We start from the raw sequence: 144,179 nt of genomic DNA on the forward strand, positions 1-144,179 counted from the left end.
CAATAAACGATACAAAGTCGTTCTAGAACAATTTTCAATTTTCTCCATTTTTACCTTATTTACTCTTTAGATTTTCGTTAAAGTTATAGTAATGGGTCCGATTTTGCGAATCCTGAATTTTAACACATCTCCACATTTCAAGGTTTGTGTGTGTGTACATATGTTCGTTCGGAATATTCCTGGTTGATTATCTCGAGAAAAAAAAATGATATCCACGTGGGACCAATCGCATTCAACGCATAATTATGTAACTTGAAACTGATTAGATTTTGAGCAAAATCGGTCCAGCCATTTTTTTGAGGAACTAAAAAATTAGCAAAAATGGAAAACGAACTGAGTTCTGCAATTCATAAATTATACCATTTTTTCGACAAATTTTCAAAATCTGTTAGAAAATATGAATTTTAAATGATTAGAATACTTGTATGAAAAAATAATGACAATATTTCATCGAAAAAAAATTTTTTTAAAAAACAGAATCAGCAATGTAAGAATTTTAAACTCGTGTTAGGGTTGAGACAATAATATTGTAAAAAAAATCGGATCCATTACTATAGAGATAAACAAACTCTCCCCTCATTGCTATAAACAATCTAATCGTCAAGCAATCGTCGTTAACTAACAAACTGTCGTTAGTCTAATAGTCATTAGATGGCGACATACGAATATTTTACACTTTTCCCGATCTTCTAAAAATTGCCACCTGGCAATTCCTATTAGTTAAATAAAGTATTAGATTAGGCTAAAGTTAAATAAAGTATAAAATGAAATTTCAAACTGAATGTTTTAAAATTCAAATTCAATATTATTTTAAAAATAACTAAAACTGAAATTCAGCCTAGATTCCAATACTGCCGCTTCTCAACTCTGTCTGCTTTGAAATAAATGAAATAAACAATTAAAATAATTTAAAATCTAAATTTTCATCTTCAATTTCCTTTCCTCCCTTCTATCCTATTAGGAGGAACCACTGGGAAGAACCATAAGAAACCAAAGAGTAGGAAATGCCAAGAACTGGAAGGTCATGGAACTAAACAAAATAAAAGTTCCTTACAGAATCAAAGTTCTTCGAAAATTTCATTATTTTATCGTAAATTCAATGTTCCATTAATAATCAGGTTGAATGGTCACACTTCATGGAGTCAATTTCTAAATAAATTCTCAAATGAATGATTCAATGTCATTAAAACAATTAATTTAATTTTACCTTGCGCAAGGAATTTTCAAAAATAAGTTCAATAGCTTTTGCTCACTGTGCAAACTAAATTATTAAAAATTGGGCTCACAGTTACGCATACTATCCGAACAAAAAATACAGGATACCATGGACATCTAGTACCTCACTTTGCTTCACTCTGGCCAATAGATGAAGAAAGGGATTCCGGTACAATGACTTTAACCGTGGATATCGTAAAGTAACTCCCCGAGAACGCTCCAGGACAAACAGTGAATTTGAATCAACAATCAGATGATCACTGAGAGCCAACGTTCTCGGACTGAAAGTTACAAAAATCCTGAATTTAACAGAAATTAGGAATCCAGAAAGAGTCAAAAATAATACATTATCATCATACAGAACGAGTCTAATCACTTAAAAACGACCATTGAAGATTTTCTGAAATTCAAAACACAACACCTTTAAGTACATTTCAGATGCATGAAGACCTTTTTTCGTATAATTTTGTATACTAGGTGTCTGTGTTGAACAAAGCCACCGTTAGTGTACTAAAGTCATAGTACGTTAGAGCCTATTGGAACACATTGTACGTAAGTACCGGTTGTGAACAGTGTACGCTTCAAAATATTGTTTTTTTATTTAAAAAATGGTGCAAATTCTTAAATCTATAGTTAAAGTTTCAAAAAACATTGTGGTTGTTGATTTTCTGGCCAGAATCCAGTGAAATTTTTATTATACCTTCAAGCGACATTCTACGCAATTATTCACTTTTTCTCGCAAATTAATTTAAATATCAATTTAAAAATAATTTGACGATCAAATAAACTTCATACAAAAATACATTTAGACATTACAATGTTATTGCTAACAGTGAAACGATATTCATATAAAGTGTTAATAGTGTAATTTTTTTTTGATTAAATATTTTTTATTTGTAACTTTGTGGTTTTATAGGAAAAAACACCCATATAATAAATGCATCTAATGACTATATTATTTACACAGGTAATAAACAGTACATAGAATCACATACAGTTGATTGTTTGGGACGGATTCAAAAGCCCTCATTACCTGTGGCAATAATGGTGGAAAAAAAAAAAATTCTGAAAAAACAAAAACGCAGAAAGTTATGGAAAAAAAAAAATAGATCAATTAAATAATAAGATCTTCCAGCTGCCTGATTTATTTAAAATTACTGCAGCTTCGGGCGCCAAGAATCAAGCAATTTTATCTTCAACATATGATAACTATAAAACATGTATTTGAAAAGATTTTAGTAATCAACGTGAGTTTTAGATTTGTAACTATAAAACATAAATTCTTAAAACTTTTTGAATATAATGTTATTTTACAATATTTTTTAGTGACTGTAGAGCATGTAAGATATTTCAAGATGCAATTTGATTTTTTAATGAAGTTGATGGCGAAGAAAAACCCTGAAGCTATAAAAAATGAAAAGAAAAAGGTAAATGTCAACTTTGAGTTATCTTGATTTCATTTGCCACTTTCATTGTTATGCTATATATATATACATATATACATGTATATTGTGACGATATTTTTCCACTAGAGTAGGTGTTCTAAATATTCACCTTCCTCCTGGACACTATTTTACCAGCTAACATCCCTGGTTCGCTTATAAAAAGTATAAACGACGGGCGCCAAGTTATTTTTAATCGTCAAAATAACTAAATTGGCAAAACTCACATCTGAATCCCAAAAACCTTAAACCTAGACCAAAACTTACAACTAATTTCTAATCTAAAATCTAAATCCAAAATCTCCAAAAATCCCAAAACTAATTACAAAATCTTAAAACTAAACTTAAGTAAGATGCTGCTGGTAAAAAGGTCCTGACAAAGGATCTTCTAGAGCTCAATTATGTGGGTTGTGGAGGGGGGTCAGGGCCGGCAAGGAAATTTATCGGTTGTACCCCATAGAATTTACCCGAATAATCAGGAACACGATGGAGTTGAAGGTTCCCCGTTACACAGAACCATTAACAAACAAATATCGAGTCAATATGACTTTATTAAACAAAATCAATCTTTCTATGGCCATGCTGCATTAACCAAATGAAACTATTTCACAATCAAATGTCTTCGACCTAAGTTCTGGACATTCTACAATTTCTTCTAGTGCTCAAATATTTTTACAAAACTTCATACATTATCCAATCTCAATAAATGGCTCAAAGCTAAATATAATCGGATTTCATCTTATAATTATCTCTAAAACCCGAAGCAAAATCATCAATATTTCTTAAATTAACTGTAATATTCTGAACTGAACTTATTGACTAGACTAAATCACGAGAGCAAACCAAGGGTGGAAGATCAACCATCCTTGATTATCCTAGCTTGAATTTTAAACCAATTCTAATCATTTCTTGTTATACTTGATTTAACAGCCTGAAGAATTTTACAATTCTCCTTAGAATAACCGTCTATTCCACAAACCCGACATCTAAATCGATGAAATGAATTTTGATTATCAAAAGACCGCAAAGTTTCTTCAGCAGAATCGGAATGATTTTTTTTGAAATTATTGTTAAAACTATTTCTATTTTAACCTCCGAAGGTCAAATCTTCAATCAACTCGAGCTCTAAAGCTCTCTGAGTTACTAATTGGAAAGACTCAGTTATCTCCGAACAAAGAGAAAATTGCAACTTTAATTGTTTTAACCCAGAAACGAATTGTAAACCAGCAATTCTTCTCTCTCTCCGAAAGAGACTGAAGGATACGCAAATTTGACAAGCCTATCTAAATCATTTAAAAGTCTGTTAAATTTTCATTTTCAGACTGTTTTCTAGCCTAAAATAAGCTCTAAAATTGAGCTTCACCAAAACGATCTTCCAAAATTTTCTTCAATTTTTCAAAATTCCCTAAATCTTCTAAACTCGAGTTTTCTAAAATAACTTAAGCTTTGTCCTTTAAAAAGGACACTAAAATCGATCCTTTTACCTCATTTGTCCACATATGCAATGGTTCTCAGACGTGGAAATAAGATTCCCACGTCTGAGAACCATAAAATTTACATGCGGCTCCCTCAGGTTTGAGGGTGAACCAGGTCTGCAGTTATTCAGTCATCATTGTAGACGTCTCACGATCCGGAGAGACCTGAGGATGACCGTTTTCTGCATATGAGCCGCGAGAATCTCAGCCTCAATACGGCAGACTGGTATTGTTCGAAACTCTGTCAGAAAGCGGTCCCTCATCCCTCCGAGGGCGCCAATCACCAGGACTATTACGTGCGCTGTGTATTCGTGATAGACATTTCTCACGACCTCCATGAGCTCTCTGTAGCGTTCCTGTTTACTCTCTTCTTTTGCACGTATATTTGTCTCAGCCGGGGCTGAGAACTCAATATAATATACGTGCTTAGTGGTATGGTCGAGAAGAGTAATATCCGGCTTATTGTGTTTAATGCGTTGAGGCGTAGAGAGCGGGTAATTCCAAAGAATTTTTGCTCTCCCGTTCTCATAAGGGCACATAAGACAGCACTGGTGTTTCGTCCATTTCATAAGAGTGCCGAAGGTGGTAATACAGCACTCTCAGGGCGGTGTTATGCCAGTGAATGTAGGCTGAGCGCGCTAATATCGGACAAGCCGATAATACCCGAAATAGCGTCTCATCTACATCACCGTGGCAAACTCGACATTTTATGTCCTCGAGTTGTTTGTGCATAACATCACGCTGATAGGCGAGGGTGGAAAATACACCATCTTGGCAGGCCATAATGAATTCTTCGGTCTCAGAGAACAAGCCAGCTGACTTAAGGTATTGGGAAGTCAGCTGGTGTGACAAGTCCAGTGTTTCGAGATGACGGTAAAACACACCATGTAAGGACTTTGCCACATGCTCGTCGAGCAGTTTTAACTGCACAGTTGTTTTCATATCGACCTTTCGCTGCCCTCTGGTCAATTGCAAAAGCCTTAGACCGTCTGGGCTGCTAGGGTCGAAAACTGAGCCGAGGTTCTGCGCTGCCTGATATGCTGCTCTATGTAGGAACGCATCCCTTCTCAATAGTTTAAAGCTGTTCACGAACTTGAGAAGAGGATCAGAGCTCTCGTAGATGTCATAAACCAGGCCTATTACTAACCTGTCATGTAGACACTCCAAACTTAGTAGTCCACGCCCTCCCAGATCACGGGGAAAGTATAGGTGTTGGACAGAAGATCGCGGGTGATGACTTCGATGAAATGTTATCACTTTTCTCGTGATAATGTCCAGATCTGTAAGCTCTTTTCGCCAAAAGCCAAATTCTTACTATATTTCTCTCTTTAATTGTTCGATGCCTTATCATTTCCTCCCTTCAACAGCATAAGTATTCCTCGATTTGTAGAATTGTGTCCCCATTAGAAGTTCTCATTACGTGATCTCTCCTAGATTACTTTGTGGAAGGGCGTCTTAACCTAGGTGCTTCCTTGGAGGCAAAGTTGATCAGGCTTTCCCCCACAAAGCCTGCAAACTTATAACTAATTCTTCAACTTAAATCTAATTTCTTCACAAAATCTCAAAAATGCACCTTACACCTCCATCTCTTCTATTGGAGTGCCACGTTGCTGGACCTGATCGGATGATGACAACTCAAAGGGCAAGATCGTCTCCCAGAATGGATCATCTAACGGGTGGCCCTCTACTCCACGTTAGCGATCCACTTCTCCACTTAATGGTTCCCAACTCCACAAATGATTATTTCTTCTCCTCTACCAACTCTTCCTCATGCTATTGAGTCTTTTCCTACTACCAGAGCTACATACGTGATCTTCCAACCTTGCTAATTATCGTTTACAATAATACTTTAGATTGACAATCGAAATGAATAATTAGTAACAAAAGTATATAACCGAGTAAAATAATCTTTTAAGCACAACGTGAACAATTACTGCAATGACCATTAAAATAGGTCCAGAAAGCTCCAAAAATATAGAGCAACACATGAAAAATAGCTAGAGCAACCTAACTGGGCTATGATTAGCTTTCAGTATTAAGTGAATCCTTCTTTTAAAACGTCAATAGGACGTTATCCTAATAATAACGTCACAACATAGACATAAATTCATTTTTGAATCAATATTAGTGTAAATTAATTTTTTCTATTCATTAGATCGACCTATTCGAAGATACTGGCGTTAAAATTACACTAAATAAATTGAATATGGCAGTAGCAAATGCTAATGAAAGTAAAAGGGCTCTTATTCGATACTTTTTCGAGAGAATAGTTTCTGAAGAAGCAATGAAATATGAAAAAATTGAAAATAATTTGAATAAGCATAAACCAGGAATACGTCAAGCAATAATTAGTAAGCGCGCACGAATTACTATTACAACTTATGAACTTAATGTGTAATATATATTTTGTCATTATTTTATATCTTGAATATCAGTGCTCTGCAGTGGTCTGGGTGCGACCCGGAAGGTCCATACGACCAACTTCCTAGTGGAAAAAATTAAAAAACACCTCAAATAGAACCCGTTTTCAATTGTTTATAACAGATTTATTTGTTATAAACAAAAAGAGTGAGTTTCCATTTATGTTATACGGTTGGTAGCTTTTTTTCAGTAAAATAAAAAATTAGACGTTAATAGAACACAAATATGTTGCATCGATCTTGTTGTTCATTCTTTATAACAAATGGAATTGTTATAAACAAAATGAGTGTGTTTTTATTCATTTTATATGGTTAGTTACTTCATTCCAGTTAAAGAAAAAATTGTGCGTTAGAAGAATTTAAACATACCTCATAGATCCTTTTTTTTTATTATTTATAACAAATTGCATTGTTATAAACGAAAAAAGTATGTTTTCATTTATCTGATACGGTTGGTAATACTTTTTTAGTAAAAGAAAAAATTATGCGTTAAAGTACTCATATATATAGCATGGATTCCTATTTTCATTGTTTACAACAATTTAAAACTCTTTATTTAAATATTACCATGATCAATAATCATTTGTTAGTAACAATGTTGAATTGTTGTGAACACAATTCCATATTATTGACAATTATTGCTATTTCTAGAAAAAAAAAACAATAATGATGGAAAGTAGTACTTATAAGCTTGCTAATTATAGTTATTAGAATACTTGATAATTTAACGTTAATGTAAAATTTAATTAAACTTAAATTATTTTCACTTCCATTTCAACATTGTTCAATTTCATCAAGAATGGGATTATTTGAAATATAATTAATGCTTCTGCTATCAGAATATTCTATATTGCGCTAACTATTTATTTTTTTCTATGCAAAAAACAAATTCAAATCCTTCCATGTTCTTAATGATGGATTCGAATATACCAGGAATTTTTTTCTCTACCTTGGTAATTTAGCGACAGCAGCGTACTCTGCTCGCTAACGTTATTTTCTATTGAGAAGAAATAGATTTAAAAAGAACATACGACTCAGAAAATATTGTCTTATTTTAAAATGCCACAATAGGTTTTGATATTGTTTAATAAGTGTGATTTTGTCAAGTTTTTATAGAAAATAGAAAAACTAAACAGGGAGAAACGACGAAAAAAAATATATGACACAAAAAATATTTTCCTATTACTGGATGCTTTTATAAGAGTCTAAACATTTAAATAGGCTCAATTTCTTCATGTTTTCACGGGAAGTAAATAAATTTGAAAACACAATACGACTTAGTGTTTTTTAGTGAAAATATTCCTCACCAGAATTTTACATGTTTTTACACAGAAGGTTTTATAAGGAATGGATAGATTAAAAAGGAAAATATGACTCAGAAAATATTCTTTCATCACGATATTTACTGTTGAGACTTTGATTTCCAACCTTGTAAACACTGTTATATTGTTCTTATATATTGTTATCTCCGAATTAATTATTAATAAATAAATAAATGATAATAAAATGTAATTTGGTATGGCAGCGGCCCAAAAAGCTTCGGAGAATCGGACAAACAGGGTGTTTTCGTAGATATTAGAACTAGTCTTAATATTAACGAATTAGATTGCAGGATCGTTTTCTTAATGAACTTTATTTTGTCTGCTGGTTCTCTATCTAGCTCGAGGTTCTTCATCTGAGTTTAAGAAAGAGAAAGAATATGTGTTAAATATGTAAGTTATACTTACTATTGACAGTTAGTTGGAATATGAATTTCGATATCATACAAGATACAGAGAAAGACATCAATTTAGAGGCTCGAAATGTTAAATGAACAAAAAGAATAGATGTTTAATTAAAGACAACTAGACATTTCAAAAGATCCTGAAAGGCTTGAGTTAACGAACTCTTTTTCAGGATAACTGAAGAAATGCTCGAGAATTATCACTTATAACGCAACGGGTTAACGTGTGCGGGCCATCAACCTACGTTTTACCATTTGCTTGAGTTGATTAAGCCTCGAATAACGTTTCAAAGCTGTTTTTGTATTGTTCAACGTTAGGTGTTAACCCTGATGATTTTAGGGGTAAACGAGGACAATAATTTAAAACTATCAAGTTTCTACATCAATATCGCAATGAAATTTTAGGACATTGGAAATCAGGAAACTGTAGAGTTAGGAAATTGTTCTTACGTGAAACAGAGCGTTGAACTAAAGAGAGTTCGAATTTCGCTGACATTTAAATAAGGTTAAAATAAATAAATCGATAAATTAATTGAGACCTAAAAATATCGGACATAAAAATATTCTTTACATAACTTTTGTTGTATTTTTTATTGCAGTCATGCATCATAGACGTTATATAGATAGTGCCACTTCTGTCTTAGTTATATAACATTGTTTTATAACTTTGTTATATTACAGTAATTTTCTTATTACATGATAGTTATACATTTTTCATAATGCTGTTACATTAAAAAATATTATAGTCCAGTACATACTGTTATGTTGTGGAGATATAACTGAAATAGTATGGTCACATAACATTGTGATCAGCATTGATATCATTTAAATTGGAAAAAATTGTAAGGGTAAAATTTCGAGCTGTTGAATTTTTTGTGATTTAATAACAAATAATTAATAAGTTGATATGAAATTAAATTAAAGGGAGCTCAGGATGTTGGAGATGAGTACCGGATGAAGTAAATAAGCAGGCGTGTTTGTTTTATTTCCGTCTATATTTCTACACTTAGTTACTAGATGGAAAGTACTGTATTAACTGACGAATGTTCGATTAAGTTAATAAACACTGAGTATTGTCTTTCGAGAGTGTTGAGTATCGCCGGTCCACGTGATGGATTCCTCGAATGCATGAGTGTGAGCGTTGTATGTATAGAGAGTGCGTGTAGGCGTTGATGTGACGTTATACGATGAATTAGTGAGTTTTTTGCCACAGTGCTGTTGGCGTGCAAGCTGAAGAAGTTGGATAAGTGTTGCAGGTGTCTTGATGCACTGGGAGGTTGAGTGGAGTTATTAAAACCAATAATTAACACAAAATTTACGAAAACTGAGTGTGAGTGAGAACAAGCGTCCGGACGCGTGCACTGTACAGGCGGGAAGAGCGCTCATGACCCCAGAGTTTCGAGTTTGTGAACTGCAGGCGGCAGCAGTTACTGGAGTGCCCGTAAAGTACTGCTATCTTCAACTGACGGCGCAGAAATTTGAAAATATCGAATATTTTACAGTGTTTTTATTGGATTTTGTTTACTATTCTCTATATTTTAAGTGTGATTTAATTTCTTTTGTAAAATAAATTTTTTCTTAGTAGACTTAAACCTACGATCGTTCACTCGCACCTAACTTAAACTTACGTTGTAACACACTTGGTTATTGCGATAAGTAATTCCCAAATCGAATACAGACCAATATAAACATATATTTTCTTACATTGTCATATATCGTCCATTAATTAACAACACCGCATAAGTCATTGTACCAACTCCATCTAAAAACATTGAAATGTGAAATCAACTTGAGCAGTATTGTGAACTAGAGAACGATATGAAGAGAGATGAAAATAATTGTGTTAATTATAAGTCAGTTCAGTCATTATGTAATAAGTATTACGTAAAATGTTTTCTTTTATTTTCAATGAAGATTTGTTCATTTTTAAGATTACAGAACATATTGTAATTGTCTTAGGTTGAACAAATTAATGAAAAAATTATTATTTTGTAAATATTAGATATACATAGTCAACCATAAAGTGAACGGCAGATCCGATTGAAATATATTTCGTTATTCGCTATTGATTTAACGGCAATCCTTTCAATTTTATTTTTCCATTAAACGATCTTCATTCCTATCTAAACTTGAATCTGATGTCCTATAGCATTTTCGTATTTCTGATTCGATTGCTAGTTTTTTTTTTATATTCTCATGATCCTATTTAAATTTGTTAATAGAAAAGCTCAGAATTCTATGGGATTATACATTTTTTTTTAAATTACGATTAAAATCTGTATTTTCCTATTAAACTGCTTTCAAAAGCAAATTTGTTTCTGACTAAACATATTCGAATTCTTTGTTTTCTATTGAAATCTTCTAAGAAGTTTATTGGATTCTACATATTTCAATGGGACAGTTTAAGCAGGGCTACGACATGTACAATATGTGTTAGTAAAGGATTGATTTCTAACAGAGTTGTTTTAAGTACAATTACTTCTAACAGTGTCTGAGATTGAATAACTAGGAAATTCAAAATTTGAACCATCTTCTAGTAATATATGTTGTAACAAGGAACAAGTGTTATCTGTCTCTATGGCTTCAGTATAATCAGTGCTATAAAAAACAACTCTATGCAAACACTTATACTATGCTACGAATATTTGAATAACTAAAATTAAAATGAACTAAAATTATAATAAAATTTTCAAGCATGGAAAACCAGTAAATATCATTTTGGAAGTCGATAAAGAATTGAAAAATATCATGATCAGTAAACGTGTGTCGAGACCAAACAAGTATTTAGCCCAGAGCGCATCAGAAATCAGTGATGACAATGATAAACAGCAGACCCCAAGAAATCCACAGCGGTAAATATGTTTTGTAAAAATTTTAATGTAAAATCCATTGCATAATAATTTGGTATTGAACACATACTTTCAGACTATTGAAAAACGAGATAAAAGAAATAATGAAATTCAGACCATAGTCCAGGCTGAAATTCTTCAGGTGAAGAAGGATTATGTGAGTGTATGTATGTTCAAAGGTTATTGATCCTTTAAAATTTGATAATTCCAATATTTTTGTTATCATGAACATTTTCATACTGATAACTACAGTCATCAATAATATTATTTAATTCTACTTGAATATATTCAGCTAGAAAGAGTAAATTCTAATCATAGAAAAAAACAGTAACAGACAAAAAAAATTCCACTACTGTCAAAAATACCTACAATACAACTACAAAACGTGGAACATATACAGGTAAAAAAAAAGAGCAACCATTTGAAGTGGAGTCGATCTACGATTCAACAGAACCAATCCAAAGTATGTATTTTGTCATAACACACGAATGAATAAACCAATTTTATTAATTTATAGTTACTCAAAGACCTTCTCTTTACAATCGTCATTCAAAGGTAATTTCAAAAATTCATTTTCTCACTCAGTTGTATTTATTCTTATGTTCATTATCGTTACTAAAGAATTATCGGCTCTAATGGATATTTTTTGGCTATCCCGTCAGTTACAACATATCCCATGAAAAACGAGTTTAAATATGGTCATATCTGATCAGATCAGTGTTATGAGACTGTACAGATATAATTAGATTTTGATTCTAGATCTAAATAGACATGACATATCTATTCAGGCGCTAAAAGATGAAGGATATTGAGATCTGTTTGAATCTGATCGGAACTAAAGAAAGTTGATGAGTGTAGTGACTTGATTAGGACTTACACTACTCCCCGAGTTGTTGCTGCTTCTGCTCCACCAATCCCTGTGATGATGATTCATGATTTCTCTCTCTTTAAATGATTCGTTCTCACAATGTCATTCAAGGTGAATGACAACTCTGAACCTGGATCGATTATTGCTCTGATAATGAACTCACTAAACTTGTTGATGATTTGTACTCTGCACGTTGCTGAAAGGACTGCCCGAGTAAAAATCGTGGGTTAAATTTTACTTACACTAAATAACAACCAAATCTACTCCTTATGTTAAACCAAAGTTACACCAGAGCAGACTTTTTTAGCGAACAAAATAGTCAATCGATACCTCTAAGACATCCAAAAGAGCACCACCAAACAATAACCATCATATAAAATTCTGCAAATGATTGTATACTAAACGAGCACCAAAATAGCACCGTATGCTACACCAAACTAACATCGATAAACAACGATGAGTATAATACTTCCCATATATATAGCTTTGCGGATAGTAATATTAGTTTTGCTGGTAGTGATACCGGTGGCGATGGCTCTAATAATGGTGGTGGTGATGACCTTGATATTGGTAATGGTGATACTGGCCTAAATGATACTGATGGTCCTGGCACTGACAATGGGGATGGTGATCGTGATAATGCACTTACATTTAAAAATTGTAGACTGATGAATATTTTTCTATTAACATGCGATAAAAAAGTAAGACACTTTTACTTGTGTACATACGTTTCCTTTTTTTTTGTTTTAGAATATTCAAGACGTCAGTTTTTTCTTTACTTGATTTTGCATTTTTGACTTGTGAAATTCTACTGTTAATAACGTCATTATATTCGTGTGATATAATTTTATTGTTATACCGTTGAGTGATGTAACTTTTAAAAGAGTCATACTTTATTAACTTCTCAGAGGGAAGTTGTAGTAATGGGTCCGATTTTGCGAATCCTGAATTTTGACATATATCCACGTTTCAAGGTCCCCAGAGTCGTATACGATCGTTTTCCAGTGGACGTCTGTGTGTGTGTGGATGTACGTATGTGCGTACGTTTGTTCGGAATTTTCTTGGTCGATTATCTTGAGAACAAAAAATCATATCGATATGGGACCAATTGAACTTGACGCATAATTATGTAACTTAAAACTGATTAGATATTGAGAAAAATCGGTCCAGCCATTTTTTTGCAGAACTAAGAAATTAGTGAAAATGAAAAACGACCTGAATTCTGCAATTTATAAATTACACCATTTTGTAGACAAAATTTCAAAATCTTTTAAAAAATGTCACAACCGTCAAAATGGATGATTTCTCGTTCATTTAAAAGAAAGAAATCTATTTTACCATCAGTAACAATAAAAGTTAACTATAAGACCCTATAGGGCCATAATTGTTATTCATGAAATAATAGATAAGGGACGAGATTTCATCATGTTAGCTTATGTACGATCTTACGAAATAATAGATGTGGAAATTTATTGACGTCAAAAACGCCACGACTAAAGTTCCACGTCTACATACTAATACAATAAAAACTCATAAATATATACCACATAATATCATGTGTAAGTGGGCCTCAATTGACATAAAAAGGGCCACTTTTTAGGGAATAATCAGTCTAACCTCTGGTGTTGACTCTGACTTGTATTCTGATTATCAGTCTCCTCCGGAAGCTCAAATTCACTATTAACTTATTTTCCAACTTCCTTTATATCTCTCAACATTCTACAGAAGCCGTATAACTCTGCTTCAAAGTAAGGTTGAAGATATAATCCACAATATTTTCCCTAAATAAAATGAGTGAATCCAGAGTAGGCTCAACCTAATTACTAGGGCCATACTTCGGTCTTGGGCTGGTAGTTAGGATATAAAGTCTAAGTCAATCATACCTAGAGTCTTGATTGCTCAACTAAATTAACCAAAGTGACACTTTCCCCATAAGGAATTTACTGGTAACTAACACTTTTATTATTATTGTTCTATTAATATAGTATATCCTATCCTTGTAGTTGGAACTTTATAAAATAAAACTCATTAAAATTAATCCTGATTTTATTTAAAGATAACCTTGAAAGAATATCTCTAAGTTTCTCGAGACTATAAGTGTATCCGAATCCGTGTTCATTACCTGACGTAGAACACAAATAAATAAACAGAAATTATCTAGGGTACCTGGTACGTTGATTAGTACGGAACCTCGATTACCAGTGTTGAGGAAAGATTCAGTAGCAGATTAGTATCTGACTGTCAATACTTCCTTAGCCACTCTTATAATTTTAAATAAATTAGGGACGTTCATTCGAACGTCACAAAGATATAAATATTAAGTGATTAGAATACTTGTATGAAAATATGATGACTATATTTCATCGAAAAAAAAAAATTTTAAAAAACAAAGTCAACAATGAAAGAATTTTAAACTCGTGTCAGGATTGAGAAAACAGCATTAAAGACGTCATAATAGTCAATAATAATTGTTAATAATATGGAATTGTGTCCATAACAATTCAACATTGTTACTAACAAATGATTATTGATCATGATAATATTTAAATAAAAAGTTTTAAATTGTTGTAAACAATAAAAATAGGAATCCATGCTATATATATGAGTACTTTAACGCATAATTTTTTCTTTTACTAAAAAAGTATTACCAACCGTATCAGATAAATGAAAACATACTTTTTTCGTTTATAACAATGCAATTTGTTATAAATAATAAAAAAAAAGGATCTATGAGATATGTTTAAATTCTTCTAACGCACAATTTTTTCTTTAACTGGAATGAAGTAACTAACCATATAAAATGAAGAAAAACACACTTATTTTGTTTATAACAATTCCATTTGTTATAAAGAGTGGAAACGGGTTTTATTCGAGGTGTTCTTCCATTTTTTCCACTGGGAAGTTGGTCGTGTGGACCTTTTGGGTCGCACGCAGACAACTGCAGAGCACTGATATTTATTTAGATGTATTGATCGTAATGAAAATATTATAATGAAAAATAATCATTATGTTCATTTTTCTTATAGAAATAGATTTTTTCGTATGTTGATACTATTTAGCATTCTCTCTATAAATTCTGCACTTATTCAAGCGATCTTCAAATTCGCGATTCGCATATTTGCAAGAAAAAAACTTCGCATTACTAAAAACTTGTCGATCACCTCCAAAGTTACTTCATGTTCATAAGATTCACAGCCAACATGTGGTAAATTTCGTTTTCCTGCTCTTTTGAGTATGTCGTGTTGAGTGTCTATTTGAACTTTCGATGTTCCGAATATCTTAAAACCAGCCCGTACAGAAATATTTATTTAAAAGACTATGACAAATCGGAAATATAATCTGATTTTTTTCTACAAAACTCGCAGAAAGTTCGATTTTATCTGAAAAAGTCTAAGAAATAATGGAAAAATTCTCAAATAACTATCTATTTTATGACTCCTACTCTGAAGAATTGTTGATAAAAATCAACGTTTTATCAGATAATTTCCGAAGTTTATCAGAGTTTTTTCAAAGATCCTCAGAAACATTCAGAGAAGAAAAAAACAATCTTTCTGAAATTCTCTGAAAAGCGTAGGTCGAACCAGACTTTTCCGAAATGCCTCTCTACTTTTCACGGAAAAGTGCAATAAAATGAGTCTGATAAAAGGGGGATTTATAATCATCTTCTTTAGTTTTAAATGAAATTAGGAAGTACAGTACTTTCAATCTTCTCATAGTTCAATTTTTAGCAAACGAACTATAAATATTTTTCTATGTGAGAACTATTTTTTTGTTGAAGAACTTTAACAAATCTAGTCATGTTATATAATTAATAAGAAGCTAACTTATTACCCAATGGAGGCATTACGTGGTTGTTAAACAGGTGTTTGATAATGATATAGGATGAGTAAAAATGCTGGGTTGACTCAATCGTAGATGTACGAAAATTATTTAACACCGATAACTTTATTAAATAATAGGCAACAGTAATCACAGTTTAAAAGTAAATGAGTGTATGAGTTCACATGAGTTCATAGAGACGATGAGCACTGATAGTACACTAGTGAATGAATGTTTGAATGCACTACGACGTGGGTTGTAAGGCCGCGTCGTTAAGGATGAGTCCTGAATGTATGATGGTAGTGAGTGGTATGAGTTTCTTGAATACTAGATGAGTCCAGTGAGCTACAGAAGTTAATTGTTGAGCACTAATGTTGATCTCGATGATTGCTTGAGTAGAATGAATGCTTATACGACAGCTACGACCTAGGGTCGGTGAGCGCGGTTCAGCAACAACTCGTCGACAATCGAGTTTCATCGAGAAAATTCGTGAAGCCCGGAAGTCGGCGTCGTTGATGGGTCCTAATTGGTCCGAGTGATGAGTGTTCTGATTGGTTACCGGCCAGGTGACCAGATTTGAATTGTTGAATTAAGTGAGGTTAGCTATTTAGTAATTAATTACTGAACACACCGCCTGCCATCAGCAACAGCGTTAATGATTATTTCGTTGTTAGATGTGGGGTTGAGTGCTATGATGATGATGCAGGGTCGTCGAGCTCCAACGGGAATATCGCCAGTTTGGTGATCGGACGTTTGAGGACTGTCGTAGCTGTTTTGACTGTCACGACCCTGGTGAGCCCATCCTTGCCAGGATGTAATTCGATGATGAGTGCGAGTGGCCATTTGGTCGGAGGGAACCGATCGTCGATGATGAGTGCTGATGAACCAACCTTGATGTTCTTGGCCTTAGTTTGCCATTTACTAATTGATTGCTGTCCCTAGAGATAACTTGAGCTCCATTCAGTCCAGAAGTCTTGAAGCTTTTGCTGAATAAGTTGATAAGTCTGAAGTCTGGTTGGATGTCCCTTAAGGATGGCTCTGGTAGCGTGTTGCGCGGTCTTCCTATTAGGAAATGACCTGGAGTGAGTGCAGCAAGATCGTCTGGATCTTCTGTGAGTTTTTCCAATGGCCTCGAGTTCAATACTGCTTCCACTTGTATATATTATTTCAATTGTTTTACTAAAATGAGTTTTGATGAGTTTTATAACAACCTCCCACTTCCCTCCCATGTGTGGGGCTGAGGGTGGATTGAATTTCCACGTGATTCTGTCGTTATTAGATGAATGCATGAGTTTGGTGAATTCTTGAGTGCCTTGAGTAAAGAGATGAGTGATTTCTGCCGCAGCTCTGAGAAAATTTGTCCCACAGTTTCTGAACAATGGTTTAATTGCCTTATCATCGAACCGGCCATCGAGCTCTGTACTCGGTAAAATCGTGACATTTTTGGTTTAGAGAAATTTCACAATAATTGTCTGGTCTTTTGTCACATTTTCAAATTTGCACAACAAGGTTGTGCTCACTTTCAAGTTACCCGCTCGACGAAATATTTCTCTAATTTTCTCAATCACCAAAACTTTTGCATCACTCAAAAATATTTGGATGTCTGTATGTCTTAGATTTAATATACAAGCTGTTTTAATATGATTGCTGAAAGCATTTTCCAAGTCCCGCCATCGGATTGAGTGATTAACACCCAAATCACCTCTTACCACTTGTCCACTCAATTGACAGAATTTGTCATGAAGTGCATGCAATAAATGGATGTTTGTTTACAGCGATTGTTTTTCATGAACATTTATCTAAGGATTCATTAACACTGAATTTAAATATGTAATATTGTCCGTGCATATATTGCACCACCGCTGAATCACATCATCACTTGCAGCATCGAGTTTTAAACGTTCCTCATATGCTTCTTCAATTGTAGCAATTAGATTACAATATTCATGTACATCCATTTTGAGCAGTATATTGTTATCACTACTTTTCTTTCTCCCTATTCACCACTTTGTTCACTAAAGAGTTAAATTTTCGAATGATGACCTGATACCAAAGTTTCTCGCTTATAAACTCATCAGCTGCGTAGTTAATCCCCTCCGTTTTAGGAAGTATTCGTCAAAAATTGCAACATCTAAAAACATTTATTTATATGTGATAAACTATCCCCTCAACGTCACTAAATTGCATCATTGTTTCTATTATGTGATGTCACTTCTTAAGAACTATTCAATAGCTTTGGCAGTGTTACCCGATATAAGATGAATAAAAACTACCCTTCTATACCATCTGAATGACGGTTCAAAGTGACGTCATTTCTAAGAAACATATTATGGTTCGATAAAGATATCAATAAAGACACTTGGAATCAATAGCTTTAAAAGTGTTATTGGATATATGATAAATAAAAACGACCCTTTCAACATCATTTGAATAACTGTTCGAAGGTTGTTCCTCAGGAATATTGTCTGCTTGCAATAAAAACATGCTGAATTATTATATATTTTATAGCTACTAGGGTAATGATAGTTGGTCGATATTGTGTTCATACAAGTACGTTATCGGTGTCGTACAGATATTTGAGATACATAAATCAGCACTTAGGTTGCAGTGTTTTATTGTATAATGCAAAGAGCTAGTACCTATTCTAATGTACTATACTCTACAAAACATGAAAGTAAAATTGCATGTTTGGGTTGATAAGTTCGATAAATTCGTTAGTTTTTTTTAATATATAGCGTCATAGTATCGGAAGCAAATGTTTCTTAGATTGATGATGAAAACTAACATAAGAAATAAACGTACAGGACATTACAGAATGATGTAAATCAATTTTCAGAACATCAGAAAAACGGAACATACCTGCCCAGACTGTACAATTAATCTATACTAATCAAATGTAAACTGATAAAATAAAAGTAAATTTTACAATTTTCAATTAACTTTTTTTCGTTAAAAGTTAAAAATCTGCATGACTTTAGCACAAAAAAAATTTTTTTTTCAGGTTACACAGTTATTTTATTATAGATTGAAGTTACTGAAAATGTTGAATTAACGATTCATGATATCATTAATATTCTATGTAATGTCTGAATGTATTTCAATTATTTCACATAATTATTTAAATCATATTTTAAGAGAAACTAAGAATGAATAGCAATAAAACTAAAGCATTGAGGTTCAGCTTTGGAAAACCCACGTGGCGAAATGCAATAAAATTTTAAAAAAAGAGTACGTGACGTAAGAAGAGCGTTAGCTTTCTAAAAGGGGAAAGATCATGCAAAGGGATCCATGCGCGCCTGAAGCAAGGGAATTCTAATTATGTCACATTCGACTAAATAAATACGTAAAGTTTGATGCATCAGTAATTGTCGGAAAAGTAAGATCGAGATCAGATCGTCGTGGAACATCTCTTGAAATCGTTAGTCTTGTTTTGTCTTGAACATTATATTGATAATATTTCAGTTTGTGAATTTTTGTATAAAGTTTATTTGATTGTCAAATTATTTTGAAATTGATATTTAAATTAATTCGCGGGTAAAAGTGAATAATTGCGCTCTCTGGGGCATCGACTAAAGACCAATTAATTGTAATTCATCTCGACCAGAGTAAAAGAAATCTGTTAGTAACATTTGAATTGTTGTTATAATTTTTCACTAATTTTCATTTAATAAATTTCGTTATTGTTTTCACATGAATCACACATTTTCACTGTCTCTATCAAAGATCTCCTCATCCCTGTATATTGATCGAAAGGCTAGGACTAAAAAGAGAAATTAAAGTCTCTAAGGTTAAACATATTGTTTACATATAGACACCTTAAAAGTGCAAAAATACATAACATCTTTTATATTAAATTACGTATTAGGTCATAAAAAATTTAAGTAATTAGGTAGTATTATTTTTAATTTTAATTGTTCTTTTCTTAGGTATTACTCATTATTTGGAAATGTTTTTTTTTATACTTTCTTCATATTTATTTCTTACATGCCTATCTTAACTAAATAACCTACTAAAATGTTTCTGACAAATGACGCATAATAATTTGTCATTCAGTTTGCATTTCTCACTATGAGCATCCAACAACAGTATTGTCCTGAATCTACGTTTATAATTGAAGCATACTCTCGATTGTTAACATACAGCATCTTCTTTTGATGATGATGGTGGTGGATGATTATCAGCTGCTGATATGCCGGAAACTATTGTGCTTTGATTGTTGAGTTCTAAGTTTTGTTAATGCTCCAGTGTTTTCAAATGGCGAGACATGTAACCGATGTTTTTTTTATTGCAAATAATACAGGTCGTCGATAGATTTGTATTTATACAAGATTTCCTGACTTTTGCAGGCTCCATTGATAAGGTGCCTGTTTGAAGAACTGTATGATTTCCATGCGTGACCACACGACAAACATTTCAAAGGATCAGTTATGCCATGATATTCCCGCAGGTGTTTCTTTAAAATCAAATAATTACAGAAACTTAGATCACGATCGTCTTCAGAGCAAAAATAAAACTAATTAGTTGTGTTCTTACTACGGCGAGCAACCAACACTTTTTCATTACACTTAATTGTTGAGATCTTAATTACTCGGCATGGACAGGTAAATATTGTCTTGGCAACATCATTCCACTGCAACGTACCAAAATTGATGGCTTTAGCCACACTAGGCCGTAAATTTATAATCTGATGGAAAATTAATGACCATACATAAACGATTTGACCTGCAAATTAAGGTATAAAGAAATATGAGTTTGTTTATAATGCACTGACAAAATGTAGTCATCTATTGTACGCAACGCCTTTATTAACTGACCTTTATGTAGGAAAATTAGCCATACTTTGGCAGGTGTATCTGATGATGTAGATAGTGCAGTTGTTGATGGTTGAATTTTTAGATTTAGTAATCAGAGAATCCTGGCTTATACTTTTCTGTAACACACTCACATTCCTCAAGAGCTCTATATTTAACCAATAACCTATTTGTTCATTTTCAAACGGTATCTTGGTAAAAATCTCAGATAAATCCTGTCGTGACCATTTATTAAAAAAGTTACCCTTTAAATTTTCTGGCACCGTGCAGTTATTTCTTTTCTCTAATTTCTCTGATGCCACAATTAATGTTACGAAATCTTGAATGTATTTACAGGTTCCTTTGTCCGACAAATTATCTCCATTATTGAGATTCATATTTCAAAGCGACACAATTAACAATCAAAAACTATGATTATTTTGAAGCACCGTCAAGGATCGCTGACGAATGACGACTGTATGAGCATATTTTTTACACATTGATCTAGTTCGTCAACTTACACCAGATAATATATCTAAGGAAGACATAAACAGGAGAATGAGTTTCTAATTCCATTTTAATCATGTGGACTAATAATCCGAAATATTTATATTACTTTTATTATCCCTTGTCGGCTAACAAGGCTAAAAGAGTATCAAGCAATGAGGCAGTATCTTTGTTTTTGCAAAATGAAGTATCAAGAATAATTAAATAATGAAATAAAGTATATGTATTAAGTAAGGCATACTTCTAAAATGTAAAAACTCATTGTAATATATTTATGTCGAGTATTGAATGAAATGTATTTAATTGCACTTATAAATCTAATTTTTGCAACTCAACCTTTCCTTTGAAAATTTTTGAACTTTTTTATAATTACCATTTCCCGCGTCATTACAACAGCGCAAACTGATGAAAAAGATCGGTAACAATTTCCGACACTAAATTGGTAACACTTACCAACAGAATTTTTTAAAATTCGAATTTAAAATTTTGACCTCTCACAATAACAGCGCTTCCTAGATCGCTAACAATTACCAACTGCTGATAGGGATAGTGCCATCTAGCGGGAAAATCGGTAACCAAACCTACGGTCGACTTGCGTGGTAAGTTACTGGTCGGTGAAACAGAGCTGTCCTCAGATGGTAATTTAGCACGGACTCAAATCAAAGTAGCACAGACACAGACATCCCTTGGTTTAATCGAACTTTTGTGAATTTTACTTTCTTTACTTTCTTAACGTTTGAACAAATTCAGGGTCAACCTAGGTAGGCTCTGTTGTGACCGTACGCTCCAGTGGAGAGTAAGAAGGGATATACTATGATGAGCCAGCATGAACAACATACCAGGGAGTTGCCTTTTTGTTCTTAGGTAATGCATGGGGTTGAATGATAACCAACTGCGTTACGCTTACTTATTTAGAGGTGGTATTAGGACAACTGGTTCCAACTGCTACTAGATCGATTTGTTTTTTAATTACTGGTAGATTCTTTGCGAACCCTTCTATCCTCTTTCTAGATTGCATTCTCTTCTTTTTACTCTCTCGCGGTTTACGTGCAAGGCTACCACTCCTCATAATTACCAACAATAGCATGACAAATCAACTAGTTATAACGGCTCTTTGAGTATTACTTGAAAACCAAATGTTATCGAAAAAAATATTAATATTTTGACATTAACAGTAATCATTTTATTCCTTTATTGCTACATGTAAACAAGAAAATCATCCATTGCCTAGTAAAAATTGAGAAAGTCCAAGCAGTGAAATCGACCAGATGTTAAAAAAAAAAATTTTTTTACTATTAAAAAAAAACAACCGGATAAATGATAACGATAAAACAATAATAATATATCATTAAAAATAAAAATGTTTGTTACGAAAGTGGTAAAACCATAAGCAAGGAAAAAATATATTAATTAGCTGCGAAATTATAATTTCTAAAAACTATTCCAGAATAACCCATAGAAACTACAGTAGATAAAAAATAAGATGCTGTTAAAGATGATATATCTGAATAACATGTAAGAAAGACATCAATCTAAGGCATTACACAAAATATTCTTTTCGTATTTCTGTCTTTTAGTCATTTTGATACAGAAGTAAGTTATTGTTAGTTTGAAAGAGAATTTTGTAACAGAACGTTACTGAATATTCACCCTCTTCTCATCCCTTCATCTACACGAAGCAGCTGATCGCGGTGACGACCACGCTGCACGGAACAAGACGTTAATCTACTAAAGGTTAATAATTACTGACAAGCCCTTTTGTCAATTATTAGAAAAATTGACCATTTAAATTTTAATAACGGTGCCCCTTGACATTACCCATCATGCCCTAGTCAACGACCAGCTTTGTCGTTGACTCAACAAACACTCGGCGTGGACTCGTCTAAGTAGAAAGACATCAAAACTTTTGAGTCTTATAATTTTATCGAAAACGCAAACATTCGCAGTAGCCATCTAAATATCAAGCTCATTCTCGAAGTGGTGAAGCCATTGGTGGGCAGCAGGAAACCAAAGAAGAGGAGTACTCAGTGAGCTGAACTTCAATCGTTGGTGGTGGAGCAGGAGTGTATCATCTGTTGTAGCCATTGCTGTCATTGGAGCCACAAAGAACGTAACCAGTAAGCAGATTACACTTTCGTTAAGATAAACACTGTAATCGAACGTGATTAAACCGCGTTGCTTTACTTTATATTGTACAATTGATAATTAAATAAACTATTAAATCCGGGTGATTAAGGAATGCCGTAGTCAGGATATTTTTGGTGGCAACGGTTCTGACGGGCCGCAATTTCAGTACTCTGAGTAGACTGAGTAAACATTAAATCAATTCAAATTATTTTCGGGTCATTGTAGATATCAAGACATTTAAATTCGTTATAAGTTAACAAATTAACTCAAAAACTATATGTACCATTCATTGATTTCTGATTATTGTTAATCTATTTTAATATTAAAACTATTATACTACATTACTACAAACAGGAGAACAAAGACGTACGCTAAGAGATTTTACATGATAGATTATTGTAAACTGTTTATCCTAACGGTCAAGCGGCAGGAAAACATTTTTAGATTCCGTAATTAGCGGCTGACTCGTGATAAATGAAATACATGAAAATTCAAATTAGATCCGAGAATAACTCGTCATCGTTAACATTAAATATTAAATTGTCGCACTAAATCTCAACATATTTCAGTATTAAGGGAATAGATAGCCCGCGAACGGCGTTCCAGTGTGCTCTATGAGTGACTCGGACTTCTCTCAGGTCCTCGAACACGTTGCGTTGGCAGTAATACTCAGCTTATTGATACATTAAATTACATTTATTCTTTGATAGCAGAGTCAAGTGATCACCCCCGGTGTTACACCCCACGCGAGACTCAAGATCTCATTTATTTATTATTAATTAATCATTGTAATTTTAAAGCTAGCCGGTTCGATTCAATAAATTGATATCAAGGTCATTCTATAATACAACTCTTTTTATTTTTGGTAGGTTGAACCCAATCGTCCTTCTACCTGGCGCCCAAAAATTATTATAAATTTATTAATATTAAATTCATTTTAGTAAAATTACATAAAATATCACTATCCAATAACAACTAGAAGAAAACTTATTAATCATTAACGATAGACACTGTATCAAGGCACAACAGTTGACGTATATTGAGAACCACTCTCTGTCTATCGTTACAATTCGAAAATAAAAATTGCAACAAAAAATTATAGACGTGTTTTTAAAACGGAATACTGCCAATTTGCAACATGAATACTTTCTTCCCACATTGAACTATAGAAGATTTAAAATGTAACGTTCACTATCTCTAATGTAAAATAAAGTAAAGAAAAAAAAATATTTAAACAACAAATTCATAAAAAATAATACAGATAACCAAAAAATAAAAAAAAGGTATTTTCGATAGCTTCGTTCTTGTAAAATTTGTAAAACAGGAATTAATTACACACTTTTCTTCAATGATTGATCAAGAATGGTGCAAATGTATAAGTTTGATCAAGCTGAACGCTATAACATTGAGCTGCATGCTATAATGCTTCTAACTATATTAATAAATCATTTACAGCTAGTGTATTTATGTTTTATGCTATTTTTTTTTTTAGTTATCTAGAATATAGGATTGTTTTTATTAAATCACATAACCGTAGCTAAATCAACCCAATACTGACAGCAGATTTACATATGATGGCTTAAGTTTGTCCTATATGTATCAACCGTTTTATTGGAACAAACAGACGTAAGATTTTTTTCAGGATATTCAATATCAGAAATAAATAGCAATTTGATTCACAAGGAAACTTCGCGAGGTGGTCACTGTCGATTTAGCTGAGTTTTCTATATAATAATCTACGTCGAAAATAATGAACAACGTATTTTTTTTCGGCGAATAAACGTTTTGAAGAGGTAAAAATCACACCCAAAGTTGACACCCTGTAAAGGTGATTTTGGATTTCCACATATTTCTAAACGAAATTTTCCAAAACGACCTTATACGTCGAAAACAACATAAAAAATAATAAAAAATACCTTTATTTACATAAAAATTACGAGATACGTGTCTTCGAAATTTTTAAAATAACATTAATGACAGTAAACAAAATCACAATTACAAAATTTTCAATTGTTATTGATTTATTATTTATCGTCACAATAATCACCGAATAACATACGTCGTAATAAGAAACTGAGTAGGTTATGATTAGTCAAATTATTATTTTTTGTTATCGTTATGTAAGCAAACATAGATATAATTCTTATTGAAGTTACTGATAAAGTATTGTTGCGAAAAATTATTCCTGTAATTGATATACGGATTATTCAACGCTAGCATTTTAAACGAATGTGACATATTTTTATCATTTAAAAAATTGTTACATTATTTTTTCGCATTAATGAATTCATCTTTAATACTGTAGTGAATAGATATTTTCGCATCCTGTGTTTATTTCAACTTTGGTCAGTAGTTATTATTTTATATGTGCATAAAATCGTCGGCTCGAAATAGAAATATTATTATCTTTTACTCTCAAAATTGTGTATCACTTAATAGTTGAAAATGAGAGTTAACCCCCTTAATGTTATTCGGTTACTTTTAACAAAATTTCAAACTATGAAAATTATGGAGACACCTGTAAATGATGCTGAAATACAATTGAAGAATCACTCTGAACAAATATGATTGAATGCAATGAATGGGTATACTGATATCGAAATAATGGAAGAGAATTCATTACATTTTTAAGAACCATATAAGGATTACAAACCAGAAATTATAGAAGACGAAAAGTATACATCTGCAATCCATGAATCAAAAGTGTCTGATTGAGCATGTACTACTGATGAACAGAGCTTATGCCATGATTATAAATTGCGAGCAGTTGAGTATTGGCGAAGTGGTGAGAAAAAGAATTTAAGTATCAATAGTGGTAAGCAAAAATTCAAAAAAGTACAGTCTACTCGACAATTAAAACGCTGGGCACATCAATTAAACCAAGGTGGAACATACAAAGAAAAAATAGCTCGAATTTGCAAATATACGTTGGAATATTTTAAAACTGCTATCGATGCTGTGATGATAGTCCATGATCCCGATTAAAAAAATGGGCATTATTAGTTAAAAAAATTGACAATTTGATGATCTCCGCTTTTAAGCATCTCCAACGTGGATACTATCATTCAAAAGGGATCATCGTATTGTTTCTCATAAATTTAACAGATTCATATCATCAGAAACGATTGAAGATCGTAAAATATTGAAACAAACATTAGAAGTGTTCGCTAACGATATAAAATCAAAAATTCAATCATATGGTTTGAACAACATATATAATTCTGATCAAAGTGGCTTTCAATTAGAAGTACACTCAGAGAGGACTTTAGCTCCAGAATGTGAAAAAAAATAGTGCACAGTTCAATCGGTTTCTTCGACAACTTACAATTATACTATACAATCAACGATATCGGCTGATAGAAAACTCCTCACTCCCCTTTTTCTTGTGTTAAAAGAACTAACTGAAAAACTTGGTCTACGGGTGGTAGCATCGCTTTTTAGACCAGATAATGTACACATAGAAATATCGAAATCTGAAAAACTTACTTTAAGTAAAAAATTCAATTCAAACGCTATATTATATGACATATTCTAGATGTTTATATACTAATTTTCTTAGAACACTTCAAAATCTGGTCGAAGGATGTATTTTCTCCGAATGTTGAAAAAAAAAGTTTACTTTTGTAAATTCGTGGACTGGACATTGTTCTCAACCTGTCACGTCTGCCAAATCACCGGATAACGAAATGGAGATAAAGATTATTCCTTAAGGGGCTACTGGACAAATTTAACCATTGGATGATTTTGGGTTTAGAATATGGAAGAACTTTGTCAGACATTCTTCAGACAGTGTCCTATTACGAGGAGATGAGTTATATTTACACTTAAAAAATGAAATTATTAAATTACAATCACCCACTCATAATGGACTCTCGTCTCTGCGATACATTAATCTTTTTCGTTATTCATGGTTTAAAAGTAGTTATACATTTATTAAACCAGATGAATTCGAAAATCCTGTTAATTTTGCATTTGGAGGTAACTGTAAGTCTCATTGTGAAATTCTAGGATGTAAAAATATTGCAATTATCCGTTGTGCATGGTGTAAAAAATCATTATGTCTTGAACCTTTTTACAATAATTATCATGTATGTAATACGTACAATAAATAAATAATTTATCTTCTTCATTTCAATACAAATCTAAGAAAAAAGGAATATTTTTTTTGGCATCGATTTTGATGTCATTTTGGAAATTTCAAAGATAATCAAAACACCATATGTAGGTAATTCTTAGTTTAGCTTAGAAAAAAATTATAAATAACTACAACAACGACACTACTCCAGTACAGGTAGTATAGCAATCAATAATAATACTTGATCAGATGCTCATAAGTGCATATTTGTATTACATATTCGGCTTATTAATGAGCATCAGATCGGCATTTTGTATTTATGCCATTGAAATTAATTTTCTTAGTCTCGACTGAAGCTTCTGTCAATAATGAAGCTTTAGTCACGAATAACTTTCTATCTATCATAGATATAAAAAAAAGTGTTCAGTACTTTTTTTATTAAAATTACATTATGAACAACTTTTATTAAAAATTTTTTTTTATATCTACATTAGAAATCGAGAAATTCTTGATTAGCGGGGGGGTGCGATTTAGCCCCCCCCCTATGCGTGCCAAACATTTTTTACCTACACCATCGTATTCCACGCGAAATTTCCAATCTTGTGATCGATAAATCATTAGTTTTGCCATTGCAAACCAAAATTATCCCATTTCCCTCATTCGACTGAACTACATGTTGAATAATAAAAGATACACTTTTATAGCTGATTAACAATTAAAGAATGTTTGCGCTTTGATGCTCTTCAGGGACTGACGATTGAAGAATTATGTTTGAAAATACAGCAGTAGATGTTTCCATATTGTGCATATTTGTTGCTCTCAAGAAAAGAAATATTATATTTTCTCCTAAAAATTCTTACGATTGCTAAATTATATAAATCTTTAGTACATATTTTTATACTAACAAAATCGAGATTAAAAAGAATTTTTTAAAATTCTTACGTTTGTAGCGATCATATTCAAAGTTATTCCTCGTAATCGTTTTCTTAAAATACAAAGTCTTTAAAGCTGTTAGCACTGCAGAAATAAGCATTTTTTAGAGGTTTAAGTTACATAGTTAAAGGTCACTAAAATGCCGTCTTAAACTATAACATGGGGGGGGGGCACAATGTTTCAAATCAGAAATCCTCTTGAGCAATTCATTTAGTCTCGTGTCGTTGTGAGCGAAACAACCAACCGTTATAACATTTCATTATCATCAAGCCAACGATTTGAATCTCTTTCACCCAACGATCAACGGGGTGAGATGGATAATCGCAGGTGTGCGTTCGAATCACGTTAGTAATAATTTCGAAGCGTGTTTTTCAATCATCGACGCTAAATGTTCAGAAGCCCTTTTTAATTCTGAAAATTGGCAAGAGTGCATAGAGAATCTCCCACAGTTGATTAAGTGTTTTAATAACTCTGATTCTGATAACCGAAAATTAATCAATGAAGGAAACAGCTATATTGGTTATTCTTATACTTTTATGGTGCTAGGTAGAACGAAATACGGAAGCAGAATTGTGAAAATACAGGATACTACTAACAGCTCTTCGCAGAACACGGCTCGCCAATTCTTCATACAAAGATGTACTCTTAAATACGTCGTACATTTAAACAATTTAGTTAAAAAACGCCTAAAACAACTCCAATCAAGCATACCGGTAATTACTAAATGCATGGAGTTGATGGTCACATCTCTAAAAAATAAATTACCGGTAATTCAACATACTATCAATACTATACAATTACCTGTCACCTTAATATATCCATTTGGAGCTACTTATCTTTAACGAAAGGGAATAATGACAAAAATTCTCAAACAACTGGCCTATGTCTACCAAACATCACTGGCTGTATCAGTTATAGACGTCGAAATCATCGAAAATATTTTTAGATTTAATTTTTGCATTGATTTCGGGTTGCTTTTCTTTTGATATATTATATAAAAATAAATTTCAATAACGATACTTTTTAATTTTCGTAAAGTAACAGACCGATAATTTTTTCTTTTCGAGCACGACGTTTATTAGAGCATACATACAGTAGTTCTTGGTACGATTTGGCTAAAGGACCTTGACGGGCTGTCTAGCGATTAATCGTAGTGGTACGGAACGCTGGGAAGTATACTGTCAGCTGTATCCATATTTTTAAGATGAATGATACGAATCTAAGGTCTGATATACGCGTGCCTGATTTGGCACTCAAAGCCATTCGTAGGCATTTGTTTTGTATTCTTCGTATTCTCTCTCTATTATACTTAGCTGTGTTACTCCAAATAGGTGCAGCATATGATAGAATGGGCCTCATGCACGTGGTGTATATAATCAGCTGATTGTGCACAGATACTTTGCTTCTACTGTTAATAAGAGAATATAGCATCGAGATGGCTATATTTGTTTTCTTCAAAATATTTTCGATGAGTTTATTAAATTTTAATTTGGTATCCAGTACCAGCCCGAGATACTTTGCCTCACCAGACAGGCCTAGCTCTTGATTATTGATATTTGCGGTCGCTGTAGGTACACGTTTCTTATGCGTACATAACATAATTTTAGTTTTATTTGTATTGACGTTTATTTTCCATTTATTAAAGTACTTTCTAATAAGCTAATATGAGACTGTAAATTATGTAATACTACATCTCTGCTCCAGGAGGCAGAGAGCACTTTTGTATCATCTGCGAAAAGTGTATAACTCGTAAAATTGTAACACTTAATTTTTATACAGATATTTATGTATATATTGCACTATGATAAAAAAATGTCAATAAAAATATTTTTCATCTTGTCCCTGCACGTTTTGAGATTTTAATTTTTTCATTTATCGAAGCAGTGTAAATATTACAATATAAAACATTTTATTACAATATAGAGCGTTTTAGTTGGCCTCTATTGAGTCGTCTGCGAAACCGTTACTGGAAAATAAATTTTTCGTTAAAATTTTTTGCAATTATTAAATTGTAAGCAGCACATGCTTACAATCAGTTTCCAATGCCTATTTGAAGGTCGTAGAGCTTGGCTACAGCGTCTTTATCACTACTATAGGAGTGTAAGTGATGGTAAAAATAAAATCTATTGATTGCCTGTTTATCTAGACCAATTTTCGACCCTTCTTCAGCCGGTGCCCAGATAAAAACATCCCCAAAATCTTCGGGTACCTTGACAGGATCCAAATAATGCTGCTACATGATTGGATTATGTCCGTCTTGACGGTAATATACGCGCCTCCAGAATTCATGGTCACATTTTACAGCGTTTAATTTACAGAGTTCGTGTTTGAGCATTGTCTTTCACCGCTCTTGACCATAATCCGGTTTAAATCTGAATTGGGGTTCATAAGTCTTACGCATCACTAACTTGCATTCAATTGCTGCAATTCTAACACTAGTTAAGTCTACACCACCTCGAATATCCCGAGTAAAAAATAGAAAATTCCAAATGAAATGATAGTAGTTATGCGTAAATTTCTTTATTTTGACCTGATCTTCACAAAAGCGGCCTTTTTTTGTTGAGCTATTACACTCTAGATTACGGTAAGTAAATGCTTCACACTTACGTAAATTTTTTATGATTAAGACCTCTAAAAAATGGTTAAATTTTCCTTAATATTTCATGACAGTCTGTTCATCACAGTAAATATTGAATATTAATCACACGTTTCTCACAATGAATTTTATTGATTCAAATAAGATATTTATTACAAACTAAAACGCTCTTAAGTAGTTGCTTTATTGCTTCGAACTCTAAGAAAGCGTTTTCTCGGCTAATGCTCTTTCTTTATGTCAATTTATCATCTATAAAAATTCACGATGGTCAGAGGCTTCCTTGAATGATCATATGACCACGGTTATAAGGCATGTGTTGAACGTTAACGAAAAGATGCTGACGGTCATGCAAAGCAGAATATTTCTTAAAATTTTTATAACATAAAAATAGCAGTTATTTTTATTATTGGCATTAATAATTATGGATCCACGTTGAAAACATCCTTGGACTTTGATTGTTTGTGCGCCCAGTGGCTGCGGTAAAACCGTTATCGTGGAAAGATTCATTCGTACTATACATCACAAGAGTAATACACGTTTCTCAAAAATAATATTTCATGAGGCTGAGTGGCAAGAAGGTTATAATAATTACCCACAATTTCTTCCCCTTGAATTCAAAGAAGGGTTACCAGATTGCACCAATTATACGCCTGATCGCACGCCAAAATTAATGATCGTTGACGATCTTATGCGTGAATCATCGAGCGGCACAATTATTGAGCTTTTCACGAAGGGCAGTTATCATCGTAATTCGAGCATTATATTCATAACACAAAACTTATTTCATCAGAGAAAAGGACAATGAGACGTTTCTCTAATACTAACTATATTGTAATTTTTAAAAACCCCGTGATCGCTTACAGATCCAGCATTTAGCCCGACAAGTGGTCTGCAGTGGTTTTGGTGCGACCCGAAAGGTCCACACGACAAACTTCCCAGTAGAAAAAAAGAAAAAACAATTCGAATAGAACCCGTTTTCATTCTTTATAACAAATGGGATTGTTATAAACGAAATGAGTGTGTTTTTATTCATTTGATATGGTTAGTTACTTCATTTCAGTAAAAGAAAAAATAGTGCGTTGGAAGAATTCAAATATACCTCATAGATCCTCTTTTTCATTATTTATAACAAATTTCATTGTTATAAACGAAAAAAGTATGTTTTCATTTATGGCATACGGTTGGTAACATTTTTTTTGTAAAAGAAAAAATTATGCGTTAAAGTACTCATATACATATATAGCATGGATCCCTTTTTTTATTGTTTATAGCAATTTAAAACTTATTATTTAAATATTACTATGATCAATAATCACTTGTTAGTAACAATGTTCAATTGTTATGAACACAATTCCATATTATTGACAATTATTATTGACTATTATAACGTTTTTAATGCTGTTTTCTCAATCCTGACACGAGTTTAAAATTCTTTTATTGCTGATTTTGTTTTTTAACATTTTTTTTTTCGATGGAATATTGTCATCATATTTTCATACAAGTATTCTAATCATTTAATATTCATATTTTTTAAAAGATTTTGAAATTTTGCCTAAAAAATGGTATTTTTTTTATTTATAATTTATAAATTGCAAAATTCAGGTCGTTTTCCATTTTCGCTAGTTTTTTGGTTCTGCAAAAAAATGGCTAGACCAATTTTATTGAAAACCGAATCAGTTCTAAGTTGCGTAATTACGCGTCGAATGCAATTGGTCCCACATCGATATCATTTTTTGTTCTCGAGATAATCGAGGCGAAAAAAAATTCCGAACGCATATACGTACATACGCACATGCGTACATACACACACACAAACGTCCACTGGAAAACGATCGTATTCGACTCTAGGGACCTTAAAACGTGGAGATATGTCAAAATTCGGGATTCGCAAAATCGGACCCATCACTATAACTTCCCACTGGGCAGTTAAAAATCGTCGACACATAGTGACGGAACAGGGGAACCGATATATAAAACACCTGATCATAATATTGAACGATCTGTTATTCATAGTGAGCCGAAGGAATTTCAGTCGAAAGCAAAACTTCTCTACAGGCGCTTAAAGAAAAATGCTAGGTAATATTGTAAAATATTTTTATGTCGCCATCTAATGACTATTAGACCAACGACAGTTTGTTAGTTAACGACGATTGCTTGACGATTAGATTGTTTATAGCAACGAGGGGAGAGTTTGTTTATCTCCGGTTTTTGACTGTGACTTGAGTTGACCGCACGGATTCTTTCTTTTAATTAATTGCTGTCAATCTTTAATAAACATTTTTATTTATTTATTAATCTGCCGAAGTTGTTATTTGGTCTTATTTTACAATATTATCTCGTGGGATAACTCAAGTATTGAGGAGCAAGTTATACCAGACTCGAATATTATAGATCTTTTAAATGAAGCCATGCGAGCTAGAAAAAATGAATATGCTATAGGAAGAAACTACGGGAGTACATAGGAAATGAAGAGCCATTTGATCCTGTAAAAGTAGAAACGTCTACACCGACAGGTGTATCACGAAGACGTCGGCCAATCATACCGGATATAATAGCTGAAGGCTCTCCATCAATGAAATCACAAAGCGAGTCAGAGCCCTACGACGCCGTTAATTTTTTAAACACTCGTAGCAGTAAATCTTAACCCGGCGTGAGTGAGGTGGAGTATGTCATACCCGCGAAGTTTTAAAACGCAAATTATTTAATGTTATCGTTGCTATGCGAGTATTATCATATTTTCATTAAAAATGCTTGTTACACAATAATATTTCAAAATAGCGTTAAAGTTTTATACATCATATATCAGGATATCTCATACCCACCTCATTCACGCCGGGTTAAATAGGTTCAGGAGTTTCAAAGCGGAAGTGAAAAGATAAATGGTTAAAATTTTCGTTTAAGTGATGGTAGCTCTCAATAACATATATTACAGCCCTAAACATCTGGCCGGTTTTGATGGTTCAAATCAATTGCTGAGTTATACGAAAAACATACACTGGGCTAATGTGAAAAAAAGGGCTAGAAAATCAAGATGCTTACACCGCCCATCCAGGCGTCGTTTTTATAATGTTTCACATATTGACGATGTATGGGAAACAGATTTAGTTGATCTACGTAATATTGCTACTTATAATGATAACATTAAATATTTATTGATTGTTATTGATGTTTTGAGTAAATTTGTATGGGTTGAATCATTGCTTAACAAAATAAGTTTAACTGTTGCTCAAGCAATGCAACGTATTTTTAGCCGTAGTAATAAAAGGTCATCGCATATATTACAGTCAAATCGTGGTAGTGAATTTTTGGGCTCTGATTTTCAAAAAATTTTGAATAAAAGGGAAATTATTTTTCGAACTGTAAGAAACCCGGATGTCAATGCAGCTGTTGTTAAACGATTTGATCGTACTTTGAAAGAGCGAATGTGGCGTTATTTTATATACTCACATACAGAACGATACATCGAGGTTTCACGAAAAATTGTCACCGCTTACAATGATACTAAACATTGCGCTACAAAACTCAGGCCTGTTGAAATTGATTTTAACGAAGAGTTAACAGCTTTTCTGTACATGAAGGATAGATACGAGAACAATAAGCGCTGTAAGAAATCGTCCAAAAAGCCTAAATATAGTGTTGGTGATCTTGTTCGCATCAGTAAAGCAAAAGCCGCTTTCGCGGAAGGTTATACAAGCGGTTGGAGCGAAGAAATTTTTAAAATTATTCGCATATCAACGTTCCGCCAACCGCCCGTTTACATTCTCCAAGATCTTAATTATCAAGATATCGACGGTATTTTCTATGCAGAAGAGCTGACAAAAGTTGGTCAAAAATCGAAACAGCAAAAATAAAAATGTCGTTACAAAAAGAAGAGTCTTACATAATATTGCCCAGTAATAGTAGCATGATTTATTTTCCTGATAACACCAAAACGCACTCCATTACGCAGTTATCCCAGCGTCTTGAATTAACTGGTGAGTGGGGTGTGTCTCTAGAAGAAATAAGTATTCTAATGAATTTTTTGAATTTACCTGTAAAACATGCTACAGTTTTATTCACGTTCATACATAATGTTGATCTTTTAGATTTTTCGAAAGTAAACGTTACTGATGTTTATAATTTAGAAAACGCTAAAATCATACTCCTCGCTTGCCTCCGGCGTGTTTCAAAGCCTTGATCATCTGATCCTTGAGTTGAATAAGATCATTATTATCAGTGAGCATATAAAATGGGAAGTGAACCCCGGTGGCTATATAGAAGCTACAATAGTTTGTGATATTCGTACAATAGAAATAGATATAAGAGATGAATATGGCCAGGCTATACCATTTAGACACGGTACGTTGACTGTAACGTTACATTTCAAAAAATTAAGATAAACATGTATCAAGAAATTGAGTATAATATCCACCAAAGAGGCTTCGGCCGTGGCGGATACAGCGGTATTAGTCCAATTTACATTGGAACATCCAATCAGCGTGGTCATGGCATCGACAATTTTTTAGGGGATTTATTCAGGTCTGTACTCCCTTTTTATTGAAAGTGGTGCTAAAATTAAAGGTAAAGAAGCCTTGGAATCGGGTTTGAATATTTGTCGACGATGTCCTTGATAATGGTCTATCATTTAAGGAATCTACTCGAGCACGTTTACGTGAGTCTGGTTAAAATTTAAAACAAAAGCCGCTGAAAACATTAATAGCTTGATTAGAGGGTCGAGATATATACCACTAGGTTCATCGCCAAAGCAACAGTTGCTTCTTGGATAGTCTTACAGATAGAAATAAAGGCTTGAAAAAACGGTGTCAACATTTATCATACGAAAAAACCTTTGATTTACTTGGTTATCTATATTGGAATGTATTCAATCAAGAACCTTTTTTAATAAACGGTATTGAAACGCGCCTGCGCTTAACAAAATCTCGAGATTTATTTTGTTTAATGAATGCTTCAGCTGTTGAATGCGAAGTTGAATATCCTTTGACACGTGTGGAAGTTAAGGCTGTTTCTATACATGGCGGTTTTCACGGCGAAACTATTGACAATATTATCCTCGGGCAATTACCACGCCACATAAATATGGGCTTTGTTGATAACAAAGCTTTTAACGGCGATCCAAAATTGAATCCTTTTAATTTTTATCATTATAAAATTAATTATCTGTCCTTATATGTTGATGGGCGTCGAATTCCTTCAAAACCACTCCAACCAGATTTAACTAAGGATTCTCTGTATGTTGATTGTTATCGCACGTTGTTCTCAGGAACAGGTATAAATTTTCTTAATGAAGAAAACGGCATTAATCGTGCTACTCATCCAAATGGCTACTGTTTATGTGCTTTTGTTTTGACACCGGATCTTTCTGCAAATAGCAATACACATTGGAATTTGATCAGACATAGCAGTGTACGCCTAGAAGTACGTTACGCCTACAGGCGTAAGATCAGTGCTCTGGTAGAGTGGCTCTAAATTCAAATGATGTGTTTTGATCATTTTGATCAAACATACTGTTTTATCAGTCTAATTGTTTCTTTGGGTACGAAATCACGAAAACTAGCTAATTGATAATCGACATACTATACAGTTTTTTTAGCATTACGGATAATTTCAAATTAAGATTGACATTATTTTGAAATTTGTGGGTTTTAAATTGATATTAAATTCCTAATTTTAACGTTGATCGAGTTGGAAAATTTCATTGATGAATTTATAAATTTGAATATAACAACTCCAATGTAAGAAGATTATCTTTCGGAAGTTTTACCATGCTAAACATTTTTTCGGATTACCCAATGGCGCTTTTCTGTAAGTTCGAAAATATAATGAAATAATCATTATATGATTATAATATTTTTTATTGAGATGGAGTAGTGATCTTACATTCTTGAGTAACGCATCAATAAAAGATTAATATAAAATAATAAAATTAATCCATAAATATTGGAGACTCTTCTAGTATAAATTTATTAATTAATCTAATTATACGATTGTAGAGTAACTTTCTTGCGTCTTTTCCCCATATAAAATCCAGATGATTGAACTCAGGAAAATCTATTTTGTTAATACTTTGTACGTTCGGTAATTTGGTTGATAAAATTTTGACATCCTGCAAAAGAAACGGTTTATTAAATTTTTGTATTTAATTTTACTTTAATATGACATTTATTAATAGACAGGCATTGTAAAAATATATTAGACAAACGCACTTTTAATAGGATAGTTCCTTAATTTAAATTTTGACGCTAAACGTAGAAACGTAAATATGAAATAATAAATAAATGGTTTAAAAACTCTAAATATACAAATAAACACCGAGGTACACAAATCTCTGGCATATGCTGCAAAAAATATTGTAATACAATTGAACAACATGAATATTAAAGAAAATTTCGAGAATTCAAGTCTTTCAGCAAATTTTGAAATACTTTCGGATCAAAAAATAGATACTCTACTCAAAGAAAGTTATGATGCGTTAAAAATGAAATAAAATTACAGATTGTTAAATAGTGCTATAGATATGAACGAATGCTTCATAAAACAATTATAGTTATTATATTCCAAACATCGATACAAATATAGATTTACATGGAATCCAATAACATCATCATCAAACGATGTGTGCATAATAAAATTTTAAAATGATCATATAGATTTCAATGATATGAAAAGCGATTTTGGAGTTCTAGGAATACGTAAATGCGGCAGATATGATATGTTTATGATACAAAATTGAGAGGAATTTTTATGTAGCTTTCATGAAGCTACCACATACGCTGCAAGAAAAATACTTGCACAAATAATTGATCTGAAAGCAGCTAAAATTCTGCAAATATTCTTCGAGGAGAAGGAATGAAATTTTGAAGTCAAAAGAATATGCTTAATAAGTACATCAATGAGTATACCGACGTTTTTCTGCATGAGGATGTGAGACGCCTCTATGAAACTAACGACGTAGAACCTCACTGGATTGTTGGAATAATGTAAATTTAAGATTTTAAACTGTTAAGGATGATTAAGTAGGTGGCAGTAAAAATAATCTAGAGACAGGTTTGAATAAACATGAGTCGATATTTTAAAAGATTACAGAAAAATAGAATAGATAAAGAAAATGGTACATGAGGTACACGACAGTTGCATACGACATAACGGAAACGGAAAAAGTAATTTTCGATCTTTATTTTATATTCGTTATATTGCTGATGAATCTATCAATTCAGATATATGCACAAATATAAGTTATTAATTATCAATCAATTTTTGATGGAAATTTATTTATTTCATGTTAATAATATTACATCATACAAATGCTAAACACTTATATTGGGTAGAAATAAAACCATACAGAGTGTGGTTATTCTTTATTATTCAGGTGAAAGTAGCTTATTCTATTTCTTTAGTGTTTATCGGACTTACAAAATATTGTTGTTTATTAATTTCTATAAAAATACAAGGCGTTATAAGATTCTTTATTTTACTAACAATTATATTGTTAGATGTATGACCTTTGTGATAAAAGCTGGTAGTACTGTATTTATATTTATCACCATCGGCTGTATAAGTGTCGTCACAAACGACTTCTTGAATAATGACAAAATAGTCATAAGAACGATAATTATCTTCCATACATACAGACTGGAAGACTTTCAAAAAACAATGAATTAAACAAATTTTTATATTATCACCATCATAATATTTAACAGCAGAAGTATTAGTCTGCATTATTTTTTGATATAGTTTTCCAATATATAATTGATTATTTTTTAATAATCTGTCAAATTGCCATATATGAATATCGTGTACCGTTATTCTACTTCTCTGGAAAGCTAGTAGAACAAAATCAGGGATTTCTTCCAAAAGTTTATATTTTCCTATTGCATATGTGGAGCAATCAATTTTGTCGTTGATTGAGGTTTATTTCTACTTATTTTGGCAGTATCTCAGGAATTTCCATTTTGTACATCATCTGTCATCCTTATAATTTATAATGATGTTCTTTTGTATCCTGAGAATCTATGTATTGTGTGCCATGATTTAAGTTTAATATTTCTCCATTAATATTCTCATATTCATAACACGTATGAGCCCATAAAGGACCTAATTTTTTGACAGTATTAGCTAGATGTGATAATGTGTGGATATTGATTGAGGAATATTTTCGACCACACAGCTCGTCAAACAATCTGAGAAAACGATTTAAAAAATCATTTGCAACGTCGTTCATTTCGATCGACACTTCATCTTTACTTAATGTATAGATTCTCATAACTAAGAGTAAAAGATGTTCAAAGTTATCAGCTTCCATTATATTTTCAAACACTGCTAGTGAATAATAGAATATGAATTGTTTCAATTCCGATGTTCTCCAATGCACTTAGTCGTTCACTTCTTGCGGCATTCGATAAATAAACTTTGGAGGTTTAATCAATTTTAAACGTCTGTTAATTTCATTAATATTTGTATATAGCGAAAACGGTCCATCTTTAAATGATTTATCACACAGTAATGTTAATAATTTTTTAAATACTCCACCATCGACAGCGTGCATTCTGTCAATGGCCATTCCTCTTATAAAGTCAGGCATCATCTTGGAAAAGGCTGAATGTTCTTTAATTCCCATCTGTGGATTATCTAAAGTTGATTCTTTAACGAGTTCAATACACTTTTCAGAGGTTCTTAATTCGGTATTCATATATGTGGAAATATTTGCACAGATTATCTTGGACCCAACTTCAGTCTTTCACCTTTGTAAAAGCAAGCTGGACAACCATAATCGCCACTAAAGTATGAAAAATTAAGACAAGCACATTTAGCTGGTAAATCAGCAACCCCTGTTAATAAGATTGCTTTTACTCTTATTTTTTCTTTCGAAGGTAACTCAATTTCAATTTCTTTCGAATTTTTCCAAGTATTAATCGGAAACTATACATTAGACTGTTAGAATTCGGCTTCTTTTGGCCATGCCACAACCCTAACAATAATGTATTGTGCTTTAATTTCCTTTGATGAAATGGTAATTCATCAATCGCCAAATAAATTGGCCAAGTATTTATTTGTGACGATTTAAAGACCGGTATACCGTCAGTATACCAACTAAAAGAAATTTTTATAGAAGCTGATGATGAAGATGCAGTATTCATGGATTGCTTATAAAGGTTATCATCATATATGTCTAAAATAACATTTACATTTGATCGCCTTTCAGATGTTTTTTGAAGAAGATTATAGAAGTTTTTTCTTTTAAACATCTATTGTATGTGGTCTATTATTGGCATTTCAATAAAATGCGAATTTTTTCGGAAAAAATATGTTGTACGTATGTCATTAGCATTTTCAAAATTTTTATTGCAGGTAGAACAATAAAAATGTTTTTTGATACTATTTTTTTCAATATTACAAAATTTTTTTAATTTATGGACACTATTTCTTTTTAATCCTCGTGGTAAAGCATGAAGCTTTCCGAATTTGATTAAATCAGCAACGCATGCCATCGGTAGATTATATTTTAAAAACATGCTAAAAATACCCAGAATGCTTTCACGTATTGTAATTTCTGCATCATCGTATGAAGGATCATCAGCATAATAACATGTTTCATCTTCACTATTACTTTCACTATCATCTGTTTTACTATTTTTCTCTTCGTTATCCGTATCCAAGTTCACTTCGAACGTGCCATTATTTTCGTCTGCTGCGTTAATATTGTTCGAGTAAAAATAATACAATCCTTCATCTTCTGGTAGTTTTTCACCTACCACTCTGCCGAATTCAAATATTATGGAAAATTTATTAATGCAATCTTTATACCATGATTTATAAAGAACCAAAAATACTTACACGTGATTATCATGCTGATCACCAATATCACTGAAAAGTATGTTAGAAACAATATCTATTTCGTTATTGTCAAGTACATTATTTTGTTCATAAGATCGTACTTCATCAACATTCTCATCTCTGTAATAATTACAAATCTCTTTTAATTTTGTACTCTAACATCTAAATGATCAACAATTATATATTGACCTCATTAATGCGGAATCTTCATGTCGAATATTATTAACACAATCAATAAAAGGAGTTAAACGAGCTTTGTATTGTTTATTACTAAGATCTTTCAAGGGTTTACGAGACATTATCAATGAATTTGAAATTAAATCCAATAAGTAATCATATATTATAACTTTAAGATGAAGCGATAAAATGACGTATCACTAAGTGTGCTGACGAAAAGTAGTTAATGTTGCCAACATTTTCAATATACATAATTGAGTGAAATATTCGTTGTGACGTTACAAGGTTTTTTTCCTTGTTTTCTTTTTTTTTAATCGTATATGAATTGTATAAAATTAAATATTTTAAATATAACATTCACCTTCGCTGTTATTCAAATTTTCCAACAGAGCCCTCACTGCACGCTTATTGGTCGATATGATCTATGCATTGGAAGTCGAAGTTTGTGACGCCATTGCAGCATTGTGACGCCTTCTATACTTGTGAAGGGTTAGAATAACCTAGCATTACCTTCTTCTTTGTGCGCGTCGTTTTGACATAACGATTGGGTTTGGAAAGAGTGAATTATTATAATCGTTATAAATAATAACTAATAATTATGCAAGCTAACGCTCAATACGTGCAAATTTGGTGGTTAAGGGCAAAAGCACATTTAATTTTCCCATTATCTGCAATACCAAAAAAATATAAAAAAGAACAAACAATCTGCAGAATCCACGGCGATGATGTAAAAAATTCTGTCAATAAGTGTTAAGTAACACTATCTGATATTATTATTTTTTTGATAATGTTGGATTCATAGTGAAATAATGATTCTCTTTTAATGAAGATGTTAAGACATACATCTAGCTATATGCAAGTATGAGATCAGTACTATAGTAATTTAAATTTTAAGCACATTTTTGACATGAAACTACCGTTATTCATATTTTTTGTTAAGTAAATGATCGAGAGGAATTAGAAGACAATGTTAAAGGGAAAAATTTAAGTTGAGAGCAGCAGATAGATATAAATAAAATAGCGACATCGTAGAGACATTATTGAAAAGTCAAAAAAAAAAAAAAAGTCAGGGAATACGGCCAGCAGTTCCGATGTACAAAAAAAAAAAAATACCAGTGCTCTGCAGTGGTCTGGGTGCGACCCAAAAGGTCCACACGACCAATTTTCCAGTGAAAAAATGAAAAAATACCTCGAATGGAACCCGTTTCTAATTTTTTGTAACAAATGGAATTGTTTCAAACAAAAAGAGTAAGCTTCCATTTATTATGTTATTTATGAATTTGTTATGTAATTTTACTCTTCAAAGGTGTCCATACGTAAACCATATACTTAACCTTAGAGACTTTAAGTTCCTCTTTTTAGTCCTAGCCTTTCGACCAATAGACAGGGATGAGGAGATCTTCGATAGAGAAAGTGAAAATGTGTGAAAAAACAATAACAAAATTTATCGAATAAGAATTATTAAAAAATTATAACAACAATTCAAACATTACCAACAGATGATTTCTTTTACTCTGGTCGAGATGAATTACAATCAATTGATCCTTAGTCAATGCTCCAGTCAGCGCAATTATTTACTTTTACTCTCGAATCAATTTAAATATCAATTTAAAAATGATTTGACGATCAAATAAACTTCAGACAAAAATTTACAAACTTTGAAGTATTATCAATACAATACTCCAGACTTCGATTTCAAGAGATGTTCTACGACGATCTGATCTCGATCTTACTTTTTCGACAACTGACTGATGCATCAAACCTTACGTATTTATTTAGTCGAATGTGACATATTAGAAGTCCTTTGCTTCAGGCGCGTACAAGTCCCTTCGCATGGTCTTTTCCTTTTTTGGAAAAGCTAACACTCTTCTTACGTCACGTACTCTTTTTTTAAAATTTTATTGCTTTTCGCCACGTGGGTTTTCCCAAAGCAATAAAATATCTAAAAAAATGACTTCCTCAACTATTCTTCGAAATCCTTTCTATTTTAACGGAATCTTGAGAAAACTTTAAAACAATAACTTAAGTAATAATCGTTAACCTCAATCCTTAAGGTTTATTGCTATTCATTTTTAGCTTCTCTTAAAATATATTTTTAAAGATTATGTAAATTAATTAAAATACATTTGGACATTACACCCCCCGTGTTAGACGGGAGTGCGAGTGACAAAATTTGATCGAGTACGACGTTTTTCTTTTTTAAAATTAAACTTTTACAATAAGATTGGTAACACTCAATTCATACATGGTTAGTTATTTGAAATTACTTTCTAACTGTTGGTTGACAATGATAAACGATTTTATAACTATTTTACTATGCTTTTAAAAACCTTTTGGTAGCTCGCTGGTGGCTCCTTTGTCATCCTTTTAAAAATTAGTTGAAGTCGAGTAGGCCAATTTTTGCGAAAAGATATTCACTTGACAAATACTCGAGTTGTCATTTCCGTTCTTTGATTATCCATATCTTGATATAATGGAGAACTAGCTTCTCCATTATCAAATATTTATTTGAATTATCTTCCGCCAAATGGACCAATAAGTATGTTATTAAGCCCTAGAGGGCTCCTATTAATTAAGATGACCATCCGTACACGGTATAAAGTATGTAACCATGTACAATGGTATCTATTATTAGTTTACATATTTTCAGGACCATAAGCACGCCAATGAACCCAGCATATTATAAATTGATGGCTTATTTGATATTGATCCACTGGTTACCTTTCTCGCAACTGTCTCTAATACTGCTACGTATGTGCGTACGGTCGTTCGGAATTTTCCTGGTCAATTATCTCGAGAACAAAAAATGATATCGATGTGGGACCAATTGCATTCGACGCGTAACTATGTAACTTAAAAGAATAAACAACAAGATCGATGCAACATATTTGTGTTGTATTAACGTGTAATTTTTTATTTTACCGAAAAAAAGTTACCAACTGTATGACTTAAATGAAAACATGCTTCTTTGTTCATAACAATTAAATTTGTTATAAATAATGGAAAAAGAGATCCGTGTAATATATTTGAATTATTCCGACGTGTCATTTTTTCTCTTACTTAAAAAAAGCTACTAACCATATAACATAAATCGAAACTTACCCTTTTTTTATAACAATTCCATTTGTTATAATGAATTAAAAACGGGTTCCATTCGAGGTATTTTCTCATTTTTTCACTGGAAAATTGGTATTGTGGACCTTTTGGGTCGCACCCAGACCGCTGCAGAGCACTCGTATTTTTTATAAATGAAATCCGATACTCAAATTAATGATTCGGTATCATAAAAACAATCAGTTCAATTCCACCTTGCGCAAGGAATCTTAGAAAATAAGTTCAATTATCTCTGCTAACTGGGCAAACTAAATTATTAAAAATTGGGCTCACAGTTACACATACTATCCGAACCAAACTACTAGAATACCATGGACATCTAGTACCTCACTTTGCTTCACTTTGGCCAATGAATGAAGAAAAGGATTCCGGTACAATGACTCTAACCATGCATATCGTAAAGCAACTCCACGAGACCGCTCCAGGACAGACATAGTGAATTTTAATCAACAATCAGGTGATTAATGAGAGCCAACGTTCTCGGACTGAAAGTTACAAAAATCCTGACTTCAACAGAAATCAGGAATCCAGAAATATCTCACAATACTTCTTAGAATAGCCTTCTATTCCACAAGCCCAACATGTCAATCATTGAAAATCAATTTGATTATTAAAAGAGTTTATATTCTTTTCCGCAGAATCGAAATGATAATTATCATCATTATAAATTTTATATTTTTTCGAAATTATTGTTAAAATTATTTTTGTTTGACCTCGGAAGGTTAATTTTCCTAACACAGAAATGAATTGCAAACTAGCAAATTCTATCTCTCTCTTCGAAAAAAAACCAAAGGATATGCAAATTTGAAGAACCTATCGAAATAATTCGACTAATCTGTCAAATTTTCAAACTGTTTTCTAGCCCGAAAACGACTAAAATAAGCTTTACCAAACGAAATTATGAATTTCTGAATTACTATTATTATTGATATCGCCTTTCGACTCGTAAAAAGTATCTGGCAAAAAATCCCAAGGCTCCGACCCACCTGGGGCCTGACCAAACGGAATTATTCTGCAGACACCCGACTCCCTCACGTTTGAGGGTGAGCCGGGGCTGCAGTCGTTTAGTTATTATTTTAAACGTCTCAGGATTCGGAGAGAACCTAGGATGACCGCTTTCTGCATACAAGATTATCACGTGCGCTGTATATTCGTGATAAACGTATCACATAACCTCCATGAGCTATCTGCAGCGTTCTTGTTTACTCACGTATATTCGTCTCAGCCGGAGTTGAGAACTTAATGTAATATACGTAATTGGTATTATGGTCAAAGACAATAATATCCGGCTTATTGTGTTCAATGCGTTGAAGCGTAGAAAGCGGGTAATTCCAAAGAATTTTTGCTCTCCCGTTCTCAACGACTAACTCTATTTCACCGGGAACATAGGGCAGTACTGGTGTCTTGTCGATCCCATAAGAGTGCCGAAGCTGGTAATACAGCACTCTTAAGGCGGCGTTATGCCGGTGAAACTAGGCTGAGCGCGCTAATATCGGACAAGCCAATAACACATGGAATAGCGTCTTATCTACATCACCGTAGCAAACTCGACATTTTATGTCCTCGAGTTGCTCGTGCATAACATCACACCGATAGACGAGGGTGAAAAATACACCATTTTGGCAAGCCATAATGAAGCCTTTGGGCTCAGAGAACAAGCCAGTTGTCTTAAGATATTGAAAAGTCAGCTAGTGTGACAAATCGTGTGTTTCTAGATGGCGATACAACACACCATGTAAAGACTTTGCCACATGTTCGTCGAGCAATTTTAACTACTCGCTCGTTTTTATATCGACCTTTCGCTGTCCTCTGGTCAATCGCAAAAGCCTTAGACCGGCTGGGCTGCTAGGGTCGAAAACTGAGCCAGGGATCTGCGCTACCTGATATGCTGCTCAATATAGGAACGCATCCCTTCCTCATTGTTCAAAGCTGTTCACGAACTTCAGAAGAGGATCAGAGCTCTCATAGATGTCATAAGCCAGGCCTATCACTAACCTGTCATGTAGACACTCCAAACTTAGTAGTCCACGCCCTCCCAGATCACGGGGAAAGTACAGGCGTTGGACAGAAGATCGCGGATGATGACTTCGATGTAATGTAGCTGAAGTGTCTACATCTAGCGCACTAGCGCGACCATATATTTCGGTTCAGTAGGTTTCAACTCTTTCTGCACTTGGAGGCTTATAAATGACAGGGGATTGTGGCTTAAGAAAGTGCGCAGGATCAGATTGGAACAATCTGTTGTCCCTTCGCTGCTTTTACCGCTTTGCTGATGACTTTTAATGGCCATTAGCGATCTTATTTTGCCTGTGTACCTCTCCTTTAGGATCAGTAACACGGCCGTATTCCCAGTGTGATGTTCACGTCTAATACTCGCTACAATACGCTGAATTCGTGGCGTATAAGGTTTGTGAGTCTTTAAGTGATCTATCACACTTTGAATACGAGATGCACCCTGTCGAGCCTTTTTGATCTTAATTGCAATCTGTTCGATGCGTCTTTTTAGGCTTAACTCAGGATTGACAGGTGTTCGTTTGCCCTGAGTAAACTCTCGAGCCACATCATAGACTGCATTGTTCAGTGCAAGAAGGTCTACACTATCTGGTACCCGATGGTCGAGATCTTGGTTAGCGCTAGCTAGGTGTTCTACAGAGAGCGTAGTTTTCCGGAGAAAATTACCCTCCCTGCTGGTGAAGTTCCGTTAATTGGTGCCCTCAGGGGGAGGGGATAGGGGTTCTGCAGTACGAGAAGGGTGGAACGGGAGTATGCTCCACCTCGGTGCGGCTGTCTCGGGTGCCAGTGAGACTTCGTCCTCAGTCTCTGAAGCGTCTGATATTGAAGAGTCAGAGTCAGAGTCTGACTCCTCTTCTATCCGCTGTCGAGACTGAGTATACCGCACCTGTGATGCGAGCACCGCCTGCGTTAGATGTTGTAACTTCCGCACCACAGAGTATGCAGGCGCCTGGCATAGCCTGAGGTCTGTGGCTCGCATCTTTCCCAACACTTCATCAAATACCGTCTCAGCTTCTCTGTTCACCTGAGACGCTGTAGGGGTGGTCCGTGGTCTATTTCCGGATTAGAACGCATCGTAAGGCCCCTACCAACTGTTCTATGGCCCTCATCCAAAAAGGGCTGGTTGTGGGGGGCCGTTGTAGGTACATTTCTGGGAACCTGTTAAAATCCTTTACAGGGGTAGTCAGCCCACTGCAAAGGTGGTGATGTTTAACGAAACCGAGATAGATAGTTTCGTTCCTTACGCCCAGAAGGCTATCACCTGTGAGGAGAAGAAACTGGCTCCACGGATTCATTCCATTACCGTAGAGAAGCACCACTCGGCCAGACAATTTAGTTTTTACTATTATTATTATTATCATCATTATCATAAGTAATAAGATTTCTTATCTCTCGAAATAAGTGTGGAGTCTCCCTCCGACTTTTCTTAAAACGCTGCTCCAGACGAATTTGATCCCTGTTCAACCTTTCTTCTAACCAATTCTACCTTACCTCTTAAGCTAGAAGTCCTCCATTAGTACCTTCTTCTATGCAACCGGCAAATTGAGTCCTCCATCCTGCTCGAGTTTGCCTACGACTTGGGCTCTTTGGCATGATAATTCCAATATTCTTTAAAATATTCACTCACAAAAATATTCACGGCACGCAAAACGAACCACTTTTGACACCAATGTAGAATGCGTCCAGACAATAACTTTACATAATTAACAAATAATGAAACAATTTATCAAAAGATTGACAGCTATTAATTAATCAAAGAGAACATGTCCAGTCAAAAACAAGAGTTAAACAAACTCTCTCCTCGTTGCTATGAACAGTCTAATCGTCAAGCAATCGTCGTTAACTAACAAACTGTCGTTAGTCGAACAGTTATTAGATGGCGACATACAAATATTTTACAATACATTTGGCAACAAGAATGGTTTGTTCTGCGTGTAATAAGTGATTGTAATATTAGTTTATTACTGACTAAAATGAAAGGAATTAAAAGAAATAGGGAAAAGGAAATTTAAGAATTACCGTAAATAGGATATGATATCTGTTGAAGATTTTACTGGTTTGAAGATTGAGGGAATGTTGTAAAATTTCATTGGAGACACAAAAATTTTTATGAATAATAACAATTTTATATTATTTCATTTTAATATACTCGAACACCTGTCAATCCTGAGTTAAGCCTAAAAAGACGCATCGAACAGATTGCAATTAAGATCAAAAAGGCTCGACAGGGTGCATCTCGTATTCAAAGTGTGATAGATCACTTAAAGACTCACAAACCTTATACGCCACGAATTCAGCGTATTGTAGCGAGTATTAGACGTGAACATCACACTGGGAATACGGCCGTGTTACTGATCCTAAAGGAGAGGTACACAGGCAAAATAAGATCGCTAATGGCCATTAAAAGTCATCAGCAAAGCGGTAAAAGCAGCGAAGGGACAACAGATTGTTCCAATCTGATCCTTCGCACTTTCTTAAGCCACAATCCCCTGTCATTTATAAGCCTCCAAGTGCAGAAAGAGTTGAAACCTACTGAACCGAAATATATGGTCGCGCTAGTGCGCTAGATGTAGACACTTTAGCCACATTACATCGAAGTCATCATCCGCGATCTTCTGTCCAACGCCTGTACTTTCCCCGTGATCTGGGAGGGCGTGGACTACTAAGTTTGCAGTGTCTACAAGACAGGTTAGTGATAGGCCTGGCTTATGACATCTATGAGAGCTCTGATCCTCTTCTGAAGTTCGTGAACAGCTTTGAACAATGAAGAAGGGATGCGTTCCTATATAGAGCGAAAATTTATTTGAATTTCTCGTACTCTACGTCTTAGCGTATTGATCGCAATAAGCCGGATATTAATTTGTACTCTGCTCGAAAGATCAAAGTAAATGAACAAATATTTAATTAATTTGGAAAGATCTGTTCGTCATTTGAATTTTAATAGTCAGTTACAAAATATTAATGTGAATAGATTTTCTCTTTGCTAAAAATGTATGAATTTTGAGACTTATTTAGGATATACACGGTTAAAGCCCTCGTACCAGAATTCCTTTTTTTATTTTCTGGCCGGAGTGGAACAAAGTGAGGCATAGATGTCTATGGTATGCTATAATTTTTGTTTGGATAGTATATGTTACTGTGAGCCGAATTTTTAATAATTTAGTTTTCACAGTAAGCAGAAGCTATTCTTTACATCTGAGTTTATTAAATTTAAAAATTAAAATTAATAATTATTTCAACAGCCAAAATTTAGGATGGAGGGTAGCGCGCTTTCTTTTGACCAACAGTAGTTTTCAGAGTACGAAAAGTCGTTCCCTCTATTTATTTTTGATTTTGAGATCTGTTGTCATCTTAACCGGGAGTGGCGGTTTTGCGCAGTTTATCGTGTGAGGAATTGAATATGGAAGTGAAAAAAAAGGGAGAGTTACGCTATGGCTTCAATTTAAAAAATTTATACTCGCCATGAAATCAGAGCTTAGATAAGAAACTATCATGCTTACTCTCCCTCCTTGATGGTTCTCAATTAAGGCCAGAAAGGTTGGAGATATTGTAAACGAATATCAGTAGACGCTACTAGTTAGCTTTGAAGACATTTATTTACTCTCTATTATATATTCTTTCACTCGATTTATAAATTGTAATTTCCAACTAGATTTCGAGGTTTGATTATTATTGAATCATCACAATTATTACTTTAATGAATCTACTACTTATATTAAAGTATTGGTTAACTTTGACACCATGAAGTTCCACGTTTTCTGCTCTTCGAGCTGCGATGCTAGACAGTTAAACAAAAGTGTTACATGAAATAGGTAAATAATAATTGATACAGAGAAAGAAGTTATGGCACAGCGCAGAAAATAGTTCAGAAAAGTTTTACAGCCATTCACTCTCTCAGTAGGTGCATGTTACCATATGAGATAAATTGTTCAAAAGAAAAACGAAAAATATAGAAAATAAAGAAAAATAAGATAAGATAGCAATAATGTGATGAGGGAAAAAAAGGAGAGGATGAGTATAGCCAGTCCATCAGGGACGATCCAAAGCAGAGGCAGAGTCTTGCTCAATCAGCCAACAACGCAGCATGCGTTCAAATGACGGCAACTGCAGAAGCCGCTCCAAAAGCATCAGTGCAATAGTTAGGAACAACTAGGTGTAGCTGATTGACTCGGTTCTTGGAAGGCCTAGTGGTGATGCGTTGCAATAGTAGCTCAGACAGATAGCTAGGAAGACGACTGAATATTGCTTGATAAGTGATACAGCCAAGAAAAAGTCTGCAATATCCAAATACCGTGAGCAAGCCAAGGTCACGTCTCGCCTGAAAGACAGGAGCATTTCGAGGGAAGCCAGAAATAAACCCTACCCCTTTATTGATGAGTTGTTGGAGCTCGGTATCAGCCACTGTGCCCACTTCTTGTAGGACTACTAAGCAGTAATAGATGTGAGGTAGAACTAGAGAATTAACTAGGGTCGTACGAAATGCATGGTCAGTATATTTCCGAAGAGAGTAGAGACTGTGGAATGCTGTATTGACTTTTATCGGAGCATAGCTGCGATATAACTGCAAGTAATCAGCGTATTTGACTCAGTGATGCAGGTACCAATATCATTTACACATAGAGAAAACAGTAGGGGACCAAGAATGGACCCTCCAGGAACACCTGCCGTCGTCGGTAGAAAAGAATTCGAGGAGCCATCGGAAGACTTCACAGCCTAGCGTCTAATCACTAAATATGAGCGCATTCAGCCAAGAGCATTCTCAGAGAAGCCCAGCACAGCAAGTTTAGCCAGCAGCATGTATAATAGAGAGTACAAGACTTTGTCAAAAGTTTTAGAGAAATCGAACAGCACGAGAATGGTAAGCTCGCGATTGTCAATGTTAGTCCTGATGTCGTTGACTAAGCGAAGCAAGGCAGTCTGAGTGCTATTTCCTGGCCGGAACCCGCACTGCAGGGGATCAAGCAAGTTGTATTGATTTAGGTATGATATAATCTGCTCAAAAGCCAATTTTCCAGCACTTTACTATAACAAGGCACCAGTGCAATAGGCCTGTAGTCTGAAGGTTTTTTAGAAGTATTCGTTTTGGTAATCTACACAACTAGCGCATGCTATCAGGAATCAGGAAAGATATTCTGGTCAAATGATCGATTGACTGTAATTACAAGAAAGTTGATAGATATATTATCAGCATCTTCATCAGCTTCGGTCGAGATACTAACAAAGTACTCATTCAGTACATCAGAAGGCACAGCAAGCGAGGATGGCATGCTGGTTGATCTAATTACAGCAAGGTTCTTTAGCTCACGCCACACAGCTGTACAAGAGAGCCCGAGGACTCGAGAGCAGTAATAGTGAATGCGTGTTGCAGATAAATTGTGTTAACGCTAGCGAGCCTTACGGAAGGTACTTGAGAGTTTAGAATCTTTTTTAGAACACCAGTAGAGACGATAGAGTCTGTTTACTTTACGCTTCCCTATCGCAGACTGGGACTTATCGAAAGAGAGAGAATGAGATGAGGTGATGACCAGCAACCATGGGTAAAGGTGACTTGCTCCAAAAAGAGACAGGGTCATTGCGTCCATGAGACACAAGTCTAGCTATGAAGATGACGTTGATGTAACATGCGTCACACCATGCTCCACTAGTTTGAGTGATCAGAGAAATCAGCAATGAGGCCCCTGATGTACTTGGCATTAAAACAGTTAGATAGTTGGTCAGTATGAAAATTGCCAAAGATAATTTGATAACTGTAGCCATCCATAGCAGTCGACAGCACTGCAACAAAGTCAGTAGTTAGATTAAAAGGTGCATGAAGCGGACGGTAGATAAACGCAGCGAAGATAGCTGCAGTCCAAAAACTGCTTTAGTACATCCAGGTGCGCACGCAAAGAGTTTACATTGAGACAGCAAAAGTGAAATTTGTTATATACCTTACCTATATACTTATAATTTTGGAGAAACATTAGTTTTATAGCTTCAGAAAGTTAAGATTTCTCTACAGGAAAAACCCAGTTTTTATATGCATTCCAAGTCCTTCACCGAAAACCCTTTTATATATCATCCCTGATTTCTAAAATATGAACCTTGGACTCATCCCGATTTCTCCAACTTTCCCTTACATAAAATCACTTTCTTTAACTCTACAAGCTAGATTTTAACCCCTCTCCTCGACGTTCGGGTCAGCCCTTTAAATAAAGCTCCTTCCTTCAATATCCAGAGAATTACTTAGAATCTATCATCTGAACTACTCAGATCTTCTAAATCACTCATACAACAAATATTCTGTAATATCGTGTACTTATTTACTTGACAATAAACGAGTACATTTAAATAACATATAGTCCAGTCATTGGAAATACAACAAATTGTTGAGCGGGTTATATGGCAGGAGGGTTACTAGGCAAAACTTGTGGAGCGGGTCCAGGCTGAGCGACATAAGGTATTCATTGTTTCTCTGGTGAATAAATAGTAGACAGTCTAGCAACATCATCCTGGTTTTTGATGACGTGAGTGATGTCATCATTTTTGAATTAAGCACAGACGATAGAGTTCTTGGCTCAGACAGACTTAAAACCAACCTGCTTGGGGGCAGCCTTTGCTTTCTCTAATAATTGAAAAGTCCTCAAAGGCAATAGCTCATTTATTGAAACTTCAAAGTCTCTTGAAGACGTTGGCGTAGCATCAGATGGTAGCTTAGCAATAAAAACAGTGGGTTTGGGCTTCGACGATTTTCTGATAGTCCCAATGGAAGCAAAACTCGTTCAAACAAAGAACACATGTAAGGCCTTCGAACAATTTGTCAAGGCATGCCCTGACAAATTGTTCGAGGAAATCAGAATGGGAGCAGCAATGCCCAACACACAGAACTCTTCTCCCCGCAGAAGTAGCAGGTCGTTGCCAGCGCCGTAAAAACATAGCTCGTGAACTTCATTGATCCACACCTGGACGTTGTCGGAACACCTAAGCACAGGTTGCAGGCCTGCAACCTTCGCAGAACACCTGTAACCTGTGGATTAAACGGATAGAGATTTCTCACTTTCTCACAATCTTTAATAACAATAGCATTAACAAAAACAACAATAAAACTTTGATATATTTCAGGAAACATCTAACACTAAACATCTTCTTTCAGCTATTGACAATATAATGGTGCTCCCCCCACACCACAAACAACTGAGGCCGCCGACCAAAGCGGATAAAACTGTTACTACGGGAGACCGAAATCCAAGCCCGCATTCGGGGCTGCAAAGTCGAAAAACGACATGCAGAGAACCGGGTGCTTTCAGTCAGTTGAGGTTGGGCTCGTAGTGGTATGTTGCAAGGCCTTGAGCTAGATGCGTGTATCCTCGTGCCTTTCTAAAGGCGCAAGAATATACCGTCTTAAGTAACGCCGTCACTAGAAGCAGAGCCATTCCCAGAGTTATGCCCTATAAGGCGAGGTACTCAAACAAAATGTCCTTCTCAGGGCCAGGGAAACGAGGCTAGTCCCTTATTATGTAGAGAGAGGTTTCTTTCACCTCTCTACACCACCGGCAAACGGTCTCTTTCGCGCGTCTTAACATCCTCATATGGCGTCGGGTTAGCTAGTGTCCCGTTATGGCGCGTACAGTAGCCTTCTTTCGCTTAGTCCGATCAGATTTCTGGCTTATCTGTGCTGTGGGTTCTTTCATGAACACTTTAGTGGGTCTCATTCCCCAAGCCTCCAAGGCTTTAGTAATGCTGCATATACTACAGTGACTTGGTACCTACATTAGCATTTTTTGTTGCGGCATGCCGTTTGGTGTACTTCCTACAGTTGTCCACGAGCTTCGAGGAGGTAGCTACCCGTGAAAGAGCCGTTGAGACGGCACTCATTTGCAGCAGAACCAAAAAAACTCCGTCTGAACTTGGGTTTTTGTAACGATCAAAGGAGCCAACCCCCTAGTTAATCCTATATTGCGTCACGATTTGCTTGACGATCTCCCAGCCAGATTTTGTGGGCTTGACTAGTCTTTCAGCCTTGTTTTGGATGCTTGCACTGGGGTTGATCCCGGGAAGTGCGTTGTGATGAGAAGCTTCAGTATGACTGATGATTATCGATTATTATAGACCCTAGGCTACGAAGCGTCAAGTTTATGCCCGAAGTGAGCAACTTGCGGTTTCTGGCTACCTTCAGTAGTACCTCCAGTCTCTCGTAGTAGCTCCTTTAGGCTTACCTCTTTCTTGACTTGATCAGCCCATCGCTGATCCATGTTCAGCCTCTTTGCCTAGTTGAAGAGTTTTCTGCTTTTCCTATGAGCTTGAGAAAGCTCCTGTTCCACCAAGAGACTCTTCTTCCCCAGTGCCTTATCCTAGCTGGGCATACGCAACGATAAGCTCTTACAAAACTATAATTATTTTTTCGCCCATCCCTCACTTAGTGACGAAATCGTAGATTTTCGCCGTAGCGACAGTTATGTCTTTGACTTCTAGCCTGACTGAGGTAACAAAGATAGATTTGGTCCCCCTATTTAGGACTTCGGGGCCGTGTTGATTGAGCTACTCTAGTAGGCTAGTCTCTCTCTCTCTCTCTCTCTCTCATTCATGTCACTGCTGCCCCTGAATGTGTAAAGAACATTAGCATCACATCCCAGTATAAGCTCGCAGTACGTCTTCCAGCAGTACTCTACGAGTCGTTTTAGCTTCTTAGCGGGTGACATTCGACAGAGTCATCAGGAAGGTATGCCAAGCCAATAACGGCTTTAACCAGCACTAATCTCAACTTGATGTTTACCTGTATTGCCGCCGGATTCTTTGTGCAATATTGGCCGAGCACCACAGGATTTAGTTCTTGTCTCACGAAAACACATGCCTCGATGTCCCTATCGCTGCATAATACCGTACAAATCTCTTATTAGTCTGACTGCCTTCCCTTTATTAAGGAAGTATGTTACCCAGATCACTACATTCTAATGAACTTATCATATATTTATTCTTGAGTAATATTTTAATATAGACATAATATTGATTCATACAATCTGCTGAAATATTTTAGCACTCAAAAGATAAGAGTTATCATAAGTAGAGTTATTCTATGGTTCACTCTATAGTTAGAACAGTCCACAATATACTTGGACGTTATTAAAGCCCAATACTTCAGTAAAAATTTTTTTTTCTTCGCGTCACATATTAATCTTACGGATAATGAAGTTTTATATTCTCCATAATTATTATACAGTATTAACATTTCATGAAGCTATTATAGAGTGTAATAAAGTAATCATACTTACTACTGGCGCAGCTAACCAATCGTTGTCAGCATAAAATAGTATAATTGGCGTATGAATAGCAGATAAATTATAATTCAATGGAAATGTAGAGTTATAAATTTGTAAATTCTTTTCTGGTCCATAGTCATAAAATTGAAATTGCCCAGAAACGATTTCTTGAGCATAATGAACCATGGTCTTTGTTGAGGCGCCTGCGGGTGTGTGACTCAAAATCACTGGCAGCCATGTCTGAAATATGTGGGGATAAGAAATTAAAAATCTTCTTATTATTAACGAATAATACAGTTAAACCGTAAGAGATTTTCGTCAAAACATAGAACTCATGTAGTTGAAAGCAATGAGTTAATTTTTGATTTTGTTTCTCATGGTTATATGTACGATAATTTCAATCGATCATAGATGGTGTCACACATCAAATGATATAAGATTCATGATTTTAAACTACATACATAAATAAAAAAAAGGGTAATAACATACTATCACTTTATAATCCTTCCTCGTCTTTGAAGTTACCACCTTGATTAATATCTATACTTTATATTGCTGTCCCCAAAGTAATCAAAAGTTACGTGAATACGTTTTTTAAGAATATCGCGATAAAAAAATAGGAATGACATCAAGCAACATGAAATATCGTTTGATATTGAAAAGTAGAAAAATAAAATATAGTACTTCTACGATCTATTTAGGACATCTTTAATAATGCATGCCTTAGACTATAATACACAGGGTCACCCATAACTAACGACTCCGATAAACGGAATATAAAATAGAGAAAATCAAAAAATACGGTAGTGTCTCGTGCGCCAAGCATAAATCACCACAGGTGATCAGAGTTTTTAATTGTTACAACGAAAAACTTGGCGTGACTATAAAGATTTTATATAAGTATGAAATTTTGAAAATATTGAATATATTTAAGCAAATTAATAAATAACAGTCATTGAAGATTGACTTACTATATGAATTTGTTTATTTTTTACTTTTTTTTTGTCGTATTATATCTGTGAGATCATTGTTATGAAGGCGCCGTTGAAATGTCAACTCTGATATATTTAATTCTTCGGCTACGTCACGGATTGTCTTGTTTAGGTTTTTCTGAAATTTCTTAAATACTATTGTTTTTGATATTTTGCGGATTATCGAAGGTCCACCAATTTTACGTCGATTAAGAGCAACACAATTTGTTGTAAAAAGTCTATTTGATTTGAACAACGTTTTCCAGGATAGTCGTCATGGTACTTGTTGGTTTCATTTTCTCAAAACTGACTCACGTCTTACGCGTTATTAGAAGGTGATTTCAAAGTGAAACTTCAACAGTTAATAGAGTGGATACTACAGACAGTAGTTATTTTATGGATTTTCCTTCCGTGACGGTTCGCCTCATATTCAAACGAACGATAAATAACGTGTCCGCTTGCATGAATTTTAATCGAACAAGTTGTTAAGTACACACGTTTTTGTTGAAGAAGAAAAAATATTTTTATTTTCGCAGCATAAATTTTAAATAAAGAAACTATTTTGCAGGTTACCTACAAATCATGTCATGTCACTTTTATATGACAATTAATGACTGCCCAATGAACAATGACATTTAATTGTATGATTTCAATAAAACCTAAGAAAAACTACACAATGTTTGTATCGTTATACTTCTGATTCACTGACAAAATAAAAAAATAATTTTCATTCAATAAAATTTTGTTATTGTTTTTGTATAAATCACACATTTTTACTTTCTCTATCGAAGATCCCCTCATCTCTGTCTATTGGTCGAAAGGCTAGGACAAAAAAGAGGAATTTAAAGTCTCTAAGGTTGAGCATATGGTTTACATATTGACACCTTTAAAGAGCAAAATTACATAACAATTTTTGGGGGCTCGTCCGGGATTGCAATGATCTTCTATGGAGAAATAGTTTAAATGTCTGATAATTCTGGATCATCTGATAATAATAAAAAAGGTTATTCGTTGAGAAGTACCGGTGGTCCACTATATCCTGAAGGTTTAGCTCCGCCTACCAGACCTAAAAGTTTCAAGTTTGTTGATTCGGGTATCGGTGATTTAACAAAAATATCAGAATCAAGTGAACTCGTTACATCTGACGAGCATGATAATAGTGACGCAACGATAAATCAAACTCAAGCTCACATAGAGACGGAAAATTTAGATATAAATATGACGGAACAAAGAAAAATGTCTGATAATCAAAATATATCTCTCAAAGACGCGTTAATATTTACGCGCATTCCTATATTTACGGGCAAACCAAAAGAATTATTTGATTTTTCGAATTGTTGTGATGAAGCAAAATGTATGTTACCAGAGCAAGTAGAATCAAATCTCACTAAATTAATTTTTGGTAGTAAATTATCTCCTTCAGTTAAAGATGCATTAAATAAAATAACATATAGCACTGTAAATAAACTCCGAAGAGATCTTAAAAAAGTTTATGTTCCTTCTAAAACACTTTTTCAGTTGCAAGGTGAACTAGGAAAAATGTTTCAAAAAAATGATAAATTAGTAGTAGACTTTGTTAATAAATTACGAAAAAAATTAATTAATTTGATTAATTGCGCGAAAAGAAATTCGTAAAGACCCAAATAGTATAAAAATTAAAGAAAATAAAAATGAAGATAAAAATAAACCCGTTAAATTTGTAACTAATAAACCAAATAACGATAAAGACAAAAGTTTAAATAATAATAGTCAGGAGAAACCAAAGATTATTTGTCATTCATGTAATAAACCTGGTCATGTAAAGAAAAATTGTCGAGAAAAAGATAATAATAATTCAAGAGGAAATTGTCAGCTTTATAATAAAACTGGACATACTGCTAAAAATTGATTTAAAAATCCAAATAGAGTTTCATCAAACGTAAAATGTCAAATTTGTGAAAAAAATGGTCATACTGCTAAAACGTGTCGATTAATTAATCATTCGAATGAAAGTAATCAAAGTGAATCTTGTAAATTTTGAAAAAAATCTGGTCACGACATTTCCACTTGTTTCCGTCTTAAAGCTAAAAAATACGATGAACAGGAAAACTCGAATGTGTCTCGCCAGATAGGCGCGGGGTCAGAGGCACTTCCAAAGCGTCCAGTGACATTGACTTTCGAGGAGGAATCCGAAAACGAGTACTAATCATGAGCGTGAAATTAGAAAATTTAGACGATCTACCGTATATTATTGTAGGCAAAACAAATAAAAATAAAGATGTAATTATGATGATAGATTCAGGAGCTTCGCCGAACTTACTTAAATTTAGCTATGTAAATGATCCGACGACAATTGATAAAAGTAAAATTGTTGAATTGCACGGTATTGCAAATGTACCAATAAAGACACTCGGAAGAGTAAAAGTTAAATTATTTAATAAAGAGACTGTATGTCATGTGATTCCTGATACTTTAGGTATTCCGCATGCAGGTCTCGTAGGATCTCGATTTTTCGCAACTCATGGGGTAAAAATTGATTATAAAAATAAAGTAATGAAAGTAGATGATGTTAAATACCCATTTAAAAAAGCTAATAGAGTCGAGGATGGAATGATGTATATTCCCCCTCGTAGTGAGTCAACCTTTTTCGTAAAAGTTAAAAATAAAAATATTGTCGAAGGTTATGTCCCAAGATTAAAAGCGTGTAAAGGCGTATTTTTGGGAGACTGTTTAGTACGTGTTAATGATGGTCGTGCTTATATGCAAGTTTTTAATACGACTGAAAATGAAGTGGGATTGAAAATTCCTACTTTATTTATACAGTCAGTAGAGAATTTACATGATCCTAAAATTGATCAAGAAGAATGTTTGAACAGAGATTGTGAAATTGAAACTCAATTAGATTTTAATAAACTAAATTTTAAAGATTTTAATACGGAAAAAATTTTGTCAATTGTTGAAAATTTTGAAAATGATAAAAGATTTAAAAAAATTATAAAGTTATTGAGATTAAGCCATTTAGGCGAAGAAAAAAGAAAACATGTTGAAAAAATAAAAAAAAAAATATGCAGATCGGTTTCATATTCCAGATGAACCACTAGGGTCAACAGATGTATACAATCATGAAATACCTACTACTTCAGATATTCCTATAACAGTGAAACAATATCGTACACCTCAGTTTTTGGAGACAGAAATTGAAAAACAAATTAAGGAGGAACTCGACACAGGCATTATTGGGCATTCTGAGTCTTCTTATAATAGTCCAGTTTGGATCGTGCCTAGGAAACCAGATTCGCAAGGTAATAAAAGATGGCGAGTCGTTATAGATTACAGAAAATTAAATGAAAGAACTATTACTGACGCTTATCCATTACCAAATATTACTGATATTCTTGATCAATTAGGAGGTTCAATGTATTTCTCTGTGTTTGATTTAGCTTCCGGATATCATCAGATTAAGATGGATCCAAAAGATAGCCATAAGACGGCGTTTTCAACTTTACAAGGACATTGGGAGTTTAAACGTATGACGTTCGGGTTAAAAAACGCACCAGCAACGTTCCAAAGGTTAATGGATACGGTTTTGACTGGGTTGCAGGGTATATCGATGTTTGTTTATTTAGATGATATTGTAGTTTTCGCGAAAAATTTGGATGAGCATGGAAAAAGAATTGATGATTTAATGCAACGTTTACGTAAAGCTAATTTGCAATTGCAACCAAATAAATGTGAATTTTTACGCAGTGAAGTAAATTATCTGGGTCATATTATTAGTAATGAAGGGTTAAAACCTGATCCATCGAAATTAGATGCGGTAAAAAAATTTCCGGTACTGAAAACGCAAAAAAATATTAGAGCTTTTCTGGGTTTAACTGGATATTACAGAAGATTTATTAAGAATTTTTCAAAAATTGCAAAACCACTAACGCGTTTATTAGAAAAGAATAGAGATTTTGAATGGTCTCAAGAAGCACAGAATGCTTTCGAGATATTAAAGGAAGCTTTATGTAAAGCTCCAGTATTACAATATCCAGATTTTTCGAAACCATTCATAATTACAACAGATGCTTCAGGCATTGCTGTTGGTGCAGTTTTATCTCAAGGGGAAATAAGTAAAGATAAACCTATTGCTTATTATTTGAGAGCGTTAAGAGGCGCTGAGTTGAAATATGATACATATGAAAAAGAAGCTTTGGCTATTGTTCAGGATGTTAAAAATTTTAGGCCTCACATCTATGGGCATAAATTCACGTTAGTTACTGATCATAAACCATTGATCTGGTTTCAAGCTACAAAAGAAGCAAACGCAAGAGTTCTTAAATGGCGTTTAAAATTAGCAGAATATGATTATGATGTTGTATATAAACCGGGAAAATTAATTTGAACGCGGATGCATTGTCGCGAAATCCGGTAGAAGTTGTAAATGTTACTACTCGTGCTCAAGCAAAAGTAGGAAATGAAAAGAAAGATTGTTCCGATCTCGAATTGCGAATGAACAATAAAGTCAGTGATTTAAATGATTTATGAGAAAAATCGTCAAAGGAAAAAGAAAACGGCCATGTTATTCTCAAAAAGAAAAGGGGTAGGCCACGAAAAGGAGTCGTGAACACGGATGGAGCTATGCTCAAAAAAAAGAGGTAGGCCACCGAAAAAGGTGTTAGACTCTAAAAAACCTGATAATGTAAATACTCAAGGTATCTCTAGTGATGATGATACGAGATTTGCTGGTTCTGGAAATCCTCATGATTCTGACTTCGAGTCTGAAGAATCGGATGATTCATTGGAGGATGTAGCTGTTGATGAACAAAAATTTAAGAAAATTAGGTCGAATATTATTTTATCGAAAGACTTATTTCAGTATAGAAAGGATAATTGAGTTTATTTTGTTGATGAGAGTGGACATCCTTGCGATGAGGGCTCTAAGAAATTAAAAGACCTTAATAAAATGTCTATAATTAAAGCTCCTAGAGTAGAGAATATTTATTCGTTCAAGGTTAATCGAAAAGTTCATTTTGCATCTATAATTCGTGAATCGAAAGGAGAATCTATAATTCGAGTAAAAAGTCATTTAGGACGATGTTTGGTCAATTTAACAGTCATGTTAAAAGAAAAGAATATTGAAACAGTTTCAGTTGCTTATTCAAAGTATATAGAAAATATTCCTTGGGATGATGTTTTATCAATGATTACAGAAATTTTTGAGAATGAAAATATAAAGGTAATTATTTGTCTAGGAACTATTAGGCACGTTCCTCCGGATGAACGTGATAAAATTTTTGCTGAAGCGCACTCTTCACCCATTGGTGGTCATAAAGGTGTGTCTAAAACATATAATAGATTAAAGCATAATTATTTTTGGGAAGATTCAAAGGGCGACGTGCAACGTCGAATACAACAATGTTTAGATTGTCAATTAAATAAATTAACTCGTGTTAAAAATAGGCAACCGATAATTATTACAGATACTCCAGGTCCAGTGTTTGAGAAAATTGCAATGGACATAGTAGGTCCATTACCAGTTACATCACGAGGAAAAGAATATATTTTAACAATTCCGGATCGATTATCAAAGTATAGTGTCTCGATTCCACTTGAAATATGACCGTGATTTTGGTTGCGGATGCATTTATTAAAAGATTTATTTGTGTATTTGGAGCACCGAAGGTTTTATTGACTGATAAAGGTCGTAATTTTATTAGTGCTTTCATGCAAAGAATAATCAAAAGATTCAAAATAAAAAAGTTGCAGACAACAGCGTTCAGGCCACAATCAAATGGTTCTTTTAAGAGATCCCACCATGTGTTGGGAGAATATTTAAAACAATTCGCACGTAAAGATGACGAATGGGACAAGCGATTAGAATAAGCAATGTTCTCATATAATACGAGTGTTCATGAAGATACGAAATTTACACCTTATGAACTTGTTTTTGGAAAAATAGCGCGCGTTCCGACAAATGAACCCTTGCATAACTTAGATCGTCTGCCAACGTATGAAAATTATATAACAGATTTAGTGGAAAGATCAACGAACATACGTAAATAAGCTTATTAAAATCTAGTAGATTCGAAAGAAACGTCAAAAAAATATTATGACAGAAAGATGAAACCTATCAAGTTATATATAGCGGATAATGTTATCTTAGAAAAAGATCCAAAGCCAAATAAATTAGGTGATCATTATGATGGACCATTTAAAGTTTCAGAGATGTATCCAAATGGAAATGTCAAAATAATAACTAAGAATAAACTGAAAATAGTTCATTCTAATAGACTAAAAAAGTCGAAAATAACGATGTTCGAAGCTAAAGAACAATTGAAGAAGTCAAAAAAACAAATAACCAAGGAGAAAGATCCAGATTATCGAAATTAATTTTTGTTGTTTTATTTTCTTTTCAGTAACAATGCAGGGATTCCAAATTTTGTTATTGTTAATTGTAGTTGGAGCAGTTCAAGCCATTATTGGATATGATTGCGGTTCTAAGTCGTTGAATATGACAACGATATTTCTATTAGACATTGAGGAATGCAATGTTGAAGACGAACATGTACAAATAGCAAATGTAAACCTTTTCTTACTGCAAATTAATGAATATGATTATGTTGAAAGAAAACAATGTTAAGTTGAAATAAGTAGAGCTGTGCGTTATTGTGGAATGCATTCTCATGTTTCGGTTGTTGATAACGCGTACATGGATCATGTCCATTCCATGTCCAGGGAAGCATGCCAGATAGCGCACGATCATGGCACGCTTCGAATCACTAATGCAGTAATAGATGGTTTACTATTAAATACAACTACAATTAGAAGCATCACCTTAGCAGGCTCATCAACTCAGAATGGAGCTTGTTCAGGTGCAGAGTACTCAGATCCATACGGTACATGGAATTCTGTAGTAGCAATGGGCACTGTTCGTATAAGTTTACGATCGGCCATAGCCCGAGTAAAAACGGATTCTAATCAAATTTATTTGCCGTCCGGTTTTAAATGTAATTTAAATTCGGGAACATGTGTAGATCCCGTTAAACGTGGAGAAGATGTTACAGCAGCTGAAACTAGTTCTCCATTATATCCAGATATAGATAATCAAAGAACAGAAATAACAACTCGAGTATTTGTCAAGTGGATAACTTTCCGCAAAATTGGCCTACTCAACTTCAATTAATTTGCAGAGGGATGACAAAGGAGCTACCAGTGAGCTGCCAAAAGGTTTTCGAAAGGGTTCTAAAACAGTTATAAAATAGTTTATCATTGTCAACCAACAGTTAGAAAGTAATTTCAAATAACTAACCATGTATGAATTGAGTGTTACCAATCTTATTGTAAAAATTTAATTTTAAAAAAGAAAAACGTCGTACTCGATCAAATTTTGTCACTCGCACTTCCGTCTAACACGGGGGGTGTAATGTCTAAATGTATTTTAATTAATTTACATAATTATTAAAAATATATTTTAAGAGAAGCTAAAAATGAATAGCAATAAACCTTAAGGATTGAGGTTAACGATTATTACTTAACCCATTAACGCCGAAGAATCGTGTTTTTTTTTCTCATTTTCAAGCTAGATTCTTATCATCGAAAAAAAATCATTTGCAAATAAAAAATATGTTCCCTTGTACTTTCGAGTGTCCTCTTTCCGAATCCGGAGTCAAAATTAAGTTTTGTCCATTAGAAAAAAAAATATGGCCGTTTTTAAACAAAAAAAACCGAAAAAATCGAAGACATTTTTTTTTTAATATTTTTTTTCTCATTGAAGACGCTCAAGGAACCCCCTTTTTTCTTCAACCATGAGTGCACAAAATAGTTGTAGTTTAAGAATATATTTTTTTAATTTGTCGACATTGACATTTTCACCCCCAAAATGGCGCTTTTTATCCCTTCAGCAGGAAGACAATTTTCACTCTCGGTGCCCGACAAAAAAAATATTCAAATCTTAACGAAAATTGGAATCCCGGGGTTTTCAAGGTCGCTGATTACGATTCCGCCCTCAAAATTCAAAAATTCAAAATGGCGGATCCAATATGGCGGACCCAAATTCAAAAGCTTATTTGAATCGGATGAAATGTGGCACTCGGGGGTTTTCGAGGTCGCTAATTACAAATCTGTCCTCAAAATTCGAAAATTCAAAATGGCAGATCCAATATGGCGGACCCAAATTCAAAAACTTACTTGAATCGGATGAAATGTGGCACTCGGGGGTTTTCGAGGTCCTTGATAACGAATCTGGCATCATCATTTCAAAATTCAAAATGGCGGATGCAATATGGCGGACACCTTCCCATTAACGCCCAGTTATTATCTAACGTTTATTTAAGAATTGACAACTTCATATATTGATAAATTGACAAATTTATAGAAATTCATCACTCCGCATTACTCAACGGATAAACTTATAATTCCTTTTTCTACTCTTAGCATTACCCAGAGAAAACGACATGGACGTGGTAGAAATCCTTTCTCCTTTGGGGTGCTTGATTTGAGTGAGTCCCCTTGCCTCTCACTTTTTGGGGTGCTTGATTCGAGTGAGTCCCCTTGCCTCTCACTTTTTGGGGTGCTTGATTCGAGTGAGTCCCCTTGCCTCTCACTTTTTGGGGTGCTTGGTTGTAAATGCGCCCTTTGCTTATCCCCGAAGCCTGATTACGTGTTTCGCTTTCATACAAGCACTACAGAAATAAGCATTACAGTCCTTACAGTACGTATATGTTCTTATTGGACAGATTGAACAACGAGCTTGTTTGCTGTGACGGAAAGTATCGTGTGCTTTGTTCCGTTTTAGTTTTCCCCTCTCTAAGTAATATTTAGCAATCGAAATTGCGAATTGCTTTGAACCAATTTTTTTTGTTTTATCTCCAGTTGCGTTGAAAATCACGACTGAGTTCACAATGACGGCCTGAATAAATCTAATAAAGACGACCCATGTCCATTTTTTTGAACGGATACTTGGAAGCAAGTTGTTGCAATGTCCATCGTGCACGTCTACTCCGCCCATGAATTTATTGTAGAGATGAAATGCTTGTGGAAACGGAATCTCAATTTTTGAATGTGCTCTCGAGCTAAATCTCTTAGACGGTAGTAGAGAAGTTACCCCTGCAGCGGTAGAAGCGATCGAAACTGGTTTCGAGTCTACGATAGTTATGTAGTTTATTCCGCTGTTTTGTGTTACGTCCCCGTAACAGAACGGTCTCTTTTTGGAGTCAAGACACAATCGCCTTCTACTCCACTCGGGTGCGGAGACCTCGCAGAGTTTATTTTAGATGGAAAATTAAAGAAATAGGTAAGGTAATCAGTGCTGGCAAACCACTATGGTGCAACAAATGAAGAAGAGAGTTGTTCCTTTTTATTACAGATAATCTTTATTAGCCTTTACTCACTTCAGTTAAACAGAAATTGTTTTACAAGGGTGAAACTGATAGGTAGCAGAAAGTTGAAGCGCTGTTCAGCAGGTCGGTGCGTAGCAGGTTGTGGTGCTGCCTGAAGATACTCGGCTAGGCTCCCTGGTTGGTTGATTTACAGCCGCTTGGGCTCCCTCGCCGTACTGCACCTCTCTCTCTTACTCGTAGACTTCGACTTCGCTCGTTCGCTCACGTATATATATATTTTCTCAAAGATTTTTCTTCACAAAATCTTTCCCGACGAGTTGAGAAAAATGTTTTTATTATTTTAAAGAAAAAATATTTCTTTGGTCGAGTTGAGTTTTAAAAATATACTGGTTTGAGTAAATAGAAGAATTATTTTCTTCAAGAAGAAAATTCTAAAAGAATTGTTTCTCTTGAATGATTATAAATTGAAGGAAATCTTTAAAGTTACCCAGAATAAATTTCTCTTAAAAAATCAAATCGAAGTAGACTACAGTTCAAAAATTTGCACCAAGCCCAACAAAAATTCAGCAGAGACTGAAGTTCCTTGGGAAAATCTGGACTATTTATCCAGGGTTCCAACCCCTCTGAAAAGCTGGAGGTGGTAGCTTTATTGCTCTTTCTGCCAATCCGGTAGATTTGAATATCCAAATTTCCTTTAGTCAGGCTATCCACGTGCGGGCCTCTTGAACTGCCTTTACGCCCGCTTTCTCTTCTTTCCTTCACCTGTCTGTGCACCTAGCGTCCTTGAGTTTCCCCTTGGTGCCTTCAAGTCTGACTTCACACATTGATTTTTCTTTACCTGACTTTCCTCTGCTTACTGTTTCTTTTTCTTTTTTAACTTTAATATATTTTATTTTATTTCAACAAAAATGTTGTGTACTCTAGTACATAACATTTTGATCATGCTTTACAACATACGTACCTCGTGGAGACTTTTTGTCGATTAAATTTTTTTCTTTGACTCGATTTTCTCTTATAGTTCCTGTACATTGTAAACCTAACTTTTTCAAATGTACTAGGAGATCGACATTCGTGAAAAAATTATCGCAGTAAAGATGGAACTGAGATATCTTCTTAGGAGGGATAGATTTGAGAAATGGATCCAATAATTCCATCACTACACGAGAACCTAGAGCACATTTACCCAATTTATCTCCAATTGATGAGGTTTTTCCACAATATAAATCGAGATTCAACAGGTATCCATCGGCGGTGCAGAGACCCCAAAATTTTAGTCCGAATCGTATGGGTTTTCCCCGGATAAACTGTTTTAGCGATGTTCTTGCATATGATTTGGCCATCATTTCGTCAACAGATAACGCAGTCTTCCACAAGCCAAACTGACGAATATTTCTCTGAAATAATTGTAGTATTTTACGAACGCGCCATGCCTTATCACTGGGATCATTGTCTTTAGGCATCAAATACTTTAATTCTGATTTGATTTTCTCAAATGTATCGCGTTGCATTGCAGAAGAAACCACCTCACATAATAAGAAGGGATCAGTTGACCAATAGTCTCTTTGAGATTTTCTTTTATTGAACGAGCTTACAATGATGATGCCAATGAAAGTATTCAAATCATCCAACTGCAATTCAAACCCATTCTCTTTACATGAATCAATAATGTATGTTTTCATTTCCATGCAGAAAAACTTTTCGAACAGTTGTATCGGCTCACTTTTTTGAATACTTTTTTTTACACCGTCAGTTAGTAATAATTTGTCTTCAGTCTCATTCGGGTAGCTCTTTTCACCAACCATCCACTTATATTGGTGATCTCCTTCCAATTTACATTGATTATCTGTGTAATTTTCCGATGCTTGTTTATAAGTGATACTCGAAAGGTGATCGTTTGATTCAAAATCAGAATCGGAATCACTAGAACAACCAGAATTGTCTGGATTCGGAATCGCGACGAGCTCGTCACAATTATCGTCAGAAGTATCCATTTCAAACTCTACATGAGAAGGAATAGATCGCCTTGGTCGTTTTCGAGACATAATGGTAATATTGTCAATATGCTCACGCTGCCGATGAGATAAGAATTATCGAAGAAGTGAATTCACTCAGGAGCAATAAAGATGATAAAACAATATTTTATGAATAAATTTTGTTGAGGTACTGAGCTGAAATTTAGGTATATAAGTAAGTTCGATTTAGTCTCAAGACAAGTTCTACGAAAATAGAAACCAAATTACTCAGATGAGGAATATTGGCAGACCTAAAATGAACACAAAAATTCTGAGCTAATATTTTTTACAGAAAATAAAATATCATTAGCAATGTGAACGATCCACACTCCACAAACGTAAAAAATTGAAAAAAGATGTGATAGGCATATACAAAACTTATTTGCAGACAGAAATATTTATGGATAATAAATATATTTGTATCAGGGATAATATTCAATGATGACCCGTATAAACAAAAACAAGATGAAATGTAAAAAAATCGGAGATTTCTCAGCCTCTGCAACGTCAATTTCATTCGACACATGAAAAATATAATATATGATCATAAAATGTGAATCAATTGAATGATTATTATTTACATTTATATGAAGTTGTCAATTCTTAAATAAACGTTAGATAATAACTGGGCGTTAATGGGAAGGTGTCCGCCATATTGCATCCGCCATTTTGAATTTTGAAATGATGATGCCAGATTCGTTATCAAGGACCTCGAAAACCCCCGAGTGCCACATTTCATCCGATTCAAGTAAGTTTTTGAATTTGGGTCCGCCATATTGGATCTGCCATTTTGAATTTTCGAATTTTGAGGACAGATTTGTAATTAGCGACCTCGAAAACCCCCGAGTGCCACATTTCATCCGATTCAAATAAGCTTTTGAATTTGGGTCCGCCATATTGGATCCGCCATTTTGAATTTTTGAATTTTGAGGGCGGAATCGTAATCAGCGACCTTGAAAACCCCGGGATTCCAATTTTCGTTAAGATTTGAATATTTTTTTTGTCGGGCACCGAGAGTGAAAATTGTCTTCCTGCTGAAGGGATAAAAAGCGCCATTTTGGGGGTGAAAATGTCAATGTCGACAAATTAAAAAAATATATTCTTAAACTACAACTATTTTGTGCACTCATGGTTGAAGAAAAAAGGGGGTTCCTTGAGCGTCTTCAATGAGAAAAAAAATATTAAAAAAAAAATGTCTTCGATTTTTTCGGTTTTTTTTGTTTAAAAACGGCCATATTTTTTTTTCTAATGGACAAAACTTAATTTTGACTCCGGATTCGGAAAGAGGACACTCGAAAGTACAAGGGAACATATTTTTTATTTGCAAATGATTTTTTTTCGATGATAAGAATCTAGCTTGAAAATGAGAAAAAAAAACACGATTCTTCGGCGTTAATGGGTTAAGTTATTGTTTTGAAGTTCTCTCAAGATTTCGTCAAAATAGAAAGGATTTCGAAGAATAGTTGAGGAAGTCATTTTTTTAGATATTTTATTGCTTTGAGAAAACCCACGTGGCGAAAAGCAATAAAATTTTAAAAAAAGAGTACGTGACGTAAGAAGAGCGTTAGCTTTTCCAAAAAAGGAAAAGACCATGCGAAGGGACTTGTGCGCGCCTGAAGCAAAGGACTTCTAATATGTCACATTCGACTAAATAAATACGTAAGGTTTGATGCATCAGTCAGTTGTCGAAAAAGTAAGATCGAGATCAGATCGTCGTAGAACATCTCTTGAAATCGAAGTCTGGAGTATTGTATTGATAATACTTCAAAGTTTGTAAATTTTTGTCTGAAGTTTATTTGATTGTCAAATCATTTTTAAATTGATATTTAAATCGATTCGAGAGTAAAAGTGAATAATTGTGCTGACTGGAGCATTGACTAAGGATCAATTGATTGTAATTCATCTCGACCAGAGTAAAAGAAATCATCTGTTGGTAATGTTTGAATTGTTGTTATAATTTTTTAATAATTTTCATTCGATAAATTTTGTTATTGTTTTTTCACACATTTTCACTTTCTCTATCGAAGATCTCCTGATCCCTGTCTATTGGTCGAAAGGCTAGGACTAAAAAGAGGAACTTAAAGTCTTTAAGGTTTAGCATATGGTTTACATATGAACACCTTTAAAGAGCAAAATTACATGATATATGTATAAAAAATGAGCTTTTATACTCAAGTAATATTTTGGAGACTGGCGTCGAAGTATCCATTAAACATGTTTAGTTCATTTACTTGTAATGAAAAATATGTTACCAATGTTAGTCAAATTTATTAATTTTAGTCAAAAATGTATTAAATTGATAATATATTTTCTGATGCAACTAATCGAATCTCGGTATATCTTGGAGATTTCTTATGCTTCTATATTAGATTTCTCTACTCTGAATTAGTTCACAGAGTAAGTACATTATTATTCCTGCAGAAAAAAACTTATGGTGTAGTAGTCATCTGATTCTGTGACATCGAAATTTTAACAGATCATGAAATCATGATATGTGAACAGTTCATATAAACTATCTTTAAGATTTCCATATTTATGAACGTAGATATGGTCATACTAATCAGAGTTTAGATATATTTTATTCACGAATAAAAAAAAATTAAACTTAAAACTGGCAAATGTTTTAAATAATAATGACATGAAGTGTTAATATTTATTTGTTAATAGATGTATATATGCAAAATAATACTGGTTAGATAAGTGTATCTTCTAGGACATCAAATGTGATATGCTTCGTCACCTTCCAGATACGTGACGCCATGTATAGCTTGATGATACTTTTAAAACATTACTTGAAAATTATGTCTTAAACTATCACAAACAACAAACTTTTATTTGTTTTCATAATAAATTGTCACATTGATTTGTTAATGGGTGCATGTTAAAAAATTTGTTAATTTTTTCGTATCTGAATGAGTGTAAATGTTCGTAAGACATTGAGAATAGACGGAAGCCCGGTCGGTTCATTTTCTAATGTGTCACAAGTGGCGCCGTTTCTCGTCAACTTTTACAATGTGTTTGAATCTCACTCTAAAAAATGAAAATTTCTCAACTTGTATACAGTGTATGCATTTACGCCATGTTTGTTCTATTGTATAATATACATGTAGTGTGATAAGTTACATTTAGTATGTCAATTATCTGTGGATTCAAAATCAAATCCTTGGTGTGATCGAATTCAATATTCCTTTTCAATATTTTTAACTTCCCAGTGGGAAGTTATAGTAATGGGTCCGATTTTGCGAATCGCTTATTTTGACATATCTCCACGTTTTAAGGTCCCCAGAGTTGAATACGATAGTTTTTACGTGGACGTCTGTGTGTGTATGTACGTATGTGCGTTCGGAATTATTTTTCGCCTCGATTATCTCGAGAACAAAAAATGATATCGACGTGGAACCAATTGCATTCGACGCGTAATTACATAACTTAGAACTGGAAAAGTTTTCAGGAAAATCGGTAAAGCCATTCTTTTGGCAGAATCAAAAAACAGGAAAAAAAGGAAATTACTTGAATTTTGCAACTTATAAATTATACCATTTTTTAGACAAAATTTCTAGATCATTGCAGAAATATGAATATTAAATTATTGGAATACTTGTTTGAATATATGATGACAATATTTAATCGAAAAAAAAAATCTAAAAAACAATATCAGCAATGAAAGAATTTTAAACTCGTGTCAGGATTGAGAAAAGATCATTAAAGACGTTATAATGATCAATAACAATTGTCAATAATATGGAATTGTGTTCATAACAATTGAACATTGTTACTAACAAGTGATCATTGATCATAGTGATATTTAAATAATAAGTTTTAAATTGTTATAAACAATAAAAATAGGGACCCTTTCTATGTATGAGAGTACTTTTAATGCATAATTTTTTCGTTTACTAGAAAAATGTTACCAACCGTATGCCATAAATGAAAACATACTTTTTTTGTGTATAACAATGAAATTCGTTGTAAATAATGAAAAAAAGGATCTGTGAGGTACATTCGAATTCTTCTAACGCACAATTTTTTCTTTCACTGAAATGAAGTAACTAACCATATCAAATGAATAAAAACAGACTCATTTCGTTTATAACAATTCCATTTGTTATAAAAAATGGAAACGGGCTCTATTCAAATTGTTTTTTTATTTTTTCCACTGGGAAGTTGGTCGTGTGGACCTTTCGGGTCGCACGCAGACCACTGCAGAGCACTGATATTATTAATAATTGTTAATAATAAAGATTACAAATTAACTATATAAAAAAGACGAAATTAATTAATTAATCATGAACAAAACGATAGTGAAAAATTTAGTAAAAAAATATTTCTTTGAAAATAGTGCTTACAAGGAAATATGTACTCTATTACTTAAAAAGCATGGAATTAAAATATCACTGAGTACAGTTAGAAGAATTTTATTATTATTGGATTTGTGGTGGAAATTAAAACGACAGTATGGCTTAAAAGTGAAACGGAGTACCGTTTACAAAATTTTAAAAGTGGCTGATCCTGTTGGTATGGGACATCGTTTCGGTAATAAACTTTTTCGAAGGCAGTATTTAAACTCAAACAATGTCGATTCCCAATACATGGCTGTGTTAATAGTTCTTCACGTAAAATCATTCGGCTAGAGTTATCTACAACCAACAACAGTCCGAAAGTCACCACATATATTTTTTTAAACGCTATTAAACAATTAGGATTTCTTCCTACTATAGTGAGAAGTGACAAAGGTACTGAAAACACATTAATAGGTTGCGTTCAGGTATCCCTCCGTGCAAAACATTATGATAACCTTGCTAATGATAGTAGTTTTATCCTAGGAAAGAGTACGAAACACCAGAGAATTGAATTTTATTAGGGTCGTATGTGTCAGCACACGATTAATAACTACATCCAATTGTTTAAATACATGCCACGCAACAATTTATTCAATGGAAGTCAGTTACATTTTAAATGCATGCAATATTGCTTGGGCCTACTTATCTAACGAGACCTAAATGTTAATAAGAAATTATGGAATGAACACCCCATAAGGAAACAAGCTGCACGTAATGATGTCGATGGCAAACCAAACATAAATAAGAATTACAAGAAGACAGTTAATGTAAATATTGTTGGTAAACTAATTAGAATGCTCCCTGAAAAGCCTCAAATATCTAGTCATCAATTTGAAGATTTAGGAAAAGTATTAAATTTCAATATAGCCATACCAACGAATTGTACTCAAGCATTGGAATTGTAGAAACAAATATTGATATCGATAAATATTCAAAAAAATCTAAATTAGGCTTCTTTACTTTTGTACTTAATTTTATTGTTATCTGTATCACAACTTCAAGATGGACATATGACCGGGGCACCGCGTCCAGTCCCTGATTATATTTTTCTCGATATATGATTCATCAATTACAATTGATGATTTTGATGAGGTAAAAATAACCCCCGAAATTGACACCCCATAAAAGTGATTTTTAATTTTCACATATTTCTGATCGAGTTTTCCGAAACGACCTTATACGTTGAAAACAACATAAAAAATGATTAAAAGTACGTTTATTTACATATTCATGGAATTACGGATATCTATTTTTTTTATTAAAAATAACAGAGAATCTATAGCTCCAAAACTATTATCAACTTCCCAGTGGGAAGTTATAGTAATGGGTCCGATTTTGTAAATCCCGAATGTTTACATATCTCTACGTTTTAAGGTCCTCAGAGTCGAATACGATCGTTTTCCAGTAGACGTCTGTGTGTGTATGTACGTATGTGCGTACGGTCGTTCCGAATTTTCCTGGTCAATTATCTCGAGAACAAAAAATGATATCGGTGTGGGACCAATGGCATTCGACGCGTAACTATGTAACTTAAAACTAATTAGATTTTGAGCATAATCAGTCTGGCAATTTTTTTTTGCAGAACCAAAAAACTAGCGAAAATGGAAAACGACCTGAATTTTGCAATTTATAAATTATAAATAAAAAAAATACCATTTTTTAGGCAAAATTTCAAAATCTTTTAAAAAATATGAATATTAAATGATTAGAATACTTGTATGAAAATATGATGACAATATTTCATCGAAAAAAAAAATGTTAAAAAACAAAATCAGCAATAAAAGAATTTTAAACTCGTGTCAGGATTGAGAAAACAGCATTAAAAACGCTATAATAGTCAATAATAATTGTTAAAAAATGAAATTGTGTCCATAACAATTGAACGTTGTCACTAACAAATGATTTTTGATCATGGTAATATTCAAATAAAAAGTCTTAAATTGTTATGAACAATAAAAAAAGAGATTCATGCTATATATATATGAGTACTTTAACGCATAATTTTTTCTTTCACTAAAAAAATGTTACCAACCGTACGCCATAAATGAAAACATACTTTTTTCGTTTATAACAATGAAATTTGTTATAAATAATGGAAAAAAGGATCAACGCAACATATTTCTGTTCTATTAACGTGTTTTTTTTATTTTACTGAAAAAAGTTACCAACTGTATGACATAAATGAAAACATACTTCTTTGTTTATAACAATTCCATTTGTTATAAATAAGGAAAAAAGAGATCATTGCGATATATTTGAATTATCCCGACGCGAAATTTTTTCTTTCACTAAAAAAAGCTACCAACCATATAACATAAATAGAAACTCACTCTTTTCGTTTATAACAATTAAATCTGTTATAAACAATTGGAAACGGGTTTCATTCAAGGTGTTTTTTCATTTTTTCCACTGGGAAGTTGGTCGTGCCGACCTTTCGGGTCGCAACCAGACCACTGCAGAGCGTGATATTCTATTTTTGAATCAGAACAATTTTAATCGAAAGAGCATTAATTACGAGATTCGTGTCTTTCCAATGTTTAAAATAACATGAAAATCGATGCCAACAAAACTATTCCCTTCTCTCTCAGATTTGTATCAAAATGAAGAAGAGGAATTGATATTCATTGTACATATTCTATATATAATAATCATTGTCAAAATGTTCAAAACACAATGATTTTGTACACCATGCACAACGGATAATTGCTTTATTTTTACATCCTGGAATTCCACAATGAGACTTACAGTTATCTCTGAATGCAAAATCGACTGGATTTTCAAATCCATCTGATTTAATAACTGTATGACTACTTTTAAACTATGAATAATGAAAAAGATTGATGTCTCGCGATTAAATCATCTCCTCGTAATAGAACACTGTTTGAAGAATGTCCGACAAAGTCCTTCCATATTCTAAACCCAAAAACATCAAACGGTTGAATTTGTCCAGTAGTCCCTTAAGGAATAATCTTTATCTTCATATTTTTATCCAGTGGTTTGGCAGACATGACAGCTTGAGAACAGTGTCCAGTCCACGAGTCAATCAAAAGTAAACTTTTTTTTCCAACATTCGGAAAAAATACATCTGTTGAGAAAATCTCAACTTTTGAATTAGCCTAACCGTTTAAGGATAGGGATGATTGTGCCGGAACAGAGCAAACGGAAGGCAGATTTTATAAAAAATATATAATCTTTATTTTAAGCACTAACAGGTACACAATATACACTGAATGATCTTTTGTCACTGAATACAAGAAATGAATGTCTTTAGAAATCACTGAATGTCAATTGTAATTACTGAATTTGAATTGAATGTCTAAAAAATACTCAACTTAGTGTGTTCGGTATCATTGACCTCCCACACGAGCTCAGCACGCTTCTCAAGTTGAGCAAGAATATGATTGTGCACGTGGCGTTAGCCTATCAATGCAATGCAAAAATGAATTTAATTAAAATACTCGAATTTACGTTGAATTGTCTTGAACTATTGACTGATTTCTCTTGTAGACTACAACTTGAATGTTTCTGATGATTTACAATAGCATTAGTACTGATGATTGACTCAAAACTTTCTGATTTGTTGAGAAAGAATGTGAATGGCGTGTACACGTGAACGAGAACAGTGAAAGAATGGCGACAGGAACTTCATTAGTCAAAATCGACACTGAAAATTAGTCAAATGAATGACTAGATTAAGAATTATTGATTATTTGGTCGATTGGTTATCGACCCAGTCCCAAGATGGCCGCCGAAGTTCCTGTCAGCTGGCAAATTCAAACTGAGAATCAATTAATTCTCAACAACATCCTTTAACCAGATTTTGAAGTGTTCTAAAAAAAATTAGTATATAAACTTCCAGAATATATCATATAACATAATATTTGAATTGAATTTTTTACCAAAAGTAAGTTTTCGAGGTTTCAATATGTCTACGTGTACATTATCCAGTCCGAAGGCGATGATACTACCTGTAAATCATGTTGGTTCTTTTAACACAAGAAAAAGGAGAGTGAGGAGTTTTCCATCAGCTGATACCATTGGTTGTATAGTATAACGGTGAGTTGTCGAAGAAACCGATTGAGAATTGTGCACTCTATTCTTTTTTTCTCCTTTTGGAGCTAAAAGTCTCTCCGAATGTACTTCTAATTGAAAGCCAATTTGATCAGAATTATATATGTTGTCTGAACAGGATGAATGAATTTTCGATTTTACATCGTTATCGAGCACTTTTGATGTTCGTTTTAATATTTTACGATCTTCAATTGATTTTGATTATATGAATCTGTTAATTCTATGAAAAAATAATACAAGCTCTTTCGAATAATAATATCCACGTTAGAGATGCTAGAAAACCAAGATTATCGAATTTTAAATTTTCTTCAGCTAACAATGGCTATCTTTGAAATCGGAATCATGGACTATTATATTATCCCAACATCGATAACAGTTTTAAAATTTTCTAACGTATATTCGCAAATTTGAGCTATTTTTCCTTTGTATCTTCCACCTTGGTTCAATTGATGTGCCCAGCGTTTTAATTGTCGAATAGACTGTACTTTTTAAACTTTGTTCAACATTATCAAAACTCCAATTATTTTGCCTAACACTTTGCCAATACTCAACTGCTCGCAATTTATTATCATGACTTAAGCTTTCTTTATCAGTAGTACATGTTCTATCAGACACTTTTGGTTCATGGATTGCAGATGCATATTTTTCGTCTTCTATAATTTCTGGTTCCTAATCCATATATGGTCCTTCGAAATGTAATGAATTCTCCTTCATCATTTCAATATCAGTATACCCTGTGACGTGTTGGGCTCGACCAATAGATAACAGCATCGACCACCGATATGTCTTGGGCTCATCTCCACCTTATCCACGGAAACTTACACTCGATGACGAGTTTTAGCCCATCAACACCAGGAGAGCTGATCGTAGGAAGAGGCGGGAGAATGGAAGGGGGCATCGCCACCACGAGGCAAGCAGCCGGCATTTCGGACGCCACTCAGCCCAGAGGCGCCAAACAGACAAGTAATAGTCAACTGGTAGCAGCAGAGAAATATTGCCTAAAAGGCTTCCTACATCGTCACGATATTCGCTTACTTAAGTGTTTATGTTTAGAGTCAAGTAATAGTCTTTAACATAATCAGACAGATAGTCAAAGTCAGTAAAAGTCAATACTCAGTAAAGTCATAGAAGATAATTAAGTCTGGCAGAAGATAGAACATTGGCAGCAAGCAGTCTATCAGCAGTCCAGATCTCCAGTTACGTTCCAGAGACAACGAACGAGATTATCCTGAATAGCAGTCTTCATCGTCCTGACGGAAACACATCATGTAAGTCCAGCATTTATTCTATCGCACTTGAGAGATTGACTGACTAGGCAGTTGCTATCTCATTTAATTATTAATATTATATCGAGTCAATCGTAGTCATAATTAATTATTATTGTAATATCATTTATAAGTCAAGAGTGCATCAAGATTGCTGTTTGTATCTATATTACTTAAGATCGCTTAAATACAAGTAAATATTGATATAAGCTGTGCGTACATTGGGAGGAAACTCACCGTTTCCCATAGTTGTTTTTTTGTATTTGCTTATTCGCAAATCACCCGATTATTTTGAAGGTAATAAGTCAATTAATCATTAGTTTTTTAATCTTGCATGCTCTCACAACTTGACTAAATTGCTTATAACTGTTAGGATAGTTAGTGATCTATAGAATCACCCATCCAACATAATTCAGGGGAAGATTTCCCTCATAAAATAATAGATCTCCCTCCCAAACATAACAACCCATTCGTTGCATTCAATAATATTTGTTCCAAGTGATTCTTCAAATGTATTTCAGTATTATGTACAGGTGTTTACATTATTTTCATTGTTTGAAATATTGTTAAAAGTAACCGAATAACATTAAGGGGGTTAGTCAGCATTGAATTAGGTTAGTAGCATTGAATGATCCGTATATTACAATGACAGAAATAATTTTCCTCAAAAATAGTTTATCAGTAACTTCGATAAGAATTATATCTATGTTTGCTCACATGACGATAACAAAAAATAATATTTTGACTAATCATAAACTATTTAGTCGCTAATTACGACGTATTTTATTCGGTAATTATTGTGACTATAAATAATTAATCAATAGCAATTGGAAATTTTTGAATTGTGATTCTGTTTACTGTCGTTATTGTTATTTCAAACTTCAAAGACACGTATCTTGTAATTTTTTATGCTCTTTTCTTCATATAACCCAGGCAGGATAAACGTAACTTTTTATGTCTGTAGATCGAAATCTGAGTTTCCGATAAACGACCAGTGAAGTGAAGAGGGATCTAAGTAATTTACTTAAATCTTTAATAACTTAAACTCGAAAACGCCATGATCAATTCAAGGTACAACACTAAATGTTTTTTGATGTGTTTAGAATAAATGATGACGGATTACAATAGCTTACAAAAACTATACAGGAGCTCTTTTACCGTGTCGCTCATTGGGTACTTAAACCCCTCTCTACAGCTAGAAAAGTTACTCTTATTACAACCTGTTATGTATAAAGTTCCGTGTGCACCACGAGACCTAACCTGTCATCGCCTCGAACACGATGACATCAGCACTCACCTATGGCCCGTACGCATGCGCCGCACATCTCGGCTGACGTCACCGGCCCGAGAAAATAATAGAGCACGCGGATACCTTGATACACAACGTACTATTGTCTCGTATTTAATTCTAAGAATTTATTGTTAGCATGTAGATTTATGAATATTGGAATGTAGACATCACTCGCCTTAAAGTAAAAGTTGTGTATCGGTAAATGAATTCGATCGTTGTCTTTTTTTTTTTATTCAAATATTACTGTTTACAAAAGTAGGATTACAAGAGCTCAGCGAGTTAAAGCGTAGGTTTGAGTCATATGCGTGCGAGTAGTTATAGATTCGAATACCCAAGTAGAAACAATTTTTAAGGAAAAAAAAAATTCAATTCAAATTTAGAATACATCATCTGCATGTTATAAAAAGTTTATGAAAAAATAGTATTTTAATATTATAGACAAAGAGTACGATTTGTATACTGGTAGTTTCATATGTATGTAGTATGTCAGAAATTTTTAAATATTATTCAAATAGATCCATTATTACAGTACCATTATAACATCCGGACTAAAAAATATAACAATGAAAAAATTAAGTAATATATTAATGTTTAACTTCTAATTGATATGACATAAATTAAAACGGACTTGGCGTGTAAGGAAATTCGTCCTTTACGACAAAGTCAAACCGCATAAATATCGTGACTGAAACGTAAAAGGACTTTTCCTGTACAGGCCGACTATCTCTATTTTTACTCACTTGTTTTATGACTACTCCTAGAGTTTAAGCCGTTTACTTCATAGTTTTTTCTCCGCGTCATGCAAGTAAACGATTTTTAGAATTTTTTTTTTCAACGAATTCAAATTCAAGTATTTGAAAATTATTAAAATGTGAGTTTGGCGTAAATTTTTACAGATATCTAAAGATACCTGTTTTCACCAGATCCATAAGAAATAATAAAAATTCAGTCTAATGATAAAATTTCGATTGCCATTATCTGTACAATATATATGTCATTGACGATTGTATTCATTACGAACAATGAGAAATAGAGTTTGATAATAAAAATCGGATGTTTTTCATCACAAAGTATTAAATTTCTCTGCAATGGTCAGATTGCGTTCAGAAAGAAATGATGTGTTTCATACCTATATTTTTTCTAATGGTTTGAAAAATTTAAACTTTTTTTTTAGCCTTCATTTTCAATTATTAATACCAAATACCATTATTATAGATAAATAAATGTAGCTTTGTATATGAGTAAAAAATATTTACGCAAACATAGTCGTAGGGGTGAGCTAGTAAATAATGAATATAATTCAATACCTCATTAAATTGTCTTTTATCATAACCACAAATGACAAACATCGAATTTCGACAAATTTTTTCTTCTACCGTTGCAAGTTCACATCCATATTTAGCCAAATATTCAATTAAAACATTGTGAGGTAAAAATTCATTAATTCCCATCAAATGAGATAGAAGCTGCAATGAAAAAATAATACCATAGTGATGACAATAATTAGATTGAAAGTGGTGCTAAATTTATAATTTACAACATCGTACTTTTTTAAATAAATAGTTGTTCAATTTTTCTTGAAAATCACAAAGATTACTTACTGCGATATTACGTGCATATGGTGCGATAAGTCTGATTGGACTTTTGATATGTTTCATGAATGCAACAGGCGCTAAACTGATCATCAAACTAATTTGCTTTGCAACATCTGGATGTTCTGAAGCCATTACATATCCTACAGTTGTTCCCATTGAATGTCCGATATAAATGAGGGGCATTTGTGTTTTTACTGTAATGTAATTAACTACACCTGGTATATCATATACCCCGATTTCGTGAAAACTACAACAGAGAAATAGTCAAGATTGAAGTAACTGTGACTCCTTACTTAGTTTTTCTGTTTTATACAAGAGAACGTCATGTACAATTAGAGCTCAGTGTAATTCTTAAGTTTAGTTCTATACAAGCAAGGTATCTCAACAAATCACTACCGATTTTTCTGCGCCTTATATATGTTGTGCTACATCAAATTTTATATATTTTACAACGAAAACAAACGTATGGATTATTTCTTTATGCTTTTACGATTACAATTCGTCTTGTCAAAAAATAAACAATACATTTTTTTAAAGTTAAATTTCGATTGTAAATGTTTGTTTATTTCAACGTTTGAATGTGTACTAATATGCATTTCCAATCACATTTCATGTAGATTAATGTCCATTCAGTCTTTGAAAAAATATTGATCGTAAGTATGTAATGCTCTCGGAATGTCCTGAAAAGTAGTTATCTTCAAGGAGTCTAGTTCATTTCCGATAAATACGTATTGGAAAAAAAGAACGTAACTAACTAAACTTGATATGTAATAAAATTTACTAGTCACAAGAAAAATGAAAGTAATAATTTTTGATACCTCTCTTGTCACTCTAGTTCTTAAGTCTCATCTGAGACACATGCTGGCATACAAAAAAGTGCTCATTATGTATATGCAGCACGTTATTATGCATTGATGATTAAATTTAGGCCGTAAGAGGGACGGCGGAGGTTGTATAGAAATTTATGCCTAACTTGAGCCACTTTTGTGTGAGATGGATTATCACCAAATCTACGCGCAATACGAGATCTTAGGGTAGAAAGTAGTAAGAGAGCAGAGACCCTAAAAAAAAGTGCAGGTTTCTACTCTCTTACCACTCTCTAAGAACTCTAAGGACTTTGATTGTTAATAACAAATGAAAGGAGTCAAGATAGAAAGTTGTCGATTTTTTTCCAAATACATCAGACATTTAGGGAAAAGATAAGTCAGGAAAAATAATAATAAAAAATTAAGATAATTAATAGAAAGGCGATGAGCAGTATCTCAGCTAAAAATAAAAAAAGAAGTACGACACAAGATTTGTTTTATTCATAATAAGACAATAAATATCAAGAGATATATGCAAAGTATAAAAAAAAGAATTCGCCCAAATACAACGACTTAAAACTTATAGCAAGTGTTTATGTTAATTACTACCAAATATAAGAGAGGTCTCTGCTCTCAGAACAGTTAGAGAAGATTTTTCTCGCAACTTAAAAGATGAGACTGCTATCCAGTTACGGAACGTAACATTCATATTACAGCTTTTAAATGTTGAATTCAAAATCTTTAGTGATTAAATAAGATTGCGCTAGTTTACTGTAAAGAATATTTAATAAAAGTGACACCAATGTATTTTAATATTGTAAAGTTTTAGTGTATATACCTGTAATTCCAGAACTCTGCATCATTCGGTGATAAAGAAATGTGAGCTTTTGAATATGTATTTCCACGGACGTTACCCAACCATACATCATATCCATAGTCAGCCAGTAAATAAGCTGTAAATAAAGAATAACTAACGTTATCTATCCATCTACAAAAACTGCCATTATTGAAAAACTTAAAAATACTTTAGATTAAGTAAAAATTGTTGAACAAAGACGCACAATGTACCAAATCGCACGAGAAAAGTGCGTGGAATTCTTTTTTTGATAAAAAACTATAAAAAGTAATTTATAAATTCAAAAAAATGAAAGAAATGTAAGAAAATATTTTATAATTACTAATAAGTAATTTTAAACAATTTTTTGAGAACATTAATAAGTGACAGCTCATTTGCAATAATGATGGAGGAACTGTAAATAAATACGTCGAGTAAAAAACATTATTTAAAAAACCATTATAAAAAACATTATAATTTTTTCGGATGCATCATTAGAAAGACCATTGTTTATTATTATGAAGTGAATTGTTTAATAACCATAATTATTATTGGAACCATTTTTTTATAAATAATTAAAAATTGATAGACTACAAATCAGGGGTTCCGTGATCTCTATAAACGAGTGAGTGGAACATTGGTTGAACACCTAATGAGCGCGTCTCCAGGTGGCGGATAGAAGCATTGTCCGGGTAGTACCAAGTGCGAACACGAGGGAAGCCGAGGCGGGACGAACCAGCAAGGACGGCGAGGTGCAAGCTGAGCTGCCTTGTAAGAAACGACCTACTACTAGCTCTACCGAGTCGGGGTCTTCTACCGAAGCCGCAGGTAACACCAAAAGGCAAAGGTCGAAGGATTGCACTTCCCCCCCCCCTTCCCAACGCAACATGTCGATTGAAGAAGGCTCGCATAGCACCTAGGCCCGGTAGCTCTGCTAAAGCGGGTGCAGGAGACAAGGGGGTGGCTATCGCGCTGGCCCTCTATCCTTCTGCAACCCTTAGCAAGCAGCAAGGAGAACTAGTGCTGGCAGGACTTCTTCGGACCCTGGACGATGCCATCAAAAGTGGCACTATTCTGGGATTCGAGGGCCACAATCTCAACAGAGGGCTCTTGTGGATCAACTGTCCTGATGAACGGGCAGCTACATGGCTCAAGGAGACAGTCTCTTCCATAAAGGTCTTGAAAGGAGTAATCCTCGAGGTTCTCGAGAGGGAAAAAGTTCCAAAACTCTTTAGGATCATCGCCACGTTTCTCGGGCCGCCGGTGGATCCAGCGGTGATCTTAAAAAGGCTCGAAGGACAAAACACCGGACTGCATACCAATCTTTGACGGGTATGGAACACGAAGGCAACGGCAACACTGACTAGCTTGGACAACGGGTCGTTGGAGCTCTTGAAAGGATTAGGAATGAGTTCTTACTGCGGCCTAGGCAGAGTTCAATTTTACGAGGCGCCAAAAGCTGTGGAGGGGAAACAGGCAACACCCGGAAAGAGACAATTACCAGTGGCAGGGACCGCCAAGGTGATACCCCCTCCAAGAGTAAAGAGAAGGCGTACGGAAACGCATGCAGCCTCCACCTCGAAGGAAAAGGAAACGCTGAGAGGGTCCACCTCCCCCCCCCCACCTCTGAGGGAGCCATTGCAGGGGCTTGAAAAGGTGCACTGTGGAGAAGGCAAACCACAGACTAGTAGACGGGTTACGCCAACTCCTGGGGCACGGAGGAGACCCACGAAGAACCAGGACTTGGCAAAGGTGGGGAGGGTCCTGTCTCAGATCAGGCTGACCGATATGGTAAGGCCTGCAGCAGAACCTACGGGTTACCCTCCCACGGGAGAGGGCACAAAAGAGAACGGCGATACGGCTGGCCCCTCTACGTAGGAATAACACTTTCCTATGCTTCCGTATCCCAAATCCCATTCCTAATACGCGAAATCAAACGGCGCCGAGATCCCTGTGATATCGGGGCTGTTAAAGATTTCGCAGATTAACTTGCATCACTGCTATACGGCCGCGACATTACATTGTCGGGACCTGATGGTGAAGCACACAGATGTTTCCCTGATCCACAGGGAAACGCAAGCCACAGACCTCAGGCTATGCCAGGCACCTGCATACTCTGTGGTGCGAAATGCACCCAGAGTTAAAACATCTAACGCAGGCGGTGCTCGCATCACAGGTGCGGTATACTCAGTCTCGACAGCGGATAGAAGAGGAGTCAGACTCTGACTCTGACTCTTCAATATCAGACGCTTCAGAGACTGAGGACGAAGTCTCACTGGCACCCGAGACAGCCGCACCGAGGTGGAGCATATTCCCGTTCCGCCCTTCTTTCACTGCAGAATCCCCATCTCCTCCCCCTGAGGGCACCAATCAACGGGACTTCACCAGCAGAGAGGGTAATTTTCTCCAGAAAATTACGCTCTCTGCAGAACACCTAGCTAGCGCTAACCAAGATCTCGACCATCGAGTACCAGATAGTGTAGACCTTTTTGCACTCAACAATGCAGTCTATGATGTGGCACGAGGGTTTACTCAGGGCAGACGAACACCTGTTAATCCTGAGTTAAGCCTAAAAAGACGCATCGAACAGATTACAATTAAGATCAAAAAGGCTCAACAGGGTGCATCTCGTATTCAAAGTGTGATAGATCACTTAAATACTTACAGGCCTTATACACCAAGAATTCGGCGTATCGTGGCGAGTATTAGACGTGAACATCACACTGGGAATACGGCCGTGTTACTGATCCTAAAGGAGAGGTACACAGGCAAAATAAGATCGCTAATGGCCATTAAAAGTCATCAGCAAAGCGGTAAAAGCGGCGAAGGGACAACAGATTGTTCCAATCTGATCCTTCGCACTTTCTTAAGCCGCAATCCCCTGTCACTTATGAGCCTCCAAGTGCAGAAAGAGTTGAAACCTACTGGACCGAAATATATGGTCGCGCGAGTGCGCTAGATGTAGACACTCCAGCCCTTCAACTTTTCAGAGAATTCTGTGACGAACATCTATCACGAATTCCTAAATAGTTTCAACGAGTCAGCATTGATGAGATCAGGAATGCTCTAAAGGGCACAAAGAACTGGGCTGCCCCTGGGCCAGATGCAATCCCCACCTTCTGGTGAAAAAAAATCGACATCATCCCGCCAGCATCTGGCTCGTATTTTCTCATAATATCTAAGAGGAGATACACCCATTCCTGGATAGCTCGTTGAAGGACGTATTGTGCTAATCCCCGAAAGTGGTGATCTGTCTAGCCCCAATATTTACGGGCCTATTGCATGTCTAAATACTCTCCACAAATTGTTTACGAAGATTTTGAACAAGAGGATTTTGACTGCAATAGAACTTGTATGGAGACAGATAAACGAACAGCGTGGCAACAAACGTGGCTTAACAGGTTGCAAGGAGAACTTGCTAGTGGACCGATGCGTCACAATGGACGCATACTACTACAAGCGCAACTTGTCAATGGCCTGGGTAGATTACAGAAAAGCATTCGATACAACATCACACGAGCTTTTCCTCTACTTGCTTTAATGCCTTTCAGTACCCCCACAAATAGAGACTCCGAACAGCCCTAGAGGTTGTGTCCGAGTATACTAGTGCAATCGGCATGGAGTTTGGGTTAGACAAGTGCGCAGTAGCCCACTTAGTAAAAGGAAGATCGCTGAACTAGAGTGATAATGTCGAGCTTACAGACGGGAGCATCATAAAACGTCTGGATGCTGGAGAGTCATACCGATATCTTGGACAGGCACAATCTCCTTTACAGGACGTGTCTGTCATTAAAGATACTCTCCGCAGTGAGTACAAGTAGCGACATAAGAGAATATGGGTCTCTGAAATATCAGGCCCTAACAAAGTCAAAGCTACGAATATGCTCGCTGACCTAGTCTTGCTATACTCATTCGGAGTTCTCAAATGGCTCCGAAAAGAGCTTAAAGACCTGGACATTATCACGAGGAAAGTGATGACATTATTTCGAAGTCATCACCCGCGATCTTCTGTCCAACGCCTATACTTCCCCGTGATCTGGGAGGGCGTGGACTACTAAGTTTTGAGTATCTACATGACAGGTTAGTGATAGGCCTGGCTTATGACGTCTGTGAGAGCTCTGATCCTCTTCTAAAGTCCGTGAACAGCTTCGAACTATTGGGAAGGGATGCGTTCCTATATAGAGCAGCATATCAGGCAGCGCAAAACCTCAGCTCAGTTTTCGACCCTAGCAGCCCAGACGGTCTAAGGCTTTTGCAATTGACCAGAGGGCAGCGAAAGGTCGATATAAAAACGACCGAGCAGTTAAAACTGTTCGACGAACATGTAGCGAAGTCCTTACATGGTGTGTTTTACCGTCATCTCGAAACACAGGACTTGTCACACCAGCTGACTTTCCAATACCTTAAGTCAGCTGACTTGTTCTCGGAGACCAAAGGATTCATTATGGCCTGCCAAGATGGTGTATTTTCCACCCTCGCCTACCGACGTGATGTTATGCACGAGCAACTCGAGGACACAAGACGCCGCCCTAAGAGTGCTGTATTACCACCTTCTTTTGGAATAGACGAGACACCAGTGCTACCCTATGTGCCCGGTGACATTGAGTCAGTCGTTGAGAACGGGAGAGCAAAAATTCTTTGAAATTACCCGCTTTCTACGCCTCAACGTATCAAACACAATAAGCCGGATATTACTCTTTTCGATCATACCAACAAGCATGTATATTACATTGAGTTCTCAGCCCCGGCTGAGACAAATATACGTGCAAAAGAAGAGAGTAAACAGGAGCGCTACAGAGAGCTCACGGAGGTTATGAGAAATGTCTATCACGAATACAACGTGCACGTGATAGTCTTGGTGATTGGCTCCCTCGGAGTGATGAGAGACTGTTTTCTGACAGAGCTTCGAACAATGCTAGTCTGCCGTAGTCAGGCTGAGATTCTCGCGGCTCGTATGCAGAAGGCAGTCATCCTTGGTTCTCTCCGAATCCTGAGACGACTGTAAAAACTTTGACTGAACGGCTGCAGCCCCGGCTCACCCTCAAACCTGAGAGAGTCGGGTGTCTGCAGGATAATCCCGTCTGGTCAGGCCCCAGGTGGGTTGGAGCCCTGGGATCCCTGGCCAGACACCTCTGACGAATCGCAAGATGAAAATAATAATAATTTGGTTGAATCGGTCTCAACTTCTCCATTTAATGATAGTTCTTTAGCTTTTGCAAAACCGGGAAAATTTGATGGTTCTCAGACTTGGGAATCTTATTCCCGTCAATTTGAGACAATCGCTCGTCTGCATAAGTGGACAAATGAAGTTAAAGTATTGATTTCAGTGTCCTGTTTGAAGGACAAAGCTCAAGTCATTTCAGAAAATTTGAGTTCAGACGTATTAGGGAATTTTGAAAAATTGAAGAAAGTTTTGGAAGATCGTATTGGTGAAGCTCAATTTTCTCGCGCTTATTTCAGTCGTTTTCAGGCTAGAAAACAGTCTGAAAATGAGAATTTAACAGACTTTTCAAATGATTTGGATAGGCTAGTCAAATTTGCATATCCTTTGGTCTCTTCAGAAGAGGGAGATAGAATTGCTAGTTTGCAATTCAATTCTGGATCAAAGAATTAAAGGTACAATTTTCTCCTCGTTCAGAGAGAATTGAGTCTCTTCAGTTAGCAACTCAGAGAGTTTTAGAGCTTGAGCCGATTAAAGATTTGACCTTTGGAGGTCAGAATAAAAATGAATTTAATAATAAGAATAATAATAATTTTAGTAAAAATAATTATAATCCCAATAAAAATAATAATTTTAGAAATAATTTTGAAAATGATGGTATAAATAATTCATTTAAAGGAAATTTTAGGTTAAATTCTCAAAATCAAAATTGTTCACAAATTTTCCGAAGTTGGATTTGTGGTGAAAAAGGACATTCTAAAAAGAATTGTTAAGTTCTTCAAGCTGTTCAAACGAGTTTATCAAATATTCATAATTCTGATGAGTCTACTGGTGAAGGTTCGTCAAAACTAAAAATTAATTCAATTGATTTTTCTTATTCTTCTGGTTCTAGACCGAAACTTTTACTTCGAGGAGAAGTTACTGATAAAAAATGTGTGATGACAGTTGATACTGCTGCTGATATTACGGTTGTTAATTCTTCTTTGTTCAAAGGGATGGTAACTGTTTCGAATAATTCTTCTATTTCTTATTCTATTTTTACAGTTTCAGGTGATAAATTTGATTTTGATTTCATCGAGACTGTAGAAATAAAGATTTCCAATATTAAGGTTAATTTAGAGGTTGTTTTTGCTAAAATTGAAGAAGAGTGTATTCTAGGATTAGATTTCTTAATCAAGTTCGGTTTATTTACTGATTTCAAAGATACTCTTGATAAAAAATTTTCAGAAAGTAATAAAGTTGTTTCAATTAATAAAATTAGTTCTTCTTTGAATAAACTTTCCAAATTCGTTTTTGTTGCGAGAGGTTAATCGCAACCTGTCAGTTGGACTCGCTCTTGTCCCAGCTCGTGCTCAGTCGAGCTCACTAGATCCGCTCGGCCCATCCTAGCTCTTGTTTCAGCGCTCAGTGAATCCTAGCTCTTCTTCTCCAACCTAGCCAATGACAATTGATCTATCATTGTGCTAGGTGTACCGACGCCGGCTACAACGTGTTTGCAGCCATTAACGCTTAAGCGACGCTCAAGTACACGTGCTTGATTATCGCTTATTCTAATTTTGTAGAACTTAATCGTTCCAAGCTCTTGATAGTTTCTAGTAAGTCTCAATAAAGTTCAGTTAAGCTCGGACATTGTTAATAAGTCATTGTTAACGTGAAAAATACTTAATTTTTATAATAAAACTGCTAATTAAGCTCAAGAAAAGTGTCTTTAGTGTGTGCGCACCTCTCCTGACCACATCCTACGGCGTAGCTCAATCGCTATCGACCTTTGAGCTCTAAATAATAACAATAAATAAACTAAATCAATAATTTTAGGTTCTCTTAAAATACAGTTTTAGATTTGTTTGAAAGATCTTCAAAATTTTTGAATGTCAATGATAAATTTCGTTTTGAAGAACTTTTATTGAAGAATATTGATATTTGTGCGAAAAGTTTTTTCAATTTAGGAAAGTACAAAATTTTACATCATAAAATTAATGTTGGAAATGTACTTCCTATTAAACAGGCTCCTCTTCGTATTCCTTCACATTATAGGGATAAAGTTGATTCAGTTATGGAGGAAATGAAACAATAGAATGCAATAGAACCTTGTAATGGTCCTGGGCTTCTCCTGTTGTTCTTGTTCTAAAAAACGGTGATGAAATTTGATTTTGTGTTCACTATCGTAAATTAAACGATGTCACAGTTGAGGATTCAACACCAATTCCTCATCAAGAAGACATATTGAATATTTGGCAATTTAAGGTTCTCTCTTTTAGCTTGTGTAATGCTCCTGCTACCTTCGTTAAACTTATGAACATAGTTTTACAAGGTCGTCTCGGTAAAACTTGTTTAGTTTATTTGGACGATATTATTATTTTCAGTTAAAGTCTAAATGACCATTTTATTCATCTTCAAAATGTTTTTGAAAGATTTTTACAAGCTTCCCTTCAGATAAATCCTAAGAAATGTATACTTTTCCAAGAAGAAGTTATTTTCCTTTGACATGTATTTTCTGGTGAAGTACTGAAAAGTTCTCCAGATAAAATTTCTGCTATTATTAATTGGCCTGTTCCTAAGAATAAATCTGAACTTAGAAGTATTCTAGGTCTTTGTTTTTATTACAGGAGATTCGTCAAAGATTTTGCTACTATTGCAAAACCTCTATATCTTATTAGTCAGGAAAAAAAAGAGTTTATTTGGGATGATTTAGCTTTTCAAACGTTTCAAAAATTGAAACAAATTTTGACTTCTACTCCAATTTCGGGTTATCCTGATCCATATTATCCTTTTATTCTTGATACTGATGCTTCGAATGTTGGCATTGGTACTGTTCTATCTCAAAAGATTCCAGTTAATAGTAATGGTGAGACTGTTTATGAAGAAAAAGTTGTTGCTTACTTCAGTAAGACTTCAAATAATCGAGAACGTAATTATTGTGTTACTAGGAAAGAATTATTAGCTGTTGTTATTTCTGTTGAACATTTTCGTTCAGTTGAAAGGTTGCATAGGACTATTCTTCAATATTTGTCTAAATTTATTAGTAAGAATCAAAAAGATTAGGATAAGTGGATTTCTTTATTTTTATTGGCCTATCGTTCTCCAAGACATGAAACTACTGAGTATTCTCCAGCTTTGTTGATGTTAGGTCGTGAATTAAGGTAACCTATTGATCTTCTCAGAGGTATTAACCCTTCAGATGATTCTATAACTGATTTTGTTTTTAATCTTCGTGAACAATTAAAGATTGTTCATGACAATGTACGTGATAAGTTACAAATCAAATCTGAAAAACTTAAGTGTATGTATGATTTGAAATCTAATGTTCTTTCTTTTGATTTCGGTCAAAAGGTTTGGTTATTTTTCTCTAAAATAGTTAAAGGAAAGTGTCCAAAACTTCAATGTAAGTGGGAAGGTTCATATATTATCAAAAACAAACTTAATGATGCTGTATTTCGAATTTATAAAATTCAGAATGGTCGTTTAAAAGTTGTTTATGTGAATAGAGTCGCTCCTTATGAAGATGATTAGTTATTTTGACTCTTTGTGGATTCCTAATTTTTGTTGAATTCAGGGTTTTTGTAACTTCCAGTCTAAGAACGTTGGCTCTTATTGATCATTTTATTGTTGATTTCAATTCACAATGTCTGTCCTGGAGCGTTCTCGTGGAGTTCCTTAACGATATACACGGTTGGAGTCATTGTACCGGAATCCTTTTCTTTATTTATTGGCCGAAGTGAAGCAAAGTGAGGTACTAGATGACCATGGTATCCTATTATTTTTGTTCGGATAGTATGCGTAACTGTGAGCCCAAATTTTAATAATCTAGTTTGCACAGTGAGCAGAAGCTGTTGAACTTATCTTTAAAAATTTCTTGGGCAAGGTGGAATTGAATTGATTGTTTTAATGATACTGAATCATTTATTAAAGAGTCGGATTTTATTTAAAAAGGAAGCGAAGTCGGAATTTATTTGGAGAATTGACTCCATGAAATGTTACCATTCAACCTAATTATTAATTGAACATTGAATTTATGATTGAAAACAAAATTTTTAAAGAACTTTGATTCTGTGAAGAACTTTTGTTTTGTTTAGTTCCATGACCTTCCAGTTCTTGGCATTTCCTATTCTTTGGATTCTAATGGTTCTTCCCAGTAGTTCCTCATGATGGAAAAGAAAGATGGAAAGGGAATTGAAGATGAAAATTAAAATTTTTAATTTGACTAACGAACGTTTAGTTTTTAAGAAATCTTTTGTTTGTATAGAATCATCTTTTGTTTGTATAGAATCACGTTATTAGTTTAATTTAGATCATTTTGGTCTGTTTGGAGGTTTTTACCCGCCGCAGGATTTTTCCCTCCCAATTATTTGTTTTATTCATTTTAAAGCTGACAGAGTTGGGAAGCGGCAATATTGGAATCTAGGCAGAATGATTATTAATTTGATTTTCATAATTTCGAATTATGGAAAGGAATTTAATTTTAGATTTTTTATGTTATTTATCTCAGCCTAATCCAATATTTTTACCCAACTAGTAGGAATTGCCAGGTGGCAATTTTTAGAATATCGGGAGAAGTGTAAAATATTTGTATGTCGCCATCCAATGACTATTAGTCTAACGACAGTTTGTTAGTTAATGACGATTGCTTAACGATTAGATTGTTTATAGCAACGAGGGGAGTTTGTTTATCTCCAGTTTTTGACTGAAACTTGAGTTGACCGCACGGATTCTTTCTTTCTATTAATTGCTGTCAATCTTTAATAAACTTTTTCCTTTATTTATTAATTTTCCAAAGTTGTTATTTGTTCTTATTTTACAATATGTTCAAAGTCTTACTAAATCATCGAGTATTGAGAAAATATGTTCTACGCCGTATATTCCTTTTCTTCGTATTTTCCTTTTGAATCTCTTAATTCCCTATTGAAATTGTTCTAATGTCCTTCTTCTCAATAATGTAGAATTTAATCATAAAATATTGGAATAAAAATATAATTTCTAAGTTGCATTTTTGGTCTGTTAGCTCCAGGCAAATCACGCAGTCGACTCTATGATCTGTCCCGTAGCAATTTCACAGAATTGTGCAGTAAACTCACAGTTTTCAGACTAAATTAATATCAGTCATCTCAGTAAGTGTCCCTCGGACAAAAGTGAACATAAATTATCAGTCTCAAACGTGCAAGTGGTCCAGGAATAGCAGTAGTGAGTCTTTGGACGCGAAACTGTGCTGGCGTCGACGCCATAGTGCCTCACGAACAGTCATACGTACAGTACACTCCCGAACAAAGCCGTTGTATTGTGTGCCTGTCGCTACACGCGGTCTAAGAGAGACAACTCATAAATACGCAGTGATTAATTATATAGATATTCACGTTAAGTGTTTTTGTTAATAAAAACTTTAAAAAAACCGATATTATTTGTGTGTCTGAAAGTGCTTATCTGAACCTTCTAGCATTCAACCTCTTGAATTAATCCTACATTCCACTTAATGTATAGAAATATTTGTAAAAGATGGTGTTAGTTCTTTTTTATTCGATCTTAGTGTTGCTACAACTGTTAGATTTTTATTGAAAAGATCATTGACTAAAGGAATACTACAAAACCAGTGATTCATAGTTATATTCCGCCCAGTTCCTTCAAGTTTTGTTACTACACGATTCACTAAATTACGGGGTGAGTTAGAGACATTATGAGGACTATCAGGTTGTTTGCCAGCATATATTTCCATCGTTGCAGTGTACCACGTATTCGAATCCACCATAGCAAATATTTTTACACCATATCCAGCTGGTTTACTCGGGATATATTGCCGAAACAAACATCTTCCACGGAATGAGACCAGTTCATCATCTATAGTGACATTTCCTCCAACAGTATAATATTTTTCACAATTATTAATAAACATTTTGAACACTTCAAGAATAGGAGCCAATTAATCTTTTTTAACTTCCCAGTGGAAAGTTATAGTAATGGGTCCGATTTTGCGAATCGCTAATTTTGAAATATCTCCACGTTTTAAGGTCCCCAGAGTTGAATACGATAGTTTTTACGTGGACGTCTGTGTGTGTGTATGTACGTATGTGCGTATGTGCATATGTGCGTACGTACGTTCGGATTTTTTTTTCGCCTCGATTATCTCGAGAACAAAAAATGATATCGATGTGGGACTAATAGTATTCGACGCGTAATTACGTAACTTAGAACTAAAAAAGTTTTCAGGAAAATCGGTAAAGCCATTTTTTTGGCAGAATCAAAAAACTGGAAAAATAGTGAACTACCTAAATTCTGCAATTTATAAATTATACCATTTTTTAGACGGAATTTCGAGATCTTTTGAAAAACATCAATATCAAATGTTTAGAATAATTGTACAGAAATATGATGACAGTATTTCATAGAAAAAAAAAAATTTAAAAAACAATATCAGCAATGAAAGAATTTTAAACTCGTGTCAGGATTGAGAAAACAGCATCAAAGACGCTATGATAGTCAATAATAATTGTCAATAATATGGAATTGTGTTTATAACAATTGAACATTGTTACTAACAAGTGATTATTGATCATAGTAATATTTAAATAATAAGTTTTAAATTGTTATAAACAATAAAAATAGGGACCCTTCCTATATATATATGAGTACTTTTAACGGATAATTTTTTCGTTTACTAGAAAAATGTTACCAACCGTATGCCATAAATGAAAACATACTTTTTTCGTGTATAACAATGAAATTCGTGGTAAATAATGAAAAAAAGGATCTATGAGGTACATTCGAATTCTTCTAACGCACAATTTTTTCTTTTACTGAAATAAAGTAACTAACCATATCAAATGAATAAAAACAGACTCATTTCGTTTATAACAATTCCATTTGTTATAAAAAATGGAAACGGGTTCTATTCAAATTGTTTTTTTATTTTTTCCACTGGGAAGTTGGTCGTGTGGACCTTTCGGGTCGCACCCAGACCACTGCAGAGCACTGATATTTTTTTCTTCCAGCTCGATCTCCATAATCATTAAATCTTAGGCAACGAAGAATAAACTTGAACCTCCTTAAATTTATAGTAACTCTGAACACATCAATTCCTAGTCCATTTTTCTCCCATAGCTCATCTAAATTTCTATGACTAGATTTTGTCAATCTGAGTAATATCAATGGACCAATAAACGTTTTCATTTCTTCTAAATCAATAAGCTTGCAATCACGATCACGTAGACAAGATTCGGAAATTTTTTGATGTAGAGATTGGTACAGTAAACAGTATGTTTTAGAATCATGTCATCTAGAAAAAGTAACATAGATTCTTCGAGAGTTTGAATATCTTTGGCTTTTCCTTTAGGCCCAGGCAAGCGTAAAACAATGTTGTTGCGACGAGTACGTACATTTTGTGGAGGACGAGTTTTTCTCCACTTTGTAACTTTATCTTTCCCGATATAATATAGGTTTGAACGTTTTTCAGCATTATTATTATTCGAATCAGTTGAATTTACTTCAACGTCATCACAATCTTGCTCCGATTCAAAATCATGATTTGAACATTCTATCTGATCCTCTTCATTGTCATCCGATTCTTCCCACTTAAATTTATCACGCTCATCTAATAAGAGATTTGCCAATCCATCAATATCTAGCATTTGTGCAGTCTATTTATAAATAGAAAATAAAGAAAATAGTAATTTAGAATCGAGAATATACTAAATCAAAATTTAAAAGAAATCTGAAATTCTGATTCATTTTATTCAAAAGAATATACAGTAATACCCCGGACTTACGCGATAGGTAGGACTGAGCGCTATCCGCGTAAGTTGAATTCGCGTAAGTCGGGGGACAATTTTGCATATAAAGACATACAAAGTATGTTTAATCGGGACTGGAGACTAAATAAAACAATAATTCAGGAAATAATTAGTATCTAATTCTAGATCGCGTAACTCTGAATTCGCGTGAGTCGAGGTAGCGTAAGTCGGGGTATTACTGTATTTACAAAATTATGTATAGTTCAATAGAAGTAAAAATTAAATTTTGAGGTTAAGTCGTGTTAACTTATATTCATTTTTCTTTAATTGAAGGTTAACTTAATAATTATAAATATTCGATTTATGAATTTATACTTGAATAAACTTCAATTGAACGTACCATATTTTATTCGAAATCGTTATCCACATAAATGCTTACAAGTAATTGTCACGCAAACGGTCGCGTGGGGTCTTTTAGACCCCCAAGAAGTTTTTAATCATAAATAACTTGAACAACAATGATCGAAAATATGTGAAACTGTTTCGGATCCCTTCTTAAAAGATTAGTTTGAACGCGACCGTTGAAGGGTTAATTCGATTTTTCTCATCACGGCCTACTCGAAGTCAGAACAATTTTAAAATTGTTATTTTAAAATATTTGCTATGAAGCAAACTTGATTAATGTTTAAATGATTTCAAGATCTTGACTCAAAAAACTTAGACGAAAATCATGTCTCTATGTTTTAGAATAGCTCAGTAGGCAACGTACTAGACTGTGGACCCGAGAATACCAAGATCGAATCTCACTATCATCAGGATTGTTTCAGACAAAGTTTCTAATAAATTTCATTCAAGGTGTATCTTTAAACACCAAATCCGTATAAACAAAGAACCTCTAGAGCGAATAAAAATTTCTTTTCTGTAGTAAGAAGATCCTATTGAAATGTTCAATAGGTTTACCTTTATTCTGGTAGAAAGTTTCGAGAGCATTAAAATCCCATCAAATAACGTCAAATCCAATCGCAAAGTTGAATAAAATTTGTCCATCTCAAAAAGGAATCCGTTACATTTAAAAATTCTATTGAATTACATTCAGTCCTATTATAACGTTTAATCGGTTTATCTTTAATTTAATAAGAAAATTCGAAACCATCAAAATCTCATTAAATAACATCTAATCCTAATGGAAAGTTGAAAAAGATTATAAAGTTAATATTTAAATCCTATGAAAATTTTTTCGTTCCCATAGAAAAACTGAGAAGGATTCAATACAAAATTTCCGATGCAATTTTTCCATTCAATTTTTATATCCAAATAGAATCGTTTCCTTTGTAAAACAAACCGATAGAACCAGACAGAGAACGACAGGATTCTCATCCGGTTATGCACGCCTTTATTGTACGCTATTGTACCTATAAAAGAAAATTTATTTCCGAAAAGAGATTTAAATCGTAATCTGTCGTAATCAATCCGGAAAAATTTATACGGAAACCTGAGACACATTCCTTATTGCATCATATCGTTTTGTATCGTAAATCACGATTAGAGAAATTATTGTAATCTATCGTAACTGATCGTAACCAGAAATTTTATCGTTTGAAATACGGAAAATAGGACAAACAATAGTACATTGTGCATCAAGGGCGCAAAATTGCTGATTTCCGACGAGTGTGAGTTTTAGCCCCGAGCGAAGCGAGGGAGCTAAATTCACACGAGTCGAGTATCAGCAATTGCTGCCCGAGATGCACATACTATTTTTTAATGCTAAGGGCGTTAAATCTAGATTAAAATTATAAAGATAAATTATTAAAGTAATACTATATTTTTAATGTTAAGGGCGCTAAATCTATATTGGAATTATTATCAAAGTAGATTATACAAGTCATTTTTGTTAATGATTTTGTTTATTTTCATTAGTTAAATTAAATGTTACATTGCAATTTTCAAAGTGAAATGCAGCCCTCTTTTCTAAACTTGATTTAATATTGACAATCTGTGATTTATTTAAATTCCCGCGACTTTGAGGTTCTTCGATTTCTTCATCGAAAAAATTTTCCGGTATATCAATGGAGTTACTATCGATATTCATGTTTTTGTTGCTAGAGATTGATGAAATATCTTGCATCTTCTTTTTCTTACTTGGTGGCGACAATTGAGTATTATTATGTTGTAAAATTGCAGTAGATGGTGTAGTAGAAGTAGAAGGTGTAGTAGAAGTAGATGGTTGGATTTGTAATTGATGAGTTATCTGTTGGGTTATTTTCCTTTTGTTACACATTGAATCTTCAATATAGCCTTGAGCAACCGTGTCGGATTTCCATCTCCCATGTCGTTTGAGTGTCAACAAATCACCTCCACCATCAACAAGTAACGTTGCTGATGTCCTGCGAAACGAGTGGCCGGTATATAGTTCGGGATTAGGTAAATCCAAGAACTTAGCGATTTCCATAGGCATTTTTGCCATTTTCATTTTTCCTATAGGCTGTCGAGTACAATTTCCCAATTGGAAATTTAGAAAAAATCTATTTATAGACATATTTGATGGTCTCATGTTCATGTATTCCTTGCGGTATTCGTACATTGTCCCGTGGATAGTAAACGAACGTGATATGCCTGTCTTCGTGGTTGGAATTTTTACTAATAGCATAGTTTGATGATCTTCGACGTCCTGTATTGTTAAAGCGACTAATTCCGCTATCCTTCATGCCCCACAAACGCCAACTGCACAAGCAACCTAAGAAAAATTGAATAATTATATTATAGAATTATATTAACAATTAAATAGTAAAAGAACTCAGTAAAAACAAACAAAATTAAGAATTCAATTTTTATAGTATTTACTTTAACATCCAAATATTGATTATCTTGAGCATCGTTAAAAAATTGCGAAATTTGGCAAGCAGTGAAAACCTTTGCCTTCTTTGCAACGTAACCGCTGTGTGCTCTCTTCAAAAATCCCATGAGTCTCTTGTATTGCAAGATATCAATGTTATTATAGGCAACAATTGTTGCTCGTAACATTGAGTATCGTGACCAACATGTTGCTGACGATAATGTTTTTAATAACTCCTCGAAGTATACCAGTAAAACGTCTTCAGCAAAAGAATTCGTTTTTTTAGTTTTACACCAAGCTTTAAAATCATCATAAACTTTAGTGTACTTTATTTTTGATTTCTTAGGCAACAAATTGAGGGAAATAGCTCTTGCTTTTTCGACCAATTCCGAGGGTACTTCTATACCGTTACTCGAGTCTGAATCACTGTTATCGTCCATTTTTCACCACTGATTAGACTTTTATTTTATTCAAAAAACTGGTCACGATTTGTTCACTGTAAAAGTTGTCTTTCGACTGACTGAAAATTGTAGCAAGTTTTCTTTCCCTACTATTTTCTCTACAATAAATAAAAGATGGTTTGTAATATGCAGGCCTTATGTTCTGATGACGAATTTTTATGATAAACAAAATTCTCTAAGGACTCGAAAGTGATAAAAAATTATCATCTGTTTAGGATTAAGGTAGGATTACTTCAGTTTTATGACCACTTCAAGACTAAGTGCTGAGTTTTAAATATAAAATAAACAATAGGTCAAGCCACACATAATAAAATTTAAAGAATCCATTGAGATTGAGTGTTTAGTTTAGTACAAGCATTTAGTTTCTGTATGTAAAGAGATAAGCAGCCTAGGTCAAGAAAGAACCATTTTGCGCCCAGTATGCTGGCACGGAAAATAGTCATTTTGCGCCCTGTGCATTGAAAAAATATGCACATAATTCCCTATCGTATCACTGTAAATCCCAGTTTTCCAAAATCCATTATTTTAATGCGAACAAGCGTGTTAAATATGACGTCACCCATTTTATTAACATTGTAGTCACTTTTGACGCAGATCTAAATGTGTAAAAAGTGACTAAAATGTTAATCAAATGGGTGACGTCAGATTTAACACACTTATCCTTATGAAAATAACGCATGTTTGAAAACTGAGATTTACAGTATAACGTCCGAATAAGACGTCTATCGTAATCTTTGACAACTTTTTGGAGAATATAAGTTCATCGTATTGAATTCGGCAAACATAGAGGACAGTGAGCAACGATAAACACAAATATTTATTTCGTATTCTATCATAATCTATTGACAATATTATGTTTACTACAGAATTTTCAATCGTATCCTGTCGTAATTAATCGTAAATATATTATTCACTGAATAAGAGCCGGTCGTTTATCAATTGTACCTATTCTGGTCATTTCAGCATATTTTGTCATATCTTATTGTAACAAATTGTACTATTACGGTATTATACTATATTGTACTGTATTGTACTATATGTACTATTTACGGGATAATATCCAATCGTATTCTGTCGTATTCAACCATACATATTCGATTTGTTTAATAAACTATTCTATTCTGTCGTAACCAATCGTAAATATATTATTTGCTCCAGGATATCCTGTTATATTCTGTTGTAATCAATTGTGAATATGTTATTCACTCCATAATATTCTCATGTATTCTAGATATTCTAAAATGAACGGAATATGTATAATTAGTTACGACAAAAAACAATATGATTGTTAAAAGTTAATGTAATATGTGTGATTGTAATATATATACATGTTACTAAAATACATGTTTATATAAGCCTATTTTCTATTTGTAAATTGAGTATCAGAAAATCTAGTGAGTTAAAATCTAGGTTCAAGTTGCGTGCGGTCGTAGGTTCAAATCCCCTTAAATAGGAAAAATTTATTTCACTAAAAAAATCAAATTACACTTAAAAAATGGTAGAATGGTGAACATAATCAATGGAATCCAATAATAATACGATTGGTTACGATAAGATATTCTCTAGTGAATTAGATATTTACGATTGATTACGACAGGATACGATAGGATATTCTCCAGTAAGTAACATCGCTAAGCTATGTAACAAAATGTAATATCAATGTAAAATAATTTATGTATCGCAGTGTCTGTATAACATATATGTAACGTAAGTTACATTACACTGATGTTACTTTATTTTATTGATGCTATGGTGCACTGAGGTAACGGCTGCGACATAACATAAACATAACATAAGAGTCACTGATGTGACATTTTGTTTCAAGTATCATTGTTTGGTCACAAGGACATAATATAGCCGTCACAATTTCGAAGTTATATTAAAATCACAATGCCATGTATCTTGTACGTAACAGAGAAGTTATAATTAGGTATATATCATTAAACTCAAATTTTAGATAATTATTATGTCACCCATAAGGAAACTGGCAATGGAATCGGAAATACGAAAATGCTCTAGAATATCAGATTCAAGTTTAAATAGATATAAGGTTCAATCAATAAGGAAATGGTATTAAATGGATTATGCTTCATCATGGCATCCCTAGTAAAACAAACCAATAAAATCCAATAGATTTTTAATCCAATAGAAAAACCCATAGACAATTTATAAGAATGAATGGGAAAGTATCAGGTCTATCAGAAGAACAGAAAACGACTTATAATTCTTTTATAAGTATGAATCAGAATTTATAAGAACCTATTTGTCAAAAATGTACTGCGTCATCTCTTTCGAATCTATAAGAATCTATAAGAAAAACTATTGTTAGAATTTATAAGAACCTATTAACAATAGGTGTTTCAAATGTTATGAACTAGCTGTATAAGTACAAATAGTATTTAGATATTCATCACTCAGGTTTGTAAGAATCTCCTCGTAAAAACAAGCCTATAAAACTTATAATTCCACAAAACTATAAGACTTTATAAGAAACAATTAGCAAATGATATTTTTTAATTTCTAAATTGAGAAACAAACTGATAGTTTCTCATAAGATCCTATACGAATTTATGGGTAAGTGACGCTGTTTGATTCTTTGTCCGATTGTATACGATCCTATACAAAGAAATATTATCAGATTGAATAAGGATTTATTGGTAATTTTATTAACATGTTAACTGTTTTTATAGAAACTATCAGACCGTTTTAAAAAAAATTCTATAAAAATTTATGAGTAAGTGACGCCGATCAATGAGCATGGAACATACTTTTTAAGTATTATTTCCCTATTGAAGTTATCTGGATCCTATGGAACCTGTTTTCTCTTCCGCCTACAAAATAAGACTGCGTCCTATTTAAATATATATGATTATTATATATTCCTTTTGATCAAACGATAATCCTTTTAATTTCATTTTCAGATTGAATGAACTTTATTTCTATTCAAACTTAAATCTGATATTCTAGAGCATTTTCGTATTTCCGATTCCATTGCCAGTTTCCTTTCCAAATTTTTATAATCTTATAAAAATTCGTTAATAGGAAAAATCAGATTTCTATAGGTTCATAATATTTATCCTGAATTCGGATAAAAATCTATGTTCTCCTATTAAATTTCTTCTGAAAACAAATATTGCTCTGACTGCTCTCTAAGACGAAATTGAAAAAAAATCACGAATTCCATAGTTTCTTTTTTTTCAAATTTTATGTTTTGGAATTTAAAATAATTTTTTTATTATTAGAAAGATACCAAGGCTTCATACAAATAACAATTATCAGCAAAATTTCTTTAAAAAATTAATAAATTATAACTTTCTACTGCTATGTTTAAACGGCCATCTCAATTTCGAGAGACATAAAAAACGAATAACTAATGAATTTGTTATTTTAATTTTTGATGATTATCGTTATTCGTCACAAACCTTTGTACCTTTCTAAAAATCAAAAACATTACTCTACATCCTAAAACATCATATTTGAAATAAAATTACGAATTTTATAGTTTTTTTGAGTCAGCCTGAACTTGAAAAATGTAAGATTAGAAACTTAATATGAATAAAAATTACTTCCACCGTCGATAATTGCTTATAAGATACAAGCCAGAAATTGGCTATGTTTACGCGCCACTTAACATCGAAGTAAGGCTCCGTAACATTGATATTAGTGCGCGTGAACAGCTTTAACATTAGATGCTTAACTGCAGTTAAGGCTTTACTAAATACGATTTTAAATCAGAGTCACGGGCGATTTTTTTTTTCATTGATCAAAATTATTCATAATGACAATTACCAATTCATATTAGATTAAAATTATGTTTTCAGGTTTTAAAAACTACATTCATAGCTATATGAATTCTCATCATTCTACTCTTAGTACCCAAGCCTGCAGCTTATATTAATAGGCATAGTCAACCTGTACGAAAACATGCTAGCTCTGTGGTCAAAGCGCCAGTGTTTTATTTTGTCGGGCAGGGTTCAATTCTAGTTAGGACCATTTTTTTTTTCATCTCATTCATTAAAATTGCACATAATTACAATAATTACCCTTTCATATTAATTTAAAATTGTTTTCTAAACTTTTTGAAAAACTACATTTTTTAAGGAAGAGAATCCGTAATATCTAAGAATGTAGTTTTTGAAACTTTAGAAAAAAATTTTAAACTAATGTGAATAGGTAATAATGGACTGGAATCGAATCCTGCCCGGCGAAATAAAACACTGGTGCTCTCACCACAGAGCTAGCATATTTTCGTAAAGGTTGTCCATGTTTATTAATATAAGCCACAGACTTGGGTACGGAAGGTAAGGATAGAGCTTGCCGTCAAAGCGCCGGAACTTGCTGCTGATTGTTGTGTATCTCTCCTTTTCGACTAACATGAGGCTTTCTTAATTTTATGTGCGACACATGTGCAGAAATTAAAATAAGTAAGATGAAGACAAAAGATCATGTGCTCTTTGTTATTTATCTCGGGGTCTCAAGTAATGTTAATACGCACTGACGTAAAAATGATCGGCTGTCGTGCCCCTTTTGGAGACCATTGCTGCACCGTCTTATGAGTAGAAAACGAATTAAATTCTATCGTTGACCACCTAAAATTGTTCTTGGCAAACTCAAATTTATTTATTAGTTGTTATTACCTCAAAATCATTTACTTATGAAGAAAAAAATGGCGACTAGGGTGGAAGATAAAGTTATATTGTGTAAGTGCAATAATCAGTGTGTAATAAATGTTTCATTAATTGAAGGCTTTTGACAGGTAAGTCTGCCACGACACCTCAGATTCTAGTGAGAAATGAGTGTTGATCTTAATTAATTATTTTCATTGTGATAAATTATTTGTTTAAATAATATTAGTGTCTTCTACCCTGGAGTACAATCTGAGTTTTCAACTGAGGACTAAATTAAAAAAATACATTCATTTTTGAGGACGTGGTTTGCCAAGAACTTTTCCCTTGTAATTTTCGAGGGGAAAATTTTTGTATGGCCCAGCCTTAATTCGCTTGAGAATTAAATAGTCCGCATTCTTATTCTATAATGTACCTAATAATTACAAGAAAAAGTTAGACAAAATCCAGTATAAAGCTTTAAGGCTAGATTAAGGCTATAAAACAATCAACTTCCATCAATGTCATCATTGCTAAAGCGAAGAAGCCTCCCCTTGAACTCAGATTTGAGTACCTCGGTTTAAATTTTATATCTAGAGTCTTCACTTGTGATAACCACCCTTTAATTTCTATTCTTGAAAAACTCTCCACTGCTTGAGAATGTTCTACTAACCTTCTCTCTGAAATCAAACTCATTTTCATTTAGGGTTTTCAGTATTTAGAAAGATATAAAACCCTGCTTGAACTTTCCTATTGAAAAAGTGACAATCCTATTCAATATTCATTAAATCTGAATGAAAAAAGAACAATATTAACAGAATAAGCCGAGGAATTGTTTGCTTCCTATAAATTATTAATAGAAAAATATCACATTTAAAATAACATTAGAATTAGAATTATAGTCCCATTAAGTAAACCTTCTTCTTATTAAGAAGATTACAAAGGAATAAAAATAAATGAAAAGGAAAATGAAACTTAGAATCTTGTTTCGTCCACAAATATTTTCCAATGGGATCCGTTTCAATTCTATAGAAAAAAAATCAAAATTATTGATAAGAAATAAGTAATTTCCAAAGGAAACAAATCCATCAAAATTTTCCTGTTACCGCAATACTTTTTAGACTCTACCCTAAAGAAACTAAATAAACTTATTCTAACAACAGCAGAGGTAGCAATTCCTAGGTCTTCATAAAAAAAGAGTCCCTTGGTGGAACCAGGACTGTGAGCAGGCTATCAAAATGGAAATAAGAGCTCTGAAAAAAAGTAATATAGAAAAAAAAAAGTAAGTATAAAAAATGAAGAGTATTCGCTCGTAGAGTAACCAGCGAGGTTCAGAAAAAATCATGGGAAGAATTTTCCTCAACAATTGACATTAATACTCCTACAAGCACCATCTAGAGAAAAATAAAAAGCATAAATGGAATAAGATCTAACCCCTCACCTTAAACTCAAATGCTGCAAACTGCATTCCTGAACTGTTAGCTTTGAAATCTACTAGCAACTATCATCCAATAATGGGTGAACAGTACAGTCACGACCCCATCAACAACTTAATCACCAAAGAAAAATTCAACTATATTCTACATAAAATTGGGGATACCAGCCCCAGCCTGAATGACATACCTAATGCATTGATTAAACATTTACCACAAGCAGCGAGGGACCATATTGTCGAAGTGTTCAATTTTATCTGGACCAAACGAGTCTTCCCTAACAAATGGGGAGAAGCTGTGGTGATTCCTTTACCTAAACCCAATAAATACAGCTCAAAACGCTCTAACTACAGACCTACATCTTCGACATGCAACTTGTGCAAGATCTTGGAAAAAAAAATCTATCAACGGCTCAGGTGGAAATTAGAAACTGAACACCAAATATCTCTATTTCAGAGTGGCTTCAAACAGTCCCGATCCACCTTAAACTATCTAGCAAACCTGGAAGCAAAAGCTTGCGAGGCATTAGCACAAAATCGCCACTTTGTAGTAATACTTGCCATAGATTTCGAAAAGTCATATGAAATGGTTTGGAAAGAGTGCGTAATTTGTCAACTCAAAGAAATGAATATCTCTCGAAATACCCTAGCTAGCATTTATCTCTAACTTCCTAAAAGATAGATGACTCAAGGTTAGACTCCATAATATAAAATCTCAAGTAGCTTGAACATTTAACGATCTCCCGCAAAGGTTAGTACTAAACGTACTATTATTTTCAGTTGCATTTAATGACATCACGCATAGCATTAACCCTCCGATAAAATGCTACTTATTTGCCAATAACCTTACAATCACCTATGAAGAAAAAAATCTCGAAGTTCGCTGCACCATTATACAAGATGCAATCAACAAAATTTATCAGTGATCCACCCAAACGGGATTTAAAATATCTGAAAACACTGCTCATGATAGTGTCAAAAAAAAGAGATGAAAGACTTTTAATTTTCCGGAACAGGAAGTGAATTAAAAATGTCGAAAACCTAAAAATTCTTGGCCTCGACTTTGATACTAAACTGTCCTGGAAAACTTACATAAAACTACTTAAAAATGAGTGTGTATCTAGGCTCAACATCCTTAAGGTCCTCGGCTCAAACAAGTGGAGAGCGAAAAGTGAATAACTCCTGCAAATCTACACTCAGTACGTAGACCGTCTTGACGGGTCTACGGTCATCGATGAAACGCTACGATAAGAACTCATACTTCTTTAAATAAGTCCCGAACATAATTCACGTCACTGAAGAGTTCTAGAAACCCGGAACCATAGTGCACCGTTTGCACCTCGAGTTACAAAAATCAAGTTGTGAAATATTCGTAAATTTTTCACGACTCGTCAATGATGTCTAGGTCCTAAATACTCAAACTGCAGCTTTGTCAGCTGAGTCAGTAAACTAGTCGAGAGTGGAAAACTTTGATGCTTTGAAAGAAGATCAAAGTTTCGTCATAAAGACTAAAGTTCTATCTCAGACGAAACTTGATACCCAGTAGGAAGTTATAGTAATGGGTCCGATTTAGCGAATCCCGAATTTTGACATATCGCCACGTTTTAAGGTCCCCAGAGTCGATTACGATCGTTTTCCAGTGGACGTCTATGTGTATGTATGTAGGTATGTGTGTATGTGCGTATGTTCGTTCGGAATTTTCCTGGTCGATTATATCAAGAACAAAAAATCATATCGATGTAGGACCAAGTCTATTCATATAAACCACTTTTAAACGACCATATGAAATTTTCTGAACTCTAAAAACAACATCATTTAATTGGTTTCTAATAATATATGGACATTAGTAATGCTGAAGAAAATTATGTAGTCTCATGTCTAGAAGAACGATAAGCTATCAAAAATAGAGAAATTCAACGATCTCAATCTCTTTGATTTTTATTAATAAATTTTGATGAATATTGAAGTCCTATGCAATCTTTCAGCTAAACCATTAGATTGAGGATGAAGAGGTATAGTTCTAGTCTTTTCAGTTTCAAAAAGATTCATAACCTCTTTAAAGATTGCTGACTCAAACTCTCTACCTTAATCGGAATGAATTTCTAGAGGGACGCCATATCTACAAAACATTTGAGAAACTAAAGCTTCAGCAATAGTAGAAGCCTGATGATTAGGAAGAGGAATTGCTTCAGGCCATTTAGTAAAATAATCAGTAACAACTAAAAGGGATTCATCTCCAGAAGAAGTTTTAGTAAGAAGACCAAAAATATCGATTGCAACTCTTTCAAAAGAAGAGCCAATATTATAAATTTGAAGAGAACCACATGATCTCTTATGAATACCTTTTTTAGCATAACGAACTTTACACTTCCTATACCAAAAATCAACACCTTGTTTAAGAATGCACCAGAAGAATCTTTGACAAATTTCGAAATAGTCTTATTCATACCAAATTCACCCGAAGGAGAATGATGAGACTCAGAAATTATTTCATTAACGTTGGCTCGAGGAACAACAACTTAAAAAATAATATAAGAGAGAGTAGGAGCTTCCCATCGTTCAACTAAAAGTCCATTTTTTAATTATAAAGAATCCCAATAATTTGAATAAAGTTTTAAAGTCAAATCTAAATGAGAAACATCACTAAATTTAAGAATTTTATTTTCCTTTTTGACTTTAATTATTGAATTGCAAATATCATCATCCTTCTGAAATTTATTCCAATCGAAATCATCATTAATTTTACAGATAATACTAAAAACATTTTTATGAAAAGAACATTCTTCATTAGCATCCATTTTCAATCACATAAACGACAAGATAAAGGATCAGCATTACCATGACTTTGAACAGGTCTATGCTGAACTTCAAAATCATATTGAAACAAAATTTCTAACCAACGAGCAACTTGATCTTAAGGATTTTTGAAAGAAAGTTACCAACTAAAAAAAGCATGATCGGTTCTAATTGTGAATCGTTTACCAAGAGAAAAATGACGAAAATGTTCAACCGGAATAACAACAGCTGACAATTCTTTTCTAGTAACACAATAATTTTGTTCACGACTATTTAAAGTCTTACTAAAATATGCAATAACTTTTTCTTGAAAAATAATTTCACTATTTTTCTTAATTAGAATTTTCTGAGATAGAACTGTTCCGATACCAACATTAGAAGCATCAGTGTCAAGAATAAATAAAAAATTAGGATTAGGATAACCTAAAATACGTATAGTAGTTGAAATTTGTTTTAATTTTTGAAAAGTTCGCAGAGCTATATCCTCCCAAATAAAATCTCTTTTCTCTTTACTAATTAAATAAAGAGGTTTTGCTAAAGTAGCAAAATCTTTGATAAATTTCCTATAATACGAGCAAAGTTCAAGAAAACTCCTAAGTTTACTTTTATTTTTCAGAATAGGCCAATTAATAATAGCAGAAATCTTTTCAGGATAACTCTTTAAACCTTCACCAGAAACAATATGACTTAAAAAGACAACCTCTTTTTGGAAAAATATACATTTCTCAGCATTTATTTTAAGTCCTGATTGTAAAAGTCTTTCAAAAACATTTTGAAGATGAATGAAATGTTCACTAAGACTCTTACTGAAGATAATTATATCATCTAAATAAACTAAACAAATTTTGCCGAGGAGACCTTGTAAAATTATATTCATAAGTTTTAAAAAAGTGGCAGGAGCATTACCAAAACCAAAAGGAAGAACTTTAAATCGCCAAAGTTCACTACCAATACAAAAAGCTGTTTTCTCACGATCTTCAGAAAGAACTTCAACTCGCTAATATCCACTTTTTAAATCAATAATCGAAAACCATGGAGCACCAAGAACCATATTTAAAATATCTTCTTGATGAGGAATTGGAATAGAATTCTTAAACTGTGACATCATTCAACTTTCGATAATCAACACAAAATCTGATATTAACACCTTTTTTAGGAACAAGAACAACACGAGAAGGCCAAAAACCATGAGAAGGTTCAATTGCATCCTGTTGCTTCATTTCTGTCATAACAGTATCAACTTTTTCCCTATAATGTAAAGGAATACGACGAGGAACTTGTTTAATAGTAAGAGCATTTTCAACATTAATTGTATGTTGTAAAATTTTAAACTTCCCAATATCTAAAAAATTTTTCGAACAAATATTTATATTTTTCCATAATAATTTTTTATAACGTAAAACATTTTTCTCATCTAATAACTATAAAGATCGTTAGAACAAATCTAAAATAAATTTAGGAAGATCATTTAAATCAAAAGAAATTTTGTTAATTGAAACAATTTTATCATTAGTAAGAAATTTTTCATAAAGAATTTCCATAAATTCACCAACCAAACCTGATTTAACTAAGAAATCTATTCCAAAAATACACTCTTCATAAATTTGAGCAAAAACAACCTTTAAACTAATTTTGATCATTAAAATCTTAATTTCCACAGTCTTAAAAAAAATTAAAATCAAACTTTTCACCAGAATCTGTAAAAATAGAGAGAAAAGAATTATTTGCTCTGGAAAACTTTTTATTTAGCTCAAACAGCTTGAAGAACTTGACAACTATTTCTCGAATGACCTTTCTGTCCACAAACCCAACACTGAAACCTTAAGAAAAATTTTCATTATCGAATTTCCTGAAATTCTTTTAAGAAAAATTAGAATTATTATTACCGCCTTCCGACTCCCTCAGGTTTGAGGGTGAGTCTGGACTGCAGTCGTTTAGTCATTATTTACAGTTGTCTCAGGATTCGGAGAGAACCAAGGATGACCGCTTTCTGCATACGAGCTACGAGAATCTCAGCCTGACTATGGCAGACTGGTATTGTTCGAAACTCTGATTCATTTGTATTTTAATGACGTGAAAAAAAAAAAAAAGTATATCACTTTATGTACGGTATTGTCTAGCAATATGTGCTCGTAACACCTGTATATTTATGTAAACAATGTTGTACCATGGGTACACCTTTGTATTAAGCAGGAAGGTGTTATATCATTCTCAAACATAGATTCCTTCGACACTATGTGGTAATTAGACATACTAAACAATGCTTGAATAAATTTGAATCCGTTGAATGTCAATAAAATAGTAGAGAAGAAAATGACTACACTTTAATAAATGAAAATAAAAAATCATAAATCGTTGTTTTCCAATATACATACTATTGTTCGGAATATTTTATAATGAAAAAATGAATGAATAAAACACAGTTTCGCGAGAGAAATTTTAGGTGATCATTCACAGAATCGTATTTTTTTGATTCTCGACAGATGGCGCAGCAATGGTCTCTGAAAGGCATGAAATGATTATTGAATTTTACGACAGTGCGTATCAAAATTATTCAGGGCCCTAAAACAAGTGACAAAGAGCGTTATATCTTCTGTCGCAGTCTTACTCATTCCATCTTTCTGCGCATGTATTGCACATAAAAAAGTAGGAGTAGAAATAAGAAAGGATCATGTTCATAGAAAGAGAGAGGCATACGACAATCAGCAGCGAGTTCTGGCACTTCGCCGGCAAAGTTCTATCCCCTCCCTTCTAACCCAAGTGGGTAGCTGAAAACTTATAAATCTGAACGCTAGAAGAGTAAATGTATTAGCTCTGCAGACAGAGCACTAGATTTTTAATTTGCCGAGCCGAGTTCAAACCCAGTCGCAGCCAATTTTTTTTTCTCTAATGATATACAAGCGTTATTTTAGCATGCCAAAATAAGTTCTAAATAATAATTTTTTTTATTAATTATCCTTCCAATTTGTAGGAGAAGAGTAAGAAAGTTATTAAGAAGTTTGAAAAAACCTGTTTTTATGTCGCTACGAAAGAGGCAGCAGTTTTTTTTAATAATTATAAAACATGAAGAGCACTTACACCAATTTGTGACGAGTTCCGGCACATCGCCGGAAAGCTGGATACCCACACTCCATACCCAAGCAAGCAGCTAAAAATAATAAACACAAAACATTCGTATGAAGATGTTCTAGCGCCGTGGTCAGAGCGCCTGTTTTTTTATTTTGCCGAGCAGGGTTCAAACCCAGTTACGGAAAGATTTTTTTTTTTTGAAAAAATTGCATGTAATTGTAATTTTAGAATACCTGGTTGATTTCAATTTTTTCCATAATTATTTTTCTAATTAATGACGGAAGAGTAATAAAAAATTAAAGAAGTGCAGAAAAATTTATATTTATATAGCTACATTAGTTGTCCGATTTTTTTTCTAACAAAGAAAAATAATAAACAGCAAAAAACAGTTTAAAAAATCCGCGGCGAGTTCCGGCGCTTCGCTGACAAGCTCGTTTCCCACCCTCCGTACCCAAGCCTGCAACTTATGATGTATAAACATGTAAGTAACAAATGAAGACATGTTAGCTCTGTGGTCAGAGCACGCGACTTTTATTTTACCGATAAGGGTTCGATCCCCGTCACGGCCAATTTTTTTTTTCGTTATCAAAATTACACATAATTACAATAATTACCTATTCATATTCGATTGAAATTGATTTCTAAATTTTTCCAAAAACGACATTTACAGTTACTACAAATTCTTTTTATTAAAAAATGTAGATTCTATAAAACTTTAGAAATCAATTTCAATCCAATATGAATAGGTAATTATTGTAATTATGTGTAATGTCTAAATGTATTTTAATTATTTCAAATATATTTTAAGAAAAGCAAAAAATTGAATAGCAATAAACCTTAAGGATTGAGGTTATCGATTATTACTCAAGTTATTGTTTCAAAGTTTTCTTAAGATTTCGTTAAAATAGGAAGGATTTCGGGAATCATCTTTTAGATATTTTATTGCTTTTGGAAAACCCACGTGGCGAAAAGCAATAAAATTTTAAAAAAAGAGTACGTGACGTAAGAAGAGCGTTAGCTTTTCCAAAAAAGGAAAAGACCATGCGAAGGGACTTGTGCGCGCCTGAAGCAAAGGACTTCTAATATGTCACATTCGACTAAATAAATACGTAAGGTTTGATGCATCAGTCAGTTGTCGAAAAAGTAAGATTGAGATCAGATCGTCGTGGAACATCTCTTGAAATCGTAAGTCTCATTTTGTTTAGAGTATTGTATTGATAATATTTCAAAGTTTGTAAATTTTTGTATAAAGTTTATTTGATCGTCAAATTATTTTTAAATTGATTCGAGAGTAAAAGTGGATAATTGCACTGACTGGAGCATTGACTAAGGATCAATTAATTGTAATTCATCTCGACCAGAGTAGAAGAAATCATCTGTTGGTAACGTTTAAATTGTTGTTATAATTTTTTAATAATTGTCATTCAATAAAATTTTGTTATTGTTTTTATATAAATCACACATTTTTACTTTCTCTATCGAAGATCCTTTCATCCTTGTCTAGTGGTCGAAAGGCTAGGACTGAAAAGAGGAACTTAAAGCCTCTAAGGATAAGCATATGGTTTACATATGGACACCTTTAAAGAGCAAAATTACACAACATATGTGTAATTTTAACCACAAAAGAAAAAAATTGGCCGCGACGGGGATCGAACCCTGCCCGGCAGAATAAAAGTCGCATGCTCTGACCACAAAGCTAGCATACATTTATTTGAAATTCTATGTTTATGAATTATAAGCTGTCGGCTTGGGTACGGAGAGTCGGAATAGAGCTTGCCGGCAAAGCGCCGGAACTCACCATGGATTGTTTTAATTGTTCTTTGATGTTTATCATTACGAATTGTTTGAAAAAAAAACCAATTTGAATAGAACCCGTTTTCATTTTTTATAACAAATGGAATTGTAATAAACGAAATGTGTCTGTTTATATTCATTTGATATGGTTAGTTACTTCATTTCAGTGAAAGAAAAAATTGTGCGTTAGAAGAATTCGAAGTACCTCATAGATCCTTTTTTTCATTATTTATAACAAATTTCATTGTTATAAACGAAAAAAGTATGTTTTCATTTATGGCATACGGTTGGTAACATTTTTTTAGTGAAAGAAAAAATTATGCGTTAAAGTACTCATATATATATATAGCATGGATCCCTTTGTTTATTGTTCATAACAATTTAAGACTTTTTATTTGAATATTCCCATGATCAAAAATCACTTGTTAGTAACAATGTTCAATTGTTATGAACACAATTCCATATTATTGACAATTATTATTGACTATTATAGCGTCTTTAATGCTGCTTTCTCAATCCTGACACGAGTTTGAAATTCTTTCATTGCTGATTTTGTTTTTTAAATTTTTTTTTTCGATGAAATATAGTCATCATATATCCATACAAGTATTTCAATCATTTAATATTCATATTTCTGAAATGATCTTGAAATTTTGTCTAAAAAATGGTATAATTTATGAATTGCAAAATTCAAGTAATTTCTGTTTTTTCCAGTTTTTTGATTCTGCCAAAAAAATGGCTTTACCGATTTTCCTGAAAACTTTTTTAGTTCTAAGTTGCGCAATTACGCGTCGAATGCAATTGGTCCTACATCGATATCATTTTTTGTTCTCGAGATAATCGAGGCGAAAAATAATTCCGAACGTACGTACGCACATATGCACATACGTACATACACGCACACAGACGTCCACTGGAAAACGGTCGTATTGGATTCGCGGAACCTTAAAACGTGGGGATATGTCAAAATTAGCGATTCGCAAAATCGGAACCATTACTATAACTTCCTACTGGGAAGTTAATAATCTTTTAACTAATGTAGCTATGTATAAGTATAAAGATAAGTTCTTTCACACTGTTTGATTTTTTTAGAAAAAAAAATTGGCTATGACTGGGCTTGAATCCGGCTCGGCATATTAAAAATCTAGTGCTCTGTCTGCAGAGCTAATACATTAACTCTTCTAGTGTTTAGATCTATAAGCTACTTGCTTGAGTACGAAGGGAGGGGATAGAGCTGGCCGGTGAAGCGCCAGAACTCGCAGTCTTCTATCTGATGAATAAGACGGAGATGGATGTATATACTTTATGCTCTGTCTTGCTTGGAAAAGATTATTGAAAAATTTGTAAATTTTTTGGTGCCCTAAGGCGCCCTTTTTTCAGTGCATTCCTGAAAATTATCATTTTTTGAGAAATTTTCCTGTTACCAACTCAATTTCAATTAAAATCGAAATTCGGCCTTCTGCTGCCCGACGCGAGGGCGCAAAATCAACGTTGGAAATTTTCTTAGGTATAGCCCATCCTTAACATCAGTTGCTTAAGGCTGGGCTGAAGTCAGAGAGGCGACTGATTCCCCCTATCCAAATACATAGGATCGGGATATTTCTAATTTAAAAGTTATACAGACCGTTGGACGCGATAGAGAGAAATAAATATCTCTCTGTTTCACTCGCACTCACACAAAACTTCTGCACACGCGCCGAGTATTGTAAAGCATAAGTACGAGTGAAATTCACACTCTAACCGTAAGTGTAACAAAGACACTGTACGGTGAGTGAAGAGGGGATGTTTTAGGCTCATGCTCGGTAGTTGAAAAGTCTTTCCGGGCTCGAAATTTATCAGCGCGAGAATTTTTAAGTTCTACGCGCTTAAAATGTTAGGGAAAATTTGTCATCAATTTACATGATCTCAGGGCTGATTTACAGCCTTGGCATGTTCTGGAAGTTTTTAGCGGGGGATGATGAAACCTCATGTGAACGTTTTATACGCATGTTTTAGTTTATGATTGCATCAAGAATTGGAATATTCTGGAATCTTTGTTTGGAGGAGATGAATTATATTTATACCCATGCAAGTCATGTTTAAAATCACTGATAAATTGGAACTGTAAGAAATACGTTGTGATACATAATTCGAATAGTAAGAATAGATTTATCAAGAGTAAGAAAAATTATCAAGTGTGAGACATACTTACCAACCAAGAAGATGGATACATTAAAACACTCTAAAACGTACAAAATTACTGGTCTAAAAGAATTTGAAACTGTGTATGGAACAAAAGTTGTGGCAACAGTTGAAAAAAATTGAAATTACTGTTCTTTCGATTTAAATATTTCCCCTCTCTACATTTTAAGAAAATCGTTACTTAATATAAGTTAAATTTGGTAATTGATATTCTCGAACTTTCAAGAAATTTTTTTGGATTATGGCACTCATTACAAGGTCATCCAAATCCTATATAAATCTTTTTAAACACGCATTTTCATCATTGTAATTCTTAAGATTGTCTAGTATAGTCAAAAATGAGTGCACCGAACTATTATTCTGATTTAATTAAAATGATGAAGGAGGCTTATGCTCTTCTACCATCTTTAAATCGTGAATCTAGTGAAATCATTGATAAGTGGGTGCGAATTAGTAGTGACAATATTACTACATTAAACAGACATTTGCAATCAAGTGGTTTATCGATTGGTGAAAAACAACGAATTCAATCGATAATTGCAGCACTCGCAACATTACATGAAAAGTGTATAAATCTTTAATCGTTGGAGGAAGCCTTCAATCAACAGAACAATTGATTCGATGGAAAAATTTAGAAAATATTTTCCAAAATCAAATTCGCACTGGTGTTGTCATTAACTTGCCACATTTAAACTTACAAGACTTCTTATTAGACGCTAAAAAGCTGATTACCGAAAAGTTGACAAATATAGTGATAAGTGAGGGAAATTTAAAAGTGAACTTTGTCCTTGCTTGTAAATTCAGTAATCAAACAAATGATGGAACAGTTGTAGAAATTAAGTACTTTAATGTTAAAAATGAAGCAATTTTGCCGTCAAAAGACATAAAAAAACATTTTCTGGAAAATGTTGTTGACAAACTACTAACAACAGCCGAAGATTTTCAAGAACGAGATTCTGATTGGTCACTTGTAGAAATTGAATATCTGCAAGTCAATATTAATCGTTATCAACCTCTATCAGCTGGACAATATACATTTATACCTCTACCAAAATTTATACAACAAAAAAAAGCAGTACTAAATGTTAAAAACAACGATCAATGTTGTTTCTTTTGGGCCGTTACTGCAGCTCTTTATCCTGTTTTTGTAAATTCAACAAGAAGAAGTTCATATCCTGATTACAAAAGTGTGTTAAAATGTGAAGGTATCAACTGTCCCATAACCTTACATGATGTTCCAAAATTTAAAAAACTCAACGATTTAGCAATGAATGTGTAGGGTTTAGATGACTGTACGTATGGTTTAGATAATAATTGTGAAATTATTCCGTTATATGTAAGTAAATATTATGAAGTAGATGAGCCATGTATTCACCTGTTAATGGTACAAAGTAGAGTAGAAGTAGGCGATGAAAATAACTTTAATCCAGTTTTTCATTTTTGTCTGATAAAGAATCTTTTAGGATTAGTTGGAAAGCAAATTTCTAAAAATGCACACAAACTATTCTTATGTGATAGATGTTTAAATCACTTTAAAATAGAAAAATCATATAAAAATCATTAAAAAGATTGTATCAATATGAACGATACGCAAATTTCACTCCCAGAAAAAGTTGTTAGAATAAAATTTAAAAATTGGTGTGAGGCCATTCGGGGCGCCCACACGAGGAACTTCCCATTAGACGATTTCGATTACAAATTGGCTTTCCTGAAATTTATGAACATTATCGTACAATAGGTATCAGCAACAATGTTCATTTGTAAGTCAAACTTGTTTAAGCTTTACGCTACCTAGTGACAATCGACACCAAAAATTCAAAAACATTTTGGAAATTACCAGAAAATGTTTAAGAAATAATGTACTATAAAATAGTCGTTATCAATTTCGTCATAAAAATAACTGTTTTGAAGACATTATGATATTTCATTTTTTTTTATATAAATTCCACACGTTAAAATGTCGAAATATGTTGAAATCCAGAAATTGTGAAATCAAACGATCATAATAATTTTCTCGTAGCAAATTAATATAATCATAGTAAACTGTGCGAAATTATTAATAAAAAAGTTTTTTCAATTTTTAGGACCAACCGTTTTATTGTTTGTACAATACCTCCCTTTTTTGGGACCTTTAACCTTGAATAACTTTGAAATGGTAGGTCCCCTGAAAAAAAACATAGGACATAAAATATTCGCAAGAAAATTCTCTACAAAAAAGTACTTTAGTTTTTTGTTGTAGGACCAACCATTCTCGAGATATAAGTTTGAAACCTTCGCCAGTTTTGTATTGTAATTCTTTTTTTGCCCATTAAAAAAAAAACTAATCGACCAATTTTATTCAAAATCTTTTCACCTGTTCTTTGTCACATTCTTTATCGAATGCAATTGATCCGAAGTGGATATCTTAATTAGTTATTGAGAAACCGTGAACGAAAGAAATAACCCGAACGCACATACGTACATCTTCTTAAAAACTATCGATATGAACTCCTCACATGTTAAAACATCGAGATCTGTCAAAATTCCAGCGTCGCCAAATCGGACCATTACAATAACTTCCTAATGGGAAGTTAAAAATTTTCATTTTAAAAAGCCTGTGCCATTTGCTATCTATGCCGATCTTGAGAGTATTCTTGAACCTGATAATGAAGGTAATCAAAAGCATATTCCATGTAGTGTACCCTATCATATGCACTGTACATATGACAATTCAAAATGTCGATTTAATCTTAAACGTGACGTTGATTGTATAAACTGGTTCATGACTTAGTTGAAGAAAATAGCTGAAACCGTCGAAGATTTATATTTAAAAACAGACGTTCTTCTGTTAGCAGACATTTTTCATAATTTTAGACAGAGTTGTATTTCTACTTATGAGCTTGATCCGTTACATTACTACACTGCATCTGGATTAGCTTTTGATGTTATGTTGAAATATACAGAAATTGAACTCGAACTCTTGGACAATGTGAAAATGCTTAATTTCATTGATAAAGGTATTAGGTATATGTGTAATGATTATAACTCCAATGACAATGGATCATATCTTATGTATTTTGATGTAAATAATTTGTATGGAGCAGCAGTGAGTGAGTACCTACCAACTGGATCATTTGAATGGGTGAAAGATGACATCAATATTTCTAATATCTGTGAAAGAATTGGAAATATCTCCAAGGATTCTTCAATTGGTTACATTTTCGAGGTTGATTGAGAGTATCCAAAAATCTTACACGAGCATTATAAAGATTTGCTATTGTGTCCTGAACACCGTAAACCTCCATACAGCAATAGCAGCAAACTTATGACGACATTATTACCTAAACTTGAATATGTGATTCACTACAGAAATTTAGAACAGTGTCTCGATTTAGGAATGATTGTAACCAAAATTCATAGAATTCTTGAATTTAATCAATCACCATGGATGAAGCAGTTTGTAAATCTGAATACAGATTTACGGAAAAAATCTAAAAATGATTTTGAAAAGAATTTCTATAAATTAATGAATAATGCAGTTTACGGAAAAACAATGGAAAACGTTCGGAAGTATAAAGATGTAAAGTTTGTTACACAGTGAGAAGGTCGGTATAGTGCAAAAAATCTCATTGCCTCTCCAAAATTCCACAATAGTATAATTTTTGACAATGACATGTGTTCTGACTTGGAAGGGCCCAACTCAGTCAGTCAGGAAATAATCAAAATTGTTTAATGCCGGACTTGTCCACCGGCGCGTCAGTCAACTCACTGGACCAATCATCGGGAAGTATTTCCCTCATGGCCCAGAATGTGACTCTACGGCCCTAGTGACGCCAACAAGCACGCGGTCGAGCACTTGTGGCGTCAGTTAGCTCCAGGCAAATCACGCGGTCATCTCTGTATAACTTGTCGCAGTCAAATCGCGGTTTTTTGCAGTCAGCTCACCCTTTGTAGTTGCAAATACGGTCAAATAGACTCAGACAACTCTCTTGAACATAATTGAATCATCAGAATTAATCTCATCAGTGCCAGTGGTCCAGTAAAGTCAGTTGTAGTGTCTTTGGGCAGTGCCTCACGGACAGTCACACATACATCACACACTCGAACAACTCAGGTGTATAGTGTGCCTGTTGCTATTCACGGATGAGAGTTTGTTTTTTGGTGACAATTAAATATCAGACAATTCATAAGTGTACAACCATAAAATTACAGTCAACTCACAAACAATTAGTGATTATTGTTCTTGATTGTTCTAAGTTAAGTGTTATTGTTGAATGAAATAAAAAAAAACCATAGAATTTGGTGTTTGTGAATCATTTTCAGGAACCTTCTAGCATCCAACCTTTTTTTTTTGTTTTTCTCTGATTATTATAGTCCATTAGTTTTTTGTTTTCTCATCCGGCCCGACTCGAAGTCAGAACAACATGGTAATAATAGAAATGAAGCGAAAAAATATATATTCTAATAAGCCGATATACGTAGGATTTGTAGTTTTAGATCTTTCAAAAATGTTTATTTATGTTCTCCATTACAATTTAATTAAAAGACAATTTACAGACAATCAGGTAAAATTATTATACACAGATACAGATAGTTTAATTTATCAATTTCTCAATGCTGATGTTTATGATTGCATCAAAGGTAATATACATAAATTTGACACCTCAGACTATCCACCAAATAACCGTTTTAATATTCCATCAGTTAATAAAAAAATTGTAGGTCTTATGAAAGATGAAAATAAAGGTAAAATAATGACGGAATTCATCGGTGTGAAAGAAAAAATGTACACATTTAAAGTTTAAAATAAAAAAAAACAAATATAGTAAAGCGAAGGGTGTCAAAACTGCAACAATAAAATCTATAACATTTGATGATTACAAAAAATGCTTACTTAATCATGAAAAATTATGTAAAACGGAATATCATATAGTCAGCAAGAAACATGAAGTACATACAATTAGTAGACAAAAATTAGCATTAAGTTGGGAAGACAATAAAAGAGTTCTTTTAGCACAAACAACTGATACACTTTCTTGGGGTCATAATTTATATTAAATAGTGTAAATAAACTATTGTGAATATGAGGTTCATGTAAAAAAAAATAATTTGTAAGAAAAAAAAAATATTATAAATTATTTACATTAATTTGTATTGAATTCATCTTCAAATTCATTTTCTTCTACAAATAATATGACAAAATCATCTTCATTCTTATTGGTCTTATTTTTTTTAATTTCTTTTAACATTCGTTTATTAATTTTATCAAGACATCTTATTCATCTTTTGTATAACATGATAATTTTTGAGCATCACTATACATATTGTCAGCTATTGTTTGTAGCTCTTCAGCTAAAGACATTTTGGCAGTCATTGTTTCTGACTCATCCGTTGAAGACATTATAAATCTTTTATGTTAATCCAGCTATTGTGTGTTTTATCGAATCCTAACCACTTGACAAAAGATTGATTACCACGTTTTTTCAGAACTTTTTCTACCAAATAAATATCAGGGTATTGAATCTTAGTCAAATCTTCTTGATAGAAACCTCCTTCAATCGGTTGATCTTGATAGTCGACAAGCTTGTAGGTTACTGGATCAGTGTTCAATACTTGGCTTACATTAAAGATTTCAATTGCCCAATTAGGGGTGTATCCCGTCTCAAAGACATACTTATATTTACTTATGCGTGCTTTGTCCCCAACCTTAAATTTAGTCTTTTTAATTTTTTGTTGAACTTCAAGTTTATTATTGTAGATAGAATGACGTAATTCTTTCTCATTGGCTGAAGTAACTTCAATCGGTTTCATTTTGATGGTTCTATGTTTGCTATTGTTATATGATGTCATCAATTTTGGTAAGATGTCTATCCATTCGTAATTACCTCTCAACGTAAATTGCTTCCACATTTGATTTTTTAACGTGCAATTCAATCGTTCACATATAGATGCCGTAAGATTACCAAATGTGGAATACATTTTAATATTATATTGTTTCATAAGTGCTTCAAATTCTTTATTGTAAAATTCTTTTCCTCTATCAACTTGCAAAAATTTTAGCACTCTTTTTTGTGATAGAATCAATATCATTGCATGGGCTGAATCTTTACCATTGTTAGATGCTGTGGACACAGCCCAAGCGTATTTTAAAAAAAAATATCAATAATAGTCAATAAATACTGATGACCTTTATTATAAGATTTATATGCTGTCATGTCAACGAGATCAGCTTGCCAAGTTTCATCAAGCCCACGTATATCAACATGTCGTCGTTGATAATTTCTTCTGACCGGCCTATGCAGCTGTTCAGTTATTATTTTTTTCTCCTTGTTCATGATGCTGCTGATCAAGATATTTCCGAATATTTTCTTCCAATTGTTTAATACTTTCAGCTTGTTTACGATTTGCTTTTTTCAGTAAACGTAATCGATCTGACTCATGCAGTTCAATTGTTTCATTCAATTCTTCTTTCAGAGGTTTACGATGTTCTTGTGATGGTTCAATATTTTGCTCTACTTGAACATTAATGATTTTAATTCTTTCTCTATTTTCTTCAACAATTCTTCTTAAATTTACTACAGTTTTGCGTAACAAACGTAATTCTATTCCAATAAATTCTTTTAAAATTGGAATTTTTTTTTTAATTACTCCTAATGATGTTGTATCATTCAAATCTACTGGTTCAGCGAGATTACACAGCCTCTTATTATCCATGTCAAACTGTTGATCTACAGTTGATTTAAATCTTTCACCAGGAGGCCCACGAACAGCACTTTTCACAATATCTTTCTCTAACTGTCGTCCGAAAACGTCAACACTCATTTTTAGACCTTTCACTTCGAAAGTTCTTCAAAGAATGAGTAGCTGTGTAGAATACATTAGATTAATAAATGATTTCAGCTTCACGCAATTCCTCTAAAATTGATAAAATTTCGTTAGTATGACTGAAATTTCCAGTAGTTTGAGATGCAAAAAGTAAACGAAGTCGATCTACAAGTTCGTTGGGATCATCCCAATAAATATAATCGGTAGGATGATTTTGTTTATGTTTAATCATATATTGTGGTAAGCTTTCTCCACTTTTTGGTATATATTTACTGATGATGTCGGTAAATTTTTTTAAATTCTTATCTACTCTGATACTTCTGTCAGGAAAATAATGCTTTCGATAGGCGTTTGTCATACTGATAATTCTGCCGTAAGTGTTTTCATCTTCTTTTGTTATTTTTGATTGATCAGGTGAATTCATAAATAATAATTCCAATAGACCAGAAGTAGTATTGTATTTTTTATTACCAATATAAATAAAATTATTGTCGAACCTGACTTCAGAATCGCCCATCATCAGTCGATTACCTTTTAACTTTCGTATGCCATACTTTGTATCTAATTCTTCAGACGAAAGCTTAGAATCGAACATCTTCAAATACCTTACTACAGGTATGTCTTCAATAGGGGTACTTTGATGGGTAATTGTTGCTGTTGTATAAGATTCATCATCAGTTATTTCATAATCAGGTGTAAGGCTTTCTTGTTTGCTTCTAACTTCTTCTTTAAGTTCTTCTTTTTTTATTTTTATTTCTTGAGGTTCCTCTTGAATAAGTGTTTTATCAGCTAATCGTTTAAGAGGAGTCACCATAGGTTTAAATATTTCACTCATGGTTTGCTAAGTCATATCTCTTCCAAGTTTAATCAACTTATGCTTTTGGCGTATTGCATCACTAGCTTTCGCTATTTGATGCAATATTTATTTTTCTTGTTGCAGCTTCGTAGTTTCCATGTTGACACTTTGACAATCGCATACATGATGTACAATTTAATGGATTCACGATGAATTTATACTTATGAAGCAATCAAATCCTCTTCTATATCGCCCATTATTAAGATCACTGTCTTTATAAATTACCAAGAAGCCATATTTATCATTATTCCAACACATTGAACATATATCTCGAAAATGAGAATAAGTCATGTCAGTATTTACATGATCATCGTAAATGTGTTTTAGATTCATATCATCTTGCCTGAAAAGTACAAGAAAGTTTGTATTGTCACGCACCAAATGTTCAGGAATTCGTGCATAAGTTTGACAAAGATAGAAGCAGTCTATATCTCTATGTCGTCCCATACAAAAATAGGTTCGATATTATCTTGTTTTTCGCATGCTACGTCATCGAAGATCATAATTGAGTTGGGTTTTGCTTCATCCGGTTTTACTACCTTCTCATGCTCATTAAAACCATAAAATTTAATACCTCTAATTGGTTCAATTAATTTTTTAAAAAACTGATATTTAGGTTGTATAACTACACTATTTGGTAAAAGTTGTCCGTGACGTTTAATATTTGTGTCTTGTGATAGGTCAAAATTAATGACAGGCAACTTAATGTCTCGTTGATTGAACTTCATCTTGATGTAGAATGACATTTTAGCTATAAATTTACATCTTTTATAGGTGTCGAGTTAGTCGTTCTTGAACGATGATAGTGCAAAGACGTATCAAAAAACGAGGTGCTGGTATTGTTGACACACTTATAAACAAATTGCCATTTGAACTTCATATACCAGGATATCATTATTATGGTCCGGGAACTAAATCGAAAGGAGAGATTAGCACGTGGAGATCCAGGAATCAATCCATTAGACGCTGCTTGTAAAGAACCGCACAAGAGAGGATTAGGATTGTATTTGAAACCGGCAAAAAAAAAACTTTTGCATTTACCCCATCGTGCACTGACTGATATTGAACTTCAAAAATATGCAACAATCATGAAAATAGCCTTTTTTCGTGGTATTTTTATGCGAAATGATCTTCCAAAATCTACACCGTGGAAAAATGAATTAGCAATTATTATTCTCGATGATGAAACTGGACCTGGAACACATTGGGTGGCATATAAAAAACGTGGTAATAAAGTTATATATTGTAAAATATTTGTATGTCGCCATCTAATGACTATTAGACTAACGACAGTTTGTTAGTTAACAACGATTGCTTAACGATTAGATTGTTTATAGCAACGAGGGGAGAGTTTGTTTATCTCCAGTTTTTTGTCTGAGACTTGAGTTGACCGCACGGATTCTTACTTTTAATTAATTGCTGTCAATCATTAATAAACACTTTATTTAATTTACTAATTTTCCGAAGTTGTTATTGAGTCTTATTTTACATTGGTGTCAGAAAGTGGTTCGTTTCGCGTGCCGTGAATATTTTTGTTGGTGATTTTTGGAAGAATATTTTTAAAATCATGCCAAAGAGTCCAAGTCGGAGACAAACTCGAGCTGGAAGGAGAACTCAATATGCCGATTGTGTCGAAGACGGTACTAATGGAGGACTTCTAGCTTTAGAAATAAGATTGAATCGTTTGGAAGAAAGACTAAATCGAGATCAGATTCGTTTGGAGGAACGTTTCGAGGAAGGTCGAAGAGAGACTCAGAATTTATTTCTAGAGATAAGAAATTTAATTAATAATAATAATAACAATAATAATAATAATAACAATAATAATAATCATAATAATAATAATAACAATAATAATTTGGAAATTCATAATTTAGAAAATAATTCTAATAATTTGGTTGAATCGGTCTCAACTTCTTCAGTTAACAATAGTTCTTTAGCTTTTGCAAAACCGGGAAAATTTGATGGTTCTCAGACGTGGGAATCTTATTTCCGTCAATTTGAGACTATCGCTCGTCTGCATAAGTGGACAAATGAAGTTAAAGCATCAATTTTAGTGTCCTGTTTGAAGGACAAAGCTCAAGTCATTTTAGAAAATTTAAGTTTAGAAGATTTAGGGAATTTTGATAAATTGAAGAAAATTTTGGAAGATCGTTTTGGTGAAGCTCAATTTTCTCGAGCTTATTTTAGTCGTTTTCAAGCTAGAAAACAGTCTGAAAATGAAAATTTAACTGATTTTTCAAATGATTTGGATAGGCTTGTCAAATTTGCGTATCCTTCGGTCTCTTCCGAAGAGAGAGATAGAATTGCTGGTTTACAATTTATTTCCGGATTAAAAAAATTAAAGTTACAATTTTCTCTTCGTTCAGAGAGAATTGAGTCTCTTCAATTAGCAACTCAGAGAGCTTTAGAGCTTGAGTCGATTGAAGATTTGACCTTTGGAGGTCAGTATAAAAATAAATTTAATAATAAGAATAATAATAATTTTAGTAAAAATAATTATAATTCCAATAAAAATAATAACTTTAGAAATAATTTTAAAAAGGATGATAAAAATAATTCGTTTAAAGGAAATTTTAGGTCAAATTCCCAAAATCAAAATTCTTCGCAAATTTTCCAATGTTGGATTTGTGGTGAAAAAGGACATTCTAAGAAGAATTGTCAAGTTCTTCAAGCTGTTCAAAGTAGTTTATCAAGTATTCATAATTCTAATGAGTCTACTGGTGAAAGTTCATCAAAAAAAAAATTTCATCAAAACTAAAAATTAATTCAATTGATTTTTCTTATTCTTCTGATTCTAAACCGAAACTTTTACTTAGAGGGGAAGTTAATGGCAAAAAATGTATTATGACAGTTGATACTGCTGCTGATATTACGGTTGTTAATTCTTCTTTGTTTAAAGGGATAGTAACTGTTTCGAATAATTCTTCTATTTCTTATTCTATTTTTACAGTTTCAGGTGATAAATTTGATTTTGATTTTATCGAGACTGTAGAAATAAAAATTTCCAATATTAAGGTTAATTTAGAGGTTGTTTTTGCTCAAATTGAAGAAGAATGTATTCTAGGATTAGATTTCTTAATCAAGTCTGGTTTATTTACTGATTTCAAAGATCTTCTTGATAAAAAATTCTCAGAAAGTAATAAAGTTGTTTCAATTAATAAAATTAGTTCTTCTTTGAATAAACTTCCAGAATTTGTTTTAGATTTGTTTGAAAGATCTTCAAAATTTTTGGATGTCAATGATAAATTTCGTTTTGAAGAACTTTTATTGAAGAATTTGGATATTTGTGCGAAAAATTCTTTTGATTTAGGAAAGTGCAAAATTTTACAACATAAAATTAATGTTGGAAATGCACTTCCTATTAAACAGGCTCCTCGTCGTATTCCTTTACATTATAGGGATAAAGTTGATTCAGTTATGGAGGAAATGAAACAACAGAATGCAATGGAACCATGTAATGGTCCTTGGGCTTCTCCTGTTGTTCTTGTTCCAAAAAAGGTGATGAAATTAGATTTTGTGTTGACTATCGTAAATTGAACGATGTCACAGTTAAGGATTCAACTCCAATTCCTCATCAAGAAGACATATTGAATATGGTTCTTGGTGCTCAATGGTTTTCTACCGTTGATTTAAAAAGTGGATACTGGCAAGTTGAAGTTGCTCCGGAAGATAGATCTAAAACTGCTTTTTGTATTTGGAATGAGGTTTGGCAATTTAAGGTTCTTCCTTTTGGTTTGTGTAATGCTCCTGCTACTTTCGTTAAACTTATGAATATAGTTTTAAAAGGTCTTCTTGGTAAAATTTGTTTAGTTTATTTGGATGATATTATTATTTTCAGTAAAAGTCTTGATGAACATTTTATTCATCTTCAAAATGTTTTTGAAAGACTTTTACAAGCTTCTCTTAAGATAAATCCTAAAAAATGTATATTTTTCCAAAAAGAAGTTATTTTCCTTGGACATGTAGTTTCTGGTGAAGGACTGAAAAGTTCTCCAGATAAAATTTCTGCTATTATTAATTGGCCTGTTCCTAAGAATAAATCTGAACTTAGAAGTTTTCTAGGTCTTTGTTCTTATTACAGGAAATTCGTCAAAGATTTTGCTACTATTGCAAAACCTTTATATCTTATTAGTCAGGAAAAGAAAGATTTTATTTGGGATGATTTAGCTTTTCAAACGTTTCAAAAATTGAAACAAATTTTGACTTCTACTCCAATTTTGGGTTATCCTGATCCAAATTATCCTTTTATTCTTGATACTGATGCTTCAAATGTTGGCATTGGTGCTGTGTTATCTCAAAAGATTCCAGTTAATAATAATGGTGAGACTGTTTATGAAGAAAAAGTTATTGCTTACTTTAGTAAGACTTTAAATGATCGTGAACGTAACTATTGTGTTACTAGGAAAGAATTATTAGCTGTTGTTATTTCTGTTGAACATTTTCGTCATTTTCTTCTTGGCAAGAGGTTCACTATTAGAACTGATCATGCCTCTCTCACTTGGTTATTTTCTTTCAAAAATCCTCAAGATCAAATAGCTCGTTGGTTTGAAATCTTATTTCAATATGATTTCGAAGTTCAACATAGACCTGGTCATAAACATGGCAATGCTGATGGTCTTTCTCGGCGTCCATGTGATTGTAAAAAATGTCTGAAAATAGATTCTGATGAAAAATGTGATAGTAGGCATATTTTCCGTGTCATTTGTGAAATTAATAATGATTCTGATTGGATCAAATTTCAAAATGATGATAACATTTTGAGTTTAATTATTAAATTCAAAAAAGAAAATAAAGTTCCCGAGTTTAATGATGTTTCACATTTGGATTCTACTTTTAAAATTTATTTACTTTATTGGAATTCTTTAGAATTGAAAAATGGTGTTTTAGTTAAACGTTGGGAAGCTCCAAATCTTTCTCATATTATTTATCAGGTTGTCATTCCTCGAGCTAAAGTGAATGAAATAATTCATGAGGCTCATAATTCTCCTTCTGGTGGTCATTTTGGTATTAATAAAACGATTTCAAAAATTCGTCAACGATTTTTCTGGGCAACTCTTAAGCAAGATGTTGAGATTTGGTGTAAAAAATGCAAAGTTTGTTTCGCTTAAAAGGGTCCCGATAAAAAGTCTTGTGGTCAACTTCAAATTTATAATGTTGGTTCTCCTTTTGAAAGGGTTGCCATTGACATTCTTGGTCCTCTTACTAAAACCTCTTCTGGAAATAAATTTTAACTTGTTGTTACAGATTATTTTACTAGATGGCCTGAGGCGATTCCTCTGCCTAATCATCAGGCTTCTACTATTGCTGAGGCTTTAGTAACTCAAATATTTTGTAGATATGGTGTTCCTATTGAAATTCATTCTGATCAGGGTCGAGAATTTGAATCTGAAATCTTCAAGGAGGTCATGAGTCTTTTTGGTATTAAGAAGACAAGAACCACACCTCTTCATCCCCAATCAAATGGTTTAGTTGAAAGGTTGCATAGGACTATTCTTCAATATTTGTCCAAATTTATTAGTAAAAATCAAAAAGATTGGGATAAGTGGATTTCTTTATTTTTGTTGGCTTATCGTTCTTCAAAACATGGAACTACTGAGTATTCTCCAGCTTTATTGATGTTAGGTCGTGAATTAAGGTTGCCTATTGATCTTCTTAGAGGAATTAATCCTTCAGATAATTCTTTTGAGGATAATTCTATAACTGATTTTGTTTTTAATCTTCGTGAGCAATTAAAGATTGTTCATAATAATGTACGGGATAAGTTGCAAATTAAATCTGAAAAACTTAAGTATATGTATGATTTGAAATCTAATATTCTTTCTTTTGATGTCGGTCAAAAGGTTTGGTTATTTTTCCCTAGAAGAGTTAAAGGAAAGTGTCCAAAACTTCAATGTGAGTGGGAAGGTCCTTATATTATCAAAAACAAACTTAATGATGTTGTATTTCGAATTCATAAAATTCCGAATGGTCGTTTGAAAGTTGTTCATGTGAATAGACTCGCTCCTTATGAAGATGATTAGTTATTTTGACTCTTTCTGGATTCCTAATTTCTGTTGAATTCAGGGTTTTTGTAACTTCTAGTCTGAGAATGTTGGCTCTCATTGATCATTTGATTGTTGATTTAAATTCACAATGTCTGTCCTGGAGCGTTCTCGTGGAGTTACTGTAGGATATACACGGTTGGAGTCATTGTACTGGAATCCTTTTCTTCATTTATTGGCCAAAGTGAAGCAAAGTGAGGTACTAGATGTCCATGGTATCCTAATATTTTTGTTCGGATAGTATGCGTAACTGTGAGCCCAATTTTTTAATAATTTAGTTTGCACAGTGAGTAGAAGCTATTGAACTTATTTTTGAAAATTCCTTGCGCAAGGTGGAATTGAATTGATTGTTTTAATGATATTGAATCGTTTATTTGAGAGTCGGATTTATTTTAAAAAATGATGCGAAGTCGGAATTTATTTGGAGAATTGACTCCATGAAATGTGACCATTCAACCTAATTATTAATTGAACATTGAATTTATGATTAAAAATGAAATTTTTAAAGAATTTTGATTCTGTGAGGAACTTTTATTTTGTTTAGTTCCATGACCTTCCAGTTCTTGGCATTTCCTACTCTTTGGGTTCTTTTGGTTCTTCCCAGTGGTTCCTCCTGATGAAAAAGAAGGATGGAAAGGGAATTGAAGATGGAAATTTTAATTTTTAATTTTTAATTTGACTAACGGACGATTAGTTTTTAAGAAATCTTTTATTGTATAGAATCACGTTTTTAGTTTAATCTAGATCATTTTGGTCTGTTTGGAGGTTTTTACCCGCCGCAGGATTTTTCCCTCCTAATTATTTGTTTTATTTATTTTTAAAGCAGACAGAGTTGGGAAGCGGCAATATTGGTATTAAGGCTGAATAATAACTTGATTCATCTTTATAATTTTGAATGATTATTAATTTGATTTTCATAATTTCGAATTAGAAATGTAATTTTAGATTTTACATGTTTATTTATTTCAGCCTAATCCAATATTTTTACCCAACTAATAGGAATTGCCAGGTGGCAATTTTTTAGAAGATCGGGAGAAGTGTAAAATATTTGTATGTCGCCATCTAATGACTATTAGACTAACGACAGTTTGTTAGTTAACAACGATTGCTTGACGATTAGATTGTTTATAGCAACGAGGGGAGAGTTTGTTTATCTCCAGTTTTTTGTCTGAGACTTGAGTTGACCGCACGGATTCTTACTTTTAATTAATTGCTGTCAATCATTAATAAACATTTTAATTAATTTCCTAATTTTCCGAAGTTGTTATTGAGTCTTATTTTACAATATTATGACAGTTTTGGCAATTTGCAGCCACCACATGAGCTTCTGAAATATCTTAATGTTGATAAAATACTGTACAATCATGAAAAAAATCAAGATTACACTACAGATAATTGTGGAAACTTGTGTTTAAAATTTTTACGTAGAAAAGTATAAAAGTAATATGCACTTTCCAATAAGTATCAGTCATAGATGATTCACTCATATTAACATTGTCTGGACAAACGTTCATTCTAGAAGCGTTTTATTTTCCACCAATTAAATTATCATCATCTAAATGATATATCCTAGGACTTGTGGAATTGTTAACCTTTAATTCCATTCCAAATATTGATAACGGTAACAATAAATTTTACTATACACTCAATGGTGAAGATAAAAGTATTAAAATACCCACAGGAAAATGCAACAATAAATTTCAAACCACATGATTCTATTGGTAGTTTGTTGGGCTTTAGTCTACGAGTTATTTTCCAAAATTGGCTCACACATCAAATTTACCAGTGTCTATCTTGAAAATTAATGCATTAAGGATTAAATGTCATATCACTATAGAAGCATACATGAATAATCAGTTGATACATACGATTCACAAATTTTTCCCATCAGTTCCACGAGGACATAAGATCATCGAAGTTCTATCAAACGTCATTTATCTTCCAATCACCTTACAAGCAATACATAATTTACAACTACGCATTGTTGATCAAGACGGTCAATTGGTTAATTTACGTGGTGAAACTGTAACAATACGTTTACATTTGAAATCAGTCACGTTATGGGAATTGTTTATAAACCGTTAGTAGAGGGAAGATATAAAACTAACATATCATGCCTGAATCCCATCAGTCATCGAAGAAAACTCAAACGATTAACTTATCAAAATCGATTATTCTTAAAAAGTCTGGGACTAAAAATACGCAAAAGTGGAACAAAATTAAAGTGAAAGTGTGCTGTCTTGCATGTCTTTTACCATGGAAGAAGAAAAATTAGGAATAAGCGAAGGTGTCATATTTGATGAGTCTATTGCGCTCATTGAGGTGCATGCTCATCAACCATATGCATCTACAACATATAATAATAATGATGAAATACATATCTCAGTTCAACATCAAGATTTATGTCTGTTGCCAAGCAAAAGTTCCCTTCATATTACGGGGAAATTTACAAAATCTAACGGAAATGCAGTAGCAGCAACATCAAGATTCGTTAGTATGGCCGTATGCTATTTATTTGAAGAAATACGATATGAATTGAATGGTGTTGAGATTGATCGAAATAAAAATATTGGTCTTACAAGTCTCATGAAGGGATATCTATCTCTTCATCCAGGTCAAAAACTTATTCAGATAATGCAAATTGGGTAACTGATAATGAAAGATTATTTAATGACAATGGATACTTTGATGTTTCGATACCGTTACATATGCTATAGGGATTTGCTGAAAATTATGTCTGGGATCGAACCCTAATCGGTAAAATGAAAGTCTGGTGTTCTAACCACACAGCTAACACATTATCTCTGATATCATGTTTATATTTGTAAGTTGTATAATGCAGGCTTGAGTACGAAAGGTGGGGATAGAGCTTGCCAGCGAAGTGCTGGAACTCCCCGCGGACTGTTTCAACTACTTCTGAATATTTTTAAATTGGTTAAAAAAAAAGCTACGCTCATAGAACTGTATTTAAAAAAATGTTTATAACGCTTTTTAAAGGTTTTCCGACTCGGCGTCCAATAATTAAATGAATAGATTGAAGAAAAAAAAATCAAATCGTTGTAAACAATTACTTTTGGCATGTTAATGTGATAATTACATGCAAATCTAATAAATGAAAAAGAAAATAAAACTTTGCCATGACTGGGATCGAACCTTGCCCGGCAAAATAGAAATCCAGCGCTCTGACCGCAGAATTATCGTGTTTATAATCTAGCCATTTATGCTTGTAAATTATAAGCTGCAGGCTTGGGCACAGAGAGCAAGGGTGAAGCTTTCCCGCGAAGTGCCGGAACTCGCCGCGAATTTTTTAAACTATTTTTTATTGTTGATAAGTTGTTAAAAAAGGCTATTATCAATGTATTTGTACAAAAAAGCTTAATGGCCCTGTTCAACTATTTTCTCATTTGGCATGATAAAATTGCAATTACATGCAATTAAAATAAAAAAACAATTTTGCCGCAATTGGAATCGAACGCCGTTCGGTAAAATAACTGTCGAACCTTCTGACTATAGACCCAGCATATTTTCATTTGCTTTGTTTACGTTTAGATATCATAAGCTTCAGGCTTGGTAACAGAGGGTGGGGGATGTGCTTGCTCGTCAACTGTTCGAACTCGCAGTCTACTCTGAAAAAGAGATAAAGAGATAGATAGATATATTCTGTGCTCTGTCCTGCTCGAAACAGATTATTCTGAAATTTGTAAAGTTCTTGGTGCCCTAAGGCTCCCTTTTTGTAGTGCATCCCTGAAAATTATCATTTTTCGAACGATTTTCCTGTTACCTACTTAATTTCAATTAATATCGAGCTTCGGCCGCACAACGCGAGAGCGTAAAGTCAACTCCGGGAAACTTTCTGACTTTAGCCCAGCCTTAACTGCAGTGAATAAAAAAATTAGAATAATAAGTGAAATTACTAATGAAAATTAATGATGTTGATAAGACAAATGTAATAATTCATTTTTTTTTAATTTACATAGTAGAAAATTATTCTTAGGTACTATTTAAATAAATATAAAATGAATTATTACATTTATCTTACCTACATAATTAATTTTTATTAATTATTTCAATAAACAATAACTGTCGTTTTATATTCCAATTCACTATTCCAGTTTTTTATCTCACAGATGAAATATAGGAACGGAATTGAGTAAAATCGGTGTTACCGCCGACCTAACATCGGGGTTGCGCGTAAACGCTTCAACGAACTTTTGTCAGAGAAGAGAGACTTAAAATATTATTTTTCTAAAAATATCTTATTAATATTATAAGTATTATTATCGAAGCCTTTGGCTCATTATCATCATGCATAATTAAATTTTTTTTTTTCCTCATAAACATCGTTATTGGCTATAAAAAAATTGATTCGGTCGTACATTATTTTTTTCTCTCCTTTAGCGTGATTGCATATAAAATTTGTCCTAAAAAAATTCATTATTACAATTAATTAAATTATAAAAAAAAATGACATTGATAGGCTTGAACACAAAACCTACGTTTCCGTAGTCGAGCGTGTTACCTCTGAGCTGTTACAAAAATATCAAATTTGTTTTATAGCTTCTATGTATGTTGCGAACAGAGCCGGATCTTTTCCATTTAAAAATTGGTGCTTGAGAATATAGTGGCTTAGGATTCTATAATGAAAGTAAAAGAGAACACAAATCTTATCTCTGTTCTCTCTTAGATTAAGGGGCGTGCCTGAAATAAACCTTCGCAGCGCCATCGCTCGATGGGTTCACAGAAACTTTTATATTGTGACCTGAGATTACTGACATGTTGACCCAAAATACCGATATGTTGACCGAAACTTCGTCCAGATTTTTAACACAGCATTAGACTTCTATGCTGGTCTCTCTTCTCTGGCGCAGACTAAACATCGGTGTTAACAAAAGCAGAGATGTGTGGCTGCATTGCACCAACTTCTGCTGTCAACCGACAGAGGCGCAATTGTGCCGGCTTTGGCAGTTGGCAGCAGTGGAAAAGCAGGCAGGCAGTATTAAAAAAGAAAAGTCTAATTTTATGTTCACGCCACAGCTATGGTTTAATAAATAATTTAAAAGTTAATTAAGGATTAATAAGTTGTATCGTTTGAATTGAATAAACATTACTATTTTGTTTAAACAATTGTTCTCCCACTTTTTAGTTAGATTTCCTATAAATCTACGTTGGTGACCCCGAAAAAAGGAAAAACTAACCTAAAAAATTCGTTGCACATGACGAGAATTGACCAGTCGCCAGAAGAAACAGGTAGTGGTGAAATAGCAGAGAGTCAAGCAATCATTCAAGATAATATTACCGCAAATAGTACAGCAAGTTCGTCCAACATGACTGACAATCAACAACCCACAGGTAATCAAGGTGTACGAGAGTTTTCTGATGATAACAGCATAGCGTCAGTTGAGTTCAAGTTACCGCCATTTTGGAAGCAAGATCCAGCTCTGTGGTTTATCCAAGTCGATGCAATATTTCATCGCAAAAGAATAACCAGTCAATTTTTCATGAGGGAAGTTTACACGATCGTAGCAATGCGAAAAATATAGGGATCGAATTGAAAATTTTATCGTAGTTAGGGAAGACGTTTGAAAATAAAATTAAGTTGGAAAAAAAAATTTTTTTTAATGAACAAAAAAGTTACAACAAATAATATCAGAGGACAATATCTCGGCACCAAATGATGATAGAAAAATGAGACAACATCGACATGAAAGAAAAAAAATTATAGAGAATGTATCGCGAATAATAGATAGTGTAATGTCTGAATGTATTTTTAATTATTTCATATAATTATTTAAAATATATTTTAAGAAAAGCTAAAAATGAATAGCGATAAACTTAAGGATTGAGGTTAACGATTATTACTCAAGTTATTTTTTTGAGTTTTCCTAAGATTTCGTTAAAATAGAAAGGATTTCGAAGAATAGTTGAGGAAGTCATTTTTTAGATATTTTATTGCTTTTGGAAAACCCACGTGGCGAAAAGCAATAAAACTCTAAAAAAAGAGTACGTGACGTAAGAAGAGCGTTAAGCTTTTCCAAAAAGGGAAAAGACCATGCGAAGGGACTTGTGCGCGCCTGAAGCAAGGGACTTCTAATTATGTCACATTCGACTAAATAAATACGTAAGGTTTGATGCATCAGTCAGTTGTCGAAAAAGTAAGATCAAGATCAGATCGTCGTGGAACATCTCTTGAAATCATTAGTCTTGAATATTGTATCGATAATACTTCAAAGTTTGTAAATTTTTGCATGAAGTTTATTTGATCGTCAAATTATTTTTAAATTGATATTTAAATCAATTCACGAGAAAAAGTGAATAATTGCGCTGACTGGAACATCGACTAAGGACCAATTAATTGTAATTCATCTCGACCAGAGTAAAAGAAATCATCTGTTGGTAACGTTTAAATTGTTGTTATAATTTTTCAATAATTTTCATTCAATAAAATTTTGTTATTGTTTTTATATAAATCACACATTTTTACTTTCTCTATCGAAGATCCCCTCATCTCTGTCTATTGGTCGATCGGCTAGGACTAAAAAGAGAAACTTAAAGTCTCTAAGGTTAAGCATGTGGTTTACATATTGACACCTTTAAAGAGCAAAATTCCATAACAATTTTTGGGGGCTCGTCCCGGGATTGCAATGATCTTCTATGAAAAATAGTTTAAATGTCTGATAATTCTGGATTATCTAATAATAATAAAAAAGGTTATTCGTTGAGAAGTACCGGTGACCCACTATATCCTGAAGGTTTAGCTCCGCCTACTAGACCTAAAAGTTTCAAGTTTGTTGATTCGGGTATCGGTGATTTAACAAAAATATCAGAATCGAGTGAACTCGTTACATCTGACGAGAGTGATAATAGTGACGAAACGATAAATCAAACTCAAGCTCACGTAGAGACGGAAAATTTAGATATAAATATGACGGAACAAAGGAAAATGTCTGATAATCAAAATATATCTCTCAAAGACGCGTTAATATGCATTCCTATATTTACGGGCAAACCAGAAGAATTAATTGATTTTTCAAATTGTTGTGAGGAAGCAAAATGTATGTTACCAGAGCAAGTAGAATCAAATCTCACTAAATTAATTTTTAGTAGTAAATTATCTCCTTCAGTTAAAGATGCATTAAATAAAATAACATATAGCACTGTAAATGAACTCTTAAGAGATCTTAAAAAAGTTTATGTTTCTTCTAAAACACTTTTTCAGTTGCAAGGTGAACTAGGAAGAATGTTTCAAAAAGATGATGAATTAGTAGTAGACTTTGTTAATAGATTACGGAAAAAAGCAAAAGAAATAGTAGAATGTTTCAAATCAAATAATCCGACTGCTACTCCGAATGAAATTCAAATCTATAAAGATAATACTGATAAAGCCGTAGCTCAATGTTTTGTTCAAAATTTAAGAAATGAAATAGATCAACGAATGTCTCGATGTGACAACGTCACTGAGGCCTTGGAAAAGGCAATAGAAATAGAAAGACGATTAATTGCGCGAAAAGAAATTCGTAAAGACCCAAATAGTATAAAAACTAAAGAAAATAAAAATGAAGATAAAAATAAACCCGTTAAATTTGTAACTAATAAACTAAATAACGATAAAGACAAAAGTTTAAATAATAATAGTCAGGAGAAACCAAAGATTATTTGTCATTCATGTAATAAACCTGGTCATATAAAGAAAAATTGTCGAGAGAAAGATAATAATAATTCAAGAGGAAATTGTCAGCTTTGTAATAAAACTGGACATACTGCCAAAAATTGTTTTAAAAATCCAAATAGAGTTTCATCAAACGTAAAATGTCAAATTTGTGAAAAAAATGGTCATATTGCTAAAACGTGTCGATTAATTAATCATTCGAATGAAAGTAATCAAAGTAAATCTTGTAAATTTTGTAAAAAATCTGGTCACGACATTTCCACTTGTTTCCGTCTTAAAGCTAAAAAATACGACGAACAGGAAAACTCGAATGTGTCTCGCCAAATGGGCGCGGGGTCAGAGGCACTTCAAAAGCGTCCAGTGACATTGACTTTCGAGGAGGAAACCGAAAACGAGTACTAATCATGAGCGTGAAATTAGAAAATTTAGACGATCTACCGTATATTATTGTAGGCAAAACAAATAAAAATAAAGATGTAATTATGATGATAGATTCAGGAGCTTCGCCGAACTTACTTAAATTTAGCTATGTAAATGATCCGACGACAATTGATAAAAGTAAAATTGTTGAATAGCACGGTATTGCAAATGTACCAATAAAGACACTCGGAAGAGTAAAAGTTAAATTATTTAATAAAGAGACTGTATGTCATGTGATTCCTGATACTTTAGGTATTCCGCATGCAGGGCTCGTAGGATCTCGATTTTTCGCAACTCATGGGGTAAAAATTGATTATAAAAATGAAGTAATGAAAGTAGATAATGTTAAATACCCATTTAAAAAAGCTAATAGAGTCGAGGATGGAGTGATGTATATTCCCCCTCGTAGTGAGTCAACCTTTTTCGTAAAAGTTAAAAATAAAAATATTGTCGAAGGTTATGTCCCAAGATTAAAAGCGTGTAAAGGCGTATTTTTGGGAGACTGTTTAGTACGTGTTAATGATGGTCGTGCTTATATGCAAGTTTTTAATACGACTGAAAATGAAGTGGGATTGAAAATTCCTACTTTATTTATACAGTCAGTAGAGAATTTACATGATCCTAAAATTGATCAAGAAGACTGTTTGAACAGAAATTGTGAAATTGAAACTCAATCAGATTTTAATAAACTAAATTTTAAAGATTTTAATGTGGAAAAAATTTTGTCAATTGTTGAAAATTTTGAAAATGATAAAAGATTTAAAAAAATTATAAAGTTATTGAGATTAAGCCATTTAGGCGAAGAAGAAAGAAAACATGTTGAAAAATTTTTAAAAAAATATGCAGATCGGTTTCATATTCCAGATGAACCACTAGGGTCAACAGATGTATACAATCATAAAATACCGACTACTTTAGATATTCCTATAACAGTGAAACAATATCGTACACCTCAGTTTTTGAAGACAGAAATTGAAAAACAAATTAAGGAGGAACTCGACACAGGCATTATTGGGCCTTCTGAGTCTCCTTATAATAGTCCAGTTTGGATCGTGCCTAAGAAACCAGATTCGCAAGGTAATAAAAGATGGCGAGTCGTTATAGATTACAGAAAATTAAATGAAAGAACTATTACTGACGCTTATCCATTACCAAATATTACTGATATTCTTGATCAATTAGGAGGTTCAATGTATTTCTCTGTGTTTGATTTAGCTTCCGGATATCATCAGATTAAGATGGATCCAAAAGATAGCCATAAGACGGCGTTTTCAACTCCACAAGGACATTGGGAGTTTAAACGTATGCCGTTCGGGTTAAAAAACGCACCAGCAACGTTCCAAAGGTTAATGGATACGGTTTTGACTGGGTTGCAAGGTATATCGATGTTTGTTTATTTAGATGATATTGTAGTTTTCGCGAAAAATTTGGATGAGCATGGAAAAAGAATTGATGATTTAATGCAACGTTTACGTAAAGCTAATTTGCAATTGCAACCAGATAAATGTGAATTTTTACGCAGTGAAGTAAATTATCTGGGTCATATTATTAGTAATAAAGGGTTAAAACCTGATCCATCAAAATTAGATGCGGTTAAAAAATTTCCGGTACCGAAAACGCAAAAAAATATTAGAGCTTTTCTGGGTCTAACTGGATATTACAGAAGATTTATTAAGAATTTTTCAAAAATTGCAAAACCATTAACGCGTTTATTAGAAAAGAATAGAGATTTTAAATGGTCTCAAGAAGCACAGAGTGCTTTCGAGATATTAAAGGAAGCTTTATGTAGAGCTCCAGTATTACAATATCCAGATTTTTCAAAACCATTCATAATTACAACAGATGCTTCAGGCATTGCTGTTGGTGCAGTTTTATCTCAAGGGGAAATAGGTAAAGATAAACCTATTGCTTATTATTCCAGAGCGTTAAGAGGCGCTGAGTTGAAATATGATACATATGAAAAAGAAGCTTTGGCTATTGTTCAGGCTGTTAAAAATTTTAGGCCTTACATCTATGGGCATAAATTCACGTTAGTTACTGATCATAAACCATTGATCTGGTTTCAAGCTGCAAAAGAAGCAAACGCAAGAGTTCTTAAATGGCGTTTAAAATTAGCAGAATATGATTATGATGTTGTATATAAACCGGGAAAAATTAATTTGAACGCGGATGCATTGTCGCGAAATCCGGTAGAAGTTGTAAATGTTACTACTCGTGCTCAAGCAAAAGTAGGAAATGAAAAGAAAGATTGCTCCGATCTCGAATTGCGAATGAACAATAAAGTCAGTGATTTAAATGATTTATTAGAAAAATCGTCAAAGGAAAAAGAAAACGGCAATATTACTCCCAAAAAGAAAAGGGGTAGGCCGCGAAAAGGAGTCGTAGACACGGATGGAGCTATGCTCAAGAAAAGAGGTAGGCCACCGAAAAAGGTGTTAGACTCTAAAGAACCTGATAATGTAAATACTCAAGGTATCTCTAGTGATGATGATACGAGATTTGCTGGTTCTGGAAATCCTCATGATTCTGACTCCGAGTCTGAAGTCGAGTCGGACAATGAATCGGATGATTCATTGGAGGATGTAGCTGTTGATGAACAAAAATTTAAGAAAATCAGGTCGAATATTATTTTATCGAAAGAAATATTTCAGTATAGAAAGGATAATTTAGTTTATTTTGTTGATGAGAGTGGACATCCTTGCGATGAGGGCTCTAAGAAATTAAAAGACCTTAATAAAATGTCTACAATTAAAGCTTCTAGAGTAGGGAGTATTCATTCGTTCAAGGTTAATCGAAAAGTTCATTTTGCATGTATAATTCGTGAATCGAAAGGAGAATCTATAATTCGAGTAAAAAGTCATTTAGGACGATGTTTGGTCAATTTAAAAGTCATGTTAAAAGAAAAGAATATTAAAACAGTTTCAGTTGCTTATTCAAAGTATATAGAAAATATTCTTTGGGATGATGTTTTATCAATGATTAAAGAAATTTTTGAGAATGAAAATATAAAGGTAATTATTTGTTTAGGAACTATTAGGCACGTTCCTCCGGATGAACGTGATAAAATTTTTGCGGAAGCACACTCTTCACCCGTTGGTGGTCATAAAGGTGTGTTTAAAACATATAATAGATTAAAGCATAATTATTATTGGGAAAATTTAAAGGGCGACGTGCAACGTCGAATACAACAATGTTGAGATTGTCAATTAAAAAAATTAACTCGTGTTAAAAATAGGCAACCGATGATTATTACAGATACTCCAGGTCCAGTGTTTGAGAAAATTGCAATGGACATAGTAGGTCCATTACCAGTTACATCACGAGGAAAAGAATATATTTTAACAATTCAGGATCAATTATCGAAGTATAGTGTCGCGATTCCACTTGAAAATATGACCGCGATTTCGGTTGCGGATGCATTTATTAAAAGATTTATTTGTGTATTTGGAGCACCGAAGGTTTTATTGACTGATCAAGGTCGTAATTTTATTAGTGCTTTTATGCAAAGAATAATGAAAAGATTTAAAATAAAAAAGTTGCAGACAACCGCGTTTAGGCCACAATCAAATGGTTCTCTAGAGAGATCCCACCATGTGTTGGGAGAATATTTAAAACAATTCGCACGTAAAGATGACGAATGGGACGAGTGGTTAGAATTAGCCATGTTCTCATATAATACGAGTGTTCATGAAGGTACGAAATTTACACCTTATGAACTTGTTTTTGGAAAAATAGCGCGCGTTCCGACGAATGAACCTCTGCATAACTTAGATCGTCTGCCAACGTATGAAAATTATATAACAGATTTAGTGGAAAAATTAATGAACATACGTAAATTAGCTTATGAAAATCTAGTAGATTCGAAAGAAACGTCAAAGAAATATTATGACAGAAAAATGAAACCTATGGAGTTACATATAATAGATGGTTTACTATTAAATACGGCTACAATTAGAAGCATCACCTTAGCAGGCTCATCAACTCAGAATGGAGCTTGTTCAGGTGCACAGTACTCAGATCTATACGGTACATGGAATTCTGTAGTAGTAATGGGCACTGTTCGTATTAGTTTACGATCGGCCATAGCCCGAGTAAAAACGGATTCCAATCAAATTTATTTGCCGTCCGGTTTTAAATGTAATTTAAATTCGGGAACATGTGTAGATCCCGAAGGAGGACATACCTTCTGGGATCAATTACCGCGTAGATATTGTTCTATGACAACATATTCAACGTTATATAGAGGATTAGCTCAAAGATTAGAAACTAAAAAGGAAACGATTTATACAGTTCAGTCAAAAGATACTACATTCTCATTATCTGTAATTGGAGCTGAAGACTCATGTGGTCTCAAATTATTAAAGACTGAGCATCCAAAACTTTTCATAGTTATTGGAACTTCACTCGGTCAAGTAGAAGCAACTAAAGCAGTCAACACAACAACTGATAACATGGACATTTTCCTTTATATTAATACTAAATTTATTTATGTTGAAAGACACATTAGACGTCAGCTCCAAACATTATATCATGATGTAATGATGCATAGGTGTAAGCTGGAGAAGGAGATTCTACAGAACAGCCTTGCTATTGCATCAACTCAGCCCGATGAATTCGCCTACAGATTCATGAAAGGACCTGGATTTATGGCAATTTTGGCTGGAGAAGTTATTCATATTGTACAATGTGTTCCAGTTGAAGTAAAGATTCAGCATACAGAAATTTGTTATAATAGAATACCAATATTAAGAAACAATCAAAGTTTTTTCTTATCACCAAAAACTCATATAATCACAAATCATGCAGCACAAATTCCCTGCAATTCGCCATTATTACAATTTTATAGAATTGGACAGACATGGTATAAGTTCATGCCAAAACCTGTCGAAACAGCACCGCCGATGAGTCTAAAACCAGACTCGAAAATTACTTGGGAATATAAAAACCCCGTTCATTTGGCGAGTAGCGGAATTTATACGTCCGAGGATTTGGAAACCATGAGGAATCGAATAATGTTCACCATGGAACAAGCAGCAGTATTAGAGACAGTTGCGGGAAAGGCAACCAGAGGATCTATATCAAATAAGCCATCAATTTATAATATGTTGGATGAAGAATCGTTGGAAAAATTAGCTAAGAATGCCTGGGAGAAGACCTGGGGAAGATTTGTCAGATTTGGGACTATCAGCGCAGGGTTCATTGGCGTGTTTATGGTTCTGAAAATATGTAAACTGATAATAGATACCATTGTACATGGTTACACACTTCATAGCGTGTACGGATGGTCATTAAAATTAATAGGAGCCCTCTGGGACTCAATAACATATTTATTGGTTCATTTAGCAAAAGATAATTCAGATAAATATTCTTCACCAAATGTAAGGATGTCGGATATAAATGTTGAACGTGGAGAAGAGGTTACAACAGCTGAAACTAGTTCTCCATTATATCCAGATATAGAAAATCAAAGAACAGAAATAACAACTCGAGTATTTGTCAAGTGAATAACTTTCCGCAAAATTTGCCTACTCAACTTCAATTAACTTGCAGAAGGATGACAAGGGAACCACCAGTGAGCTGCCAAAAGGTTCTCGAAAGGGTTTTAAACCAGTTATAAAATAGGTTATCATTGTCAACCAACAGTTAGAGAGTAATTTCAAATAACTAACCATGTATGAATTGAGTGTTACTAATCCTATTGTAAAAGTTTAATTTTAAAAAGGAAAAACGTCGTACTCGATCAAATTTTGTCACTCGCACTTCCGTCTAACACGGGGGGTGTAATGTCTGAATGTATTTTTAATTATTTCATATAATTATTTAAAATATATTTTAAGAAAAGCTAAAAATGAATAGCGATAAACTTAAGGATTGAGGTTAACGATTATTACTCAAGTTATTTTTTTGAGTTTTCCTAAGATTTCGTTAAAATAGAAAGGATTTCGAAGAATAGTTGAGGAAGTCATTTTTTAGATATTTTATTGCTTTTGGAAAACCCACGTGGCGAAAAGCAATAAAACTCTAAAAAAAGAGTACGTGACGTAAGAAGAGCGTTAAGCTTTTCCAAAAAGGGAAAAGACCATGCGAAGGGACTTGTGCGCGCCTGAAGCAAGGGACTTCTAATTATGTCACATTCGACTAAATAAATACGTAAGGTTTGATGCATCAGTCAGTTGTCGAAAAAGTAAGATCGAGATCAGATCGTCGTGGAACATCTCTTGAAATCATAAGTCTTGAGTATTGTATCGATAATACTTCAAAGTTTGTAAATTTTTGCATGAAGTTTATTTGATCGTCAAATTATTTTTAAATTGATATTTAAATCAATTCACGAGAAAAAGTGAATAATTGCGCTGACTGGAACATCGACTAAGGACCAATTAATTGTAATTCATCTCGACCAGAGTAAAAGAAATCATCTGTTGGTAACGTTTAAATTGTTGTTATAATTTTTCAATAATTTTCATTCAATAAAATTTTGTTATTGTTTTTATATAAATCACACATTTTTACTTTCTCTATCGAAGATCCCCTCATCTCTGTCTATTGGTCGATCGGCTAGGACTAAAAAGAGAAACTTAAAGTCTCTAAGGTTAAGCATATGGTTTACATATTGACACCTTTAAAGAGCAAAATTCCATAACAATAGCAAAAAAAAAGATACCGCGAAAATACATAACATTTAAAAAATCATGCAGGTGTTTATGACAGTCATTAACGGCAAGGATAATCCATCGTAAACCTTTTCTTCTCATATATAAGCTTAAACATATAAAAGTAAGAAAAAAACTATATTTTTCAACAAACATCATAAAAGAATGACACACAGAAGGGCGTAAAATAGGTAAAATATTTAAGGGGCAAAAGAAAATAGACACAACTTGCACGGAAGCATCCAGTACAGAAAATAAGGAAAAGAAAACATAATTTTCTCACCTTAAAAAATCTGTAACTCTTTTCCATATTAATATTAAGGAATAAAAATTGGCAGACTAATAGAGAATAGTCTGATCTATAATTCCATCTACTTAAAATAATTGAAAACCGCGAATTAGCTCGCGGGCACAGATTTTTGAAGGTGAGAAAATCATGTTTTCTGTACCTTCTGCTCTTAAATCGATGCTCTCATAATTGCCCGCGAGCTAATTCGCGGTTTTTTTATCATTCTAATTAAATGGAATTATAGATCAGACTATTCTCTATTAGTCTGCAAATTTTTATTCCTTAATATTAATATTGGAAAGAGTTACAGATTTTTGAAGGTGAGAAAATCATGTTTTCTGTACCTTCTGCTCTTAAATTGATGCTCTCATAATTGCCCGCGAGCTCATTCGCGGTTTTCAATTATTTTAAGTAGATGGAATTATAGATCAGACTATTCTCTATTAGTCTGCCAATTTTTATTCCTTAATATTAATATGGAAAAGAGTTACAGATTTTTGAAGGTGAGAAAATTATGTTTTCTTTTCCTTATTTTCTGTACTGGATGCTTCCGTGCAAGTTGTGTCTATTTTCTTTTGCCCCTTAAATATTTTACCTATTTTACGCCCTTCTGTGTGTCATTCTTTTATGATGTTTGTTGAAAAATATAGTTTTTTTCTTACTTTTATATGTTTAAGCTTATATATGAGAAGAAAAGGTTTACGATGGATTATCCTTGCCGTTAATGACTGTCATAAACACCTGCATGATTTTTTAAATGTTATGTATTTTCGCGGTATCTTTTTTTTTGCTATCTATTATTCGCGATACATTCTCTATAATTTTTTTTCTTTCATGTCGATGTTGTCTCATTTTTCTATCATCATTTGGTGCCGAGATATTGTCCTCTGATATTATTTGTTGTAACTTTTTTGTTCATTAAAAAAAATTTTTTTTTCCAACTTAATTTTATTTTTAAACGTCTTCCCTAACTACGATAAAATTTTCAATTCGATCCCTATATTTTTCGCATTGCTACGATCGTGTACACTTCCCTCATGAAAAATTGACCGCTAAAAACATGGTTTTTTACTCTAAAAAATTCTGTAACTCGCGAAGTTTTTAATTCATTGCATTGAAATTTTCAGAGAAGTTGTAGAATCGGTTTCTCTTTCCATTGATTCCTCACGCAACTTAATGAGATTTGTATTTTTTCTTATATCGCTTTTGAAAGTGAGGGGCCTATACTTTTTACGCCGATAATAGGTGACAACAAACCCTTACAGTTGCTACGTAAAATGCAAGACTTAGCTGACAACAAAGTAACAGAAGATGTTCTACGTTCACTCTGGTTGAAACGCCTTCCAGCTAACGTTCGCTTCGTTCTATCTGCCAACGTAGAAACTAGCTTGACTGCAGCAGCAACATTAGCTGATCGACTAGTCGAAATTAACCCAATACACAGCGTCATGGCCGTCAGCAAGGTGAAGGACGTCGCAACAGCTACTTCAATTAAACTTTCTGAGGAACAACGATTAGACAAGCTAGGAAAAGCTGTACAAGCTCTACAAGTATCAATAAAAGAAATTAATAACGGTAGAAAAAGTCGTGATCATACACCAAGAAGCAGATCACGAGCAAGATCTCGTTCCTTCCATCGATCACCTGCACAAAACAATGGTATATGCTTTTATCATGAGCGATTTGGTGTCAAAGCTAACAAA

At 33.6% G+C, this 144,179-nt stretch overlaps 2 protein-coding genes across 2 annotated transcripts; one reads left to right on the forward strand and one right to left on the reverse strand.

Moving 5' to 3' along the window:
* The first annotated feature begins 35,777 nt into the window (after window positions 1–35,777).
* LOC118070469 (uncharacterized protein F54H12.2-like) lies at window positions 35,778–36,305 on the forward strand. The gene has a single exon (XM_035089071.1). The coding sequence runs from the start codon at window positions 35,778–35,780 to the stop codon at window positions 36,303–36,305; it is 528 nt and encodes a 175-aa protein (XP_034944962.1).
* Window positions 36,306–36,704: 399 nt separating this feature from the next.
* Window positions 36,705–97,847, reverse strand: LOC118070470 (lipase member J-like). Its single transcript, XM_035089072.1, has 8 exons — window positions 97,416–97,847; window positions 97,291–97,308; window positions 96,714–97,242; window positions 81,702–81,816; window positions 80,064–80,304; window positions 79,770–79,928; window positions 55,223–55,450; window positions 36,705–36,942 (listed from the first exon to the last, which is right to left on the reverse strand). The coding sequence occupies exons 1-8, from the start codon at window positions 97,845–97,847 to the stop codon at window positions 36,763–36,765; spliced, it is 1,902 nt and encodes a 633-aa protein (XP_034944963.1). The 3' UTR covers window positions 36,705–36,762.
* Between the last annotated feature and the right edge of the window lie 46,332 nt (window positions 97,848–144,179).

This window comes from Chelonus insularis, unplaced genomic scaffold (assembly GCF_013357705.1).
Source record: "Chelonus insularis isolate UGA/USDA-ARS -01 unplaced genomic scaffold, ASM1335770v1 contig_60_pilon, whole genome shotgun sequence".
NCBI lineage: Eukaryota > Metazoa > Arthropoda > Insecta > Hymenoptera > Braconidae > Chelonus > Chelonus insularis.

Bases quoted from the DNA above. Each gene is read 5' to 3' on its own strand.
- LOC118070469 (XM_035089071.1), top strand. From the start codon at position 35,778: ATGAATGCTTCAGCTGTTGAATGCGAAGTTGAATATCCTTTGACACGT.
- LOC118070470 (XM_035089072.1), bottom strand. From the start codon at position 97,847: ATGGACGATAACAGTGATTCAGACTCGAGTAACGGTATAGAAGTACCC. The intron at 80,305-81,701 runs GTATATACACTA...TCTCTGTTGTAG, and splicing joins GCAGAGTTCTGGAATTACAG to TTTTCACGAAATCGGGGTAT. The intron at 79,929-80,063 runs GTAAGTAATCTT...TTTTCATTGCAG, and splicing joins CATATGCACGTAATATCGCA to CTTCTATCTCATTTGATGGG.